The sequence below is a fragment of the Chenopodium album genome, chromosome 24 (assembly GCF_948465745.1).
Source record: "Chenopodium album chromosome 24, dcCheAlbu1.1, whole genome shotgun sequence".
In the NCBI taxonomy this organism is placed as follows: domain Eukaryota; kingdom Viridiplantae; phylum Streptophyta; class Magnoliopsida; order Caryophyllales; family Amaranthaceae; genus Chenopodium; species Chenopodium album.
In genome coordinates, this window is record NC_137857.1 from 37,231,043 (window position 1) to 37,351,869 (window position 120,827).

The window sequence follows — 120,827 nt, forward strand, 5'->3', positions numbered from 1 at the left end:
ACCATATGTGTCTCCTACTTTTTTCTGCCATGATCTCTTATTCAGGGTTTCACCAAACCCTTGAAACTCTTGACTATCATTGATCGCCTTGACTATCATAGAGGGGGAGGGTGGTGGTGATAGAAGTTTTCTTACCCTTTCTCATTTTCATGCACAAACACATGAAAGATTTGTTTCCATTTTCTTTTGCCATTTTCTCTTCGTTGAGGTGATTATGGATCGGACCAAACATTTAGCAACAAAAAAGGAGCCGAACACACACCAAAATTTAATAACCGGCCTAGCTCAAATAGCGCTAGAGTGGGCTTAGGTCTAAATGACATAAATAATATATCCGAGCATGTTTACTATCATGTCATGTTTTCATTGTTAGGTTTGAGATATTATAGATTATATAATTTGGAGTTCAACTTTTGGTATCACAAACCTAACATTAGCAAGTTATTAAAAGCGACTTGAAATTATTGCAGATAACATATACTCTTACTGAGAGCTGTCAAAACTAACCCGACCCGAGAATCCGAATTGAACCGGCAATGATCTGAACCCAACCTGTACCCGGACAATGGGGTGAAACTAGTTACCTGTAACCCCACCTAAACCTGACCTGATGTTAACCGACAACCAATTTAATCCAATACTTTATGACCTGAACCCGAACCTGCACCCAACCTGAGAGTAACCATCAACCGATTTAATCCGACCCAACAACAATCTGAACCCGAACTAGTACCCGACCCAATTATAACATGTACCTGAGTCATGGAAGGTTTAATAAAATTTACATGACATTTGTTCAACTTATATAGTGGTACAAATATGTAAACCCACAATCCGATTCAGCTTATATACCTTTTGTTCTCTATTGCTCATATATAGGTTTAATAAAATCTTGATAATGCGTATCAAATAATGGAAGGCGTAATTATATAGGTTCAACTTGAGCACATCGATATTTATTGGAATTGAACTTGAACCAAAACCCAACTCGGCACTAATTCGACCCGAGAACCCGACTTGAACCGGCAATGAACTGAACCCAACCTGTACCCGGACAATAGGGTGAAACTAGTGACCTATTAACCCCACCTAAACCTGACCTGAAATTAACCGACAACCAATTTGATCCAATACTTTTTGACTTGAACCCGAACCTGCACCCACCCTGAGAGTAGCCATCAACCGATTTAATCCGAACTAACAATAATCTGAACCCGAACTAGTACCCGACCCAATTATAACATGTACCCGAGTCATGGAAGGTTTAATAAAATTTACATGCCATTTGTTCAACTTATATAGTGGTACAAATATGTAAACCCACAATCCGATTCAGCTTATATACCTTTTGTTCTCTATTGCTCATATGTAGGTTTAATAAAATCTTGAAAATGCGTATCAAATAATGGAAGGCGTAATTATATAGGTTCAACTTGAGCACATAGATAGTTATTGGAATTGAACTTGAACCAAAACCCAACTCAGCACTAACTCGAACCCGAATGTACCATCTATTAACCCACATAAACCTGACTCACACACAACCCAAACTCGAAATTGAATCCGATCTGAATTTGGCTCAAATTGAACCCCAGGACCAGATCTTAACTGACAACGATCTGAACCCGACCTTAAACGACCGTAAACTCAGGCCTACCACGGACGTTTATGACAACATAAAAGATTATATATGGTTTCAAACATAAATACATGACCCCGAGATATATCCCCTAGGGTCTCAACCCTTTTCGCCACCGGGACCCGAAACCCTAAAATTTCCTCAAAAAGCGTGGATTATAGCCTTCAATTTTGTAATTTTTGAACCATTTTCGCCGGGAAATAAAAATTTCCGAGATATTTAACATGGTCCCTAATAACCTCCGGGGGTCCAATTGGCTCGGTGGAACCATCCAATATGTCCTGAAACGGTCATTTTACCCGTTCGCAACTTGCACCGATTTCGTAAACTTAAGCCTACCACGGACGTTTATGAAAACATATAATGATTATATATGGTTTCAAACAGCAATATATGACCCCGAGATATATTCCCCAGGGTCACAACACTTTTCGCCACCGGGCCTCGAAACCTCAATATTTCCTCAAAAAGCGTGGATTATAGCCTTCAATTTTGTAATTTTTTGAACTTTTTTTTGTCGGGAAATAAAAACTGCCGAGATGTTTACCATGGTCCCTTATACTCTCCAGGTGTCCAATTGGGTCGGTGGACCATCCAATATGCCTTTAAACAGTCATTTAACTCGTTCGGAACTTGCAGTGATTTCGTAAACTCAAGCCTACCACGTACAAAAATGACAACATATAATGATTATATATGGATTCAAACGACATTTTATGACCTCGAGATATATACCTTATGGTCTCAAGGCTTTTCGCCACCGGGCCCCAAAATCTCAAAATTTCCTTAAAAAGTGTGGATTATAGCCTTCTTTTTGTAATTATTTCACCTTTTTTCGCCCGTAAATAAAAATTGCTGAGATGTTTACCATGGTCCCTGACATCCTCAGGGAGCCCAATTCGGTCGGTGGAAGCATCCAATATGTCCTGAAACAGTCAATTTGCCCGTTCGCAACTTGCACCGATTTCGTAAACTTAAGCCTACCACGGACGTTTATGGCAACATATAATGATTATATATGGTTTCAAACGGCTATATATGATCCTAAGATATATCCCTTAGGGTGTCAACAATTTTCGCCACCGGGTCCCGAAACCTCAACAAGCGTGGATTAAAGCCTTCAATTTTAATTTTTTGAACTTTTTTTCGCCCGAAAAAAAAAACTGCTGATATGTTACCATGGTCCCTAATACTCTCCGGGAGTCCAATTGGGTCGATGGACCATCTAATATGCCCTTAAACGATCATTTTACTCGTTCGGAACTTGCAATGATTTCGTAAACTCAAGTCTACCACATACAAAAATGACAACATATAATGATCATATATGATTCCAAATGACATTATTTGACCTCGAGATGTATTCCTTATGGTTTCAAGGGTTTTTGCCACCGGGCCCCAAAACCTCAAACTTTCCTTAAAAAGCGTGGATTATAGCCTTCAATTTTTTAATTTTTTGACTTTTTTTCGCTCGGAAATAAATATTGCCGAGATGTTTACCATGGTCCCTAATACCCTCCGCGAGTCCAATCCGGTCGGTGGAACCATCTAATATTCCCTTAGACGGTCATTTTACCCGTTCGCAACTTGCACCGATTTCGTAAATTTAAGCCTACCACGAACGTTTTTGACAGCATATAATGATTATATATGGTTTCAAAGGGCAATATATGACCCAGAGAAATATCCCCTAGGGTTTCAACAATTTTCAAACGAAAATAAACATTGCTGAGATGTTTATCATGGTCCCTAATACTCTCCGGGATTCCAATTGGGTCAGTGGGACCATCCAATACGCCCTTAAATGGTCATTTTACCCGTTCACAACTTGCAGTGATTTCTTAAACTCAAGCCCTCCACGTATAAAAATGACAACATAGAATGATCATATATGGTTTCAAACGGTATTATATGACCACGATATGTATCTCTTATGGTCTCAAGGTTTTCGCCACCGGCCCCTAAACCTCTAGTGTTCCTTAAAAAGCATGGATTATAGCCTTCAATTTTGTAATTTTTTTACCTTTTTTTCCCCGGAAATAAAAATTGTGGAGATATTTACCATGGTCCCTAATACTCTAAGGGAGTCCAATGGGTCGGTGGAACTATCCAATATGTTCTGAAACGGTCACTTTACTCTCGCAACTTGCACCGATTTCGTAAACTTAAGCCTACCACGGACGTTTATGACAACATATAATGAATACATATGGTTTCAAACGCCAATATATGACCCCGAAATATATCCCCTAGGGGCTCAACACTTTTCGCAATCGGGCCTGGAAACCTCAAAATTTCCTCAAAAATCGTGGATTACAGCCTTATATTTTGTAATTTTTTACATTTTGTTTCGCCCGGAAATAAAAATTGCCGATATGTTTACCATGGTCCTTAATACTCTCCGTGAGTCCAATTGGGTCGGTTGAACTAGGGGTGCTAATTGAGTTGAGCAGCTAGCTAGCAACTCGTACTCAACTCGGTTAACGCTCGGTAAAAACTCAACTCGAATTCTACTCGACTCGAGATGATAACGAGCATGAGTTGAGCAAGCTCTAACTCGACTCGATAAGCTCGTGAGCAACTCAATAATAAATTATTAATATAGAATTTGCAAACAAAGTTACTACCTTTATACAAATTTGACGCTTAATAAGCTTTAATTAATATCATAAAAAAAGAAAGAGTAAATTTTTAATAATATCTATATATATATAATAAAGAAAATAATAAATTGAAAATAATAAATAAAGGCATAAAATAATAGAAGGACCAAATTTTAACGAGCAGATTGTGAGCTACTCGACTCGACTCGAAACTTTAACGAGCATGAGTCGAGCAGGTTTTATTTGCTCGAAACTTTAGCGAGCACGAGTTGAGCACATGTAAAAATTTTTCGAGTTGAGTCGAGCACCCCTCAGCTCGTGATCGAATCGCTCGATAAGCACCCCTAGGTGGAACCATCCAATACGCCCTTAAGCGGCGATTTTACTCGTTCGGAACTTGCAGTCATTTCGTAAACTCAAGCCTACCACGTACAAAAATGACTACATATAATGATTATATATGGTTTTAAACGACATTATAAGACCCCAAATGTCTCCATTTGGGTTTCAACGCTTTTTTTTCACCAGGCACCGAAACCTCCAAAATTCCTCAAAAAACGTGGATTATAGCCTTCAATTTTTTAATTTTAAACTTTTTTAGCCCAGAAATAAAAATTACCGAGATATTAACCATGGTGCCTAATACCCTCCGGGAGTCCAATAGGGTCGGTGGAGCCATCCAATAGGCCAACAAACGGTCATTTTCCTCGTTCGGAACTTGAAGTGATTTCATAAACTCAAACCTACCACGTACAAAAATGACAACATATAATAATCATATATGGTTTTTAAAAGCAATATATGACCCCGAGATATATCTCCTAGGGTCTCATCACTTTTCTCCACAGGGCCTCAAAACCTCAAAATTTCTTCAAAAAGCGTGGATTATAGCCATTATTTTTGTAATTTTTGAACTTTTTTCGCACGGAATTAAAATTTTCCGATACGTTACCATGGTCCCTAATACTCTCCAGGAATCTAATTGTGTACGTGGAACCATCCAATATGTCCTGAAACGGTCATTTTACCCGATCGCAACATGCACCGATTTTATAAATTTAAGCCTACCACGGACATTTATGAAAACATATAAAGATTATGTAAGGTTTTAAACGGCAATATATGATCGAGATATATATCCCCTAGGTTCTCAAACCTTTTCGCCACCGGGCCCCAAAACCCTAAAATTTCCTCAAAAATCGTGGATTATAACCTTCAATTTTGTAATTTTTAAACCTTTTTATTGCCCTAAAGTAAAAATTGCCGAGATGTTTACCATGGTCCTTAATACCCTCCTGGAGTCCAATTGGGTCAGTGGAATCATCCAATATGTCCTGAAACGATCATTTTACCCGTTCGAAACTTGCACCGATTTCGTAAACTTAACACTACCAAGGACGTTTATGACAACATGTAATGGTTATATATAGTTTTAAACGGCTAAATATGACCCCAAGATCTATCCCCTAAGATCTCAACACTTTTCGCCACCATGCCCCGAAACCTTAAAATTTCCTCAAAAAGCGTAGATTATAGCCTTCAATTTTGTAATTTTTGAAACTTTTTTCGCCCGGAAATAAAAATTGCCGAGATGTTTAACATGGTCCCTAATACCCTCCGGGGGTCCAATTGGGTCGGTGGAACCATCCAATATGTCCTGAAAAGGTCATTTAATCCGTTCGCAACTTGCACCGATTTCGTAAACTTAAGCCTACCACGAACATTTATGACAACATACAATGATTATATATGGTTTCAAACGGGTATACACGATCTCGAGATATATCTCCAAGGGTCTCAAAACTTTTCACCACCGGGCTCCGAAACTTCAAAATTTTCTTAAAAAGCGTGGATTATAGCCGTGAATTTTGTAATTTTTTGAACGTTTTTTCGCCCGAAAAAAAATTGCTGAGATGTTTACCATGGTACCCAATAATCTCCGGGACTCCAATTGGGTTGGTAGACCATCTAATATGCCCTCAAACGATTAGTTTACTCGTTCAGAACTTGCTTTGATTTTATAAACTCAAGCCTACCACGTACAGAAATGACAATATATAGCAATCATGTATGGTTTCAAATGGCATTATATGACCTCGAGATGTATCTCTTATGGTCTCAAGTCTTTTCGCCACCGGGCCCAAAACCTAAAAATTTCTTTAAAAAGCGTGGATTATAGCCTTCAATTTTGTAATTATTTGACCTTTTTTCGCCCGGAAATAAAAATTGCCGATATGTTTACCATGGCTCCTAATTTCCTCCGGGATTCCGATTGGGTCGATGGAACCATCAAATATGTCATGAAACGGTCACTTTAACCGTTCGTAACTTCCACCGATTTCGTAAACTTAAGCCTACCACGAACGTTTATGACAACATATAAGGATTATATATGATTTCAAACGGCTATATATGACCCCGAGGGTCTCAACACTTTTCGTCACCAGGCCCGAAACTTCAAAATTTCCTCAAAAAGCGTGGATTATAGCCTTCAATTTTGTAATACTCTCCGGAAGTCCAATTGGGTCGGTGGACCATCCATTGAAATAGTCATTTAACTCGTTCGGAACTTGCAGTGATTTCGTAAACTCAAGCCTACCACGTACAAAAATGACAACATATAATGATTATATATGGTTTCAAACGACATTATATGACCTCGAGATGTATACCTTATGGTCTCAAGGCTTTTCGTCACCAGGCCCCAAAATCTCAAAATTTCCTTAAAAAGTGTGGATTATAGCCTTCAATTTTGTAATTATTTCACCTTTTTTCGCTCGTAAATAAAAATTGCTGAGATGTTTACCATGATCCCTGACACCCTCATGGAGTCCAATTCAGTCGGTGGAAACATCCAATATGTCCTGAAACGGTCAATTTGCCTGTTCGCAACTTGCACCGATTTCGTAAACTTAAGCCTACCACGGACGTTTATGGCAACATATAATGATTATATATGGTTTCAAACGACTATATATGATCCTAAGATATATCCCTAAGGGTGTGAACAATTTTCGCCACCGGGCCCCAAAACCTCAAATTTTCCTCAAAAAGCGTGGATTAAAGCCTTCAATTTTAATTTTTTGAACTTTTTTTCGCCCGAAAAAAAAAACTGTTGAGATGTTTACCATGGTCCCTAATACTCTCCGGGAGTCCAATTGGGTCGATGGACCATCTAATATGCCCTTAAACGATCATTTTACTCGTTCGGAACTTGCAATGATTTCGTAAACTCAAGTCTACCACATACAAAAATGACAACATATGATGATCATATATGATTCCAAACAACATTATATGACCTCGAGATGTATCCCTTATGGTTTCAAGGGTTTTTGCCACCGGGCCCCAAAACCTCAAACTTTCCTTAAAAAGCGTGGATTATAGCCTTCAATTTTTTAATTTTTTGACTTTTTTTCGCTCAGAAATAAATATTGCCGAGATGTTTACCATGGTCCCTAATATCCTCCGGGAGTCCAATCCGGTTGGTGGAACCATCTAATATTCCCTTAGACGGTCATTTTACCCGTTCGCAACTTGCACCGATTTCGTAAATTTAAGCCTACCACGAACGTTTTTGACAACATAAAATGATTATATATGGTTTCAAACGACAATATATGACCCTAAGAAAATGAGAAATATCCCCTAGGTTTTCAACACTTTTTGTTACCGGGTCCTGAAACCTCAAAATTTCCTCAGAAAGCGTAGATTATAACTTTCAATTTTGTAATTTTTTGAACTTTTTCCGCTCGGAAATAAAAATAACCGAGATGTTTATCATGGTTCCTAATACTCTCCGGGAGTCCAATTGGGTCGGTGGAACCATCCAATATGCCCTTAAACGATCATTTTACTCGTTCGTATTAATAATCTCTCCGTTTTAAATATTTGTTCCACTTCTTTATTTGAAAATCTTTTATAATATTTAAATTATTCTTTCAACTGATGGACCCAACATAAATCATATTTTATTAATTTTATATTCTTTTTCTTCCAATTTTATTAATTTTATATTCTCTCAACTAACCACCTTAAATCGAGTCATAGCATTTGAAAACGAAAGGTTTAAGATGTCCTAAAAGTAAAGAGCACCAAACAAAAGAACATGAAAATTAATGGAAAATACATGAATCTTCTTAAGCAGACTGTTTTAAGTTGCTACAAATCTTAGTGGAAATACCCATAACTTTCTTTCCTATGTTTGTATGTAGCTAGACAAATATGATAATTTAGTGGCAGACAATTCTACTCTGTAAATACTGTTAAGCCCAAATAAGGCCCACCTTAGATTTACAAGTCTCATTAACTTATTCTGTGCTTCTTTCTGACAAGTGTGGATCACTTTGACCCATTTCTTCTATTTGTCTCTTCCATACTACAATCCTTTATATCTTTCAATAGGAGCCCTATCAGTATCAACCTATCCATCCTACTTTTAAATAATTAATATCTTCGTTTTTTTTAATCGCAATGTATGAGATGTACTCTTTTTTAATCGCAATGTATAAAATGTACACGGTATAATTTTTATTGTAAGGAGATATAGAAAGAAATAGAGGGGAAATTTGTGTGATCATAAGAGAAAAGAGAGAAATGTTAATCATATAAAATGATGTTGCAATTGGTTTGGAATTTCTTAAATTGAAATGGTTTGCTACTGAAAAGGAATTGAGAGATAAAATGTATGAGGTAGTATTAACAAACATAGTGTCATAGTCATGATTTCCATAAAGATTTTGGAGAAGCGTTAATTGTAATAGATGTACAATGTCTTAAAAAGTTAAACTTCATTTAATATAACGGTTTTTGGGTGATCAAAATTACTATACAATTGACTAAAGTTTAAATTTTAGCGACTTTTATTTGTAAGTTGCTTTTTCACCCGCCCAAAATCAAAAATCGAACTTATATCCTTTCAAATTAAACTAGGTGAATTAATAATTTGCCTTTAGCATTTAAGCCTCCAAACCTACCTAATCTTATCTAAATTAGAGTAAGATTGTCATAGTGAAGGCACGATTTTGTCGTTATTCAAAATCACTAGTTTGATGAGGTTTTAACACACGAGTTAGGAGTGAACACTCAGGGTTATTTCTAAACAAGTAAAACAAGAGGGTTCCATGGTATAAAACCTAGAGTCCTTCATAATATAAGTGACTAAGAACAATTAATTATACATCAACATCTAATAAAACTCCATTAAAGTAATTGTTAAACCTAGAGTCCTACATAATATAAGTGACTAAGAACAATTAATAATACATTAATACATCAACCTAAAGTATGTACCTTTGTCCAAATATCTGTTTTTAATTTAAATCACGCTATTTATCACTTAGTAATGAGTGATGAACGCCGATGTTGATTAATTAATTCTTTTTTAATCTGTAGTAAAATCAATATGGATCATTGACTTCATAGTATGGTAGAATAAAAACCAATTCAATGAGGCAAATGGCCTTTAAATTTTGCTCCATATAAAAGTCGGAAATAATAACATAATTGATAAATATTACTCCAGCATTTGTAGTCAAGCAAACTAATAAGGTGCACCAAAATATGATATGTGTTGCTTCATTAAGTTCTCTAAAACAAGTCGAAAAATAACATATTTCTTGTAAAAACCACCTAAACTCTTGTAAGCAACCTAGATTATTTGAGCATCACACTTCACACTTCTTCTCCTTTAACATTTTCACTACTTGCAAACGCACGCTTATGCTCAACTATGAACCTTTAAATTTTTATTACTTTAGTTTTTTTTTTTTTTTTTTTAAATATATATATATATATATACTACCTCCGTTTCTTATTACTTGCAACAAATGAATATTTTATATCTCACAAATAATACCCATTTGTTGCGAGTAATAAGAAACGGAGGTAGTATATATATATATATATATATATATATATATATATATATATATATATATATATATATAATCTACAACAATATGAATACACAACTTGCATAGAAGATGTAGAATGCATGCTTTTATCAAATTTAGGAAATATACAAATTAGGAAACATGAGAATATTACACTTTTTTTTTTCATTTTTTTTATTTTACTATAATCGGTACATTCGGTAAGTGCATTGTATGCCATTTTTACTAATCCTAGTTAAAGTTGGATACTTGAGATCTATACTACAAGTAAGTTGTTTCAATGATAAAAATAACTTTTCTTAAGAGGTGAAAGAAAGATTGTAAGTTATAATGCATAATTGCATACCTATCTATTGACTTTTAAAATCACAATAGTAAATTTAAGGGCCCTATTGTACAAATAGGTCGGTAGATGTAGCGGCTTAAGTTAATTTAGCCGCCCTATATAAGCTAAGCTTTTTAATTATGATGAAGTATGTTGTTTGATGATGTTACTTGTTCCGCTCTTAATACGAATCTAATCAATTAAGAGGGAACTTTAATGTAATTTTTTCATCTTTGGTAAAAAATTTATAGCATGAGCCTGTTAAGATTTAGTATTTACGTAGATTTTGGATGATGTAAACGTTGATTTGTTTATATACAATATTAACCGGCTTGTCATACTCGTATGGAACCCATAAAAACACTAGTATCATCCTAAAGCTCTAATAACCCTAACCATTAATGTAAGTATAATAATTTGTTATGGCTGATGAGCACCTCCATCTTTTTCTTTTGTGGAACAAAAAAAGTTGAAATTGTTCATAACTAAAGGCTATAACCTACGTTTACAATTCAAAAAAAAAACTACCAAAAGATCTCTAAAGTAGAATAATTTTGTTAAATTACGTGGTAATTTCGGAATTATATGTTGTATTGGTAGTCCAAAGATGCAAGAGATAGGTTCTTGTAATTTACTTGCCTTCCTAGGGTCCTATCAAGATGTTAAAATCGTCCAGTGGCTTATCAAACCCAAACTTACTCATTCATTACTTTCAAGGCCATACCATTATTGTTGAATGTTGATGCATACATTATATAGGCTGTTTGTATTATACGAAGTACTTCGTATTAGTGTTTGTTACTCATCACACTTGTTGATTTTGATTGTTTACAAATTGTTCATGATGAAATTGTAACAATGGAACCTCATCTCATATCAATATCATGGTTGCAACAATAGTCATTTTTGGTGGAAAATCAACACACTGACTTGCTAGTTAGACTCAATTTAAGTGTACTGTAAAAATATACGTAGTACTTGTATAATAAGTAGTACTCCGTAAATCTCAACTCTTTAAAATTCCCTATTGAGATGGATCACATGAATTTCAAGTAACAAGGCAAAACATGCCCACTAGACCAAACAAGTCTTTCACACAATTATACCCCTTAAAATTCCTAGAGGTGATAAAAAAAAATTATTAAAAAAAAAAAAAAATGGGGCCGGGCCAGGCCTTACCATAATACCTTGTGCCCAAACTCGCAAAAAAGTACCGGGCTTGTCGGGCCAAAGCCGGCTTTTCAGGTTTTTTTGGGTCGGGTTTGAGTTTTAACCCGCCCTATTTCGAACCGGATCGGGTCTGGCTAACAGACCGGGCCGAGATTGAATTGATGATCACCCCAAAAAATTCCTTATTGAGATTGACCATGTGACTTTCAAGTCATCATAAGGCCAAACACGTACCACTAGATCAAACAAGTCCTTTACACAATTATACACCTTAAAATTCCATATTGAGATTGATCACATGACTTTCAAGTCACAAGGCCAAACACGTACCACTAGGGCACTAGACCATACAAGTCTCTTATACAACTATACCCCTTAAAATTCCCTATTTAGATGATGACTTTCAATTCACAAGACCAAACCCATGCCACTAGACCATACAAGTCTTTTATACAATTACATTTTGTATGACCTACATTAATAGGTTTTAATCCTCACCTTGTGAAATTCTCCATATCCCTTTGTATTATTTATTTGGCATGATAAAATGGTTATAATTACATAGTGGTTAGACCATATAAATTTGTGTTGAACAGTCAAACCTTTACAATTAGGGTCATCGCATGCAATTGAATTTTAGGAGATAAAGCAATATAGACGTTATGAACTTAATTCTTGCATTGAAATCATGCTCATCATATTTAAATTAATAAAGGAGTAAATTGTTTTTTTTTAATAAGTACATTGGTCAAGGCATAAGATTCAAGAGTGAAGAAGTTAGACTTGAAGTCACAAATTCCACACCAAACCCTCCGTATGAAAGCGACTTTAGATTGAAGACCAAAACTATTGTTGATGATTAAACTAATACTCGTACAATGTACCTTATAATTATCTAAGGCTAAGATGTGTGGTTGTACATGGTTGTACCATACATCTTTTCAAAGTACATTCATGTATTAGAAAATTGTTAGGGCATCACGGCGTGTTCTTTTTCTCAAGGTTTCATCTTTAAATTAGAGCATATATAATTCGTGTAAGGCATGTGTATAGGATCGTATAGCATCTATTCAATCGTTTTTTGAATCTCAAGATTGGACAATCTATTTCGTAAAGGAAAAAGATAAGAAGAAGATGTTATACTGTCGAATTCTCAACCCTTTAGGAGTAGAGGGCAAGGTTAAAGGAATCCCCACCTTCAAAGTGCCAAAGTTACCAGTTCGTACCACTAGTCGTATTACTATACTCCTTTGTACTATACGGAGTACAATAAGACAGTAAGTTAGTTTGCTGTTCACCCAAAAAAATTAAACCTAATCTCTTTAAAATCTTATACTCCCTATCAATCAAAGTATGTCAAGTAAATAAAGACGGGGGATTACAAATAAAGCATGTTGCGCTAGCTAGTAGGTATACGGAATTGGGGGACGAAGATCAAACATAATGAATGATGACCTGTAGATGCATGCCCAAGTGCGGAAAATGAGTGATAACACACGGTAGGTTGATAAACAAATAATAGTAGAACTAGAAGTATCAATTATGGTATAATGTAAGGTACAATAGTACTCCATCCGTTTTTAAATACTTGCTTTATTTCCTTATTTGGTAAGTTTTTGCAATATTTAATTAATTTCTCTCACCAAGTGGACCTAACAATATTTATCGATCCATTTTCTCTCTCCTTCGATTCTCTCCACTATTTTTGGTTTTCTACAATTTTTTATTCTTCTACCAATCCCATTACCTCCATATTTTATTACTTTCTCCAATTTCTCCTAAACTCCGCGCATGGAGAAATGAAGCAAGTATTTAAAAACGGAGGGAGTATAATTTAGAAGGGCTAATGAATAATGATGGGACAAAGCAATGGAAAATGAGAGAAGTGGACCTCTAGAAGTTGAAGCACATGATCAAACAATCAAATTGGGTATATGAAGAGTGTGTGAAAGGACCACTTTTGTAAGGAAATGTTAGTGCTTCTAGCTTTACAGGTAGGGCATATCATACAATTCCAACATCAACTAAAGTGACCCACAACAAGCCCACAAGCTCACCTTAGCTTAGTTAATCTATTTTGTTAAATCTAGTTTGTTGGATATAGATAATATAGGCAATCGTTAACCACCACTTAGATTTTTCTTGTTGAATGAAATGACATTTCTATTATTGTATGTAAGGCTGGGCATGCTGAGTGAGCCGACATTATAATGGTCAGACTCGTACGCATTAGCATTAACGCATGTCAGTATGGACATCATTTTTAAATTTTGGCATGAGGACTATGAGTCGTCCCTGCTTATTTGTTACAAAATACCAAACATATAAAAAAGGGTTCCAATGGCACGACCCAACACTACATGACACATAGTATGTGGTTTGGATCATGTATGGGCTCTGTTTATAAAAGAACAATAAGACACAACAGTCAACCATAACATGAGTTTTTCTTAATTTATTATTCTAGACGCGGCCCGCTTGAGCATTCGAAAATCTAGCATAACATGTGTGGCTTATCAACCCGGCTCGTGCCCAGCTTTAATTATAAGATTGTGTATATAAAACAACACAAAACATATGAATAAATTAAATTCTCATAAAACATGTTCCAACCATCATTATATATAGACTTAAACAACAAAACATCATAATCCTAGGTGATTAAACATACTTGCATCAATCCACAAATAATAATAATGACTTTTTAAAATAATAAAAATGAATGTAATATCAGAAATAGTGGCTATAAAAACACAAAAATAATGCAAAATTTGGGTCATCTTCTCCTAAATATCCCAACGAAAAACATGCATAATGTCCACAGGAATCTTACATCACATCTAAAGAATTATGACCATTATTCATAATTCATTTCATAGCTGTTTGGCGACCCCATTATTTTTTGCCGTTACATCCCTATCTATATCTAATCTTATTACACTGTCTAGTGCTCCTAATAATTTAACCAAATTATGTCATATAACTTAAGTATAACTAACCCTATATAGCTTAGTTTAACCAAACATTGTGTTCCCCTTCCTCCTAGGAGAATAATTTGTGTACTAATCGGTGGACCTAGTGAAGAAATCATACACTATTACGGAAGTATCGAGAAAGAGCTATAGATGAATGATATAAACATAATTTGATCACGAGTATTGGGTACTTTATTTATTTATTTTACTTTACACCATCTAATTGTAAGTTAAATTGATTTTCGTTAAAAAAAAATAATAATAATCTTAATTCATTAAATTATGACAAATAATCACATTTAACTATTCAAGGATGGAACTTCCATGAATGAGGGTCAGGGCTTAACCGTGTTACCCCCCTATAAAACCTTTTGTTATGACAATCATGAATGCTAATTTAAACAAGAGGTTAAAAGTTTAAATCTTAATCCTGTATTTTCTTTGATATGAGATTAATTAAGTTTACTTGGCGAAGGGGTGATTGGAGAGGGAAACTAGCTCCTATACGATCGATCATGTCGACCAAGACAGTGGACTAAACGAAGAAATCTTCTTTTGTTACAATTATTTTGTTATAACGGAGTAGCATTGTTAAATTTCGAAACAATATGAAATGGGCCTGGACAACCCGAACAAGTAGGAGGAAAGTTTGGCCCACAAACAAGACTTTGGAGTTTCCATACTAAAATCAATTGGCAATAGTAGGAGTTACTCCTCTACTTTATAAAGTGGAACCACCTCTCCTCTTTCTCCAATGTGGGACACTCACAGGTGATACACATTGGGTTCCAACACATATAAACTTCCACACATTTCCAAACATTTGCAATATATGTTATGTTGCTATAATTTTCTATGAAAACAATAGTTTGTTCCTTGTGAGGGCAAAATGAGTTTCTATAAGCATTGCATATTTGCAACCGAGTATGCTACTTTTTACCTCTAATTACTTCGAGAATCGCAAACAATTTTTTTTTTATTGAACCAAATACAAGCTCTTTAAGGAAGAAAATTCATCGCATAAGCTTAACTAAAATTTCATTCTAATTTAAAGTCAATATAATTATTATTTTTTCCTTTTTCTTTTCTTTAATGTAACACAACTCACATCTGAATTTTTCATAATTCATTGTAAAAGAAGGGTGGATAATTCATACATTAATTGGATGCAATTGCCCTCCGATCTATTTTTCTAGCATCATGCCAATAAGGAAGAGACGTGTGACAAGTTGAAATTGTGGCCGAATTATACAATAACTGACTTTGATAAGTCATAAATGAATAATAGGTATTCCGATAATGGATCTTACAAAACCTAGGCGGGCATTATTCTCAAGCATAACATATAATTTCATAACTGACTTTTTTTTTTTAACACGATTTTAATTGTCTTGAATTTAATTTTAACTCAAGCACTACATGTAACTTCATAATTGTTTCCTTGTTTAGCATATTCCTAATTTTATTAAAATTTGACAAAGGGATTCTTTTGAGATTAATTTGATTTATTTCACTTCATCTTACTTACTAGAATGGAGAAAATAGAAGTATGAAGCAATTCAATTGACCACAGTATAATTTAATTTTGAGAATTTGAAAATTTTACTACCTCCGTTTCAAATTAGTTGCAACTTTAAGCTTGACACGGATTCTAAGACAAAAAATCATAATGGTTGATTAATGAAGTAAAGTATAGTAAATTAAGGGTAGGAGAGAGAAAGTGGAGGTAATTAAATAAATGACCACCAACAACAACAGCAGCCATACCACAACCAACGTTCAACAACAGCCACCTTTAGACCACCTATTTCACAGTCTGAAACCACCTGCTCTCATGCCGAACCACCCAGAAACCACCCACACGCATCCCGAACAACGCTAAGCCCACCACCTATTACCCCGAGCAACCCCAAAATAATCACCTCTCAGCCCGAAACCACCCATTTCAGGCCGACCACCCATCTCACAACCTTAAAACCATTCCCGCAGCGCGAACAACCCCAAAATTACCCCCTTTGAACTCTAACTACACCGACACCAACTCCTCACAGCCAAACCTCCCTAAAGCCACCAACACTCGCCATAAATCACCCCAAAACCACCACCCTCAATCAGCCCCAAGATCACCCACACTCACCCTAAACCAACCCAAAACTACCCTTCCTCACCTTGATTCACACTAAACCATCCATAAACAACCCCAAACTAGCCTAATTACTCCTCAAACCATCAGATCTACACTATTTAAAAAAAAAAAAGAGAGAGAGAGAAGGAGTGAGAAAGGAACACTGAAGTAGGCGGCGACTTTGAAAATGGTGACGAGCAGTGACGGCGTTGACGGTAGTGGTGGATGCAGCGGCGACGGTGACAATGGTGGTTAGATGCGGCAGCGACGAGGTTGAGAAGGTCGTGTTCAGGGAGTTGATTGAGTGGAATGATTTTTGGAATTGAATTTTTTGTTAATTTATGTGTTAGATGAGTTAAATTAGGTGAAAATATTATGTTAATAAGTTAAATTAGGAATTTAATGAAATCTGATTTAGATAGTTAATTGTGTTTATAAGTTCTTTAGTAAGGGTATTTTTGTATTTTCATTTAAAAAAACTTACTAAAATAGGAAAAAAATGAAAAGTTGCAACTAATGTGTAGCACCCCTTTTTGGCAAAAGTTGCAACTAATATGTAACGGAGGTAGTACATATCATTGTTGTTCAAACTATTTAACTTAATACGGAGTACACTAAGTAATACAAGTAAGTACTCCATATTATTGAAGGAGAATAAAATTCATCTTAAGTGTGTTTAGCTTAAGTTTCTATAAATAGTCATAAATATTCCAAATTTAGTTAAAACACATCATCATAATTTTGGATGACAAAAGTATGAAAATTTCCTAAGAACAAACAAGCAAGAAAACATTGAAAAACCAATTGAAACATGATTATTCTTAATCATGAAATTAATGCTATACCACTATAGAAAAAACAACCCATTAAAAATGAGGGCATATTTTAATTATTCACTAATCTCTATTACATTACAATAGTCAAATGAAAAAACATTGTCAAATTTATCAAAGATAAACTCCAAAGTCACCATTAAATTTCCCAAAAAAGAAAAAAAAAATTAAAAAAACCCCCAAATCCCATATGAACACACATACTACAGTAATTAAGCTAAAGTAATTAAACTCAGAATATATTTATAGTTATATAATAATATTGTAAGATCATACTATAAAATTATACTATAAAGTTTTAATAATTATTACTTGATAGTGCATGTATGTCCTGTCAAGTGGCTGGTGGATTGATCTCTGTTTCATCCCATGGCATGGTAAGATCAGCTTCAACTGAAACAAATTTATCAAAATCATCCCAACCCCAATTATTTGACATATCAATCACACTCATTGAGCTGCTATTACTTGTATTCATCACTGAATCTTCCAACCCATTTGCAGCATCTTGATGATTTTGTTGTTGTTGATGATGATCCTCTGCATAATTGTAGAAATTTGATGAAGAAATTGAACATGGGTTACTCTCAAAATTTCCAAGATTTGAGTATGGAAATTGAAGATGTTCTTGATCATTGTTGTTCTGAGAAATACCCAGAAAAATCCCATCATTTAAGCTCTTGTTATTGAAGGTAATGGAGGTTTCTGGTAGAGAAGATGGTGGTTGCCTGACAAGTGTTTGATAAAATGCCTCAGAGAAACTGTTTTTCTCATCAAAAGAAGTACTTGTACGAGTACTTATTAGTGATGATGCTTCTCCTAGAGGTAGACTAAACCTTGTTGGCTGTTGTTGTTGATGTTGGCTTTGTAATAAAGCCTTAACGTTGTGGTTTGTGGTGCTGCTATTATTAACTATGTTTGTGGTGGTTGTGATGCTGGTGTTCGTCTTCGAGGCGGTCTTAGTACCGCCATTCGACGTCTTAAGACGCTTATTCTTCCGGCCACCGCCAACGGGGACGTTGCGGAGGGTGCCACCTTTGGTCCAATGCCTCTTACAAGCCTTACAAAAATGCCTAGGTTGTGATTTGTTGTAGTTGTTATAGTAGCAAAACTTTGTGTTGGATGAATCACATCTAGGGCACTTCAAAGGCTCTTGTTGTGGTTGTTGTTGTTGCACTTGTGGTGCTTGTCTCTTTAATAATGGAGGTGGTTTTGTAAGCTCTAAGGTGCTAGCTTGTAACAAAGCTTGGTTCCAACCATGCCTATCACTTGAAACTTGTTTTGAGCTTAACCCCATTTTTTGAACCAACTATATCAAACTTTACTCTATGCAAAAACAAAATTCTATGTTGTATGTTATCTTTAATGATTGATCCTAGGCTTAAAAAAATTTCTAACCTTTGGATCACGGTACGAGTAGAGAGATAAAGTTGATGAACAAGATGGGGTTGTTATGAAGGTTTGTTTGAAGCTTATTAGTGAATAAAGATGAAGAAATAGAAAGGGAGAAGGTTGATTTAAGGTTAAGGAAGTGGCTAGGAAGGTGAGAAGAAGTGAGCATATCTTATACACACTCTTTCTCTCTATCTATCTATGTCTATGTTTTTATCAATCAATAGCCTATCTGTAAATGGAATAGTTATATGAACCAAGAAAAGAAAATGTGTGATTTAGATTTATTTTGTTTTTTTACTTTGAGAGTAGAGAGGTTAATTGATTGATATATAGGTGGGGACGTGGGGTATATGAGCCATTTGTTTCATGTTTTCAAGTCTATATGTTAATAATTGGAGGTATCCCTAGTACGGAGGTTTCTATTTAAATTCTATGTTACTCCAAATTTACTAGTGTAATATTTTAAAATTTTACATTATTTAGTTTGAAATAATTTCTAGTTATTTATTTTATAATTTATAAAAATAAATTATTTATAGTGTGTTTTATACTTTCATAAATTATATAAATATTTCAATTGGACAAGTTATAGATTGGCATAAAATCCAAATATTGCAGGAATAAAAGAGTAGTAAAATCTTTGTTATATTCACGTTCACATTTTGTTTTTTTTTTTTTAGGACATGTTCACATATTGTTAGTTATATGGTCATTTTAAACTTTGGTCAATAAAATTAAAAATATAGAATTAATTAATAAATAAGTTCCCCCCCTCAAAAAAAGTTATTTTATTTTTTCTTAATCCATAGGATACTTATCACAAACAACACTATAGTAATGAAATCATATGATAAATTTCACTATCAACCAAATTTACAAGATTATTTTACTAGGATAAAAATAAAAATTATTAAGCAAGTTGAATACTTAGTGATTAAGGTGAAGGTGGGCTTTAGCCACGTGGAAGAAGAAGAACCCTTGATAGTGCCTTGTTTGTTTGGCCATTAGTTTTGGACAGTTTAAAAGAAGAGAAGAGAAGAGAAGATCTTGATACAATCCCATGAAGTAAACAGATGAATTTGGAAACAGAATATAAAAAAGGTCGGTGCTGACATGGAATGAAAGGATTGCCTAAGAAGCACTAGACTAGCCTAAGACCTTAGTGGGGCCTACTCTGCTTTGTACCCCTTTTCTCTTCTCTTCATTGGTAAAGTGTTTTTTAACAGTTGGCATCATGTGAACCCTCGTGGCCTTGTAATGTACCTTAATGTTGGTTAATTGATTTGATTTAGAACTAGATTAAGGTAGTGGCTTTGGTGGTTATGAATATCTTATCGCTTTTATAGAGTACCGCGCACTGGATCAGTTGATAAGGGAATTATATGGTAAGGATCAAACCCCATCACTCGAGGGGAAGATGGAGGGACTAATCATCCCTCGACTCCTTAATCCTCTTCTAAACTATGAATGATGAGGAGATTGATATAATGAGAGTACCAAGATTCAAACCTAACTTGACTCAAATCTAAATTAATCAAAGCTTTAGACTTTAAATTTTGAGGTTCTTTATCCATTGATAGTGTTTGTTAACTCAAATTCAAATGTTGGATTCCATTACATTCTAAATGCTTCATAAGTTGGTAAGAGATAGAAAAAGGTTCTTCCGCGTTGCTAGTGTTTTTAAGTATTGGTTATATAGAACATACAGTGAATTATGGATTTCTTATTATATCTTATGTGTAATCTATGTTCATTCTCATGGTACTTTGACTAGTTTGTAAATCTTTTGAGGTGGTTGAGAATAATTAATACTTTTAACAGTTTAATGATTTTTTTTACTTAGAATTTTCAATAGATACTTACTAATATTAGAGGCGGCTCATAATATTATAGCATTAATTTCCCATTCAAATTTTCAACTAAATAGTTACAACATACATTTAAGAGTTTTATTCTTATGGAATTGGACATCACATAATTGAAACAAAATATATATCATAAATGTGGAGTACAAATATAAATTCGAATTACAATAATTAATAAGCAATCTTAGAGTAAAAATATTTGTGGAAGCTTAAATTATCTTAGAACATACTGGTGTTTTTTTTTCACATTATTAGGTTAATTCAACCATTCTGTTAAAAATATCACCTTTATTCAAGTAATAGATTTTCAATATTGTCTTTTCACTTATAGATCACAATGTTAATTGAAAATTGAGACATAAGTTTTGTGTGCAAAAATTAGTAAAGAAACCATCATAATGAAAAATGGTGGGTTGTTGGATTATATTTACTAAATAACTAAAAACAAGTGAATTATGGATGCCAAAGAAGAAAAGATGTAAAAGCACATTAAATAATTAATGATACTAATATCTCACTCAAGGGTTTAAATAGTCGGCACTATGGGCCCCCAAGATTCTAATACACAACCTACTACATTCCATTCTTTGGAGTGGTCAGAATTTGTCCTTTAATTTGAAGGATCAAATTTGGTATGGAATGTGAGTTTGAAAATAGGGGATGGACATTAATATAATTAATTAGCTAACTATATTTCAAGCCTTTGAAGGAGTAGGGTTTAATGCGGTGACAAGAAGTCAAGAGTAAAGAGTTGATTACCTAATTATGTCTAGATCCGGGTTTTAATTAGGATTGAAGAGTACTTAGAATTGAATTGAAAAACTGTAGAATCCTATGGATGCAACGTCCTATGTACTAATGTGTTTATTAATTATGTGACGAAATAGTGTTCAATGGAAAAAATTTTACTATTAATGATCGCAATTTAACATATGCTCCTCGTTAAGGAATCTTGTATATATTCATTTCATCTATGAAAGAAATGCACATTAATGCTAGAAATGATTAACAAGCCTAGAGCAAAAGAGTTTCAACTGTCAAAATTGTACATTGTTGACTAGATGTCTAACAATAGACATACAAAATGTTTGAATTAATTAATCCAATTTAAATTCTAGTGTAAAAACACATAGCAAGTTTTTTTTAGGCATTTTCTAAAATTGCCATTTCATCATAATAAAACAATGTATATGTAGATGTAAGCAATTCAATCATCGTCAAAACTATTAAAATGAGACATTTCAAAAATAAACCAGTCCATTTAAATACATAGTCGCAAGACTCTCAACCTCCAATGCTCATTTATTAACATTATGCATTGTAAGGTAAAAAACCTACTAGTTACACTCTTGTATTGGATATTTATGAAAAAAATACATAAGATCTTTTTGCATTACCTATACAAAGTTAGGACATGTTCACATTTACTTAATTTCAGTTTAGTTCAGCTCTAATTAATTCAGTTCAGTTCCAATCAGTTCAGTTCAGTTCAGCTAATTTTCTTCTCTCATAAAATATTCATTTCAGTCAGTTCGGTTCAGTTCAGCTCCAATCAATTCAGTTTAGTTCAGTTCAGCTCAGTTTAGTATATGTGAACAAACCCTTAATTTTAATCTTACAGCCAAATCGATAACTTTTACTCCGTAATAAATTCATTCTTATTACCATTATCCATTCAATTGTAGATTACTACTTATAAACAAATACAATTAGTGTAATAAGAATTATAATGTAAATACTGTAATTAAGATAATTAAAATCGAAAATCTCCTTTTAAATAATAATAAGTCTAGCCCACAAATCGCGATTAAGGAAATCTTGGTCGGTTTGTTTGTTAGGTAAAGCGACTCTTTCTAAAGACCAATCACAGAATATTTGTTGTCGGACAACGAAGACAATGACGACCTTAGCCAATTAATAATATCCAAGTCATATAATACTATTATTATATAGTTTAATTTATTCTTCTAATTATTAATCCAACATTTTTAAGTGGTCTAATCTGTCCACTCACAATTAACATTTGCCAGTCTGCCATCAAATAGGACTAATCAAGATCAATTTGCATTAATCAATTATAATGTTTAATATTTTAATTAAAATAAAATTATTGTACGCGTGCTACCATTATTGGCCCTTCTTAGCAAGCAACCATGTCAATAATCTAAGTGAAGAAAAATTAAGAAAAAACAAAACCTTTGGCAAGTTAATTAATATTTTATATGATTCTATATATAATTTTATTTTATTTTTTGTTGAATTTAACATTTATTAATAGATTTATTTTATTTAAAATCATATTCCTACTAGATTAATCAAACTTAATTTTGTGATGATTAAACTTAATTTATTTTTTTTTCATTTTGGCAAGTTTTATGTGATTAATATTATACAATTTTTTTTAACGAAATATATTTCTAAAATGAGAAGTCTTAATAATCTAGCCTTACGTACAATATAATGAATACGAGTAATATTTAGTATAGTATGAAGCATGTATCAGCTGTAATTCTGTAAACGTTAAATGGATTTTTTTTAAAATTTTTTTACAATCATGCTTCGATATTTCATATATTGAATACTTAATTAAAATCTATTTCTATTTTCCCATAGTTAATCCTTCGGTATAAGTGCATAACTATTTTCAAATAATTATTATTATCCTTAGTGATTATTGTTACAATGAAATTATGTTGTAGGGATTAAGTAATGGATCTTACAACATGCACGTGGTATTTTTAATTAATTAAGTGTGTAGGGTCACTAATGCTTGGACCATCATACCAACTTATTATTGACTCAAGTTGTTGGAACATGGATTATTTAGCAATTGATTAATTAAGGAATATCATGCACATTATTATGGAACATAATGTACATACTTGCTTGCTAGATACATGCTGCTTAAATATACTAATAATTAAGGTTATATTGTGACCAAGTGCTACTTGATGACTATGATGGCATAACACTGCCAATCTATGAAGCTCCAATGATATCTAGGATTTGCAATAATTAACTTGATTCACTTGATGTTGATTTTCATGGATAATTATTAGCCAGCTAATACACGCTCCTAATTCATACTTCCTCCGTTTTCTTTTAGATGTAACACACCCTTTAGCGCGGTAATTAAGAAAGGTGGGGTTTACATGATATAATAAACTTTAAAATAGGATGAGTGGTTGTTAGGAGTGTAATTTAGTGGACCATGTGCTTTAAATAAGGGATATAGTATAGTTTTTCCGTAAAGTAACTTTCCTTTTATAGTGTGTTGCAAGTATTGTGACATTTCCTTTTTAGAGAAGTGTTGCAAGTAAAAGAAAACGGAGGAAGTATATATTATAGTTACATACTAGATCTATATACATACTATTTCTTTTTATATAAGAAAAAGGACCTAATTGTATTAACACATCTCATAGGTCAGCTAGCTTAGCCACACTAGTCATTGTTTTAGAGTAGAGGAGGAGGCCAAGTTATAAAAAAATTAATAAATAAAAACCCTAATTCTAAGTATATATATTTAGTTAGTGGAGCTCAAACTTGTGACCTCAAAGCTATGTATGCGTAACATTTGTTAAATGCGTAGTACAAAGTATATATGTATTACATCGGCATTAATAAAATTTATTGTAAGAGAAAATATAAATTTTAGACAATTTAAGTTGATCAGACATCAAACTATTCAAAATTAGTCATATAGTAAAAATATAAATTGTACAATTTTAATATTTCACTAGATCAGATTACATTGTTTCTACTTCAATTTATAAGTACACGAAAAATATACATATCCGACAACAATTTTTCCTCAATCTACCCCTATGTTTGGCCTCTAGCTTACACCAATATTAATCATACATATCCATCAGAAAAGACTTAATTATATGTGTTTAATGATTCAAGTGTGCATGTTTCATCCTAATCTCTAGTGCAAACAAAGATGTCAATTTAACAAAACTACCTAATGTATGATACATTGTACCCCACAAATTAGTATGACTTTGTAATTAAGCTAAATATAATATATAATTAACCCTTTTTAATTGATGTTGATGAGCTTGACAATAACCTCCATGCATGTAGACATAGCCTAAGTACATATAACTCCACTCAAAATTTAAAACAAACAACTTTGCAATTTTTTCTCAAAGAAAAAAAAAAGGTAATAAAATCACCATCACTATCAATTTGATGTTAACTTTCAATTCAATTCCCACTAGTATCACAAATAGTTTGCACGTAACTTAATTTGACATATTATGATATATAATTATACGGTATTACAAATTGACTCATGTCCTAACCAATATATTTTGTACGGAAAGTGGGTCCAAAAATAATAAATAATAATAGTAATTTTCAATTGCCTATTTATGCAATTAAGGTTTATATTCGTGTGGCATTATATGAGAGTGCCAAAGAAGTAAGGTATTTAACGAAAAGTGTTTTTATAAAAACGACATCATTTTTTTTGGCATAATATAGTGATAGTGCTTCATGAAACAAAGTACATATTTTGCAATTTTATTTTATTTTATTTTTTTTGAAAGAGCATATTCTGCAATTTTTGCTAACACTTGTTATTTGTTTTCTTATGAACATAGGTTAACAAAAATATTAATAATTTAAGGATATTTTTGTTTACACTTGGTCTCCAAGTTAAGTTAGGACAGCTTCCACTTATAAATTTCTTGTATATAATATAAAGTATTCATATCATAAAATGGTCAATTATTTAAGTGTAATATAATTAGTAGTTTAAGCTTAAGTGGTTAAATCCTAATGGTTTAGTGTGATCTAATAGGCCAACAAATCTATAATACTACCTCCGTTACATATTATTTGCAACGATTAGACATTTTTCCTCTCTACTTTATGTCAAAATCGTTGCAAATAATATGTAACGGAGGTAGTACACAGATTACACACAATATAACTAGTCATCTCATGTTGATCATTGATGCGACAAGTAAGGAATTTTGTTCTTCTCTCTCCTTGTGTGATTTGCTATATCTAGCTAGGTGGGATTGTCATATAATTATAAGTTCTATCGTTAATGATAATCTTAAATTCTTAACATTAAATAAATAGAACATTGTTAAGTGTTAATGTTAAAAATTTCAAATATTCATTTATTTTAATTATTACTACCTCCGTCCCCTTTTGATAGTCCCTTATGGACAAATTTTAGTCCCAAAATGTTCACCCTATTTGCTTTTTCCAACAACTATTAATATTAATTTTTTAACAAAATTCCCTCCAATTTGCAACAATATATGTGCAAATTTAACTTTTCCATGTAAATTTTGTTTTCCCATGTACTTTTATTACTTTTTCTCTCTACTTTTTTGCATACTCAATGTCAATTTACTTTTTCAATGTACTTTAGCTATTTATTTTTGTGTTTATTAATTCTCGTGAAAAATGCCCATAAGGGACTATCAATAGGGGACGGAGGGAGTATAATTTTTAATTGAACTCATGATAATGACCGTCAATCAAATGTGATACACTCATATAGTTGTAGAATATGGAAAGAGAGGGAGTACTAATTAAGTTGAGTAGTGCGGTTTAGATCAATCTATTCATTTGAATTATAGTGATTATAATATGTAAACATTATGTGTATATGTAGCATATTACTTCAATTTGATTCCTATTTAGGTTTTTATCAGATGTCTATTCTATTTAGGTTAAGATTATGATTTTTGAATTTTTTCATTTTTATGACCTTTATTATCATTTCCACTTCTATATTATTTGGTTCACATAGGTGCTTACACAATTACATCCACATATATGGTAAAAACTAACTAATACGCTAAATTATTAGAGAAGAATTCACAATTATAACATATACTCTGTGTAATTAAAAAAAAAAAAAAAGTAACTTCACACCAATTATCCAAATTATGACTGTGCTATATTGCATTTTAGAATTTAGATGTCCAAAACACCCGTTCCCAAATCTTCAATTCTACATACGTGCATTATATGTACTCTAAATCGATCATCCTAATGAGCCAACATTATAATTAAAAATTAAACCAACACAATTCGATCAAGTGCACAAAAATAACGACATAATGGATAACGGACTACGTACTACACATAACTTTAATAGTTGTACCATATGCCAAGAACTAAAAGTCTATCCATCCATCAATTTCCACTGTGTTTGGTTTCTTAATAGATAAGTACCTTAGTAGGCAGTAATACCAAAAATGTCATAAAAAATAACAGAAAAACTATGTAATTCCAACTTATCAATAACTTTATATTATATGATCATCACTTTTAGTAAAATGACTTTTAATTTGAATTTGAATTCATGCAGAAAGTAGTGGGAGTGCATGCATGTGAGGAAAGCCCACTAGAATAGACTAGTGTATTTCATGCTGCCTACCTCTACAATAATAATCTACGTCCAATAGCTATATTTGTGGGTCTTATGTTTGTTTATTTGTGCCTATTTTTAGAGGTATAATTTTCTAGAATTATGGCATGTTATTCAACTATGTCATCATTATATGACAATATTATTTATGTTCCGCACATTTTTGAGGATGTTTTTGGACCTTCCCATATGTTTTATGCTCTCTGTTTTTGGTAGGTTGTACAATTTTATCATATTTTATAGACTTTGGTTGTACTAGGGTGTGAACGTCAACTACCTTGTGTGGCTCTTTTACAATCAGAGTAAAAGCAAATCAATTACAGAATAACCGACTTCCCTTTATCCGAAATTGATTGTCACGGTGATAGTATAGTTAAACCTGTATATATGAGGCCGCTTCTAATAGAGCAAGTGTCACCCAAAAACAACTAGCTAATTTGGACTTTTGGAATATGATAGACACGAAATAGTAAGATTAGGCGGATAAGTGATCACGAAAATTTGAATTAAAAATACCAAATTGTGGAAAAGTAAACAACTCATTGACTTTAAGCTCATGACCCATGACTTCATGAGTAGGGTTCAATAATTTCTTGAATAAACTCAATGAGAAATTTAGTGTTGAGTTTTTCAAGTTTCATAAACTTGGCCTCTTTTGATCATTAAAGCCCCATAGAATGTAAGCTTAATGACAACAAACAAAGGGACGGCTGCTATACCCTTAGAGCAGAGTGAAGCAGAAATGCCCTCGCCCGGGAGGGTGCGGTCAAGATAAAGAATAGCACGTTCGTACATTCACAGTTTTTGAAGCTATAAATTCAAGGAATTAAAAGTGGAAATGAGTCCTCTATCCTCTGATTCCTGAACAAAGATTAATCATGTTATACAAATCAATGGGACAAATTTTTGGTGCACCCAGCACTCTGTTGTTTCTAAAATTGTCGCTTTCCGGGCAGTCAAACGCCAAGTTCACCTCGACCATTCAATATTTTCCAGTAACTACAACCTATTTCAATTATGAATGAGCAAACATTTCTTGCTCTTAATTATAATCTTTGTGAATACCAAATTCAGAAAATGAGTGACTGGGTAATCTTTGTGAATACCAAATTCAGAAAATGAGTGACTGGGCATGTTCGGCCATTGCCCTTCCCTATTTGAAGTGTACAGGAACTAGGAAGTAGCAACGTAGCGGGATTCAAATTCCTGTCCCCTTCTCATGTTCAAAGGACATGATCGGTTAGATTTAGAATCAACAGGTTAAGCCATGCCAGTTGCGCTGTGAGTAGAGCTCAGACCACAGCACCATGCTTTGCAGAGCAGAGGACCCAGTCCACCAAAGTAGGAGACTACTACAATCCGCGCTACATCCACATTTCGGGTTAAAGCTGCAAGCGATAAGATTGAATTGATATCTTTCAATCAATGCCTTGACGTAAATTCAGATTTTTTACACCTGAATATTATCACACATCCAATCAACCAAACAAAAAGCTCACACCAGTAAAACAAATACCTATAGAAAGACGAATCCACAAAAATAGAAAAACAGTAAACTAACATAAACTGATATCTTTTATACAAGTAGGTTCATAGGTTTATACATCCAAGTTCAAGACAAAACTTAACAGTGGCTGTGGCAACACAAACAGAGCTAATATTATCTGAACTAAGATATTGCAGACAGAGGCTGGAAACTCCCCGCTTAGTCATTAAACAAAATTTGTGCCACCAAGGATCTAGACCACACGGAACAAATCCCAACTATGCGACAAACTGCTTAACCTGATACAGATAAAATACAAAAAAAAAATCCATTTGAAACATCCTAAAACTTGAAATCCTTCTTCTTTGACTTCCCTTCCTTATCCTGCATCTTTCGCTTCCTCTTTTTCTCGTTCTGTAGCAGAAGATATCACAGAGAAAAAGGATTAGCAATGACAGGAACATGGAGTTCTTGGATAACTGAAATACAAAAATAGCAAGCTACCAACCTCTGCAACCATATCACTGAAATCTTCACGCTGGCTACGTAATCTCTCCTCCTCCCTTGCTTCTTCATACCTGAAAAATATAGCATAGAAAAAAATTTACATAAACAAAAAGACAGAAAATTTTGAGCCAGTAGCAATGAAAGATACATAAACAGGTGGACGATATCTCAAATAACTAGAAACTTACTTCGCAGCCAATACGTTGTCAATGGTCTCCAACTCTTCTGGCTGTAGAGAAACATCCACTTTATCTGCCTTTTGACCCCTAAGAAGATCAACCTGTAAACGAAAACCATAAATAAACATCAATAAGTAAATTAAGAGTTTCAACCTCATGTTCTATTAGCGAATGTTTACCTTCTCTAATTACTTACTAGGTCAAGTAAATAAAAACAGATCTAGTACATAACAAAACTAGATGTCTGTATTATATCTTGTTATAAATAAAGGCATCAAATGCCCAAAAAACACTTACAATGTTCTACTAGGATCAGCTATTAAGTAATTTATACAAAAAACTGTAGAGTAAAGTCATTCTGAAGAATGGAAAATTGGGCTACATAACACATATCCTGAACGGCCAATGGTCTGTACTAGGATCAGCTATTAGTAGTCAGTACATAGATTATAGAGTAAAGTCATTCTGAAGAATGGAAAAATGGGCTACATAACACATATCCTAAAAGGCTTCTGTTTCTTTCAACTTATTTTGTCTTATTTCAGATAAATAATTTCAAACGAGGTGATATAAATTAAGATTAAGTTCAAATAAAATGACACTCACACATAAGTTATGCTATAGACCTATAGTGAAATAAGTGAATAATATCAGCTGAGAGTATGATTTCAGACAAAATCAGTTGAACCAAGCAGAGCCTACTAAGACAACCCTTCTCAATTTATTAATCTATAAAAAGGACTATTTTGCGATGGTAAGAAATATAAGGTTCCGGGGGAGGGGAGGAGGACAAGAAAGAAAGCATAATTTTTTTACCCTCTTAGCTCCTGCTTTGTCTTGATTAGTAGCTCCAACAACATACCTGGTAACAATAAAAGATACTTCAGCAATGTGAAAATAAACAGTAAAATATAAAATCAATATTCCCATAAACAAGACAGACATTAACAAGAACAAGAATACATACGTATGACTTGTTCCCAACAATGTGCCTGGAGCAATTCTCTCTTCTTTTTCTTCAAGTACCTTCAAAAACACACGAAACAAAAATAGATTAGAAAACAGTCAATGGCACATTAAGCACAAAGATTATAACCACTGAAGAGCAGTAGCAGTCCTAAATCCTTGCTTACTTGATAAAGAGGTTTCTCAGGCTCTTTCCTCTGTTGCTTACGAAGGTCAATAACATCAGGCGTTTCAACACCAGTAGGAGTACTGCAAAAAATAAAAAGTCAAAATTCATCAGCAGTGGAAATATAGCATGATTATCAACTCAACAACGGCCTGACATACAAGGATATTTCTTTCCTGAAAATGGAAATGCAGCACTTTAACTAGCTGAATACCTTGATAGACTATCGATAGACTGAATGCCATCCTCAAGCTCCTCCTCCTCAAGTTCTTCTTCCTCTTCCTCCTCTTCTTCCTCTTCTTCCTCTTCCTCTAAATCTCCCCAATGCTTGGACTTGTCCACTGGTTCTTCCTGAATCCATTAAACAAATTAACTAATCTTAAAAAACAGAACAGGAAATGAGACTGGCCACATAAAAAAGATTGAATATATAAAAACAATTCATGAACCAAGTATACCTCATAATTAGGTTCATCTTGCTGCTGAACACCAAACACATCTCCATACAGTGGGCGTCCATACTATCAACACAAAAAAGAAACAAAAAAAATATCAGCAATCAAATATGGGAAACAGGACTAAGTACACACCAACTAAATTAGAGTTAAATAAAACACTTACTTCATCAACAGGAGGTTTGCCCCAGCCACCAGGATGATAACCAAAACTAGCACCAGGTGGAATAGGAGCATTTAATCCAGGGATTTTCAAGTGTGGGTATGATGGTGGGGGGCCATATCTCTGGGACAAGAAAGAGAATTATAAGTAACCAAGAAATAGATGCATACCTAAGGAGATGAATTACAAAACTACCTGCATATTAATAAGCCATGGAGGAGGGGCGCCCTCTGGCATCCCAAGAGCTTCCTTCAGCTCCTTAGACAAGGTGCCGGGCTTCATCTCCCTGAGTTTTACCTGCATTAAAACCAAAAAGAAGTTGTCATTAATCATTTAATGCCATATGTGGAAAAAACATGTTACATCACCTTGATCTTTAATAAAGATTATTACTTCAACATTATAGCCCATTTGGTAGGTGAGAGAATAATGGTGGTAATGATAATGAATAACTGAACTCCATCCCCAAATATTAAGTTTTACTTTATAAATTTACACTATCATTGAACAACTCCTTTAGATGTGGTAATGAAATTTAGGAAGAAATCGAGAATTAGATGAGTGGACAAGCATTACTATAGACCTTGAAGTGAGATTATACTTGCAAAATTAAACTATTAATCCATAAACAATACCATCATTTAACAATGCCTACCATAGTCCACAAGTCAAAACCATTTAAATGTTGAGCAATTACATTGTTGGTGAAGTCATTCCCAAATACACGCACTTTCTACAAGGCCCTAGTTACACAAGCTAGAGCAGATATAAGAAAACTTTACAGATATTCAGCCTAGTAGCCTACTCAGGCTACAGATGGAGGAAATACATCACAAATAACAAGAAAATTCATTATTCTCTCCTTTCCTTGGTTAGAATGAATAATAACATGACAGTCATTATCATTTACTCATGCCATCCAGAAAAGCACCACTTCCAACCAACGACAGAAGCAGCCAAACCTCTGGTCCTCAGGTATGAGATTGTCATGCAATTGAGTACATAAGGCTTAGACATCCAAGCCATAAATAAACTTTTCTTTAATGGTGATTGATCATGTAAGGAAGATGATAATTTTGGCAAAGGACCAGACTGTAGAAGCAAAATCAGAATACAAAAATTCAATCACAGTAGAAATGGAGATTCAAAAAACCATACCTCAAATTCTTTCCCTTCATAATATAAATCACCATATGGCGTCAACTTTGGCTTTGTCTGATATTTGAAAAATGCATCATGCAGAACCTGAAAGAGTGAAAGAAAAGATAATGTCAAACCACCCATCACAAAGTCAATCAAGGACATTTCCATAACCAAGCCATATAATACAAGGCACGGTACAATGCACCAGACACCACAAAAATCAACAAACCTGATAATCAATATCCATTTTGCCCATCTTTGGCTGCATGCGTTCCCTTTGTTTTTGCTTTAACTTCTTACTATCTTCCTTTTCAATATAAGCCTGTAGATAGGAAAAGAAAATTAGTGAAGATTAAATAAACGAACCCATATTCATGACCGAGAATTCTTTGTAACAGCAAATTATCTGATTCAATCATTACAATATTACAATCTAACAAGAACCCCTAAACTACATGTAAATATTAACCCGGTAATGACAAAAAAACAGCAATTGGAGACGTCAACATGCACTAATAAAAGCTCATCAATCCAATCAGATAAAAAATATCCAGGACAACTTTTTGTTAAAGATCAGACTATGTCAACACAAGGACTGCTAATTTAAACCAACCAGAAGCCAATTTCTTCCCTCAATTCCAAAAATGATATTTAATTGAAATTTATATGAAGGAAATGAGAATGACAATGAGCTTAACTTTTTTCTAATGTCACCAAAACATGAAAAAAAAAAAGACTCGTTAACTAAAGTACAGAAGGCTAAGGCCAAAATGCCAAATAAAGATTGCTTCAGCATACATGGGAGAATGCATGCTTCCTTATCTCAAGTTTACACTATATACCATAACTTAAAGCTACACAGGTCAACAATCCCTTACAGTTTGTAAGGTTACCTGTCTAATCTTTTCGATACCAGTTGCAGCAATAAAATCAGGAAGCTGAAACGGCTGCTTTTCGATACCACGCTTCCCCTACAAAACATTGGTCAACAACCGATGAGGGAAAAGTTCATGATCAAATATGGGCATAAAATTTTTACTGATGATAAAATACAATTTAGAATTTTAGATGTTAAACTGTGAGTCCAATCTAGAATTTTAGCCAGATCTCAGATCATCTGGGGAAAACATGTTCAGCCTAAGCAATAATCAAGTGTGCTGAGGAAGCTGAAACCAAGAAGAGACATAACACTGACAAGATCACAAACACACTGAACATCAATGTAGGAAAAGCAAATATACAGCTTAAACATCTTTAAACCAACATTATGAGATATCAATCATGTTCTACAACCCAGCCCACACCGCCTGACATGTTACAAAGAACCCATTCAATGGTCCCTTTGCAGAAACCTACCTGTCTCGTCTCCATGAATGTCACAGCCGCTACCCTGCAAGAACCACATATATGCGTATAAGATAACACCTCATCGACTGTTATCGACCTCACCCTCTCCCCCAAATCACACAAACTAATAGACCCATGCTTATGCATACATATAGTAATATAAGTAGAGGGTACATCAGCAACATGTACTAACCTGCAAATACTTCCTCTTCTGACACCAATGCCTAGGGACAGGAACCGTATTTCTGTATGACTTGAGAAACACCAGCAACTTGGGGTCATGAGCAGTTGCATCCCAGATCTACAAAAATCAAACATAATCAGAAGTAATCAATGGGGCAGAGCAACAAAAATATGGATATAAAATCCCAAACTAGTCAAAATCCAGTTACAAAATCTAGGTGTAGAGTTAATGTATAGGTACATAGCAAATCTTTGTCAATCAACAGCACAAACTATGTAACTCAACTCTTCATTTCACCTCAAGCATCCATGTCCAATAAATGAGGCTCCAACACAGTCATGTATATGGAAACTTTGACATTCAATTAAGGCCAAAACCATGGATCGAAGAAAAGCAAAGTCGAATACTTTAAAGAACACCTATGTCAGACATACCCAAGTTCGAGTAACAAAAGTAACATATTACTCTTGATGTAACTTCAAGTACCCATGTTGCATCCTAAACACTCCGACAGTCCGATATCGGTATGGACACTTTATTTTAGGCCAAAGTCATGGGAATTTTTTAAATATAGTATAGTCGGACAATTGATACATAGCCATGTCGGACACGAGTGCTCAAGTTCGAGTAACAAAAAGGAATTACCATTTCTAATGGACAAAAGAAACAATTTAAGAAACTGCTATTAAGAAGAACTGAAAACAGAACCTGCGAGTAACAAAAAGGAATTACCATTTCTGACGGACAAAAGAAACAATTTAAGAAACTGCTATTAAGAAGAACTGAAAACAGAACCTGCATATTTACATCAGGGCATGTTCTTTACACCAAACTACATTGAGCTGGACTAAAAAAATCAAGCCAAATTAAACTTTGCGCTGCATACAGGTGCATCATTTTTTATTATTAGCATCTAAGTAAATTAAATTGGGCCTGTTTGAGTCGAACTATATCTAACTTGTTTGTGCTAAACTGAACATATGTTTTTCTTTTCTTCTTTAAAAGTTGAAAAGCATACACCCAGGCAATGCTAGAAATGGATTTTTTTTTTTTTATTTATTTATTTTTTTTTTTTTTTGGGTGGGGGGTGTTTGTGTGGTTAACTGGTTATCACCTAAGGGCTTCATTTTAAAAGGCGCAAGGCGCACCAAGGCGCAAATGGTCCTTGCAGCCTAGGCGCAAGGCGCGTGCCTTTTGCATGCAAGGCACATGTATTTATATATTTATTTCAAATTATTTTTTACTTTGATTGTACTTAAAACCAATTAAAAAGGTTCATAATAAATTAAATAATGATATATGTAAAGCTAAGGTAGTCTAAAATTTGAAAAAATGTCCACCATTCTTCAATTTATAACTTAAATCTTAGTTATTTTCCTTGAGGCGCACCTTACCAAAGGCGCTTTGAGATGCACGAGGCGCGCGCCTTCCGTAGGTGACTGAGCCTCACCTAGCTAAAGCCCATTTCCGCCTGAGAGCAAGGCGCGCCGCGCTTTTTAAAACCAAGCCTAAGGGAATGGAATAGTGGTTGTTAAAGAAGGGATGCATGTAACCTACGTGGTGGGGGAACATTTACCTTCTTTCCCATTTTATGAACAGCAAATCCCCAATCCCCACCCCTTTACTAAGCCGCCACCACCTTCATTCACCTTTCTTCTCCTCAACTTGTTTCATACTAACCATTAATACATTAAATGCCAATTCAATCATCCAGTCATTAACTTAGTAGTTCTGAACATCTACAGATCCCAGGGCCAAAACTTCTTATTACCAAATGTGATCATAGCACCCCTCAAACTTTATAATCTGGATTTGCCCCCACACATACCCCAGCTCAAATGAAACAAAAAGGAGAAACATGTTGCATTAATCAGTAAAATCTTTAGAACATCAAAATAAGTACACACCTCTACCACATCAGGCCTTCGGCAAATCTGCTTCAGCTCGGCAATCTTCATCCTCCTTTGCAGCTGAAAAGGAGTAGAGAAGAAAAAGAAAAGAAAAAAAAAGGTATTAAATTGGAGGAAGACATTACTTTCTAGAATACATACTATACACACAGGAGGAAAATAAACATATAATTGTAAAATAAAAGCAATACCTTCTTTTTCTTATTTGAAATCCCTTTCTCCTTCTGTTGATTATCCTGATCTTCCTCATCAGAATCTGAGTCAGCTTTCTTCTTTGCTGCATCTTGATCTATCTCATCCTTTTTTTCATCAGCCTGAGTCAATTAAAGCAAACAGAAAAGCTGATTTTAAGCCAAAAGCATATTTTCAATAATCTTTTTTTTTTTCATACAAACAAAACAAAACACTAGTAATCACAATACCTCATCTCCTTCAGGTTCCTTGAATGAGAACTTCTCAAAAACCCTTTTGAAATCATCAAGCAAGTCATCATCTAAGTCAGCTTTTTCAGGCACATATTTCACCTCAACTTCCTCCAAAACCTGAAAAAATGAAAAGAGAGAACGAGGGTAATATATTGCCCAAAGAAATTCAATGAAGAGCAGGAAAAGTCTTGCAACACGTATATTCCACAGTAGACAACAGAGGAAGACAAATGGAAGCTGTGATTGTCAAACAAAGAATCAATTATAAGTTCACAATTTATTATAAAATCTGCAATCACAATAGAGAAAGAATAAACTTTTACGCTATGTTTGGATAGAGGGAAATGGAGGGAAAGGAAGAGAGGAGAAATGGAGGGATGCATCCTCCCTTGTTTGGATATCTAATACAAGGACGGAAGGGCAGGGAATTGGAAGGATCCATTTTCCTTCCACTTTTAATAAATCAAATCCCTCCATTGTTGGAGAGATTTGGAAGGAAAATGGAAGGTCTCCTTCTCCCTCCCCGTACCTCCCTTTCCCTTCCCTCTTTTTCCTTCCCTTCCCTTTCCCTTCACTATTGTTATCCAAGCATAGTGTTATAGTGTACTTGGATAGTAAAAGGGGAAGGAAAAGAAGAGGAGGGAGGGGAAGGGGAGGGAAGAATGATGAGTTTTCCTTCCAGATGGAGAAATCAATTTCTTGCAATTTAAATCCTCTATTTCCTTCTCTCCAATACCCTTCCTCATTTTCTATCCAAATAAAATTTATCTACCCCTCCATTTCCCTTTCCCTTCCCCTTCCCTTCCTTTCCCTTCATTTCTTTCAATCCAAGCAAAGTGTTAAATCCAATGAAGAGACATCAAAGCATAATGATACGAGAAAATCTATTAATCTACAATAGAAATAAAATACTAAAAAGGCCTTTAGTAGATCGCAAATTTTGACCATATCCTCCACGGCTCACCATCAACTATGTTTTGGAAAAAGAGCCTGCTTGTAATTACAATTAGACCTTTTGATCTCTTCTTCAATTCGGCTATACACGCTCCAAGCCTCCAATACATAATTTAACCACCAAAACAAAAAGAGAATTTTATCCACCCCTTCCAATACCTAAGATGAGCCTCGGTGAACTCAAACTTCCCTATGCTTTACTCCTTTCTTTTACCCCCAATCAATGCTCAATCAACTCACAATAAATGATTTTCAACCCAAACTCTAGAATTCAAAATTACCCTTGAGTACTCACACTAAAATTTTTTAGTACCTGATGTACAATCAAACTTATATTCTATCCATTGAGCTATATAAACCTATCCACATAGTAGCAAAACATTTTAATAAATACACCATTCTTATCCATGATACAACCAAGATACTAGTAACACATATTGGAGGGTACTTCCGTCCAATCTTAGTTCTGCAATATAGTTATTAGCATCCCCCTCAATGTCACTTTCACACTCAACCCTCTTTTATTTCAATATAACTATTGCCACCAAAATTCAAGCTTATCATTATCACCTCCACTAGATAAGTCAAATACAGAATGACACAGGCAAATTGAAAAAACTATGATGATCATTTTGTTTTTGTAGTAACTTGAAAATACCATGTAATTATTAGGCAACACTTGCCATTAACTTCTGTACATCCAAAAGAAAGATATGACTGGTGTAAAGCACCCGCAGATAGGACAAGAAAAAACTCATATTAGTAACCTCTCATCTGAGTTCGCAAACTCCCACTTTGCATGGTAGAAGCAACCTCATGATGATAGCATAAGCATCCAGATCTTAGCAAAAAGCAAGCAAAACAATTAAATCCCGAGCAACTATATACTTGTTCACTATCATATAATACAACAAGGTTTACCAATCAAGTGTGTACAAGTCGAATGACAATACTGATAGCAAAAGGACGGATGGAGCAGACGTTTGAACATAAACATCTACCACTACGTGTAGCCACGCCCTGTTTAACTATGATCGACAACTCTTTGAGGGGAAATCGTATAGCCTATCATCTTAGACTATGTGCAAGCAATTTGTTTCAAATGAGTCCTAACCACAAGTAGCCTTATAAAGAACATCCATCAGAATAAGAATTAATTTCCAATTCATAGAAAGAGGAACAAGATGAATTCAGCATAATAGCATCAAAAAACATAAACTAAAATCACATTAAACACTCATATCATAGCATTCTTATCATAGCATACACAGTAAGAAACCCAAAAACCTAAACCCTAAACATCAACCAAAGTACCAAACCCCAAAATCAAAACCCTAAACTCACCAAAACCAAAACCAAAACCCTAACCCTAATTATATAAAATCAACAACCAAAAAAAAGAGAGAGAAAAACCTGTTGAGGAGCGTCGCCATTAGAGACAGCAGCATCAGCATCACTATCATCCCCATCATCTTTAGCTTGAGAAGAAGCACTCTTCTTCTTCTTCTGCTTACGACGACGGCGGCGACGATCGTTCTCCTTGGATTTTTTAGGGTTTGCATTGATATCTCCATTAGCGACGCCGCCGTTCTGGAAAACCGTCGCAGAAGCGGCGGAATCGACGCCGGTGTTGAGTACCTCCACCGTCATGGCCGCCGCAACAGTCGGCTCTCTCACTATTTCGGAGTGTCTGAGTTTCGATTGAAGGAAGGGGAAAAATTAGAGAGAATGAATAAAAGGGTAAATCCGAATGTTTTGTTTTGTTTTGATTTTTATGTATTCGGAAACATATGTCATGGCACGTGACTGTTGATATTTAGAGTCGGTTTTTTTATTTAATTATGCGAAATTAGGGTCTGTTCTCTTACGTTGAAATTCAGTTCAGTTCAGTTCAGTTCAGCTCAGCTCCGCTCAGCTCAGCTCAGTTCAGTTCAGCTCCTAATTTCCTTCTCTTATAAAATATTCAGTTCAGTTCAGTTCAGCTGAGTTCATTTCAGTTCAGTTCAGCTGAGTTCAGTCAATGAGAACATGCCCTTAATGTGTGTCCTAGACGTTATACTAATGACCGGATTACAACAACAAATGTAGTGGTATACTATTGCATTACTAGAAGAGTTCTTCTACTTCCTTACCCTTCTTTTGCAAAACATGATAAAAAGTACATTATTTGAATATTGGATGATAAATTATTGTATTATACAATTGTATTTTCTTAGAAAAAGCTTTTTCCAATCCTCTATTTTCCTTCATTTTTGTTTTTTTCATATTTTCATTGTTGTTTTCATTAGATGGTGAGAATTATTAATTTTTCTCATTTTAAGATAAGTAATTTTATTAAGAAGGTATGCCACATTTCCCTTTATACTTCACTCATTCCAATGTATAATCAAACACTCAGATGTATAAGTTTTTCTATAATCAAACACTTAAATGTATAAGTTTTTCTATAATCAAACACTCAAATGCATAAGTATTTGCTGTATTTCTATAACCAAACACTAAAATTTCTCTCCTCTCGATCTATCCTTTCCCCTCCTATAATTGCTACTATTTTTTTTTCAAATGTATAAGTTTTTATGTAATCAGATACTCAAAGAAAAACCCTTTTTTATGATTAATTTCCCATAGAAAATGATTTTCCATAAAAGATAATTCATCAAAATTAGGGTTAAGCAAAACAACCCAAAGGTCTGAACATCAGATTCAATAATTTAGAATATTCGAGCCGATATTATTTTTATGATTTTGAATATCATAAAACGGATATCTGATCCAAATATCCAAAACTTCAGGTGTTATTTTTATATATATATTTTTGGATATTGGATATTAGATGTCCAAATCATTTTGGATCAGATTTGGAAAATGAATAACGGATATCCCTAGTTTTGGATGTCAGATATTTGCTCCAAATAAAATCCAATAATATTTTAGAGTATATACTTCCTTCGTTTTTTTAATAGTTGCAACAATTTGACTTTTAAACTATTCATATACTTTGCTTTGACTAGCTTAGACGATTTATACTTAAGTAAAAATATAGTCATGTGTGATCTTGTTAGATTCGTCTCGACTTATACAATTTTAATATTCTACATGTTGAGAATTAAAGATATTAACGATTGAAAACATTAATCAGCAAGCGTGAAAAAAGAAGTGTTGCAACTATAAATAAAACAAAGAAAGTACTATATAGTCAGGGGCCGTTTGGTTGTGGGTATTTATCAAAGGGAATGGGAATCAACTGACCCGATTCCCTTTGTTGTTGTTTGTTAGACACTTTCTTTCTTTCCCTTTACCCCCTCCATTACCCCAAATCCTTCTAACTTCATTCCCCACCCCCCTAGACTTTCCCATTCCCTTTCCTTAGCCACCCATCCACCACCACACCCACACTATCCACCACCCCTTTACCTTACCCTCACCACCCAACTGCCACCAGTCACACCTCCACCGCCATCGCTGCCCTTTCCTCGACCACCGCTGACTGCCGCTCACCGATAAGACCCAGATCTGACACCCTCACAATTTTCACAAACCCAAACCCACTATCGCTGATCGAAGCTTACCATCGTCGACACCCTAGATCGACTCACCATCCCCGAGACCCCCACAAACCCAAACCCACCACTGCCGACACCCTCACCTAGAGCAGCGGCGAGGGCAGAGAGCAGCGGGGAGCAGCGGGGCGAGCAGCGGCTAGGGCAGAGAGCAGCGACGAGGAGCAGGGGAGCGTTTGGTGGGGGGCGAAGGGCGGTGAGTGGTGGTTGGGATGTGCGGCGAGTTGGTGGGGGCTGGTGGTGGCTGGGAAATGTGGGAATTGAAGAAATAAGGTGGTTGTGTGGTGGTTGTAGGGTGGTGGGTTGGTGATAGTGTTTCCCTTTGTTTTTAAACAAACAACATACAAAATTTTGGGTAATTTCATTTCATTGTCTTTCTTTCCCTTTGTTCATTCCATTCCGTTTACCCCGTGTAAACCAAACGGCCCAGAGTATAAATGTATAATACTACGGAGTAGTAATTGATTAAAATTGAATGAAGGGACTATAATCCTAAATTCCTAATCCTTACACCGACACCAATCACACCATCATGGCATCAAGCAAATTCCCAACCAAAGGGCCATACTACTCTACAAAACATCCCACAAACTCTACCATGCACCTCAACACCAACAATTGCCACGTCACTCACACCTATTCATAAGATTACGTGGCAGCACCTGATTCAATGTTATTCCATTACACAAAAAAAGAAATAATAAAGCGCAAATTCTTTCTCCAAGAATACAAGTATTTGCGTGAAATTTGGGTTTTTTGTCTTAACAAACAAAAAATAAAAATCTATTAAAAAAAAAAAAAAAATGAAACTTACACAGCACCCACTTTTTGACTCACCATCACTTTCTTTGTCCAATGCTCTGAATTTTCTTCACTAAGATCTCTCATTTCATAAAATTTGAGGAAACAATTGTATAGATCAAAACAAACCCAAGATTTTTTTTTATTTATTGATTTCATTGTTTTGATTTTTTGAGAGTTAAATGAAAATGGGTATTATTGAAGAAAATGGGATGGAAAAAATGGGATTGAAAAATATAAAGAATAAATATAGAAGAATGGATTCAGATTTGAGTGTAATTTCAGAAAATGAGGCACAAATTTTGAGGAAAAGAAACACCAGCAAATTTGTTATGGCTTCTGCTGTTTTTGCTTCTCTCAATTCTGTTCTTCTTGGTTATGGTAATTTTTATTTTCCCTCTTAATTATTAATTTATTTTCCCTCTTAATTATTTATTCTTTCTTAAGTTTTAATTCTTTGTTCATCCCATTTTGGTTAGCATTAAAATCTTTTTGGGTGTTTATCCCATTTTGGTTAGCATTAAGTTTTGTTTATCCCATTCTTTGTTGATCCCATTTTGGTTAGCATTCAGATAATGGCATTTTTTTTTTTTCACCCATGAATGAGAGTGGTCTTATATATATATTTTTTTGGATGTAAATGCTTTTATTTGTGTTGTTGGTGCAGTGGTGCACATATATTTTATTTGTAAAGTTGGTGCACATGATCATATATACTTATGAATCTGATTTTGTGTGCAATTGATGACTTGAACAATGAAGTGTTCAAAAAGTTAAACTAAATGCAATAGAAAAATATTATTTGTTGGTTCTTACCACTTTGGGTTGTACTTGTACATGTACATGTACATTCATTATATTTTTATGTTCGAATTAAAAATGTTGTATAGTTTGGGGTACTTGTTGAAAATTGCAAATGTTGTTGAGCCACGAACAACACACATGTGAGCATTTTTTTGTCCCACACTAAAAAGACGGTGTCTTTGGATTGAAGGAATTGGAGGGAAAGGAAGGGAAGAGAAATGGAGAGAATGAGACATCTTTCATTTGGATAACAATTGAGGAAGGAAGGGAATTGGAGGGGAGAGAAATGAAGGGATTAAATTGTAGGAAATTGATCCCTCCAACAATTGAGAGATTTGGAAGGAAAACTCACCATTCTTCCCTCCCCTCCTCTTCTCCTCCCTCCCCTTCTTTTCCTTCCCCTTTCTTTATCCAAACAAACTGTAAAGGGGGAGTGTAGTGGTAATGGAATCCCACATTGAAAAAATTCAAGAGTTACCACCACTATATAATGCTAAGGGGCTACTCCCCTCATTGCCATATGGTTTTGAGGTGGAACTTCCTTGGTCTTGTAAAGTTGTGGATTTGCACACCCTCATGACGGGTGTGGCCCAGATCTGTATTTGACAGTTTCAGTTTAAGGAAAGGTAAAAGTATGAGGATTTGTGCATTTGTCATTAATTGTGTCCTGACATAGATACATTGTTTTATACTACTTGTTGTAGATGTTTATTTTATTGTAAATGCTAGTATGCTACTTTCAAGTGAGCATAGTATGGAGTCTATTTTGATGTAGAAATAGTTTAAACAGATATCTAGTTGGAGCTGTTAAAGAAGATTTCAGCAGTACTATTACTTTACTGACAGTAAGAACTGATGCAATCTTTACTGTTGTCATGCTTCGTCTAGAAGTGATCAAGTGAAGTTAATGTTTGCAAATTTCTGTTTCAGATGTTGGGGTGATGAGTGGAGCAGTTATATTCATTCAAGAGGACTTGAAAATATCAGATGTACAAATAGAAGTCCTTGTCGGGATCCTAAGCATAATTTCGCTATTAGGCAGTTTAGCTGGTGGAAAAACGTCTGACACAATAGGTAGGAAATGGACAATGGCATTAGCAGCCATGATTTTTCAAGTAGGGGCTGGTATAATGGCATTAGCACCAAATTTCGGGGTGTTACTAGCAGGAAGGCTTTTTGCTGGAGTAGGAATTGGCTTTGGTGTCATGATAGCTCCTGTCTACATAGCTGAGATAGCACCAGCAGTCGCTAGAGGATCATTAACATCCTTTCCTGAGATCTTTATAAATTTTGGTATTCTTTTGGGTTACATTTCTAATTATGTATTTTCGGGGTTTCCTGCTCATATAAACTGGAGAATAATGCTTGGTGTTGGGATTCTTCCTTCCATTTTCATCGGTGGTGCACTCTTCATCATCCCTGAATCTCCTAGATGGTTGGTAATGCAAAATCGTATTGAGGAAGCAAAGGTTGTTCTTCAGAAAACTATTGATAATGAAAATGAAGTCGAGGAGAAATTAGCAGACATACAGAAAGCTGCAGGAACCACCAATGCTGACAAGTATGAAACAAAAGCAGTTTGGCAGGAACTCTTACATCCAACTCCAGCTGTCAGGAAGATGTTAATTGCTGGGTGTGGAATTCAGATTTTCCAGCAGATAACAGGTATTGATACCGTTGTATATTACAGCCCTACGATATTCAGAGATGCTGGAATAAGTAGCAACACAGAGCTTCTTGCTGCAACAATGGCAGTCGGATTTACAAAAACTTTCTCTATCTTAATCGCTATCTTTCTCATTGATCATCTAGGTAGAAAGCCTTTGCTCTATGTGAGCACAGTTGGAATGACTGTTTGTTTGATAGGGCTCAGCCTAAGCTTAGCCTTACTCGGGCATGAGCCAATTGGTATTAGATTGGCTTTGTTGTTTGTTTGTGGAAATGTGGCCTTCTTTTCTGTAGGAATTGGTCCAATCTGCTGGGTTTTAAGTTCAGAAATTTTTCCTCTTAGGCTTCGAGCTCAGGCATCAGGTCTTGGGGCTGTCGGAAGTAGGGTCAGCAGTGGCCTAATCTCGATGTCCTTCCTTTCAGCTGCCCATGCAATCACTGTGGCTGGAACCTTCTTTGTATTTGCTGTCATCTCAGCCTTGTCTGTTGTATTTGTGTACAAGTGTGTGCCTGAAACCAGAGGGAAATCTCTGGAAGAGATCGAGGTGATGTTTGATGAAGATAAACTACCAGGATCAGGTGAAACGGAGCTTGCAGACACCGCGAGTCTTGTGCCCAAGGAATCAAATGGAGCATAGTTCATTGCTTCGTTCTCATCACCATGTGTCCAATAAGACTTCATAGACGAGCATTTTCTTGCAGGGACCAGGGAGTCACGGACTACAGAGTGTGCATAGCACAGGATATGATAAGCTTTGGGGAATCTTTTTTTTTCGAGTTGGGCATCAACTCATGATACGCCTAAAAGGTTGTTTGGTACGAGTCTAAGCAGGTTATACAATTATTCTTTAAGGAAGGTAAAGGGGGTAGGGGTTGCTTCATCAAGTGTAAATGTAATGTAAGTTGCTTTGATGTGGATTCCCCCAAGAAGATTAGAGGATTGGTTTCATGTATGAGCTATGACACATTCTTTCTATGATATGTTATAAATCCTACATTTATTCCTACAAAATTTGAAGCTCAAATCAAAAATCCGATTTGTCCTAAATTTGACAATAGATGTCGCAAAATATGCAAAATATGATAACACTAAAGATTGTGAAATTTGAACTCAGCTCCTAAAGTCCTACTACATACTACGGAGTACTAAGTACTTGGTATGTACTATAGCACAGATGTAGGAGCTTGTTTTTAATATCAAGAAAACACAACTCAGGAGTTTACATATGTTACACTACGTTTCAACCAATAGTTTCCATGAACCTCAAAAAGAGACCATGCATGTTCCAACCTCTCATACCTACCTATTGTTGTTAATGAAGTACTGTATAATAGAGTGGTAGAAAACTTAAAAACGTCTCTGTGCCACGTAGACCACGTCACATCACCTACTCTAAAGGGGATTCGAACACCCAACCTTTTATAAGAAAGATAGTTACTAACCATCTAAGCCAATCATAAACTATGTTATAAACATGAAAATAAATGTACATAATTGATAATCCAAAAGTCTAATTAAAGTAGCAACCGGTGCAATGCCCGGGCTACACACTAGTATTGAAGTTAAAAGTTGGTGCATGTGCATTGCAAGGAACATTCACTAGTCGGTCTAGTTCTCAATATTATAAGAGTATATAGGAGTCCAATATTGACATGTATTAATGTATATATCTACATTTACTCATTTAGAAGTAGTTTAAGCGTATAATAGAGTTTCAACAAGAAGAAGTCGTGTTCCATGAATCTCAAAAGAAGACATACTCTAACCTCTTACGGTCTTACCCCATGTTAATGAAGTAAGATAGAGAGATCGAAAAATTAATTGTATTTCAAAATTTCTAGTATGTGTGTTGGTGAAAAAAGATGTCATAACAATAAGCTCAAAATAAAAATTTTAAAACGCGATAGCATTGACTCTTTAAAAGCTATAATGAACTCTTTACCTCTTAGGTTCAAATATTTAATAATCATAAGATTCATAACTTTGAAAGTGACCACCTTTGTGTCATCAACTCCATTAACTAACAATACGGAGTATCACTCATTGTTTTAGAGAGGCAAATTGGTTTAAAGAGGCAAATCAAGCAGCATACTTCATTCACATCAAACTCTGGCCACTTCTCACCAACCACGCATTATTTGATTTTGTTTTTTGTTTTTTGTTTTCTTGTATCGTTGTGATGTATTCTCTTAACATTCGAAGTATATATTTGCCTTATCTACATAAAGCAACTAAATATACATTTTAATATCGTCATGGGTGGCGCTAGCCGGCAGTGTTAAAGAGATTATATTCCAAAGTTCTGGATTATATTTCAATAATATATGCCCACGTCTCCATCAAATTACTCCATGAATACATGCCTTTAATTAAAAATTGGTACATTGCAATAAGACGTTACTTTTAATTAAAATTAACTGATACCCTAGCTAGCTAGTACAATTATTTAAAGAGGAAATGAGTTGCCCAAAGGCCAAAATCCCAAAACCATACCATGCAATTGCACGACCTTTTTTCCATACACAACGTTATATTAATAACTACTATTGTACGAAGTATTACTTAGTTGTTTTCTTCTTTGTTAAATCTCAATTTTTTTGTGTTTTACCTAGTGGAACTTATACTTTAAACGGATGCATCATCATATTTATATGACCATATGCTTGCATTTCATCACCAAAATTGTTTTATTGTAAATTTGTAATGTTTTAGTTTATCAGCAAAGATCAACATAAAAAATAAATAGAATAAACAAGGAATATATGGTACCCTGCCTACATATTCAAATTCGTTCTTTCCCTACCTTATAAAAAGTACAAAACTACTCTTATGAATAGTGTTATACCAATTCTACCCTTTAAAATGTGTATTTCCCTACCTTATAAAAAGTACAAAACTACTCTTATGAATAGTGTTATACCAATTCTACCCTTTAAAATGTGTATTTACATTTATACCCTCATTAATTATGTACAAGTTTCTTAAATGAATAGTGATTGGACAATTATACCATCTAAAAAGTTAATTTACTTATTTGCCCTCATTAATGATAATTATCTCTTTATTTTATCTATTAAAAATAATGTGTGGACATTTATACCCTTAAAATATTTCTTTTTATATTTTCTCTCATTATGCTGCTAATAACTAAAATTTTAATATATGTTCAAAGGGAAATAGATTACGGATATGACTAACTATACCGCGCGCATTGCGCGCGTTAGCTGCCCTAGTTTAATTAAAACTTAAAACAAAAAAAGTAGTTTGTGTTTTTGTTGTCACTTTTTTCAAATCAACATGGTTATCAAAAAAATAAAAAAAAGTGTGACCAATTTTAATTTTATCATTCAATTATTATTCACTTTATTTATGGAGTAACTTCTAATACAATACTTACAAAATAAGCTAAATAATAAAAATTTTATGTCATCATAAACCAATATCTCACATTATTCTAAATTCTACTATGCCTTTGTCCTCTTCAAATTGTTTAAGGTGTTCTGATTTGAATTTTTCTAAGTTCTAATATGGCTTGGCTTTGTTTAATTTGATTTGATTTTTAACTTTGACTAGATTAATTATATTATAATATTTTCTTATTTGGTCTGATATGATTTAAAAAAGAATAAGGTGAAGAGAACATAACCTATATCATACTACTTTTGTTTTAATGATAATTTTTCCATAATATACGTTTCCAATCCTGTTTATGCAATTACTTTGATCACAAGAAATATAGGAAATGATCTTTCCTTAGGAGTTAGAGGTAGCTTGAGGGGCTCACCCAAGTTAGTAGGGCAACAAGCTTCTTAATTATTGGCCTGTTATATTTTTATGTTACTCAAAAAATAAAACGAGTGCGACTTAGGTCTTTTCTTTGTCATTGATATTAGTAATACGTACTATGTATATAACTTTCAATCAAGTAAATTTAGTAATTGTAAAGAAAAATACAAAATCAATACCATGCATGATTGCATGAAGATATTTATTATAAATAAAATAAGTTTGATCAATCTTTAGAATTCAATTAGTAAAATAAGTTTTAATTGGGAAAAAGATTGCTGGGAATAGTCTCATATAATACTAACATGGTAAGCATTATTTGATGTATCGTCAAACTCTTAGGATAAGACCAATTAGTTTAAATACAATATATCTACTAAGCATAAAGATGAGATCCTAATTAATCTCCAATTAAACTCCAGCAATAATGCATAATGAAAATGATTTGAAACCTATGTTGCAATTTGCAAGCCACCATATTGACACGCTATGTTGACAACATTGCCATAAAAATACTATATGTGCCAAAATCTTCAACCAACATAGCAAGTATTGAAAAAAAATTAATAAACAGATCACACGAAATGATGCTCAATGTATTAACTTTATTTTCTATATTCTTTTCAAAGTTGAAAAAAAAAAAAAAATCAAAACTATTAAATTACAACTAATGTTTAAGTTACAAAGGATTTTAAATCCAAAAAGTTACAAAATAGCATGACTATGAATTAGACGAATCATGGAAGTTTTCATCATGTGGTATTTTACCATATTACATTTGATAGTAATTGCATGATCAAATAGTTATTGATACAAGCATCCAAGATTACCTCCTTTGTACCATTCTTAGGATATTGTTGTTGACACATTGCAAAAAACACAAGATTTCTTCATCAAATGACTGATTATACTCCCATCTTCAACCTTAATTTCTCTACTTTGCCTATTCCACAAGTGAATCGCATAACTATCTCTTTCAATTTGATCAATCTTATCATCCAACCACTTCTGATGAAGTTCATCCATAGGCTTTTGAAAGAGGTCACCAACCTTACCCCAACCCACGACATAAAACGCAGATGGGGGCAAAATCGTAAATTCACTAGCACCGCCTTTTGTGCTACTATTGGTTACCCTCTCCACAACCCTTGAAACAAGGTAAGGACCATTATGCCCCCACTTATTCCCATTGAAAGTAAGTGCAAATTCCACAATAAACTTGATCAAAAGAGGGTGTTTCTTATCAAATATCATCAAAGCATTGTTCAATCTACTCCAATTTTTCGTCTTTGGATCGACAGTTTGTGCTCCGATTACATTCCTTAGAGTGTCTAATCTCTTTATAACTATAAAATCGGTGTCCATATACACTCCACCATACTTATAAAGCAGAGCAAGTCTAAGCAAATTTGAAAGATTTTGGCCTAATGAAATCTCTCCTGGCTTAACATTCCCTTTTTCTAGTTGTTGATACCAAATGGCAGCCATTGTATTCTTGAATATGAACTTGAAATCGGGCGAAACCGCCATTACCTTGTAATTCAACCTTACAAAGGGTTCTAAAACTTGTGATCCTCTGTTTGAGTCCATAGAATTTGACACTATGATCAAACAAGCATTTGGGTGGAACTTGAAGAGGCTCTCAATGGTGAACTTTTCACGGTCTCCAAACGAGTTTATCGACGATATCCATGTCATAAACACCCGAAACTTGCAAGAATTCTCATCGAAAAACCGCCTCACTCGCTTTGAAAATGATCTCATTTCATGAAGAGGCTCTTGAGAAGGAGGTTTGATCACTTGTCTGACTCTTCGGATTGTTTTAGGACTTAAGTGGGTGAATTTAGGAGAATTATGGGATGATTTGACATGGGTTTTCGTCGAAAACATAGGAAAACTCTCATCATTCATTGCAAAATTAGCTCTTGACGAGGATAATTGAGAAATGGGCATATTTTTCTCTGTTTCTTTAACATTTTCCATGGAAAAAATTGGGATGAAATAGAATATAGTGAAGGAATTATACCCAAGAATTAAAAGAAGAACAATGGCGAAAATCGACGTAGGGAAGCATAGATTAATTGGTTTTTTAGGAAGATTTTTAGAAAAAAGAGATTGAAGTTTAGAGAAATCATCATTCCTAGTACTATGAGTAGGTGGTTTATCCATGGTTTTTGTGTGTTATTTTTTTCAAGTTTTTGGTTTAATAAAAATAAAGGAGTGTTTAAAAGATTTATTAAGAGAATTATAAGGGTGTAAAAATGATGATTTAGTGTATTTCATAAGTAGGCGCGCAAAAGATGTTTATAGTAAGTGTGAAATTAAAGAATTTGGATTAGGATTAAGCTAACGTAGAAACTATGAGAAGCAATGTTCATGCCATATTTTATTTGGAAATATTCTATCATAATCAAAATAATTTCATTAATTATTTTATTATGAGGGATTTGAAAATTTATTACTATCTTATATCAAAGTTGACTTAATACGATTAATTCAATTAATCGTGATATTGACTTGTCTATATTTTAATGACCATATAATATCATTTTTTCAACGATAATAAGGTATCACTATCAATTAATTAAGCATAGGTGGCTTCATAATACAATTTGTTAAGACATTGAAGAATTTTCAATCAGGTGATTTGATCTATTATTTGTACAATAGTAAATTGCAATAATACAGAAGGTATCTTAAAAAATCGTCGTAAGAATGTACTATGTATGTCCTAATTGTCGATCAAATATAGGTATATTCAATTTTTGGCCTTTTTTGACTGAAGAGACTTGGTTGGAAACAAAAAGAATGGAAAAGGATTTAATATGGTCTCATGTTTGGTTTGATATATAACATGAGAAATCACAAGAAAAGGAATGGATCGAAAGGAAAACCTTTTTACAAATTTAACCTAACATTTTATCCGATATTGGAGATTGGAAAGAGAAAAATGTTGTAAATTAAATGTCCCTTATTTTCCCTTTATTAACCAAACAGTGGAAGATAATATGTTTTATACGAAGTATTTCCTTTCTCTTCCTTTCTTTACCTCTCCCTATCTTTCCCTTATTTTCCTTTACTAATATTGAGCCCAACAAAGCCTTGTCAGATTTTATGTCTAATTTGTATTTCATGGCACACATTAAACTACAATTATTTCTTAACAAAAAAAAAAAGGACTACAATCATAAGTTTTTCACTACCAATCATCAAATGTTTAAGGTAGATCTTATGAAAAATGGTATAATATGGAAAGGGCAAATTCTATTGGTAAGTATAATTAATTTTCTACCTCCTATGTAGATTTGTTGTACTTATACATGAAAATATTCTCTTGTTATTTATTGTGACATTCCCATCCAGACAATATATGATTGGCCCATATATGGCTTTCTTAACATGTGCAAATAGACACATATTAGTATTTGTGTTCTTAAAATAAGAAATGAAATTGAAATAGTGAGGACATAATTTATTAACAACATATTGTGAATTTGTGATGATTTAAATATTTTATATTTAATTTCCCTCAAAAAAAAAAAAATTGTTTCCATTTAGGCCTAGTAATAATGAAAATAATAAAATACTTTTTCTTTTTTAAAAAAAATGTATCTATTTTTATGTTTGGGATAATTTTGAGACATAGTCTTTAAAACATGTTTCCCATAAACGTCCACTAATTACATGGTAATTTGCTAGAAATTGTCCAACATTTTCTTCAATTTATAAATTTTTTTTTAAAAAAAAGGTAAAAAAAAACCTGTTATTATTTTTATGCAATCAAAATTAATTATCAATCAATTAAATTGTTGTATAATTCAAACCAATCATAGCTTGACATGAGCTCGACCCTTTGCCTTTTCAGCTTGCTTATTTTAGGCTTGATTTGACTTCTGCTTAGCTTATTCGTGCTCTAAGTTTAGGGAAACATTGGATGACAATGGAGTACTTTGGTTTCAATTTTTTTCTCCAAACATTTAATGGAATCAATTATCGAGATAAGATCTCATGTCTCTCTAATTTTAATGCGACGATCTGATTTGTATGATAAGGTAAAAATGTGAGAGTTTGGGACCTACGGAGTATTATTTAGTGAGACAAGTTAAAATGAATTAGAGAAAATTCTATTTAAACGAACTTATTTTTCAACATTATATGCATTTAATTAGTTTAGCACTATTGTTCAATTCCATGTAGCAATACAAGGATCATGAGTTGTTTAGTATAGTTTATACGGATTTTAGACAAAATGTTATGTACAAGTTTTTGTACTAGGTATTTCATTATATATATTTTATTGTCAAGGCTAATTGAAATATAATTCACATTTTTTTCTAACAATCTCAAAAGTCCATTGTCATTAATTTAGTTGATCAGATTGTGGAAGATAATGTAGAAGGATTAGCTTATTATCCGTTCGATTATCAAGTAATTTCTCACTAGCTTAAGCTTTCAATTTTCCAATGGTGAAGGGTTGTTTCGTGTCCCTGTATCTTGGAGGGAAATATGATATTCAATCCAGGAATTATGAAACAGCTATTTCTGATAGTCTGATACCATCTATGAAATTCTGGATTTAACTTCAGCAGAAGGATTTATCACAGTATGAGGACTTGTCCAATGCAAGTTTCATTCATCTTTTCGCTGCATAAAATTTTGTAGGTAGGATATACAGACTGCAGACAGATCATTCAGTGGACAGGCAGTGAGGCAGATATCTGTTTTCGTAACGTTGAAGAGAGCTCTAACTTCCCAAGGAACAAAGGCTGGAAATCATGTTTAGCACACCCACACATCTGTATGTCTATTCTATAATACTATACTTAAATGGAAGCCAATGAAGCAGGCTTTCCTCCTTATATTCCCTTCATGACGCGCTTCTAGAGTGTATATTTGTATAGTAGGTTAGAATGAGGTCCCCTGAATTAGTTCTTTGCCAGAAGTAATGGGACTTTTTGTGCGCTTGCACCCAGCCGCGCATACAAGGAAACTCAACTCCTAGATTGACCTTTTTTAGTGATGACAGGCATACCTCAATGTAGAGTCATATAAAAAGGCGTTTGTCATCCATAAACTCCAGGGAAACAATTTGTAATTTGTTCTTCCCATTGCTGAAGCTGAAGGGTGATAGATGCATATTGGAAGAGGCGGTTTGGAATTGCTGGGACTATACAGGGCCTTTTGTGTGACAAATGGATGAATTTCTCGCGGGTATATATGCTTATACTTCCTTGATTGAAATCAAGGGAAATGTACCTTTGTGTTTTAGCTATTACTAGGCATTCTTTCCTGCATCTCACAAGCGAAAAATTGTAATGGGAAAATTATGGCTATAGGGAACTGGGAAGCATCTTCTGTAGTACGTCTTCAAGGAACCCATGACCCTGATAGGCTGAAACAGAACAACAATTGATTAAAGCAAAGATAGAAGTAAAAGAAAAAGTATTTTAAACTTCATGCTGAATGGCCATTATATGACTATTCAACTATGAAACAAGCAAGCAAAAAAGCTGACAAAAACCAAACTATGAATAGCGATGAATACCACAAGATGTAATATAACACTATAACCTGAATTGTGTCCATCTCAGTAAATACACGAGTTCACGAGAGACATTATAGGCTTGGAGCACTACAGAAATACGAGTATGAGATTATTAGATCATAATGGAAAATAATAGTGTGTGTGGATTCTAATGTTACAAACTTACAATAGTTGGACAACCCATCAATCAACCCATCTGGGATTCTTTCCTGGGTGTAATCCAAATGTCCAACATAAACAGATAATAAGCAAACACAAATTCATAGCAGTCCTCTTCGCCTTTTGTAATCACTCACTGACAGAGTCAATGCATGTCTACGACCATCATTCTCTGGGACTTGAAGTCCCATCGTTGCTTCAAGCCTTTGCTTCCTAGCCATAAATCCTGATAAAACACCCTGTGCTCCTCCAAATCTCTGTAGTGTGTTCAATGAGATTGGTAGGTCGAAATTGTGCAGCATATTATATTCTGTCCCTTGGTCTACAGGGGCCATTGTATCCACCAACTTTCCAGCATCAGCGGCAGCCTCTAAGGCTGCTACGGTGGCAACAACTCCAGACTTCTCTCCTCCCTTGATCTCAGCAGTTTCTTCAGCTCCACTAGCTGCCTTATTTTTATCACCTGCCGAATAATAATTAATAGACCTAGTCCACCTCCTAGAGAAGGGATCATAACCAGCTTCTCCCGATTTCAGGTTAGCGTTCATTGGCTTTACTTCTGATGCATTCTTGAAGTTTTCAACTCTATTCTTTCTATTCATCTCTGACAATCTGTGTGCTTTGGAATTTTTATTATCCTGTGCTAGCCTAACAGCTGCCAGTTCTTCTAACCTAGCCTTAATTTTCGCCACCTGAGCTTCATCATTCCTGTATTGTGCTGCTTCCATTTCTCTTCTCAGCCTTTCCTTCTCAGCTGCAATGTTCAAGGGTCTTGTTGCAGCTGATTTTTTCTCCTGTAACATATGCTTTACAGTTTCTGCAGAGTAAACAAACGAGTTTGTTTTTTCGATTTCTTCCTTCTTTTCTGAAACTTCTTGCCTAGTGGGCATCCTACCACTGCTGCGCTCCACCTCTTTCTTCCATTGGATATACTCTTCTTCAAGAGGAGGAGAGTCAGATACTCGAGCCATCTGCCACCTAGCAGCAGAGCTTTCACTACCCCACACACAGTTCAAGTACTTGTAAGTCATCTTGTTTTCCAGCTTATATTGCTTATCGGGGTCTGAAGCATCTACATTCCGGACAATGCATAACCTGTAGATGCTCTGCCCAGACTTCATACCAATGCCCACTCTTACGAAACAACCTACAATCAATTCCTCAAAGAAAGGCTCCATGAACCATTTTGCTAACTTTGACCTCCTAATAGTAATTCCTTTGATGTCTTCATATGTGGGGATGTTCGACTTGGGTTTAGACATCTCATCATCACTATCATCCATTCTCCCACCCCTTTTTGATCTCCCATCTTCACTCTGAGAATCACTTTCACTGTCGCTCTGGCTGGAGCTGCTCAGACCAGCAGAGGTAAAAGCTTTTCTTTTGACAGGTGAGTAACCCCGGGACCCTGAACGATCTCTGGCTGCATCATTTCCCTGTTGCCTCATCCTCTTTGCTCGCAACTCATTCAAAGCCTCAGCCTTATCGCCCTTATGAGCTGCTCGGTCAGCAGACCTTGCAGATGTGCGTACCCCACGAGAGGAAGCTAAAGGAGGAGTACTTTCTCTCTTAGGCTGAGGCTTACTGTCATTCTTCCACCTTGATTTAACCCTTTCATGCAATTTCTTATCATCTAGCTTTGTTGCTCGATCAGATAAGATCAATTCCCTCTCAAGCTCAGTCAATTGAGCAAGCTGTTGTCTGTCATCCTCGTCCTTGTATAGATCACTCCCAACATCCGAATCATCCCCACTTCCACCCCCACTCCCACCCCCACGACCAGAACCTTCCCCGCCCTCCTCATCATCCTGACTGCCCTGATCATCATCTCTGTCTTTGCCCCTCTTTTTCAATGGGACTTGGGGTCCATTAGACTTCCTTCCCCCATAACCCTGATTGTCATCCGAATCCTCATCCTTGGAGTCACTCCCATCATCTGAATAGGCATTTTCACGTCGCCTTCTTGATGAAGGAGCCGAGTGCCTGCTTCTACCTGATCCTCCTGTTCTTCCAGCTGCCTCCAGGAGCAAGTTTTCCAAGTCTGCCATAATCTACTGCTCCTCTATCTGCTATGCTACCCCCTGATTACACACAGTAACTAGGAATTAGCTTATTTAACACTGAAGAAACACTACAAGTTCAATAAAATTCATACATATTACTACCATATACTTATATAACACCCAATTTTTCTCCAAATATTTGTTAAAACATTTGTACACTAATCTGAAAACCTGTGTATACATATTTCATACATGACATGAATGGCGAAACAGATTAAGTAAATATACAAAGCTAAGCTCTTATCATTACAATACTAAATTTAGACTACAACTCGAAAATTTAACACTGTAAACAGATTCATACACATCATAACCCAAAAAAAAGATGAAAATTACTCCTACCTCTAATTTAGTAGTGAAACAGCAAGATTTTTGTAACAAACTAGAGTAGCACAACAATGTAATGTTCATAACACACTCACTCCACTACTAGCTCCAGCTACTACAAACTCGAACATTAATTACACTGATCGACTCAAGACTCCATTGTTTTTACCATTTTCGACGAAAAAAAAAAAAACAATCTGAACTCATTAACTGTCAGCTACCAATTGCCATATGTCAAACTTAAAAATTCTTGATTTGGAAAAAAAAACCAAGTAATGCAAAATCAAATTTTCCAATTGGAGAGGATTAGCATCCAATTTGAATTGATTTTCAATCACATCATATCCAAATTCATCAAATTTTCATAAAAAACTATATCGAATCTGCAGACAATCATGATTGTATACCACTAAAATCAGGTAAAAAAAAAATTCAAATTTCAAGAATTATGCATATCAGTAGCTAATCAAACATTAGCAAATTACCAATTCTCAAAATCTTCACCAGATCTTCAATCAAAAATCAAAATCACCCAACGATCCGATCTCGAAATTTGAATTTCAATTCAAAATCACAACTCAAACAATCAAATTCAGCTCAAATTTCAGCCGAATTCTGAAATTCAAAAAAAATCAATCACAAAAAACTTTTACCAGAAAAATAAAAATGAAAAAATTTGAGAAGCAAGATCTTGCACGATCGCATTAGAGTTGATACTTGCTGCTATAGTTCACACTTCACCATTTTTTCTCTCTCTAATTTCTCTCTCTAAAATATCAGCTGCGATTTTTTCTCTCTCCTCAGTTTACTTATCTACTTATTTTTTTTTTCAAGCAATGAGCGAATAATACGGTTGATTGATCTTGTCTTTATTTAAATTTACTTTTTAATTTCGAAGAAAGATTTTGAAATAAAGTCGTCACGCAGTATTTTTTTTATTACTGGGTGCTGTAATAAATTTTGCAGATCTCCGGCGGTAAGTTAACTGCCCGATGGAAGGAAATTTTACGCCTTTGAAATTACCACCTCACCCTTTAAAAAGGAGTGTTAAATACCGTCATCAATAATGATCAAAGCTGTCAATATTTAGCGTGAATGGACAATTATGCCCTTAGTACTTAACCATTGTCTTCCATCTTGCCACCAATAATCGCTAACACCTTGACCACCACCAACCTGACCAGTGACGACTTGTAACACCCCCTACCCCAAACAAATTAGGGAGGTGCCTATTGTCACGAAATGCGCATCAAGGGCCAACGAACAGTCCTAACAAACCAACACAAGTCCTTCCAGCGCATGTCCTCACTCATGCGCACCGCGAGAAAATTTCCCAAGAGGTCACTCATTCCAAGACTACTCCCAGTCAAACACACGTTTAATTGTGGAATATCTTAGCATATAAGCTCTCTATAAGAAAGATCCATCTTGTTGATATGAGTAGTATATTAAATTTTTTTAAAAGCAATCATGAGGGTATTACACAAACACCACCCGAACGGCGGCATCCACCACCACCACCACACTAATCGGCGACAACCACACCACCACCACCACCCTTACCAGCGACCCCACCACTTTCTCTCGCTGGGTAACCGGTAGTCGTGCATGTGCCTGGTAACCGGTTTTGGCCTCCGGTTTTCACGGCTGTCAGAAATTAAACAAAAAAACCCACCATAATCTGTTTTAACCTTGTACTGTACACAAATTTATAATTATGTGTCATACAAAGGTAAGAAATTTCTTAAAAGGTACTCTCGGATATATAATAGAGCTATTTTTTTACTCATGTTGTCTGAATATTTAAATAGCTGTAAGAAGAAAGCAAAAGAGTGCAGCTTTGAGTTACAGTCAAAAGATGGACCAAATTCAGCACAGCTACATTGAAGTAAGAGGATTGAAGCTTCACATTGCAGAAATTGGAACTGGTATCTTCTCTTTCTCATCTGTCTCTTAAATCTATATTATATTAATTGATCAAATTTTATTACTAATTTGATATGATTAGGATCAACGGTGGTGATTATGCTACACGGGTTCCCTGAAATATGGTACACGTGGCGTAATCAGATGGTTGCTTTATCAAATGCTGGGTTTAGAGCCATTGCACCTGATTTCCGAGGCTATGGTCTCTCCGACCAACCCACTAATCCTAAAACGGCGACGTTTATGGATCTTGTCGATGATCTCCTTGGAATTGTCGACCACCTAGCCATCTCTAAGGTCTCTTTCTTACTCCCTATGCATTTTTTTTTCAATTTTTAGTAAAACGTTTAAACTTTTTGAACTATTTACGTAATCCACTTTGACTAATGTTAGTGATTTATACATAATAAAAAAATGTAGTCTTATATAGACTTGTTAGGATCGTTTCAAGTTTCAACGTATAATTTATTATTAATTGTTACTGTATAATTTTTACTTATTGATAATCAAAGATTTATGATAAAAGTCAAAGCATAAATCAAAGTCAAAGCGTTAAATCACGAAGAAATATAAATTAAAAATACAGAGGGAGTACATTGTTTTTAAGAATTACTCCCTCCGTCCCCAAATGATAATCCCTTATGGCCTATTTTTAGTCCCAAATTGATAGTCCCATTTGCTTTTTTCAAGTACCATTAATATCAATTTTTTATCAAAATTCTCTTCAATTGCAACAATATTTGTGCATTTTCAATGTAAATTTTGTTTTTCAATGTACTTTTATTACTTTCTCTCTCTACTATTTTACATACCCAATGCAAATTTATAATTCCAATGTAATTTTACTACTTTTATTTAAGTTTCTTAATTCCCGTGATTTTTGCCCATAAGGGACTATCATTTGGGGACGGAGGTAGTATGATAAAAGTCAAAGCGTGACAATTACGAAGTATTAGTACATAGGGGTGTTAACTCCGATGGTCATTAGGCATTAGTACATAGGGGTGTTAACTGAGCCAAAGTTGTAGCGTTATTCTTCTTCTGTTTATCAAAAGGACTAGCTAATCGCTAGCGTGAGCATAGAATGTTCTATATTCATGGACTTGGGTAACTCTGGTTTCTGACAAATGCTTGCAGGCATTTCTGATAGCCAAGGATTTCGGTGTAAGACCTGCATACCTATTTTCACTTCATCACCCTGACGCGTTGTAGGAGTAATCACATTGGGAGTACCGTATGCTCCTCCAGCTCCATCAACCATCTGTAGACATCTACCCGAAGGTTTCTACATCTCCAGATGGCAGGTACAAAATCCTTATCTTTCACTACTCCATCAGCTATTTTTTAACCCTATGTTTCTAAGCAGTTTTCTTTCTGTTTCAAAAAAATATTTACCTTCCTAATATCAGGAAGTTGGAAGAGCAGAAGCTGATTTTAGTCGCTTTGATGCGAAAACAGTAGTGAGAAAGATCTACACCATGTTCTCCAGGAGCGAAATACCAATAGCTGATGAAAACCAAGAGATAATGGATTTGGTTGGACCGGAAACTCCTCTTCCCCCTTGGTTTTCCGAGGAAGACCTTGCGAATTATGGCTCCTTGTATGAGAAATCTGGATTCCAGACTGCTCTGCAAGTTCCTTACAGGTAGTGATTTCTTAACAGTGATATCAATCATGGTTTGTTTGTTTGTTTTAGGATGAAAGTGCAATCAAATGCCTTGATTGTCACGGCTTAATATGTAGTTTAGTAAATTTACGGATAATGTAATATTGATTCCAGATCACTGAAAGAGGAGTTTGACATACAAGACCCTGTACTAAAGCTTCCTGTGTTAACGATCATGGGTGGGAAAGATTACAGTCTCAAGTTTTCAGTGGTGCAAGACTACATCAAGAGCGGGAAGGTTAAAGAGTTTGCCCCAGCATCCGAGATTGTATTCTTGCCTGAAGGTACTCATTTTGCTCATGAACAGCTTCCTGAAGTGATTAACAAGCTGATCGTCGACTTCTTGTGTAGCCATGCTAAGGAAACATGATACAGAGAAGTAATTAGCTTAATTAGCTTTGTGGGTAAAGACAGATACTCCCATGCTATGTTTGATTTCGCAAGCTTATCTTCATTATTATAAAGATCTTTGCTATGAACATGCCTTTCTGAAGAGACTTTGTAATCTGCATTTTGATTGCTAAATATTTGATATTTCGACAATAAGCCAGCATTATAGCAGTTGTCAAATTATACCCCGTCGATAATTTAGAGGTTCATGTCTAGAGGTTCATGTCTAGAGGTTCATGTCCTCATTTAGTACAACGCACGGAGTGTGCTGGGAAGGAAGTGATCAAGGGAAGTGAGAGAAGGGGGGAGGGAAGCTTTTTTTTTTTTTTTTTATTTTTTTATTATTCCCGATTAAACTATGATCTACTACTAGTTAGATAATGTGACATTAATACAACCCAAAACATAATTGACATATTCCTGGATAAAGGGAGTAAGAGTAAATTGCGTAATACAGTACACAGAAGAGATGAAAGCAATACGAGACTACAAAGACGGAGAGCAATTACACATTACAACTTTTGATTATAGGCATTGCCATCATCTTCGTATACACTATAAGCTATCCTCATCCTCAAAACAAGGTGGGATATAGAGCTAAGACATTCACTATAAAATAAAAGAATTACAAGAGCGCCAAAAATACAGAAACCTGAAGGTTAAAAAACAAGAGTGTGGCTAATGACTAGATCATAAACTACAATTTTCAACCTCGGTTGACCATTAAACATCCATTTTTTCTTCTGTGCTATTTGGGGTTATGCTATTTTGGAGTTGATAAGGGTATCAATTGCATAACGGTATAATTAGTCAACCAAGACTAAGATATTATCGACCAATAAAGCAGGGAAACCTGTACACAACCCTGTTCTTTTGCTTTTTAAGGCAGTCTACATGATTCAATTACTTCACTCACGGTTCTATGGGTCTCTGGTGAGATCATGTTCAATGTCAGATGAAACGTCTGGAAAAAAGATAGAACAAGTCAGATTCAAGTGATGATTTATCACTGTTAGGGTTGTAAAGCTAAACGAATGACAACAGGAAAAAGAGAGGAAGCAAATTCCATGAGTTTGCATATTCAGAAAAATCACGGTACAACATTAAATACAGTTATTGCTTACTGTAAACCATCTGTTACTCTCAGAAAACGTTCTGAACTTATTTAATTCAATTCGCTCCTTCCAACAAAAATAAAATGGAATAACAGTATATTGAGTACATCAACTTACCACAAATCTCTCCAGCACAGGTACAAGAATTTTCAAGCTGTGATCCGGTAGATAATTCGCAATAGCACTGCGTATGCTTTTGCTGGTTACATCAAAGTAATGCCTTCAATACTAGTACTAGGAACAAAAACAAGAAGCATAATCATAGGATAAATACAAGCAAAGGGAAGAAAAAAACCTCTCAGTTGAGAGAAATGCCAGCAGTAGTGCAGCGTATGCTTCTACTATCATCTTCTCAGCCTCTTTCTCCCCTTGCAAAACCACTTCTTCAGCATCCTGTGCATAACGGAGAAATAACCATGTTTAGACATAATTCATGACATCAACATTTTGACCACGAGTAATACGACTTTTGTGAATTTAAATTTCTACATAACCACCATTTTGATATGCTAAATCATTTGCATCAGGCCAGATGCTAGTGTTTGTTGCAAACTTGCACTTGCAAATAAACACACCCTTCCCATCTCCAAGGAAAAAAAAAAAAAAAAAAATCTTCAAAAGCAATGAAAACACTTTGCTATATACTTATATAGGCTAATACAGGCAAAATGAACTGCATAAAATACCCGACTAATTTTAATTTTTCAGTCCCCTTAGCAAATCATATACTGGTTCAGCCTTTGCCAACACCCCAAAAATTAATTTCAGGTTCTGCCCCAGCCAACTCTCCAAAGGACAGCTTCCACAGTCGAATAGTTGAAAGATAAGCAAAAGGGATTAGAACTAAAAATGGAAAAGCTTTATCACTCACCAAAGACTGAAGTTCTTCTTCGGCTGCTTCACCAGCTCCTCTATTAGCCAAAAATATGGAGCATAATAGCGGTATCACCCCAGTATGAACTTCAGACAGCCGACTTGAGCACTGTAATGAAACCTCAGCCGCTGCAAGCCGCGATCTGCAAAAAAAATCACAACTTAGGCTTGAGGACGAAGGAGCTAGATATTGATAAATATTAAGTAAAACTTTCTAATGGCATACATCCACAAATACAGATCTCTGCAGCAAAATGAATTTTGATCACAATTCATCAAAAGTTTTCACAAAGAGAACATAGAAAAGCAGTTCTGCAATCATATAAATTTGGTGATAAATCTTCACTTCTTTTGTGATGCACAAATTATATCATGAAATTAGATCTCCCCACACATATGAACACTCTAAAATTACTACTTCACATCATTGAATTGAAAGCTGACAACCTTCCTTACAGCCAAGCCTTGACCTTAATGGCTACAGTCCTGCAGAAACCTCCAAAACCACAAAGGCATACTTCGAATAACTACATCTTTTTAGAGATGGGTCCAAAGGAAAAGTAAAACTAGTCCAATCAGCGAATTCACATCTATCCATACATATCTTCAGGATATTCCCCATTAACAAGATATCTAGCAATCATACAACTCAGAGGACACCAGGACAGTACCAGATAGATTTAAATAGAGGCAACACATGAAATAAAAATGAAAGGAACTGCAAGCTTTCTCTCCAAATACCCACACTTACAATATATCCTAACATCTCATGGCAGCATATATTACAAAACTAACAATAAATGACATAACAAAGGATCATATACAGCATATAAAAAAATAAAATCATCAGATGACCAACTAAAGACAATCTTACACTTGATAATACACAGCATTAGCATCAACAGAATAAGGTGGGTAAAACAGCAAGTAAAAAACCAAAGGCAGGAGTTTTCATGCTGACTAACCTGTTATCACTGTTGTTCTCCACCATATTAACAAGCAGGCCCAGAATTGTAACAAGAAAGTCTAACTCTTGGTCATTTAGATGTACATCTGTCTGACTTTCAAGTTCCATAGTTGTACCAGCAAACAAGGCCTTCTCTTTTTTCTCATTAGAAGTGAAAACACTGAGTTTAGGAAAGTGTCTTGCTATCAAAGATGAGAGTGTTTCAAGCCCACCACAAGCAGCAATTTGCTCACAGCCAACAGCATTATCATTTGTCAGGTTCATCAGCACCTGTAAAAAAATGTAGGGTCCATCTTGGCTTAAAATCCCATCTTACAAATATATAAATGAAACAGCTGAATCCATAAAGAGAGTATCCAAAGCAAGAGTAAACTGCACAGAATATAACAGATTTTCTGGTCCTTGATTGATTCTACATTATCAGCAGGGCTGCAATCTAAAAAAATGTAACAATTTTTTAAGAAATATTTGCACGAAGAAGAATTTCGAAGAGAGGATCCTGATGAAAAACACGCCACAATACAAAGATAGGGAAAAAATCATTTATCAACAAAAAAAAGACAAAAATACTGAATCAATCTGTTAATACAGGACCTAAAAAAATTTTCCAGGTGAAAGGCATACACAGATAATTGGGGAGATAAAACATAAATCATCAAGAACAGCATTGAAACAATGAATATTTTGTTAGGATTATAGGCATAAACCGAGCAACAAATCTTACCTTGATAGCAGTCAACAGGCAATCAGCAACAAGGCAAGAGCTTTCTTCGTCAATAGCAGTTGTACATGAAGTGTCACTTGAAATACGATTTCCCACGTTTTGTTCGCCATTGCCAAAATCTTCTTGGCTTAACATTGTCTGAGATACAGAGTCTTCCTGACTAAATATTGGCAAGGCGAAACATTCCTCCGCAGCATTTCTTAATGACGGTCTTCTTTTTTGTTTGCGGTGTCCTCTATGCCTCCCACGTAGCGAATCCCACTTTGAGGGCGCAAGGTCCTCTTCATCAAATGCAAAAGGATCTTGACTGTCATCAAGATCTATAAACATGTCATCATCATCATATGGGCTTTTAGCAAGAGCCAGCTTTGTTTTTGAACTATGAGCGGTCACTGGTGCTCCAACACTAGAGCTTATTGATGTATGACTGCATGAACCAGATCCAAAGGAACTAGCTGCTTTCTCTAACAAACAATTTCCCACGCCAAACCCTGTTGTAGCCCCAGAATTTGATGATGACAACCGCTGGCTGCTCTGGGATGTACTCAAACCTGTATCCGAAGAGTACCTTCCTGAGCTACTACACTCTTGAGAAGAACGGAAGGAAAAAACCCCATTGCTGTCCACTGAATATCAAAAATAAAATGAATAGGCCATTAAAAAAACTTATTAAAAGCGAATGTTCTACCTAAAAAAAAGGCAATTTCTATGGAAACCCACATCAAGTCATGTAACACAGCTAAGCTGATAACACAAGCCAAATTTTACAAGTTACCTCTATAGTTATTATGTTCAAAACTAACTGATCCCAAGGAATTAAGCAATTGTTACACTAAAGTCAGATTAAGCCCACAAAATTTAAAGTATATATATAGCAACTACCTTTCTGTTCTGCATTAAAACATAATTCACGATAACGATCCAATCCATTTGAATGACTAGTAGGCATTTCAGGACTAGAGTTTGTGGAGGAAATTCTCAGTAGTGAGAGCTCTGCGCATGAACAAAAAACAAGAAACCATAGGTAAATCATATCGACATAGAAAGGCTGATACTTCATGTGAAAGATTGTGCCAAACTATAAACACAAAAACAAAAAAAATAAATGAAAAAAAAAATAAATATATATATATATATATATATATATATATATATATATATATTAAAAAAATCCAAATCAGCAAGCTGTCATGTATACCTGAGAGAATCTTGATGAAACTGATCATGAGTTTTACAAAGGATAAAGAAGAGCCTTGGCCAGCAGCCATGTTTCCTTTAAGTCCAAGCAAGTGACTCTGGAATTACAAAGTTTAATATTAAGTGCAAGAGACTAGAAACTCAAGGATAGTGAATTTTAGGAGTATTTTTGCTGTCAATATATGAAAGAAGTAGCAGAGAAAATGAAAAGTAAACAACGGTACATCATTTACCTGATTTTCCTTGCTCAAAAATGTTGAATTCTCCATAATCTTTAAGCACTTTAAAAGCAGTGGCAGATTTTGTAGTTTGCCATCTTTCAACTTCCTTGAGGAAGCTGTATCATGCTCAATTGAATCCTGGAGGAGAAATTTAAGTCAAATTAACACAACAAAGTAAAATATACACAAAGTATAAAACATAAATCATGTAACAATCATTCAAACTAACTTAGATAATAACTAGCTCACTCAACCACATCCTACTCCCCGCTCTCCCAACAGGAGGAACTACATTTAAGAACAAGGAATCTATTTAAACACATTACCAAAGCTGTCTCATTATCAGCCAAGACATGTACTGACATACTATACAATTACACTTTTCTTCTGCAGAATAAGAAATCACCCTCTACACGGGCTTTGTTGAATATTGACTCCAAACAAAAAATATAACTAATCACAACTTACTTCCAGCCATTAAAATTTGCTCAGCACGTAAAAAGTTCACCAGACACAAATCCGTTAAATCATAGCACACAAGCACACTTATTATCTTCCAATTTATAATGTTAACAAGCCAAACATAAACAACAGGATTAAAAAAAAAAAAAAAAACATTACAGTAACCCGGATAATGTACAAAAATTCGCAAGCTAAAGCTACATGCAACATGGGTGTGATTATATGAGTTGTGTAGATAAAGGAAACAATAATACACAAATTGTGCACAAAATAAAATTATTTTATAAAACGGGTTAATCGCTGCACTGCAGCTTCACAGATGAACTTAAAGACTCAGTTACAAAGTAAAAGCTTTTAATTGACCACACACACACACACATTCACTTTCTACGCAATAGCATAACAGCAACTCAATGCATAACAAACCAAATGATGCAATAAACATACAAGCTCACACCTCCAAAGTGGAATGAAAATTTATTGCAAGCTCAAAAACTGCATCAAGTCCCCCCAGGTCTCGTAACTTTTCCTTGAAGTTGCCACCCGTTTTCCTTACTGTGCCAGAGGTATCTGAGAAAACACAAAAGAAAAGCTATCAAAGATCTGGAAGAAGTTAAGAAAAGAATCCAATTAAAATAGAAGCTTGAGAAGTCTACATTAATGACAAAATACTACTATGTAGAAATACTAAAATAGTAATGACAAAGAAGTAAATAAGTATTTTGCAGTACTAGGAATGACAATGAAGTAAAAATACAATATCAAATCTTCAAAGCAGTTTTTGCAATACTAGGTAAAATCCGAGATAAAGAATTGATATAAGAACATAGTTTTCTAGCTTTTGTCCTATCAGGTGCAGGCTGACAAATACACAGTTTATGATTTAAAATTGTGGATGGTTATGAATGTTTTTTGGCTTATTAAAAAGTTCCTATTATTCTTGGGGGAGGGGCTCAAAATAACATCATATATCAGTATACAGCTGCACAAATAGCTCTGATTTTTCATTATTAAACAACCCCGAATATTGCAAAATACAGAACAGGTAGAATCTTCTCCTGCCATATAAATTAATGTTGAGTTTGTTAATGTATATTTCCAAAATCCCGTGTAGAAAATATATAGGTTCCATGGTAAGACGAGAGAAGCTAAAATATAGGAATAATGGCCAAAGAGGGGAGTTCCACATAGGAGTCACTCTGAGACATTTACCCTCATACAATTCCCACAAGAAAAAGTGAAAGAACACAAGGACGAACAATTATTCCGTGCCACACAGATAGCTTCTTCAATACCCAAACAGCTAGTCATTGCTGAGATTTGAGAAGACAAACAGAAGATTTCTTCCCCAAGGAGGAGTAATGCATAGTGGAAAGCCTCAGTTTTGTTTTTTTTTTTTTTTTTTGTTTTGTTTTGTTTTTTTTTTTTGTTTTTTGTTTTTTTTTTTTTTTGTTTTTTATTTATTTTTTTTTTTTTGAGAAATGGAAAGACTCAGTTAGATGGGAATGATTAGACCCAAATTTATTAGTAACAATGAGCATTAAAATAAGGTTGGGTAGCTAGGATATGACTACAAAATATGGAATATGTAACATATCCTAACTCTTTGAGTTGAGTGCTTATAGATATTAGAGACGAAAATTGTATATGACAAATTGACAGCATGTATATTAAAAATAAAATATTAAGCCTTACCTTCAATAGAAATTGAAGACAAGCAAGCTTTTTCAAGAGTCAACAAAGATACCCAGTTTGGATTCAACTCTGGCCTAGAAAAGTCATCATTCTCTGCATTGCTAGCCTTCAAGTCCTTGCAGCTAACAAATGTCTCCAAAACCTTTTGGATTATTGTAGAGGAGCTTGAATCAGCTTTTTTAGTCATATCCTGTGACACAAGCAAATCCTTCCGCAGCGCAAGAAGTTTCTGGCTGATGCTTGGTGCTTTTTCAGGAGCAGTTTCAGCAACTATTGGTTTCAACAACTTAAGCAGAAACCGAACGGATGGAAATGAATCCAAAAGGTAACTGTCCTGACCCTGAAATAACAAATATCAAAACCGAAACATTTAAATATCGAAAACTTAAAAATATTTAGAAGAAGAAGAGAGAGAGAGAGAGACAGAAAACAGCTCATCATCAATTTTATAATTCCCCAACAACTATCAATACAAGAAGCAAATTTTATTGAAGTTAGAGAAAAGCATTTTTTTTATACAGAAACTTCACAAAGCAACTGGAAATCCTGTAGGAGACTTCAAGCTAGCAGAAATGAACACGAGATGAAAGCAGGGCCAAGAATATGTCCTCCTTTTCTTAAAAATAGCAACACTTCCCTTTTTGGAATGTTTAAAGGACAGGAGCAACATTATCTTTTTGACTGATTCAGTGAAAAGCCAGCTCAATCTCATACCATTTTAAATCCATCACAAAAAAGACATCTAAATCGATTGTGTTAATGACAAGGGGAAAAGAAAAAAAAAAAAAAAAAGGCTTCGATGGTGTATGATTATGTGAAATAAATTATGAAACTATATCTACGTATACAACCTACTACTGTAATAAACATAAATCAGAATTGATGTGCAATCAAATATACTTAAAGATTGGGACTGCAATATCATCCTATCCAACATGACCCAGTATACTACCTAAACCTTACTCGTGCAGTGGCTCACAGGTTAATTAACAAATCCAGATTACCAACGCCTTACACACAGAAAACATATTTACATACATTAGAAGGGGAACTGAAGAGAAGAGTAACAGCAAGCTAATTGATAACTCAACAACCTAGAAAATCTGTAGTTGGATAATTCTGGACGTGAGCAACCAGGCTATATTACTCAACATGCATACCCATCATGCTGTGAGTGTAATATGGTGCAGTCCAACATATGCAACTTTAACCCTATACATGCATAAATCACACAGGCATACAAGAATGGGCAGAGAAGCCAAGCCCCTAGATAACATAAGATAAATAAGTTCAAAATTATCATTACAAATATAAGTTATAAGAATAACATCGATATAATTAAGTTGAGTAAGCGAATAAAATATAGATTGAGAAGATACATTCAAAAATCAATTCCAGAAATTACTTACATCACTTGTCAGTACATAAAACAGAGTCGCAGCAGCCAGATTGCTTGGTGAATCATCAAGGCTTAAATTCAAGATTGAGTCAATAATTGTCTTTGCCATGCTGAGAAAATATAACCACAAAATAACATATCATAAACCATGAGGAGTCTGTGCTGTTGATAATGAGGTGAAGCAATTGTAATAAATGGTATATAAATTTTTAATGGACGTAATACTGGCATATATACAGAAAAATAAACCCAAAAAAATATCTTATAAGAAAAAAGAACCACAGCCTTTGTCTATGTACTTTACCAGCGTACTTGGTAGATGGTACAAGTTCATTAATTAAGAGGATGGTAACGACTATTCCGTCTTTGACTAACAAAATTGTGGCATTTACTTAAGAAATCCCATGTGCTTCATGAATCATAATGCATCTCCCTACTATGTAGAGGGTTTTTTTTTCATTGGTTATTGTTAGCATACAATGTGCCTAGGGATATGGGTGTGAGATGTAAGGAAATAAAGAAAATCAATGAAAAAAGGGAATACTCTGTACTTTTCTACTTGTTAGCAGATATTAAGTACTGCAAACATCTACAAAAAAACAACATTGTATGAACTACTAAATAAAATACAAAAAACTTATTTGCTTTAGTTGATGAGTTATGACCTAATATCACACAGCTGCAAGTTCAACCCAGCACCATACATACCTCGATATCCCAAATTATATACATTATTATTCTCTTCAAACCGATTTCTGTCACATAGATGGCAATCTTTACCCATCAAACAAGATAACAGTTAGCAAGATGATCCCACAAGTTAACAGCATAACTCACCAAATATAGGCTCACAACATATTCAACATCAAGATAACCTAAATCATATGTTTTTCCTTCCACTAAATCTCGTCTACTTAAGATTTAATTTGAAGCATTTAAACAAACAGCCTACTCAATAGCTTTTCAATCTAATGTGCAAAATAATAAGGTTCCTTAATCCTGAGCCATTTAATTATACTGTATTAATTAATCCTTCTATCCCAAACATAATTAGCATTTACCCAAAAGGTATTCCTAGCTCAAAGTTAACAATCTACTTTTGTGGAGTTCTCTATGGTTTTTAAGTTGGGACTCACATTCACCCACCCACTTTTTTTTTCTCTCCACTTTATCCTTGTCCTCAGTTTCCGTACCCTAGATTAAGTTCACCTTGACTCCTTGAACCGGGAATCTAAGACTAATGGAGAGCAATATCTTAAGCATATTCACCTCTCATTTTAAGACTATTATTCATCTCATGTCTTCTAAGTTCTAACAATTGCTAAGAGCCTAAGAGCACTAAGACAATACACAAAGGCTTAATAAATATATGAATAACTTATCTAGAGTATCATGTATCAATTCATTGCCAAACTCAAAATGTCCAGTGTTGGTCAATCAATAGAGGATACAAAATATAGCTATCATAATTGGTGCAGCACAAGTACAATGACAATTCAGTCCGGATTGATACTATTCATACTAAGCGAATCATCAACATACAAATTAATAGTCTGTAACTTTCACAGGACTAAAACAAACTCCGAAGTAGTTCAATTCCCGTTTATCTACTACAAACTCTACTCAAATATATTCTGTCCTAGTTGATACTTAATAGTAAGTACTAATGCAATCCCCAAATTCATTAATCCATTCATTCATACCCTTGAACTTTAAGAAGACGGCATTCATACTTAATAGTAATGCAATAACTATAGATGTAATACAATACACAAGTACTAATGCAATCCCCAAATTCATAATACCCAATTCGAAACAACGGAAATTAGACAAATTCATTAATCCATTCATTCATACCCTTGAGCTTTAAGAAGACGGCGTTGATGAGGAGACCCACAAACATTCAACAAAGACAACAAACTCGCCCGGCGAACCCTAACCCCTTGCCCCCTCCTCAACCCATCCAATGCAAAATCAACCTCATCCACACACTCCATCATCTCCCCATACTCCTGCGTCTCCATCAAAGACGTCGTTGTCGTTGTCGTTGTAGTCGTTATCATCGTATTCCGCCTCGATACCGCCTTTTCCTTCTCAATCTCCCTCCTCCCATCATTCAACTTCCTCGCTTTCTCTCTCCTCCCTTTCCCAGACGCCAAAAGCTGCAACGAGCTACTGTTCTCACTCTCTGAGTTAACCCAACGAGTCGAATCTTGGGATGAAAATGTAAAATTCCCAATTTCTTGAGGGCTTTCTTGGAATTGCGAGTACGAGGTTGATGTTGTTGTTGTTGTTGTTTCCCTGAAAGTAAAAGGGTCGTCTTCTTCTTCTTCTTCTTCCTCCATTAAAACGTCGTCGTCAAAGGATAAATCTGATAAACTTCTCCCGATCTTCCGCCGCCCGTATGTTCTCACAATCATCTCTTTTTTGGCTGAATTTTTGCTGTGAAAAATTGGGGAAATTAATTTCGAAGAATTTGAATCTTTGTCAATTTTTTGATGAATTTGAAATTCAACGGCTACAAATTTGGGGGTTTTTCAGAGAGAAGAAGAAGATCTTCGAGCTGTTCTTTGAAGGTGAGAGGAGAGAGAAAATGAGGATTTGATTTCTGGGGATTTTTTTTTTCCTACTTTTGGAGTTTTAGGTGAATTTGAAAATGGCGTCTTCTAATACCGATTTTGCCCCTGAAAGTTTGATGAATGAAATTGAAATTTAAACCGTACGATTTAGGGCGAGATTTAATTTTTATTTTTCAACTTTTTTTTTGTTTTTGTGAAAGAACAAACACCAACTTTATTGCATTACGATTAACCCCTCGCCACAGGAGCTGCGAATGATGATGGTACGCCAAGCATCAGCTTGTCCAACTGTCCAAGATTACCCTTTACAATACTTTCTGATAACGGAGTACGTTAATATGGACTTAATCTTATTTAGGATGATGCTAGTATACGAACAATTTTTTGACTGACAGTGAGGGCCTGAGGGGTAGCTCAAGTGGTTAGAATTTCTCTTCCGGATTCTAGAGATCCTGAGGCCGATTCTCACCCTGCCTTTGTAGCCCGGCAACTTATAATATACGCCCTCTATGATTTCATTTCCATTTTGAATGGAATTGAAAAGAGAGAAAATAAGTGAGACCTAAAAAAATTTTGTGATGAGAGTAAAAATTATGAGCACATAATTAGATTATTACATTGTCAATCAAACAACATTTAAGCATATAAACGATGAGTACTTGATGGTTAATTTATTATAGAAAAATAATAGTCAAATAGCTACTTTAGGAGGTACTTGGGTAACTTAAAAGCAAGAATTAAGGAAATTGTCTAATTTATTTGAAGAGCAAACATAACAATGTCAAAATTTTCACAATATTCATATACTGTATAGTACTCCATAAAAACAACTATAATGGTCCAACTAGTTTATAGTTTTGTGCTCTCGTCATGCCTCACAAAATTTCTAACTACAAACTTACTATTACATCTATCTTTATCATCTAATCACTTAAATACATCCCAAAAACATGTTTTAACTATCAACAATAATAAATTAAAAACTTCCATAACCAAACCAAGTCAACTTTTTTTACTTAAAAAGTCAACTATGATTATCATCATAGACATCCCCAAGAACCTCTCCTTAATACTATAGCAACATCATGCCCATCCTTGGCCTTCTCCTTCACAATATCATCCAAAATCGATCTAAATTAAAGCTCATTCGAATCTTCATTCACCTTCCGTTCATTGATCACCTTCTTCCTCCTTTTGTTACCCTTCGTTTTCTTGGCATTTCGAGCATTTTTGCTCACCGTCTCCTCTGCCTCCTCAGCCTCTTGGGCATCCATTTCTTCTTGATCTTTACCTAGGTCTTCCACAACATTCTCTTGAGTTATCTTACCCTTTACTTCCTGGCTTTCTAAGTTCCCAAAAGCTGCATTTTTCATTAACATAGCCTTGTTAACTGCAGATTTTGCTTTATCCCTTATACGTCGAATTGTCTCCTCCATCTTATCCCCCCATAGTTTGGCATGTTTAGATGTCTCAACAGCGGCGAATTGTGTCACAGGAGGAGCCCTCTCAACCGGAACATCCTTAGTTTCACATGATTTCACCGAATGTTGGCAATTGCGCTTTGCTCTAATGGAAGCTTCCTCGGCAGTTTCATATGCCCTTGATGTTGCCTCTCTAGGAATATTGGACCGTAGCTCTCCATTATCTGCATGCCCAAGAGATCAACATACAATTATTGGATTTTTTATTTTTGGGTTGAAAACACATTCAATAAACCATTCCCGTTACCAAATGTATGGTTAGTTGGGAGGCATGGTTACCAACTATCATTACCTAAGGGTAATGATTTCCACCTATTTGTCACCTCTCTAAAACATAAGGTAACAACTACATACCCTTAGGGCTTGTTCTCATTTATTGAATTGAGCTGAGCTGGGCTAAGCTAAGCTGAACTGAATTGTTTATTAGAGAAGGAAATTAGGAACTGAATTGGTCCTTATTCTCCTCAATAAAAAATAAAAGGAGATAGGTTCAAGTGATTTCATTTCATGATTAAATCAAATACTACGTAGATAAAAAGGTACGAGTAAGTGTTAAACGATTCATTTCCTCCCTTTTATTTGTTTCTTTTCCACTCCATTTCCATTGTTAATCTAACCAGGCCATACTCCCTAAAGTAGCCTACAAATAAAAGTACCAATTGGATGACAAGGTGACACAATATCATCAAGACTTCTCTAACAAAATCTCACATTCAATTATTGATCAATTTTTATGTATATATGTATTTTAAGAAAAGTAATTAGTTACCAAAGATGATTAAAGAAAATAAATTAAACTGTGTACAAAGTCAACATTCCGTATAATATAGTAACCAAAAAAAAGCACGAGTAGTAACGTTATAGAAATTTCTAATAGTGGTAGCTATTACCAAAATATTTGTAATTTCGTTTGTCAGTTTGTCGCCATCCGTCCATTATAATGTTAGATTTGTCTCATTATTATTTTTTTTTAAGGAAGATTTGCCGTTAAGGGCCTGTTCATATTTACTTAATTTCAGTTCAGTTCAGCTCCAATCAGTTCAGTTCAGTTCAGCTCCAATCAGTTCAATTCAGTTCAGCTCTTAATTTCCTTCTCTCATAAAATATTCATTTCAGCTCAATTCATTTCAGTTCAGTTCAGCTCCAATCAGTTTAGTTCAGTTCAGCTCCGCTTCAATCAATTCAGCTCAGTTCAGTAAATGTGAACAGGCCTTAAATTACTACATTCGTTTCATATTTTTTGAAGCTTTGAAATATTTTATAAAGAGGTAGTACTAATTTGATCCAGTGTTAAATTTATCTCATTAATTAATGATCGCAAGTGTAAGACAAAAGTAAAGAACATAAGAAAACGAAGGTAATACACGATAGAGTAATTAATTAGCAATAATACCTTGTGTGGCTTGAGGAGCATCGCCACCAACCCTACAACCCGAGCGGTTCAAACGGAGGACCTGCACCATCATATCCTTCCCCCAATCGGTGGCCTCCTTGGCAGCTCGACCCCAACTCTTCGACGCTGATCCTGGATCATCAACCATCTCTTGCACCGCCGCAGTCGCTATCGTACCATTACCATTCGCCCTCGCCACTGCCACCGCCACCACCACCACTAGTAAGAGCACCTTTACCTCTAGTGTAGGCCACCGAGATGCCGCCATACTTTTCCCGGAAAAATAAAGAGTTGAGAATATATATACAACTCTATATTCTTTCTTTGTTGTAACTTGTAAGTGTGACAAAGTTTATGTTACTTTTTTTTTTGTTAGAAACTACAGATATTATCATATTAACGAAATGCAGCTGCTGGATTGAAATAACAGATGTAATAATGGTATGGTGTGACGAGTTGAAGGGTTTGAGCACGTGTCATCTTCTAGACGTCGTCGTAGTTTGAGACTTTGAATGCTATATACTTCGTATGTGGTAACGCACGTTGGCGGATCTAGGCCAAAAATACTAGAGGGGCCGAAATTTGAATTTCTTTTACCTCTTGCTTAAAACTGATCACTATGTCACAATATTTTAAAAGTGAAACTAATTCTTGAAGCTCATAAACTAATTAATCTATTGAGGTCAGATCTCAAATGGCTCCGGTGAAAGATCCCCTCTAATAACGCACTTATATACGGGATATACATAATATGATATTTTGAATGATGGGGTGAGAAGTTAATTAAATAAATAAATAAATAAAACTCTAAAAATCAATTTTGGATAATTTATATAATCTTTGTAAGGCCTTGGAGCTAGTAAAGCTCATATAATTAGTTTATCGAACTTAATCTGTACTTTGTAATACTTTAATTTGTACTTTGTAATACTTTAATTTCATCTATCCAATAGTACGTCATCACATCGATAGTATTTCAATCTGGTTATACAAAACTTAGGAAATTTAATCATCTAGTTTTGAGATATATTGAGAAAGTGCACCAAAAATAGCATTTTTCATCAGCTTCTAATATCATAATTAATTAATGACTCTAATAATAATAGTTGGTTTAAAATTATACTTGCATTATTTTGATAATCTTGTTTTGATACCAATAAAGAATTTTTGTTAACAGAGTGCACTTAATTTGCATTTATTTATAACTACAAAAAATGTTCAAATCAACAGAGGCAGAGTATTTCAATCACCAGCCACCAAAAATACAATAATTTACAAGTGTTTTCAACAATATTACGAGGCCAAACGTTTATATAAGTAGATATATCTTTTGAGTATGAAAATTTTGTCGAGACTTTTTAGATGCCTGCCAAAAAAGCAAATTAAATACTATCCTAGCTTTGGGGACGGAGGAAGTACAACGAAACAATATTTTCTCACCAAGAACTATCACCTTGCATATATCGTTAATATTGCTTTAGAAAAATCCTAACCCATCTTTAATTAGGAACTCAAGAACACATCAATGCAAGCAACATCCAACATATATACATGCACCATCATAGCTCCGCATCGTGATGCCGCCAAGACATCATCCTCCGAACCTTCTCCATTGCCGTACACAAACCCTCAGTCGCCTTCTTCTTGGCAACATCACACCTTTCTTTGAAGCTTCCATATTCTTTCTCCGTTGTTGCTTCTTGAGGCTTCTTAACAAAGGCATCCTTAACATGTAAGGCCTCGTTGACTACCTCATCAGCTACTTCATTTGTCTTCTCTTTCACCTTGTTAGAAACTTTACTAGCCGTTTCGCCAGCCTCTGATTTTGCTTTCTTAGCTGTTTTGGCTGTATAATCTACTGCATCTGCCACCACAATAGGTTGAACAATTCATACAAAGTGAATGATAGGCTTCATATTGCACATATACATATAATTGACTAAGCTAGACTACGAGCTATATTAAACTTGCTTGAGTAACCTCTCAAAGGTCTCATACTATGTCTTTTCTTTTTAGCGGCTTTCTACTAACTTATTAATCAGAACTTATTAAACCTTACTTTTCAGATATATGTATTGAAATAGCATAACCCTTAAACCATGTAAACTTACATGACCTTATCTAATTTACGATTAACATGTTTTCCTAAAATAATTGCAAATAAGGTGAACAGAAAATGGCCTAATTGTCAAATTGGATATTCTACTAGGCTTGTAACATAACACCATGAAAATAAGCCTCGTGGCTAATTACTCCGGACTTATTACTTACGTAAGATAAAAATTAAGGTTAATCAAGTCTAATAAGCCAGTAAGATTTATTCAAGGGAAAGAATAATGTATCAATTGAACACAAAATATGTACAAAACCACATAACACCCACTATTTTTTTTTCACTGCTCATGCGAAGATTAAAGGCTACCCTTTTTTACATATAGGATTATAAAACTTGCCCCATATACTTTTTAAAAGCCTTTAACAATAAGTATGTGTTAATCACAGTTCATTCTAGGGAGATTTCTCCCTATGTACTATTGACGCTTTGTCCTTTATATATTGATTAGTTTGCCGTTTTTGTCATAAAAATTATAGGGTAATGATATATTAAATATATTTTCTAAAATGGAATTAAGTTGGGAATTCATGACAGAAACACATGCAAATAAGTATAATTAGTGTTAGTTTATCTTCAATATTTCCTTTTTTAGCTTCTTATCATCATTTTCCAAAATTATACAATACGAATTATAAATTATAATAAAGCATTATTTATTACCACCAGCACAACGAAATGCTTTTGTCAAGCCCAAGCCACTTTGAATGGTCTCCTTGGCCCATTCCTCGTTGACCACCTCGCCAACCTGAGCCCAACTCTTCTTGGTTGCTTCACCGTGATCTGATTTCTTAATATTGCCCGTCGCCGCCCTCACTAACGTGGAGTTGCACCTCACCGCCACCACGCCCACCGCCGCTAGTATTAACAGCACTTGCACCACCTTAGTCGACCCCGCCATTTTTTTTCCCGGACAAATTTAGAACAAACGTCTTCTAGCTACTAACGTGTATTATTAACATTAATTTTGCATTTGTGAGTGGTGCTGGAATGTATGTGTTGATGCACTCATGCATATACTCTAAAGTCCGAGATAATGCTGTTGTGCAATATGTAGACGTGTTATATAGGATTGGACACTTGTCGAATTTTCAGCTCCTTAGGTGTACACTAAACATGGGCACGGGCCGTGCCCGTGCCGCCGCGGGCCGTGCCTGGCCGTGCCGGGGTGGTGGCCGTGCCGTGCCGGCTCCGAAGCGTGCCGTGCCGTGCCGTGCCTGAAATTGGCACACCCCAGCCCACGGCACGGCACGGCCCACGTGCCTAGCGGGCCGTGCCGTGCCGGGCCGCGGGCCAAACCGTGCCACTCTTATTATTATTTTTTTTTAAAAAAAAAATAAATGATAAAAAAAACGAATTAAAAACAACAATGCATATAATAAAAAAAAATACGAGTGCGATAATCCGAAAACACAAAAAATTGAAGAATAACTTATTTTATTATATGACGGTAGCCGGTACGAATGTACGATAATTCAATAATACAAAATTACAAAATAAGTGATGATAATTAAAAATCGTACAATAGTGTATGAATATTGAATAACTTCATTTATTATACGGAATACGAAGTTCGATAATACAAAAAGAATACAATAGTGTATAATGTAAATATGTAATCATGTAATTATTATTGGTCGTCTTCGTCTTCGCCTTCGTCTTCATCTTCGTCTTCGTCTCCTAGAGGTTCAAGTTCATCCGCCAATTGAGTGGATTGAGAAGTATGAGAACTAAAAGAAGTCGACGTTCCTTCATCGTCGTCGTTTTGTGCATAAGTACGATCTTGAGAACGAGTTTCGGCATCCAACCAATCCTTGAAGCAAACACACATTTCAAGTGTTTCGGGTTTTAGTCTTGTTCTTCTATCGTCTAGAACTCTTCCCGACGCACTAAAAGCTCTTTCGGAAGCAACGGAGGAGACTTGGATAGCAAAAATATCACGAGCCATTGCCGACAAAATTGGATGTTTCACGGCTTGTGATTTCCACCAATCGAGGATGTCGAGGCCAAACTTCTCTTCATCGTCCATGCCTTTCATGAAGTCGTAACTTAAGTACATTTGCAACTCCGAAACATCGCTTTGTGTTCTCCTAGATGATGATGATTCTGTACCTGAATACTTAGACATCAAGTTAGCAGCTTGTGCAAATAAACCTTTGGCCCGTTTACTTACATTTTTGGATGTTTGAGAAGGGGCAAATCGAGACACGGTTCCATATTTACTTTCATAAACTCTATATAAATTAAAAAACTCATCCGTCACCTTATTCTTAAAAGTTTCAACATCATCTTCAAAATTCATGTTACTATAATAAATATCAATTAATAAAAAGGTGCCATCATATTTTTGTCTAGGATCTAAAATAGAAGCAAAAATATAAATCATAGGAATATCGGTGTAATATTTACGCCATTTATCCTCCATGGATGGAAGATATCCACGATAAACATGTTGTGATCGGCCATAAACGGCTAGTTTTCCAACGGTAAGGCACGGGCCGTGCCGTGCCGTGCCGGGCCGTGCCGTTCCATGCCGGGCCGTGCCACGTGCCGTGCCGGCGGGTCGTGCCAGCGTGCCGGCCCACGTGCCGGCCACCGTGCCACCCGCCGTGCCACGTGTCGTGCCCGTGCCGGAATCCGGATTTTTGTTCACGGCACGGCCCACGGCCCACAGGTGGGCCGCCGTGCCGGGCCGTGCCGGAGTCGTGCCGGGCCCGTGCCGCCCGCGTGCCGGCACGGCCCGTGCCCACCTTTAGGTGTACTCGTTGTATAGGGCTTCTTGCTTCATTTTTTTTGGAAATTTTGACAATTACCACCTTCTGTTATGTCCATTTTAGCAATTACCACCTTCTATTTTTTATTTTGAAAATTACCACCTTCTATTTTCAAAAACATCAAAAGTTACCACCTTCTTGACTCCCAACTACCACATGACGTCATTTTGGGCTCATTCTTTCCCTTTCCTCCCTATTTCCTTCACATTTCTCATTCTTAACTCGATTCTCATTCCCCCTCTCACTTTTTTTCCCCCAAACAATCAAAAACACTTCAATTCACTCCTCCAAATCAAAATTGACGAACAATTATTGGTGGTTTGGGGTAAAAAAAAGTGAAAGGGGAGATGAGAATCCAAATAGGAATGAGAAATGTGAGGGAAATAGGTAGAAAAAGGAAAGAATGGGCCCAAAATGACGTCACGTGGTAGTTGGGGGGCAAGAAGGTGGTAATTTTTTATGTTTTTGAAAATAGAAGGTGGTAATTTTCAAATTAAAAAATAGAAGGTGGTAATTGCTAAAATGGACATAACAGAAGGTGGTAATTGTCAAAATTTCCTTTTTTTTTGTTTGAATTGTTTTATTTTGACTTCAAATTATAGACGTAAGACATTTAAAAAAAAAAAAATTAAGATGCATCAAGGACATTAGATACGTCTTCTTATAAAACCGTAACCTAATCTATTAAGGGGTAAAAAAAAAAAGAAAATTTACTATCTAGAAACGGATCTATATCTTGATGAGTCGGAGTAGAATAGCCAAGAGACGCAACATAAATTGTTGCCCGCTTTCCTTCCCGATAGATATGTCTTGTCTGAAAAGCTTGTGAAAGAATCCAAGTTAATTAAAATAGCCCTGATATCTACCATAAGAAGATGAAGTTTCCATGGACAGCTAAACTGACCCTGCAAACTATTAATAGTTGTTAGATTATCGCTTTCAATATAAATATCGGAAATATTATATTCTCTAGCGAGGAGTCCATTGCGAAGGGCAATAGTTCTATAAGGAAGGTCGGACAAGGGCCTAAATTATAAGTATGACTAGCCACATGATTAGCGAAGTTGTCTCAAATGACCACACCCGCACTAGCAGAATTCTGATTAGCTGAGCCATCAAAATTAAGTTTAATTTACAAAATCCAAATGGAGGAGGAGCCTTAGAGATGATGAGAGGGGGGTAGGAGGAGGTGGCGGAAATGATGCAGTAGTAGGACTATGGTGGCCATTCCTTAAAAAAAGAGAAAGCTCGTATAAAAACACCATGGATATTAGCGGAAGAATTCTTAAAAATGACTGTATTAATATGTTTCCAAATACTCCAGAACAAGATAAATAGCTATCTTAGGAAGGAATCTAGATGAAGTAAGACATACCTCAATTATTTGATCATATTTTCGTTATATCATATGAGAATTTAACAGAGGTGGAGTGGAGGCCCTAGAGGGAACCGTCCCTCCATCTTCCCCGGGAGTGATCTAAATTCGATCCTTACTCCATCCCTCATGTGATAAGAGAGGCACCCCTCGTATCTTATCTTGTGAAAAAAAAGAAGAGGAATTGAACATACTTTATTGGGTAATACTTGATTTAGTGTCAAGATATAAAGTTTACGAGATTGATTTTTACTAGTCTGGATGGGGATTTTCTTACCCGATCCACTCCTTTTCCATTTCAAATAAACTTAACTTGCTTACTAATATATGTCAAGTTGACCTATATATGTGATCGACTATGTGGGATTTTAACCAAATTTAATGTATTTCGAAAGATCGGATTGGATTAGATTTTAAACTAAATTCGCTTTGATCAAATTAAAATTATATATAACTGACATAAATAAAAAAAAATTAAAAAAATACTATTTTGTAAGTTCTTACAATTTTAGCCTGCCGTATACAAGATACATAGATATCTTAGGTTGAAGTGATGGAGTAGTGGCATTGCTCCCACCTCTTATCCATGAGGTCTAGGGATCAATCGTTGTAGGACTTATTTGAGGGATTTTCCTTAACTCCTCCCTCAAATGAGCCCCTTTTTCTTACCAAAAAAATACATAGATATGCCACTATGATTTCATCGAAACTTATCTGAACTACGTATATCGGTTTATCGATCCTAAATTCCAAAGAGATAAGGATGAAGCTCATCACTTTGTAAATTGGTTCTTATTTTATTTTATTTATTATTATTATTTTTTTTTACAAAAGTTCTTATTTTATTTAAGGAGGATTGCAGAATGAAGTAATGAATGCTAAACCTTTACATACACGTTATTTCATCCCTTATGACACCTTGACTAATCTATCTATTCTGCCCTTTGCAGCTTCCTTTCAAAAAAAAAAAACAATCCCTTATGACACCCTGAGTCCCTGACTGCTGGTATAGTGCTATGTTATACGTAATACGTGTTTCATTGGCCACACTTCCTTCTTGCACTTTACCCAATCCAGAATATTATTGGACGAGCTTCATTGTTTTTAATTTGTCAACCAATCTTTCAATATACCTTTTTTTTTTTGAGGACATCTTTCAATATACCTTGCTACTTCTGTTGATAAGCTTTGATTTGGTAAAATCATATACTAGTACTGTAATTCACCGACCTAATTTTCACTCATCTAATTTTATCCGAAAATAATTTGCATGAACCGTTCATATTAGAACATAGTAACGTACTTCTTATCAACGCAACCTTTGTCAAAACTTATCTTAGTTGTACAGTAACTTATATTAAATTATTTTCCCTAAAATAAGTGAACATTAATCATAACACTAAGAGCTAGCGAGCCACAACATTACACACTACAATATATATATATATATATATATATATATATATATATATATATATATATATATAAACTATACTAGACAATATTTATTTAAAATATATATATATATATATATATATTTTTTGAAACCTAGTATATAGTTTATATGTATAATTTTTATTTTACATTTGATTATCATTAAGTACAAATTATTAAAAAAAAAAAATAACAATATTGTGAATACATAAATTGAAGCAAATCTAAATCTAACATCAAATGTCAATTAGGAAGGAAAAAAAAAAAAAAAAAGCGGCAAAAAGATGTCACATATACACAGTGCCACGCAGACACCACAACTTGGCTTGATAAGAGGACATGTGTCCACCCATGAACACGTAATCACCTTCTAAAATACGTACATATCATTATTTGTACCCATCAACTGCCTCAACATTTTAATTATCTACTTCAACAACAATTTCTTACAGTTAATTTACTTACATAGTTTAAACACTTTACAAAAACAAAACATACATACTCCATTACTCTAACCACATATATTCTTTCCGGGAGAAAAATGGCGGATTTTAAGTGGTCAAAAGTGGTGGTAAAAGTAGTACTACTAGTGGTGGTGGCGGCGGCGACGGTGGTGATAGTCGAAAGCAACTCCAGCGTAGCATACGGAGGAAAAACCGCGGCGGTGGATAAGATGGAAGGGAATCCAAAAGCAGCAAAAGATGGTATGGATCAAGCCGAGGATGAGGTCTCTGAAGAGGCTGCACCTTGGACCGAATGGGCTAAGGAGAAAATTCAAAAGGGCCTTGGTTTAAAGAGTGATGATCATGTTGATGCTGCCAAAACCGATGAAGATAATATCGATCAAGTTGTAACGGGTACAATACTTGAATTTTCGATTTGATTTATATTGTTTTGTCTTGTGAAAATATAATACTACCTTTGTTTTATATAATTTGCAACGATTAATACTTTTTTTCTCTACTTTATGTCAAATCGTTGCAAATTATGGAGGTACTACACAGTGGTAGAAATTAAAAAGAAATATTAACTTGTATGAGATTGCTTTGTAATTTATAATAAACTGCGTGTAGTATAAGTTACCAATACCATGAGTCCATGACATCAAGTCTGCTTTTATTACAGTAATTTATTTTGTGGGAAATCTTACTTTCTTTAGAGTATCATATACAAGTCGTAGTATATATTATGTCTCAATTAGTTATTGTAAGGCCGCCTTACCTAAGACTTAACCGGCATTAATGCCGATCCAGTTATTTAACATGTCCAAATTTGACAATCTGTTTTTGTTGTTTTTGAACTTTATATATCGTATTAACTATAGATTATAATATTTGATCATGCTAGAATTTGTAAGTTTGTATTTTGGACAGGAAATTGACGAAGGCTAGGTTTAATCTTGATGTGAATAATTTATTAATGTTTCCATGGATAGTAGTGATTTTTATTTGCTGGAAATGTTATTTGTAACGATTTTTGTACAGTATGTGATCTACAATAATAATTAGCATGATGCAAAAACCATGTAGCATATATATTGATGTATGTCTTTTGGGCGCGCAGATACTGGAGAACATATGTCCGACGCTGCCGGAGATTTAAAATCGAAGGCATGTGAAACTGCCAAGGAAGCCTCCGGCGAAACAAAGGAGAAGTGCAAACAAGCAAAGGAGAAGACATATGAAGCTGCAAATGAAGCAGCCAATAAGGCCTCAAATGTCAAAGATGCTACTCTTGAGAAGTCTAAAGAAGCGAGGGATAAAGGATATGAACGCGCTAATGAGGCCGCTAACAAGGCTTCATCGGTCAAGGACTCCGCCACTGATAAAGCCAAGGAAGTGGGAAACAAGGTCCGAGACAATGCTGAAGAGGCGGCAAAGAAGACTAGTGAAAAAACTCGACAAGCAAAGGACAAGGCATATGAGACTGCTAATGAGGCAGGGAAGAAGGCTTCGAATGTGAAAGATGCTACACTTGAGAAGTCTAAAGAAGCGGGGGATAAGGGATATGAACAAGCTAATGAGGCCGCGAACAAGGCCTCATCAGTCAAGGACTCCGCCACTGATAAGGCTAAAGAAGTGGGAAATAAAGTTGGAGACAATGTTAATGAGGCCGCGAACAAGGCCTCATCGTACAAGGACTCCGCCACTGATAAGGCCAAAGAGGCCTCGAATAAGGCGAGTGAAGCAACTAGACAAGCAAAGGACAAAGCATATGAAACTGCTAGTGATGCTGCTAAGAAGGCCTCAAATGTCAAAGATGCTACACTTGAGAAATCTAAAGAAGCTGCTAACAAGGCATCATCGTACAAGGACTCTGCCACAGAGAAGGCCCGAAAAGCAGGGGAAAGTGTTAGAGACAACGCCGAAGAGGTGTCAAAGAAGGCAAGTGAAACAACTCGGCAAGCCAAGGAGAAAGCCTATGAAACAGTTAGTGAGGCGGCTAATAAGGCCGCTTCAATGAAAGATGCAACCATTGAGAAGGCTCAAGATGTGAAGGAAAAAATCCAAGAAAATGTAGAATATGCTTCAAAGAAAGTTAAAAGCAAGGCTCAACGAGAAGCAGAAGTAGCCGCGCAAAAGGCTAAGGAGGCCAAGGATAATGTAGCCCAAAAGGTTGATCAAGCAAAGGAAAAATTGTCCCAAACAGACCAAGAGGCCGAGGAGACGGCACATAAATGGGGGACTAAGATACCCGAGGAGGCGAAGTTCAAGGAGGCCGAGGCGGAAGGAAATCTAAAATGGGCTAAGGAGAAGGCCAAGGAAGGGTATGGTAGTGCCAAAAAGAAAGCTTCAGGCCGTGGTGAGGAGCTTTGATTGATTAGCGTTTAATTTGATGCTTGTGTTATAGTAGTCTTTCTATTTAGTAATAGTGATGGTTTTTTTTGGAGATCTTTGATCCTCTTTAACAAAATATAAATGGTATTTTATATTGAAATTGTTATGAAATATATAGAAATTAGAGGATTATGAGAAGGAGGTAATAAGAGAAGTATTACTTCTTTTATGTATTACTCTTGGTAATATTTTGTGTGTCATACAAGTGAAATTACATGGCTATTTATAGTAGTAAAAACCACTATTACATTGTGGGCTATAACCTTAGAGGGTGGCAATTAGGGTTGGCTACTACATTAAATGTAATGAAGAAATTGGAGTGTGGACATTCACACCTTGACTAAATTAATTAACTCTTAACACTCCCCCTTGAATGTCCATACAGAATAGGGTATATGTTGCCTCGTTAAAACCTTGCTAGGTAAAACCCTTTAGGATAAAAGCCATAGCTAAGGGAAAAGAGTACAACAATATATTACTATATGCTTTAGTGTACTGCCTCATTAAAAACCTTGTCAGGAAAAACCCATTGGGATAAAAACCTGATCGAAGGGAAAAAGAGTGCAGTGCATATAATGCTCCCCCTGATTTTAACATAGTTTATGAAGACGACGCATCCCAATCTTGTGGACCAACCGCTCAACACTCTTCGAAGGTAGGGACTTTGTAAACAAGTCTGCAAGATTATCAGATGATTGGATCTGTTGGACATTTATCTTCCCTTCCTTCTGCAAATCGTGTGTAAAGAACAGTTTTGGGGATATATGTTTAGTCCTATCACCTTTAATATATCCTTCAGTTACTTGTGCGATACATGCAGTATTATCTTCATAAATGATGGTTGGACTTTCAGTTACTTCTTTCATCCCACATTCTTCTTGGATATTGCCGATCATTGACCTTAGCCATACACACTCACGTCCTGCTTCATAAAGGGCAATCAACTCAGCATGATTTGATGATGTCGCAGTTAAGGTTTGCTTTGTTGATTTCCAAGAAATTGCAGTTCCACCATAGGTGAACAGATATCCAGTTTGTGACTTGGCGTTTTGTGGGTCTGATAGATATCCAGCATCTGCATATCCGATGAGGGTGGCATCTTGCCTTGATTGATAAAACAAACCAAGATCTTTTGTTCCTCGTAGATATCGTAGTAAGTGTCTTACTCCTTTCCAGTGTCTCTTCGTTGGTGCGTTGCTAAACCTGGCTAACAAATTCACAGAAAAAGCTATGTCTGGTCTAGTATTGTTAGCTAGATACATTAGAGCCCCAATTGCACTTAGATATGGTACTTCAGGACCAAGGACATCCTCGTTTTCCTCTCGAGGTCTAAATGGATCATATTTCATAGTCAAAGACCGAACAATCATTGGGGTGTTTGTTGGGGTCGCTTTGTCCATGAAAAAAACGTTTTAACACTCTTTCGGTGTAGTTAGACTGATGGACGAAAATACCATTATTTAAGTGCTCAATTTGCAATCCAAGGCAAAATTTAGTTTGTCCAAGGTCTTTCATCTCAAATTCTTTCATCAAGTATTTTGCAGTTCTTTCAAGTTCATTTGGGGTTCCAATGATATTCAAGTCATCAACATAAACTGCAACAATTGCAAACCCTGATTGTGATCTCTTAATGAAAACACAAGGACTGATTTGATTATTCTTGAACCCTTCTTTCATAAGGTATTCACTAAGACGATTATACCACATCCTCCCAGACTGTTTCAATCCATAAAGTGACCTTTTTAATTTTATGGAAAGTAAATGTCTAGGCTTGTGGTTTTCTGGTAATTTTAGTCCATCTGGGACTTTCATATAAATATCTGTATCGAGTGACCCATATAAATATGCGGTTACTACATCCATTAATCGCATCTTTAGTCCTTCTGAGACTGTCAAGCTTACCAGAAATCTTAACGTAGTTGCATCAACTACGGGAGAATATGTCTCCTCATAATCAATCCCTGGAATTTGAGAAAAACCTTGGGCTACAAGTCTTGCCTTGTATCTTACAATTTCATTTTTCTCATTTCGTTTTCTCACAAATACCCACTTGTATCCAACTGGCTTTACACCTTCTGGTGTTAGGGTTATTTTTCCAAACACTTCTCGTTTTTCGAGTGACTTTAACTCTGTCTGCATTGCCTCTTTCCATTTTGGCCAATCATGCCTGCAACGACATTCTTCCACTGTTCTTGGTTCACTATCATTTTCGTCAGATGCCATTTCAATTGCAATGGAATATGCAAATATTTCATTTACGATAACATCATTTCTATTCCAATAATTCCTGGTAGAAACAAAATTTATTGAAGTTTCATTGTTATCGATGTTATGGTCATCTTGTTCATCCCCTTTCGGATTATCATCTTTTTCTCTATTCTTATCTGTACTTTGTCTTTCTTGACCTTCTGTAAGGGGAATATTGTCGATCTCATCAGGTCTTTTTAATTTTCTTGGTTTAGAGTCTTTTGAACCAAGTAGTCTTCCACGCTTTCGGCGTGCTAGAGATTCATTTTCAATGATCTTATCACCAGAAGGAATTTCAATTCGTGCAGGGGCATTTTCAGCTGGTATATGTGATTTTGTCACTTTCTTTGCATCTATAAATGCATCAGGCAGCTGATTTGCAATGCTTTGTAAATGAACAATTTTCTGAACTTCTTGTTCACACATATTTGTTCGTGGATCAAACATTGACAATTGTGTTGCATTCCAAATGATTTCTATTTCTTTCTTTCGTGGGTCCACTTTCTCTCCCCCTAAGGCTGGGAATACTGTCTCATTGAAATGACAGTCGGCAAATCTGGCCGTAAATAAATCACCGGTCATTGGTTCAAGATATTTAATTATGGAGGGTGATTCAAACCCAACATAAATTCCCAGCCTTCTTTGTGGACCCATCTTTGTTCGTTGGGGTGGAGCAATAGGAACATACACCGCACAACCAAAAATTTTTAGATGTGAGACATTAGGTTCTCGACCAAAAACTAATTGTAGTGGTGAGAACTTATGATAAGCAGTTGGTCTCAACCTAATTAGAGTTGCCGCATATATTATGGCATGACCCCAAGCAGATGAAGGCAATTTTGATCTCATCAATAATGGCCTTGCAATCAATTGTAGTCTCTTAATTAATGACTCAGCAAGTCCATTTTGTGTATGAACATGAGCTACTGGATGTTCTACAACAATTCCAATCGACATACAATAATCATTAAATGTTTGGGATGTAAATTCCCCAGCATTGTCAAGCCTTATTCTTTTTATTGTATGGTCTGGAAATTGTGCTCTTAGTTTAATAATTTGAGCAAGGAGTTTTGCAAAAGCAACATTTCTACTGGATAAGAGACTTACATGTGACCATCGAGTTGAGGCATCAATTAATACCATAAAATATCGGAATGGTCCACATGCAGGATTAATTGGTCCACAAATGTCTCCTTGAATCCTCTCTAAAAATGTTGGAGATTCAGTAGCAATTTTGTTCATAGATGGTCTTATTATTAATTTGCCAAGTGAACATGCAGAGCATGTTAATTCATCTGATCGAGGGATTTTAACATTCCTAATTGAATGTCCTACTGAATTTGCTATAATCTTGTGCATCATTCCTGTACCAGGATGACCCAAACGATCATGCCATAAATTTAGCAGATTCTTATTATCTAACTTCTGGTTAGATATCGAATTTATTTCAACTGGTCGTATATCTATATGATATAACCCTGAAGAATATGCTGGCAATTTCTCATACACATGTTTCTTGCCATGTTTTTCTGCCGTGAGGCATAAATATTCCTTTTGATCCACTATCATTGTTTCTAAATGAAAACCATTTTGACGCACATCTTTAAAACTTATAAGATTTCTTCGAGATTTACTCGAATATAAAGCGTCAATAATGATTAATTTTGTTCCATTTGGGAGTATTATGCAAGCTTTTCCAGAACCTTCTATTAGCTTGGCTGACCCAGAAATGGTATTAACATTTGCTTGAAATAATTTTAACTTTAAAAAATATTTTCTATCCTTCAGAATAGTGTGTGTTGTTCCACTGTCCAAAAGGCATTGAAATTTGGAACCAACTTCGGGCAGATCCATATCTTCATAAAATAATAAGTATAAGATTAGTTTAAGATAATTTAACTGGACTTACTTTATTAATGATGAAAAATTAAGAGTACATAACTTGAACATGAAAAAAAAAAACATACAAGAAAAGTACATAATGAAAACATAATACATATCATAGTAATTGATGAATTATCTAAACATGATTATTCTCTCCAAAGATATATTCACCACCAGCTTCACCATTGTCTATGTGGAAATCAGACACATCAAGGCTAATTCCAGGGACATTTTCTTCATTAACATAATTTGTTTCGGCATGTTTTTCTTTCCCTTTAATGGAAGCCTGGTATAGTTCTACCAGATGTTTGGCCGTACGACAAGTACGTCCCCAATGTCCAGTCATGCCACATCTATAACATGTGTCTTTTCCTTTTGTGGTGGCTTGATTTTTGTTTCCTTGTTGATGCCCCCTTTGAGTGTTGTTTCTAGGGGGAAATTGGCCTCTACCACGGCCATAACCACGTCCACGGCCACGTCCGCGGAAATTTCCACGACCTCTGCCACGATTATTATATTTTCCACGTCCACCTCTATGAGCAACATTTGTCTCGGGTGGATTTGAGCTTTCTACAGCATTTGTTTCATTGAATGCTTGAGACCCAGTTGGTCTTAGGTTGTGATTCTTCAACAGAAGATCATTATTCTTTTCAGCAACCAATAATGTAGAAATAAGCTCAGAATATTTTGCAAAGCCTCTTTCACGGTATTGCTGTTGCAATACAATGTTGTTAGCATGGAATGTAGAGAGTGTTTTCTCTATCATTTGCACTTCAGTGACTGGTTGATCACAATATCTCAATATTGATACGATTTTATATAGTGATGAATTATAATCACTGACAGATTTAAAGTCCTGAAATCTCAGGTTTGTCCACTCAAATTGTGCTGAAGGAAGGAGTACCCTTTTATGGTGGTCATATCTTCCTTTCAGGCTATCCCATAGTTCTCTGGGATTTTCCACCATTAAATACTCAGTTTTCAAACTGTTATGTAAATGATGCCTTAAGAGAACTATAGCTTTTGCTTTCTCTTGATCAGTTGGAACTTTAACTTGAGCAGGGGCATCTTTTTCGTTTCCTGGGATGGTAATTTCTTTGATTGTATGTTCCAATCCCTGAGCCTTCAAATTCATTTGGGCATCAACTGTCCATTCAAGATAATTATGTCCAGACAAGTCTAATACGTCAAATTGTCTTTTCATCAAGTCTCCCATTTTAACTACAATCAAATAGGTAATTATTATTAAGCCAATTAAGCAAGTGATAATTAAAGTAATCAATTTGTAATCATAATAATAATCCATTTAAAACATATTTGCTTCTCCCCCTTGGGTTATTATTATGATGTACATAAAGTTAAGCTAAAATTAAACATGATAATTACGTTAGTAACGACAACAACAATAATAACAATAACAATGATAATAATAACAATAACAATAAATACTACTACTATTACTACATCACCGACAACGACAACAACAACAATAATAATAATAATAATAATAATAATAATAATAATAATATTAATGACATACATTAATGATAAGACAAAAGAAACATTTATTATAACAAAATGCACTTATAATCTACCTAGAAGACAAAAAAACTTGAAGTACTACGGAGATTACATGCATGAATTCCCTTTGTCGAAAAACCGAGCGCTACTTATGTAAAATGATGAAAATCATCATTGCCATTAATAAAACTACTAGGGCCATAATTAAAACTAAATATAGTTTTAATTTCCTTAAATCTTCTTCAAAGGTAAAGGGGTGTGGTGGTTGTCGGTTGTCGACGGGGAACATGGTGTGTGACCGGTGTAGATGGAGGAAGAAAAAGAGGAGATAATTTGGGTAAAGTTTAAGGGGGGGATAAGGTTTGTATGGTGAAATAAGGGGGTGTAATCCGCCTTTTATAGGGGGGTAAATTATCCGTTTCAGCTTTACACTACTGTAAAAATATCATACAATGTTCTAGTAGACTGGTAAAATAATCGTAATCAAACTATTAATATTTACAAACGTAAATAAGTATCACACTGGGATGCAAGCCGTAGTGGTCCGAGAACCCTAATCTATTCGTGAGGTCAAGGGTTCGAAAACTGAAAGAAACATAAAAGTGTGTAATCTAAAAATTAAATAAATATAAAGGCTGCATCATTTTTTTTCATTTTAGTAATTATGCACAAGTAAGTAAGTATAAACATGATTTGTGTGACCATGAAATTTACTCTATTAACATGCATACAACAAATATTTCCACATGCAAAAGTAATTATATATTACTTTCTATAACCATGCATGAGAGTTACCAAACTAAGTATCATAAATAAGGTATGTATTGATATCCTCATTTTTAATCAACATGGCTAATTATGTGGAGTAATTTTGTGGAGAAATATATTGTGAGTTTCTGGTATAGAGGATCCCATATGGGCAACTATAGAGCATACTCCTCAAAATATATTTTGTGAAAGAAATTGAATCTTTGTAAAAATTGGATAATCGGTATAAGTATACCTGATTGAAGATGGTGCTGATAACGTGTTATGAAATATATAGAAATTAGAGGATTATGAGAAGGAGGTAATAAGAGAAGTATTACTTCTTTTATGTATTACTCTTGGTAATATTTTGTGTGTCATACAAGTGAAATTACATGGCTATTTATAGTAGTAAAAACCACTATTACATTGTGGGCTATAACCTTAGAGGGTGGCAATTAGGGTTGGCTACTACATTAAATGTAATGAAGAAATTGGAGTGTGGACATTCACACCTTGACTAAATTAATTAACTCTTAACAGAAATTGTTTTTCCCTTAATTGTTATGATATGTAAAGGTTTATGCAGCAATTTGGTAAATTAATTTGATAAAAGTTGATATAGATTTCATCATTGTCATGGACTCATGGTAGTCGTTAACTAAATGCAATATAAAGTGTTAATGATTTGGTGTACGCTGTACGGTGGTTCTAGTGAAGTATTCAACTATATATCATATATGGTATTTTTTTCTTGTGCTATTTAAAAATTTATCATGTACTCTATATTTTGTTTTGGAGACTAGTACTATACATAATATTACATGTTTGATGAAATTGTTGTACTACGTAGATTTTTTTCAGGTTTACACAGATTCAATATATACATGGGGTCACATATTGCAATATTAAAATGTCGAATATACAGATATGATAACTAGTAATTACTACTCGGTACGTGTATTTTAAGGTATATAGAGAATAAGGACAATGATTTCGATCTCGGACATTATATTTGACCAGAAAAAAAAAAAATTTATCCAAAATAATATTTGTAACAAAATAACACCATTATTTATTTGGATAAATTATTGTTGAATTAACACCATTATTTATAATTTATTTGGAGGTAAACTTTAATTATGATCATGCATGGCACATACTTTAACCTAGTAACAAATAAATTGAAAAATAGGGAGAATCTAACATATTTAAAATTATAAAATATACATATACAGGTGTAAAAAGATATCCTTCCTTAACCATCATGTCGCATCTCTCTAAAATTGTAATCATGGTAAATCATGCATTGGATTAAGAGGTCCTTTCACAAGGTAATTTCTGTGCTAATCAGGGTAACTAAGTTCTAGTCTGGTTCTCTTTAAAGACATTTCTGAATCTAATTTTCAACTTCCTCTTACGGACGGAGCTGCATAAGAAGTAGATGGGATCAGGGAGGGATGATTATTTACAAAATGAATCTCTATAAAATATTCACTTTTCATGTTTTTTAACAATGCATTGTTATTGATTGCTATGGTAGTCGGTGGATGGTGGTGACCCACTATCCAGAAAAATATGGATCTGTCACTGCTCACACTTGTCAAATAAATAACAGTTACCTCATTTTATTGCCATCAACTTACTTTTGATAAGGAGAATCAGGAAATAATTTATAAGAGAAACATGAAGAATCATTATAAATATAAGTTTTTAGCTTAGCAATTTTATCGGTTTCACATTTGTACCAGATAGCACGTAACAACTTCATTTTACAACTATCAAATTATTTATTACAAAAATATTCGAGGCAGAAAAAAAGAAAATGGAATAGAAGGGGAGATCATTGCAAGTAAATAATTTCTTAAGTTTTAAAAATTTAAGGAAAAAACATAATCTAATTATCGGTCTTAATTTTGGAAATAGTGACAAAGCCCTAACTATTTGCAATCTCTATTTGTTTTTTTTTTAATGCAAATTTGCGATCTTTATATGTAGAAAATTGTTAACCAAACACGGATTGTTATTAGGAGGCTATATATCTTATCTTAGCTTGCTCAAGCAAACTATGTACATCTTTCACCCAAAAAAAAAAAAAAAAAAAAAGAAAGGGCAAACTATGTACACTCAACTTCTAAACCCCATTAGGAATCATTTAGGCCTTGTTCGTCATCATCTTTAGTTTTATTATAGCTATAATCAAATTTCATTTTAGGTTTTCAAAATTGTTGTATTTTTTGTCTCTATTTAGCTATTGAGAAAATATCAAGCTTGTCACTCACACTACCTAGTTTTACTTTAACCATAAATATATTATACGAACACTTCCACCGACTCTTCTTCTTCATGCTTAATTTTCCCATAGATCTTATTGTAAGTTTGTAACCATATATAAAATTATACGAATACCTCCATAAAGATCATTTGTAACTCATGTGAAAAAAAAAAGATTCTAAATCCACTACAGGGCTACCTAAACTAAAAACTATTAATAATATGAACAACAATCTATGAGACTATATATGGCTAAATCCTATAGAAAGATGCAACCAATAATCTAAAACGAAAGAAAAGGTTTCGCATCGAAAATAACCAGAGGAGGTCAACATTTTTATGGGAGTTGAGTTGGTTGATTGGGCTGGTAGGCTGAGAGAAAGACAATGAAATAGAGACAATTTTAATTTTTGTTAATTTTTTCGCTTTGATTTAGTTAAACAATGAGCAACTTGTTTTCAAAAATGATTTTAATTAGTTACTTATGTGAAAGAGTGAGCTTTTATCCTTTAAATCAAAAGATTTTAATAATACAGGGAAGCGAACGAATCATCTTCATATATATTGTCTTACGAATCACAGAGTTTGATAATAAGATCTAACCTAATTTTGCTAGATACAACTATAACAACTCAGTAACTTAAAAGTGATATTAATATCACACCCAGTTAAGCATGAATGTAAAGTGCACGCGTGATCATAATCTAGCGCAAAATCTATAACACGATATTTACGCTTTTGGTGCAGCGAACTAACCTAAAACGTAACGCTCATGGAGTCATGGCACCAAAAACTAGTGGTAGAAAGAAATCACCCCTTAGCCTAGCAAAAGCACATATGAACACACAAAGTACAATTATCACTATATATTTATACGACTCAATTACCCTAAAATTCATTACATCTAAAAAAATTGAAAATTGTAATACCCCTCAACCACAGGTTTTTGGAGTTCCAAAATTGACCTCCATTCGATTAAACTAGGGTTTTTCTCTCTCCACTTTCTCTCTCATACAAATTTTTGTTCTCCTCTTTTTCTCGCCGAAGATTCCATCATACTATCATCATCAACAAAAATTACAATAGAAAGAGAAAAATTATCAAAAACCCTAATATTAATCTTCATATGACGGACTAAATCTATCGAATTTGATCCATCTGAGTTGGTTGACGCTAGCGTTTTTGATCATTGTTCTTTCTTACAGATCAGATCTGCTTAAAATTTGGCCAGATTATTCACTTACAAACCCTAATTTCAATTTTTTTTTTTAACGATTTTTCAATTTTAATTTTTTTTTTTCTGGAATTTGATAGATCTGTTTGTTTACATGTTGAATTTTGAATCTGTCGGAAGAAGACGGCGAAGAAGACGAAGAAATTTGAAAAATCAGAAACCCTAATTCATTCCAGATCGAATTCGAACCCAGAAAAATTTGAAGTCAGAGAATAATTCCCCTTAATTTTTTCTTTTACAATTTGATTTTTCTTTTAATTTTCTTAAAAAAATAACCAAAAAAAAAAAAAAATTGAATCAAAAACAATGATCAAAACGGTAGTATACCAAGGTGATAATCTACTGGGTGAAGTAGAGATTTATTTTGAAAACAACAATAATATAGAATTATTGATGAAGGGGTTGAGGATTAGTGATTATTCACAAGCAAGTGAGAGATGTCCACCACTTGCTGTTCTTCATACTATTACAAAATCATCAGGTGGTGTTTCTTTCAAAATGATGGAGAAGTTGCACTATTTTCAACAACATCAACAACAGGATTCCCAGATTTTTGCATTGCATTCTACCTGTCTCAGAGGTAACAAGGTAAAACCCCTAATCCATCCAACAACAACAAAACCAAACTACTACTACAAGAACTTATGATTCGAATCGATTGATTACCGCGAAATTGAACCGAACACGATTGAATTCGGATTATTAATGATAATAATAAATGGACTTGTGGGATATATAAATTGGAATTTGGAATGTAGGAATTTTATTTTTGGTTGGGTTGGCTGTCCATTTTGATTAAAATTAGATTGCCATTTTATCTGAACAACTGTACTAATTTGGATTATGATGGATATTTTGATTTGACTCTGGATTCAATACATTTGGACTTGCGTTTAGTTTTTTGGTTCATGTTAAAGAAAAGAATTAAAATAATTTGTAATTGGGTTAAAAAAGATTGAACCTTTGAAATAACTGGAGAAATGGAAGGGCAGCTCGTGTTCTTTGATAATGTTTATGAGGATAATGATAAGGAGAAAAACAAAAACCTAATTTGTGGGTTCAATTCTTTTAAAGTCAAGTGAAGTGGACTGGAATGGTGTAGAGATTTGTGGTTTGCGTTAGATGAACTGTAATATTATGGATTAGGCACCGTATACATGTGTATATTGATTACTTGTAGTATTAATTGTTGTGAATTTTTGTTGCAGACTGCTGTTGTGCCCTTTGGTGATCAGGAGATCCATTTGGTGGCAATGCGTACTAGAAGAGCGGATGGTGTATCAGCTGCTTGTTTCTGGGGTTTCTGTGTCATGCCAGGGTTATATGAATCTTGTCTTGGGATGTTAAATCTTAGATGTCTTGGTATTGTATTTGATCTTGATGAGACACTGATCGTTGCAAATACACTGCGGTCTTTCGAAGATAGAATTGAGGCCTTGCAAAGGAAAATGAGTGTAGAAGTTGACCCGCAACGGTTGGCAGGCATGATGGCAGAAGTGAAGCGCTACCAAGAAGACAAGGCAATACTTAAGCAATATGCTGAAACTGATCAGGTGGTGGACAATGGGAAAGTCTACAAAATTCAAGCAGAAGTTATTCCAGCTCTTTCTGACAACCATCAAACTGTTGTTCGCCCACTTATTCGGTTACAGGATAAAAACATCGTCCTTACTCGAATAAATCCTCAGGTATGTTGCCAGTTTGATAACATGATTTATGCTGAACGGGCCAATATTACTGCTTTGAATTTTTTTCCCTTTTAATTTAATGTCATATTAAATTATCTCTGTCTGATCAAGTGTTGACAAGTCAATGTGTTTGCTTTACTTGTGAGTGTGTTGACATTGACATGTGAATAGGTGATGCTAATTTTTAGGTCAATAATTTTTTTGGTGTGTAGATAATTGAGTTTCTATGCTTAAGTTGTTTTGTTTCTGTTTCGGCAAATGCTTATTTGATGCATGTGTCCAGATTCGTGATACAAGTGTTCTTGTAAGATTAAGACCTGCATGGGAGGATCTACGCAGCTATCTAACTGCCAGAGGTCGAAAACGTTTTGAGGTTTATGTTTGTACAATGGCTGAAAGAGATTATGCTTTAGAAATGTGGAGGCTTCTCGATCCTGAATCAAATTTGATAGGCGGGAGGGAACTTTTGGATCGCATTGTTTGCGTCAAGTCTGGTAAGAGCTAAAAAAACATGGTTTGTTAAATTTGCCAATTTTCTTCCTCATTAAGAAGAGGGTGCACACTTTTTTTCCCTTTTTTTTTTGTTGAATTTTAATGTTCATTTTCTATGTTTCATTTATTTAATAGGATTAAAGAAGTCGCTGTTTAATGTTTTCCATGGTGGAATTTGTCATCCCAAAATGGCTTTGGTGATTGATGATCGTCTAAAGGTGTGGGACGAGAAAGATCAGCCTCGAGTGCATGTTGTTCCTGCATTTGCTCCTTATTATGCACCCCAAGCTGAGGTATGTATATCAAAGTTGTGGTAGAGCCATTAATTGGTTATTAACCTACTTTGTTCACATTCTAGCATTTTAACAATATGTGTCTTATTATGTTAGGCAAGTGATGCCATCCCAGTTCTCTGTGTGGCTAGAAATGTAGCTTGCAATGTTCGAGGTGGTTTTTTCAAGTAAGTCATTCCATCTGTATACCAATAGTATTAATTATAACAAGGATGTGTTCTTGTGAGGACATTACATGATTTTGATATTTATCTATCTTGTTACTTATTAAGTAAAAGAAATCCTTTGATCATTGTTTAGAGCCCTGGACTGAGTAGGGCTTTTGATTTTTGCATTGTTTTATGTTATATCTTCTTCTAAAAACTTATGCTTACATGTGAGTCTCACTACAGAGAATTTGACGAGGGTCTCTTACAAAGGTTATCTGAGGTTTCTTTTGAAGATGATCCCAAAGATTTACCTTCCCCACCTGACGTGAGCAATTATATGGTATCAGAGGTATTTTTGCTACCTTTTCCATTAATTTTATATATTTTGGCTCCTGGAAGATGTCTCCTGTTGATATTGGTTATTTGTTGCTTTGCTTCTGTATATGGGCAACAGTAGTTGCAGTTATATGTCAGCTGCTTGTTTTCCTGCTTGGCATGTTGTTAACATCGTGACCTGCAGGATGATGGCTCTGGTTCCAATGGAAATAAAGAACCAATTTGTTTTGACGGGATGGCAGATGCAGAGGTTGAAAGAAGGCTTAAGGTAATTTATCTCTCCTTGAGGGACAACTATGGGGATGTGGCAGCTTCTTTTCTTCTTTTTTTTCTGGGTTCAGTTAGGAATTCGAGACTTTGTCCATTATAATTTTAATCTTCTATGTTATTCTTCTTATCGAGATGAAAATATATTTGGCTTTTCTCATCCTTCAGGAAGCAGTTTTATCTTCAGCCCTGTCACTTCCAAGTGCAACTTCTTCGGTGAATCTTAATCTTGATCATAGGCTCGCATCTTCTATCCCGTTCACTGTTGCTCCTGCTTCCATGACAATTCCACAATCTGCACCCCAAGCATCCATTGCACCTTATGGTAACCTATATTCACAAGCAGGTCCATTAGCTAGACCTTTAGGTAATATTGGTCCTAAGGACCTGGGGCTGCATAATTCTCCTGCTCGAGAAGAAGGTGAAGTACCTGAATCTGAGCTAGATCCTGATACAAGGAGACGACTGCTCATATTGCAGCATGGCCAAGATATGAGACCAAACGAGTCTCCATTCCCAGTAAGAACTCCTGCTCAAGCTCCTGTTGCAGCTCCAGGTTCTGTTCCCGCGACTGTTCCAGTCCCTGGTTCAGTGCCTGTTGCAGGTCCCAGCCCAGCTCCAGTCTCAGTCTCAGTTCCAGGTCCAGGTCCAGGTCCTGTTCCTATGTCTGGCCCTGTTCCAGGTCCTGTTCAACGGGCACAATCACGTGGGAACTGGTTTCAAGTCGAGGATCACATGAACATGAGTCCTTTGGGCCGACCACCAGCTAAAGAGTTTTCTATACCTCCTGATGCTGTACATGTTGAGAAGCAGCGGCCACCTCCCCCTTCTTTTCCAAGAAAAGGGGGGAGTCCAGGTTGGCCTGATCGTTCTTTTCCTGATAGACAAAGACTGCCGAGAGAGGTAAGTTTTAGCTTTTTGACTTGGACCTAAAATCTAGGTGTGTGTACTAAGGTGTATAAAACTTGCTTTTAAGCATTCTACCGTTCCTTTTTTTGTTTCCTTCTGAGTTTCTCTTCTGCAGGCTCCTCGCAGAGATGACAGGTTGAGGCCAAACTTTTCAGTGCCTAGCAATCAGTCATTTCGAGGTAATTATTGACTTGAATTACATATCTTCATTTAATTGTGGGGTAGTTGCATATTGGTTTGTGACCGGTGCTTGCTCTGTTCCTACTTGTGTGAATTGCCTGTTTCTTCATTTGCATATATTTCGTGGAAGTATATTTGTGAGCAACTAAATCTATCCAATCTTCTTTTCGAAGCGTTGTCATGTGCATGCTTTGGATGGCTGTTTTAATTTGTAATAGCACTCATTAGAGTTGGTGGTTGCTTTGGGAAGATAGTATATTATTGCTCATATCTAAAGGCTAAACTGATTATTTATTGAATAGAGTTATATTTCTTGGTTGTTGATAAGATATGCTACGGATGAGTTTATAATCGAATAATTTCTTGGATTCCTCAGAAAAAATAAGTCAACATAATCATAGTAATATAGAAATGAGTTTACTTTCTGGTTGTCACTTTACTTGCCTGTGTAGTATGGAGTAGTCCATTTCTGTCCTGCTTTGTTAAGAGTAGAAATGTATTTCTCTAATGTACTATTGTGGGAAGCTTTATAATTTACAATTCAGGATTCCTCCATGGCCTGGATAACTTGTCTCTTTCTAATTTCCAAAACTAGTGGCTGATCATGTTGATTAAAGTGAAAGTGTTTAACTTATTGGCTTGGCGCACCTTTTTCTTTACTTAAGAAAATCCTTACAGTCTGTTCTAATGGTGTTTGTGAGGGAGAGAAAAACATTCTGCCTTTTTTTTTTCCTTCCCGATTTGTTTAACTCCTCTACAGCTTCTTTATGCTCCCTTCTTATTATTAAGCTAGTGTTCTGAGTCTTTTGGCTTGATAGCATTGCATATCATAAAAACAGGACTTGTTTGAACTTTTGGTCATAACGTCATATAGGCTGGTTTTGGGTCGAAGTTGCATATTGGACAAGAGTGCTAAATCAGCAATAAGTCTTGCTGGCATTATTTTGTTAATGACACGATCAAGTTACATTCTACTTGCATGTATGGACTTCTGTTTATTGGAGCCATTTGGAATTTTGGATTCTGGATCTATGTCATTCTTTTTTTTATTTATGGCAAATGTTAATGAGCGCCTCCGGGGCGCTTGTTAAGGAGAATAAAAAATAAATTTTATTAGCAATAAATGAGAATTTTTACTATTAATTATATATGTCTACTTTTATTTTCCCTTAAAATTAATTGCAGCCTACATTAAATGCTTCCTACCCATATTACACGATTTCGCTTCCCCCAAAAACTTCACCCCTTTACTGTAAAATTTTTGAGTAAAAAATCTACCCTCCTTCACCCTCTCCATTGATTCTTCTCCAACCTTTTTCCTTGTGAATTGATTCTTCATAAACCATACCCAAATCTTCTTCATACCCAAAATTTATTGTCTCTCACCCATCAATCAACAAGCCACTGCAGAAATTGTTGTCAAATTTTGTCCTGTGGAAATAGCATCCAAAAACATCATGTTGTCATCACAGCTTTCCCGAAAGGGTTGATTCTTCCCCTTTTTTACTTTCGTTTTCTATAGGGTTTTCATTTTATAATCGACGGCGAAGCCATTGATGATTTACCGCTGTCCCAATAATGATTCTTCCATGTAAAAGGGCTAGGAAATGCTGAGTGGTTGTAATAGTGCGAATTCAAAGGAGGGGCTTTTTTCTTGTCTATGACATGGTTGTGTGGTGGTGGTTGGGCCTATGGAGGGGGTGACTGTTGACTGGTGGTAGCTTTTGGGTGATTGTTGACTGGTGGTAGCTTCTGCCTTCTGGGCAGAGGCGGCTACACTGTTTGGGGGTGGGTAACTTGGGTACTACTACTATTATATTGGTATATAGAGAGGGAAAGAAATATGAAGTAAATACTAGCATGGTTTTTTTTTTAAAAAGCAAGCGAATTAAATATTCTGCTACTTTGGAAATTATAAAGAATCTTTTCTTTTAATTAAGTTAGATATCTAATATTAAGGATATGGGAAATCCATACTAAATATAAATCAAATCCAGCGCCCCGGGTAAGTTCATTAGCGGGGTCATTTTTTTTTTTTTTGTATACATGCCATTGATATTCCTCCCTCCGTTTCGAAAGAACGACTGTTTTAGCCTAAATCTAGTCCCAAAATGATCATCCCATTTGAAAATAATCTCCAGTTTGCAACAATACTTGTGCAAAGTTAGTTTCCCCATGTAAATTTTGTTTTTCCATATACTTTTATTACTTTCTCTCTACTTTTTTGCAAACCCCATGTGAATTTCACTTGCCAATGTACTTTTACTACTATCTTTTTTTATTTTCTTAATATCCGCAAAATCAACCCAAAAGGGTCGTTCTTTCGGGGACGGAGGGAGTATTATCTAGTAAATGATGATTTTTCTTCTTATTCATTATTGTTGCTGTTCCCTTTTGAAGGTGATGAAATCTCTTTGAGCCGATCAGCTTCAAGCAACAAAGATTTTGAAGTCGAATCTGAAAAAAGCAATACATTGTCAGAGAGCCCTTCAGCTGCTTTACATGACATTGCAATGAGGTTGGGAACCAAGGTAATCACACTCGTGTTAATAAAAGAGGTTGAGGAGGACTCAAATAATTTATTAATCTCACTTGTTTCTGCCTTAATGTTGACTTACATGAATATTGCAGGTTGAGTTTAAACCAGGGTTGGTTGCTACCTCAGAGTTGAAGTTCTCTATGGAGGTTGTCTACCTGTCTTGAATCTTACTATGCTAGAATTGATAATTTTTTGTAACTTTCTGTTGCACCTGTTTTTTCTCAACCAACTTAAAAATATGTGTCATTCTGATGCTCTTTGGTTTATAATTAAGAGTACACTGTTGCCTGACCTGCCAGACCATGCTAATATGGTCATGTATTGGAATGTTAGAATTGCTACTATTACTTGGCACTGGTAGCTTTGGGAGGTAATTTTTAGTGGTGTATATTGGTTTGTGAATTCTGTATGTAATCTTTGTAATTCAATTTCATTTAACATAAAGCTTCTCATTTATGTTCTTGTTTATTATTTGGCTGTATCTGATATTCAGAGAAAACTACCTAATTAAACTAGGCTCTCTTATTACAGTTACTTATAACTGTCTGCGTTTTCGACATCATTGCTTATATGGTATATTAAATTTTTCTGATGGTGTTGATTTGTCTGAATTCCGGTGTTCTCTCAATTTAATGGATTGTCTGTTCATGTTTTTAACCTGATGAATCTTGCTATAACTAACTTGTTACTTTGTAGGCTTATTTTGTTGGAGAGAAAATTGGTGAAGGAACTGGTATAACCAGAAGGCAAGCCCAACAACGTTGTTCAGAAGCTGCTTTGATGAATTTGGCTGGTAAGGTTACCTGAAAAAGATTTCCATCTTTTTTTGTATTATATGACATTTTCTTCTCTGCCTCTGTATAAATTCCTTAATATGTGAGGCTTACATATCAACGAATTTGGCTTTACTGCTACAATAACATATCCGGTATGCAGATGCTGTCCCAAAATACTATTAGGGGATCCTCAAATACTTTCCCTTTTTTTTTCCCAGTGCTAAAGCCTATCTACTCGCCACGCTATCAAGGAAGCTCCTAATTTTATTATACTCGTATAAAATTCCTATTTGTATACTAAATTACAATCCGTCTTTTACCCCTTTAAGCATGCCTCAGTTTTTTTCCATTTCATTGTTAGAATTGTGAGATTAGATGTTTTCCTTGTTGCCTTTGATTAACCTTGTGTTGTGGGCTATAGCTTTAGAAGCCATTTCTGATTTCACATTGAATATTGTCCAGTAGATTAGTATGCCCTTCTGCATCACTTATATCTTTGGATGACTCGTATCTTCTGGCCGATATTGTACTTGGTTATTTTGTGATTACAAAAATGTTGTCTTTTCTACTGACCCTCTTTATCTCATTGTGGAATAAAGTAAAGGGGGTTTCGGTATATCAAAAGCCAAAGAATGAGGAATCCTTCTGCTTTTATTATAAAATACTCAATTCTAAATTACACTACCTTTTTTTTTATAATTTTTTTTTTATTTATTTACTTTTTTTTTTGGTCCTGCCTTCAAACGATTGTTCTGCTAAATTGCAGATACTTGTACATATTTGATTTATATGTAATCTGATTTATTGGTGATTCTGAGCATTTGATACTTGGTGATTGCAGATAGGTATTTGACCCATATAAAGTCTGATGCTAGCACACCACAAAGTGATACAAGTAGGGGTCAGAGTCCAAGTGAGACGGGGTTTGTTAGTGATGCAAATTCAAGAAAAGAAGAGACAGTACCTTCATCGGAGCTCACCAGACTGGATGACTCTATTGTAGATGGCTCCAAGGACCTCGTGGACTCAGTTCCTGCTCTTAAAGAACTGGTAAGTGGTAATATTTGTCTATTGTCAAAATTTGCCTTCTCTTTTAATTTAATCTATATGATTGAATTATTGGTTGTCATTTCCAGTGCATGAGAGAGGGTCTTGATGTGGATTTTAAAGGTCAGTCTCCGACTTCAACTAATCAAGTCAACAGAGATGAAATACACATGGAGGTACTAAATCTAGCATGAGGTTACTTGTGATCCTGTTTTGTTTTATTCCATCTGTCCAGACTAAATTTCTCATAATTATTTGAGTACTTACAAAGTTTGTCACCTTGACTAAACATGTGTGTGAAAGGGGGCCTGTGAATAGTCTGACTATGCAGTCATGGGGGGTTGGGACACTGAAGATCATTAATAGAGTATGGACATGAAATTACTTGTATCTGGGCCCAATAAAATGGAGATCTCTTTGATGTGACAGTGTAACAAGGTTCTAATGATTTAATCTTGGTTTCACTTATTGATTGTGTCACTCTGGACCTCTGGTCTAAATTGTTATGTAGGTGGAAGTAAATGGACAAGTTCTGGGCAAGGGCACAGGATCGACATTGGATGAGGCGAAGATCCAGGTATTAGCTCTTTCTGTTTAGTCTTTTGCAATCCTCCAATATCTTAAGAGACACTAACTCATGCATTTCCCACAAAGAGATAGATTGAATGAACTAGAATTGTGTGGCCCTCTATATCAAGGAGATTATGTAATCTTTTTCTGCCTTTTATCAGGCTGCTGAGATGGCTCTTGCAACTCTTAAATCCATGCTGGGTCAAAATACTAAGCGTCCAAGTTCTCCGCGGTTAGTACTCTTAGACATTTCTGTATAATTAGTGTAGCCTTGTTTGCCGAAATCTTATCAGTAGAAAAATTATGGATATTGTAGATGGCCAAGGAAAGGCAGGCAGGGTGATTAGATTTGAAATCAAAATTGAATTAACATAATCTCAAGATGGAGTATAGAGCAGGGTAGTAAAACTTGAGTTTATGAGCTCTTGATGTATGAGTTTTAAACACAATATTCCATGCCTCGGCATTGAGAAAGGGAAGGTTGTCTTAGCTGCTTAGATTTTAGTTGGCTCTGATTGTACCTCATAAGTTGTGAGCCTGTGATTTTTGCTTGAATTGACTTGCTAGAAGAGTTTTTCACACTGTTTGATCATATGAATTACAGGTTGTTGCAATCGATGTCCAGTAAACGCCTAAAACCAGAGTTCTCTCTAGTTTTAGAACATATGCCATCTTCAAGATATCCAAGGAATGCATCACCTGTGCCTTGAAACCAAGAACATACAATGCTCTATTTTGTGATTACATAGTGTGGCCATGTACAGTAATGCCACACCTGGCACCAGCATTGGGTGCTGGACCTTGGACCCTCTTCATTTCCCCCAAGAACCCAAATTTTCCAATCGGCCTTCTTTGGATACATAAATTTTCTTGACATACAGTACTCTAGTAATTGTGTTGAGTTTGATGTCGAGTGTATGCTTAGAATCCAAATTAAACCATGATTCCTACTTATCCCATTTTGATCAAAATTAAACCATGATTCCTACTTATCCAATTTTGATCAAAATTAAACCATGATTCCTACTTATCCAATTTTGAGATTATTCAATGGTCGTATGGAAAAAAATGCTGAAGTCTCTTCATCAGTCTATTCAGTGTATAATCTCTTGGAGAGTTGGATATGATCTTTTGAGATGTCTCTTCACCCCAGGGTTTTGGAGGGGTATATACTTGACTAGTAGAACGCATGATGTACAGTTGAGAGACTTGTTGCTGTCGAAGATTGGTTAACAAGCATTCCTCTTGACGATTTTGGTCAAGGTGGCTCTTTGCTTGCAGGACGGGGAAGATACATATTTTTGGCTTACATATACATCTGACAATGGCAAACTTGGCCTGGCTGAATTTTGTTAGAAGCCAATACATTGACCAATTTCATTCTGATGTATCATAATATGCCTTGTATGATATTCATAGCATTATTATAGCTTAGTTGCACAATAGGATCATCATATTCTGCAAACAAAACCTAGGAAAAATAGTCATTAGATGCTGCATTTTTTGTGCAAGATTTGGAAGGTCGAGCCGACTTATAAAGTCATTACATATGCCCATTTCTTTCGGGCAAGTAATGAAATTATTTGCCTTTTGGATTTATATACATGCTTGATTCTGGAAAGTCTAATAGAAAATGCTCAACAAATATGTTCGAGTAACGCAAGTTGAGCATCATTATGATTTTATGAACTACAATTGTATCATTTTTATTAGTTTGATCACTTTATTGTTTGGCAGGTCTACTAAAATGGAACAAATAACAAGGTTATTGCAACATATGAGTAGTCAATTTGAAGGATGAACTACAGTGTACTGTATACATATCTGATCATGAGGCAATAAATAATTGACCGAAACCTAGTAGAATTGATCAAGTATAACACAAATTTAGTAAAATTAAATACGAAAGTAATTCTTTTATGATCCAAAAATTCTTAAATTTCACAGTTCTACCCCTTAAATTTTGCACGATTTACAATGTGCATCTTCATCGGTTAATTCATTAAAATATATCAAATAAAATCATAAAAAAAGTTCAAACTTTTGAAAATATATATTGTAAATTTGTAATGACATTATTTAGAAACTTATTGCAAATCAAGTTTTGTTAGAGTAAAAATGTTTTGGGGAAAGAGTTCTCATACTCACTAACTCTAAATAACCATGGGGTATCCTACCAAGTAACTAGGTGAGCTACTGAATTTTCAGCCCTCTTGAAATGAGAAACAATAAAACATTTAATAACAAAACAAGCAACTCCTTAAATAAGAGCAACTTACCATAAAAGAACCATAAACTCCCCTTCATTATTTGAGTTTTGTTCGCTTCGTTTAAGAATTGGAAGTTTGGAATATATAAAGGTTTATTTCCACCATCCTAATAGCAGTATTATCATTCAATCTCCATACATTTGTAAGGGTACGCACTTCATTGCTTCAACATTGAACGGTTTAACGATGAAAAGTTTCCCTACCAGCGCCAATATCAATTGATTCATCGAACTAGTCTCGACCTCCTCATTTGTCTCTAATCCCTCCACACAACAATATCTCATCTTATATTAATTGGAGGTTCTCCCGTTGCTTGATTAACTTCTCAATCATAACAGAAGAAAAATCGAATGAGAAGCAGTCCGATTGAAACTGAGGTGAAATAAGCACATAACGACGAACCCTATACCAAGGACAACAAACCCTAGGCTTAGGACAAAACTGGCTAGACCTTGTCAATTTAACCTAAAAAAGATAACACTTTTTAATAACCCATAAAATACAATTTAAATTTATGTTACATTTTCAACATCAAATTATGCCAATATGTATTTATTAGATATACAATTATTTGTAAATTTCGTATGACTTTTTATTTATAAATCAATCTTTATTACCAAAAAAAAAAAAATGTCTTAATAGATTTTTGTTTTAAAATAAAAAAAAATAAAAATGAAAAAAAACTTTTTTTTTTTTTGTAAATTGAATAAAACAAAAGTCTACCGATAATTACTACTTTGTGAGTCATATAAAAGCTCACAAACTTTGGAAGCACCAGTAAAATTTCTCAGATCACCGAGATCCGCCATTTTTGCACTCCGAGCTCTCAACCTACTCTTGAAGAGACCCAAATCTAGAGAGAGAAACTACGCATCAAATCTAGAGAGAGAAACTAACCTACCATGTCTTCCTTCGACACCTTCAGCAACGATGGCGATGAGCTCAGAACCACCGATCATCCCTTCGACGATGGTTATGGCGGCTTCGATTCTTCGCAACGTTTCGATTCCTCCGGTTTTGGCCCCGCCATTGATGAGGTCACCGTTGAGACTGAGGAAATCGAAGATGATTCTCCGATGCCGTTTGGTGGAAACCCTAATTATGCTGATTCTCCGTTCAATGATCCGATCCCTGTTTCTAATGGTAATGGAAAACCCTACGATTTGGGAGCTGATGAAGATGGTATTTTCTCCTCTGATGGTCCTGTTCTTCCTCCTCCTGATCAGATGAATGAGGAAGGCTCTGCTCTTCGTGAGTGGCGTCGGTGAGCTTCCATTTCTTAGATTTGATCTTAATTGTTTTTGTTTTGATAGATCTGGTTATTGAATTTTGTTTAGATTTTTGTTCATGTTGATGAATGATGATTGTGTTTTGTTTTTGAATTTTGAATTGATGTTGATGTAGAGTGTTAATTTCAATCTTTAGATGCATATGCTATATGATTATAATTGAGTTGGACGTTAATTCTTCTCATTATGAATTGGATCCAGGCTTGGGAATGAATTTATGATTGTATTATTAATCTATTTGGGAAGTAATTTAATAGAATGTGTATAATCTTGACTGGTTAGGGATAAGATTATGTGTGTCTCGAGAGTTCTTAGATGTTTCCAACGATGAGAGTTGTCTGGCGGTGGCGGCAGTTGTTTTAATTGAATTATGCTAATCAGGCAGTGAATCTTGTTGTTAGATCCATCTAGAATTTAATTCTAGGATTCGTTGGGAAATTTTTGAGATGCTTCCTTAATATGGTTCTGTTAAATGAGGTACTATGCAAACATCAGACTATGAGATCCGGAATATGTGAATTATTGATTTATTAAAGTAGTACCCTTGAGGTGTTATAAATGAAGATTCAATTAAGGCCGCATTTGGTTAAGGAGAAATGATTTGGAATTGAAAACTACTTTTTCATTGCTTGGTTTTTTGCTAAGAATGTTAGAGAGGAATAATAGACTGTGGAGATGGAAGGGGAGTAATTTTCAGGGGAAAGAGGGAGGAGTGGAGGAAGATGAGTGTCATGAGACATGTGATGAATAACTTGGCATTGTCTTCAGTCTTCAGATAAGTAAAATCTTATCCATCCTCGGGAAGATATAACCCAGCAGGCCAGCATAATCACTTTTTCAAAAATTTGAAAACTACCTTTCCGGGAAAGATATTCTTCCTCAACCTTAATTCAGAAAATTCAGCATAAGTGTGAGCTGTTCTTGTATTAGTAACATAGATAAGGAAATTATAGAAGGAATTAGGGACTGTACGTGTTTTCTGTGTGGAGCTTCTGAGCATACTCGATCTCTTGCAGTATCATTTGTCAAAAGAAGCCCCTACTACCCCTCTCGATCTCTTATAGTAATGATTACCAAAGGCTAACACACTCGATCACTTGCAGTAATGGAATAATGAAGTCGTGTATAATTTGTCAAAAGAAGCCCCTATACCCCTTTCCCAATCAGTCTCTAAATGACCACCCCCCATACTTTTTACAATCTCTACAGTCTCCACATACTGTGCACTGCTTTCATGACACCACTAAAAGCTCATTCCGCTTTGCTAAATTTTGCAGTACGATTTTCGACAGCATAATTGGCTGTTTCTGACATCATTTAATTACAGTAATGTTTATTAGTTAGTGTTAAACCTGATGTAGATTGGAGAGATCAGAGGATGGAAAATATGGAGGGTAGAACAGATTGCACCATTCGCACACTGATGTTGGTATCTGAGCATGTTAGTTTAAGTGGACATAGGAGCAGCCGGGAGGAGGGTGCATAAGGAAGAATTCAATTTGTTTAGGTAGGTCAAACAGCGTGTGCAAGTAATTGAAGAATTTTGTTTTGTAGCTTGATGATATTGCCTAAGTTCATCTAAAGATTCTAAACACTCCAAAAATAGAATGTGATATAAGAAGTTCTACTAATCCTTAATTCCTTATATTCACTTATAACATGAGTTTATATTACGTAGAACTGAAATATTTTGCAATCTTTCCAACACATACCTAATTAAAAATTTAAGCTTCGTGCTGAAGGTTAATTGGGGTAAGATATTATTGTCGCAATCACATTTTATTGTCTCTATCACTTTGTGTAACTAGGATAACTTTCTAAAGTTGTCTCTTTTTCAGTGTCTTTTTACGTTTGTTTTAGATTAAGTGAGGTTCTTGTGAGCGTGCAATTTTTATTGTATTTTAAGGATAGTAGATTTTGCTTAGAATCGCCTTGTATCTTGGGAAGAAAGAATCTTTAAACCATTCTCTGATGGACTTTTGCTTATAAATTCAATAGCTAAATCTTTTCACAAATTTTAATTAGTTGATACATGCACCTCGTTAAGAAAGGTGTTTGTTGTTGAATAATGAAAGATATAGAACTAGCAAGAAAAGGAGTCCAGGTTTTGTTTAAGGCTATCTCTAACTTTCCAGAGTGCTGTTAGGTAATGTTTGTATAATTAACAGTCATTAATTGGCTATTGTTGCTTGGTGCTTTAAGCCTTCAATGCTGAACGGACTTATACTTTAGGTTTTTCTCCCAAGCACCTATCTAATCTCCCAATAATAATAAAGTTAGTTATGATGCCACTAGGGAATTTTCTGTTTAACTGTATTTGACTTATCTATATTTGTTGCAGTTGTAAATTGAACCCATTAAAACTTACTTGAACTTGTGGAACTTATTGGACTTGTTGAAACTTATTTGATGTATTGTTTCTGGAATAAGTTACAATAACTTGAAAGGTACATCTCCACACCCAATAATCCCCAAGACCTTATTGCTTATTGAGCTAGTCTATGACCTGTTGACTGATGGCTATAACGTCCCTATTAATTAGGGGTGAGTAAAGCACATAGTCAACCATTTTTGATTGGACGGTTTATGTTTTATGGAATGGGTTTGCCTACGATCATAATACATTTGTTTGTTCTTCCTTTGAACCCTGTCTTTGTTACTTTGCACAGAATGCTCTTTTGTGGTACTCACTTTTGAATTTTTAGATTTTACCAGGAAAATATTTTAAGTGTTTAAATTTAATTTGGATGGTGGTGGTGGTACAGTCAAAATGCCATTAGGCTGGAGGAAAAGGAGAAAAAAGAGAAGGAAATGAGAATGCAAATCATTGAAGAAGCTGAGGAGTACAAACGTGCATTTTTCGAGAAGAGAAAACTTAACACTGAAACCAACATAAAGAACAATAGGGACAAAGAAAAGGTATATTTTATATAAGCTGCCGCGGTCTGCTTTATTGCCAATTTCACCCTTCTCTAAATATATTTTCTATGGGCTTTGTATTGAGCAGATATACTTGGCTAACCAAGAGAAGTTCCATAAAGAAGCAGACAAACAGTACTGGAAAGCAATAGCTGAACTCATTCCTCATGAGGTTCCTACCATTGACAAGAGGAGAGGAAAGAAAGAAGAAGAGAAGAAGACATCAATTACTGTCATCCAAGGTCCAAAGCCTGGGAAACCAACCGATATGGGCAGGATGCGACAGATACTAGTGAAACTGAAGCATACACCTCCACCCCATATGATTCCACCAAAACCTGAGCCTGCCAAGGATGGCAAAGATGGAAAGGCCGGGAAAGATGCCAAAACTGGTAAAGATGCAACAAAAAAGACCTCTGGTTCTGAAAAAGGTGCTACTGCCAATGGTACTCAAAAGTCCGAAGCTGAGCAACCAACCCCAACCCCAGAAGTTGAGCAACCAGCACCAGAAGCCGAGCAGCCAACTCCAGAAGCTGAGCCAGTAGCAGCTGCTTGATTGATTATACATGAATATGTTTGTCCAAATCTCTTTTTTGCTGTTTTATTTTCATACGGGATCCTAATTACACACTCTTCTGATCCTCCCAATGGCATGTATTATGGAGAAAGAAAATGATGTATTTTTTGTTCCGTGTTCAGTCCATGAAACTTCTGTCTTTTTTCAGGCGTAGAATTTATATTCTTTAGTTCTCTCATTTGGGGAGTTGGTATCAAGGTTTTGGATTTGTTTTTTGTGGTGTGTTAACAAAAACTCGAAACTTGTTGCTCCTAGAGAACTTTTCTGTAACAATGTCAATTTGTTAATTTTTTTCGTAGCCAATCAATTTGTTCAATTTCAGTTTACTTGCACCTGTAGGTTGTAGTTTATGATATGACATGTGCATTTAAATTTTGTATTAAAGTGGCAAAATTTGTAATCTGAACTATTGATATGGAATTAATACTTTAATCTGCCTTGAAAGCTAGACTTTTCTCGCCTTAGAAAAACAGTTTTAAGGTACCCTTGTGAGATGCGTTTGTACTAGAGAATATAAAATAAATAAATGAATAAATATATATATAAATAGTTAAATACTACTTCCGTTTCACATTATGTGCTACAATTGAATTTTTTATATCTTACAAAAAATATCCGATTGTTGCACATAATGTGAAACGGAGGTAGTAAATAAAAGCACTCAATATAGAATCCCAAAAAATTGGCTCTTTTAGAAAAATAATCGCATCACGGTGTACTGTCAAGCCGTCCTTTTAACACTGATATAGTTATGCATCTTGGAGCTACCTCTGAAACAAAATAATTGTGCATCATTCTCATGCTGATGGCTGCTAAAAAAAATTAAATATCAAATCTCTTTCTATTAAATCATCAAATAGGATCTATGCGCCAATGTCTGCCATGAAAGGGCGCACCATAAAGAATAAGAAACAATACTTTGAAGAATCAATTAAAGAATTATGTGTAACTTCATTCTTCATCTGGGGATCACTTCAGAGATGGTGATGGGGGCAGAGCTAATGTGAATAGAACTAGAGCCAGCAGATGTCTTACCCTTTTGGGTATCTGGAAAGAACCCTGGGGCAGCCAACTCCTTCTCATTAAGACGTGTTTTTGGAGACAGCATTTCAAGAACCTGACTCATCAGTGGCCTTCTATTAGCGCCAGCTTGGGTGCAGAAGAAAGCCACTATCATGTACCTCAAAACCATGTCCTCTGGGTATTCCCCCATTTCTGAATCCACTAGCTCCAGTAATCTCCCTTCCTCGTACAATTGCCAAGCCTATTGAATAAAACCATACCATCTCTATGAGCTAGGTAAACCATATTGTCAACCAGAAAGCATAGCAACTCTAAACAAATAGCATTAAAGTACAGGAGGAAAAGCATGAATTCAGAATAACTGCACCGGATGTTTGCTAGTAGTCTGAGCATTATGTGACTAGCAAGCCACATGTTATGTTGTCTAAGCATTAATAAATAGCCAGCCGAAAAGAGATGGAAAGACAGTGAAGGAAAAGGCTAAGGTGCAATAGTAAATGTACATACCCACTCCAGAAGAAGTTTATTTGATCCACCCCAATTTGACTTGGAACTGCTTTGACCACTAACTATTTCAAGTATAAGCACACCAAAGCTGTAAACATCTGCCTTCATTGTCAGATGACCACCCATAGCATATTCCGGTGCCAAGTACCCACTGTATCATAATCCAAAAAATGAAGTCAATTTTGGACTCCTACACAAGTTTTCACCCTTTTTCAATCCCATTTGTTTTGGAATCGAGTGCACAATGCAGAACCAGTGTTAAGGTGAGAATAATGAACTAACAATGTATAGAGCCTAGATAAGATTGATCCTGAATCATCAATGGTCACGAATCATCAAGTTGAACTCAAAAGTGGGAAGGTGACACCCCACCTAAAAAGATATTTATGGTATTAAGCATTTAGCACAAGAGGGCTAGGTGCAAAACCTCAAATATGGAGTAATTGACCATGACTTGGTTAAGTTACTAATGTTTTATACAATGCATTTTACAAGTCCAGGCTTAATAAGTGAACCTAATAAATGGAGTGATTGATCATGACTTGGTTAAGTCACTAATGTTTTATACATTGCATATTACGAGTCCGATCTTAATAAGTGTGAACCTTATAAATGGAGTAATTGACCATGACTTGGAGAAGTTAATATTGTTTTATACAATGCATAGACAAGCCCAATCTTATCAAGCAAGCACTTCCTGTCATATGAACAGAGGAATGGAAGCATAACAATTAGAGACAAGTTTTAATGAAGTAAAGAATACGTACGTTGTTCCAGCTATTCTGGTGCTGATATGAGTAATATCATCAGGGAAAAGTTTAGCCAACCCAAAATCGCCAATCTTTGGTAGAAAGTCTTTATCAAGGAGTACATTACTTGCTTTGATATCCCTATGCACAATATGTGGCACAAGTTCTTCATGAAGAAAAGCAAGAGCCTTGGCAGTGCCCAAACATATAGCAGACCTCTTATCCCAATTCAGTTTACTACGATCACTGGTATAACCTAATAGATAACAGTTAGAACACCACTTTTTGCAAAGACCCATAAAGTAAGAATCACTAAGAGGCTGCTCAATAAAAAATTTGACCTTACCTATCAATGCACGGTCGAGACTGTTATTTACAACAAACTCATACACTAAGATGCGGTTAGCTCCTTCCACACAGCATCCAATTAACTCAACTAGGTTTGGGTGCCTGACATTCGAAATAGTATTTATTTCAGTCAAAAATTCACGCAATCCTTGTTTTGATTCAGCAGAGAGTGCTTTCACAGCAACTTGCAGTCCACTTTTGAAGGTTCCCTAGCCAAAATAAACAACTAGATCTGATAAGTAACATGTGACACTAAGTCTTCATAGAGAGAACCAATTGTATACAGTAAATGAACTAATCACTTGCATACATGGGACACCAATTACACAATTCATATTATATCTCACAAAGTGTATGGCTACATATTTACAGAAAGGAGTATAAATACAGCATTAAGAATGAACATGAAAAAAATAGGAAGTGTGAGGGCATGGAGATGAATTAAATAACAACTGGGAAAAAGTGACAGAGTAAAATATTCAGCAGTCAATCCAAACACTAAGCAGTTAAGCACCATAAAACCACAACACAACCACAAGGATATACACAGATTACCTTATATACTGTTCCAAAGCCTCCACGCCCTATTTTATTGCTCAAATTAAAATTATTTGTTGCTACTCTTAACTCACTGTATGAAAAGTGTCTGATGTTCTTAAGCAACTGCCCTGTTTACAAAATTAAAAGAAATTATATTAGCTTTAAAAGGGAAAAGGTATTGAATAAAAAAGGGATAAATGGCTTCTTAAAATGTCACAATTATACTTACAGGTAAAAACCAGATCAATAAGAAAGAAGTAACTTAACCTAAACTCAGAGTGATAAATTCTGTGTTACATGGCTAAACCACTCATTCAAAAAGAACTCTCACAATACAATCAAAGAATTACTAAACAATGACATGAATGATATATGTAGAAAAAAGTGGAACTACTAGCAGGAAATTGCGACTGAACCAGTCACTCAAAAGTCATAACACCAACAAAGCAGATATCACTTCTTCAGTTGTGACTCGTGTAATACGAAAATATAACCGTTCCAGAATTGCTCCTTCCTCCTCAAACTGACCACATTGACTTTTATGATCAAACCTTGTAGTGTAGTACCTAACCAATATTATTGATAACTACCTAGAAGTAGAACACATACAAGATATAATCCTGCAGACATATACACTGACAGCCTGACAGGTATATAACAAGAGTGTTTGAGTCATAAATTAAAACATTGTTTGAGAATCTAAAAGGTCTTATTAAATCTTTGACAGCAAAAGTCAATTTTTTTTTTCCTGGTCTGAGTATCTATATAGCGCGAAAATGACTTGGGTTTTGGCTAAGGAAGCGTTTTTTAAACAGGAATTCCTTAAATTGCAGCCATACCAGGCTTCATTAACAAGGAAACGGTGGGGTTTCAGAAACTAGGAAACATCAGGTGTTGGCGTGGTTCCAGCAGTTTTATACTTATCATGTCACTTCAACCAATACTTTACAATAACTTGCGTTCATGCTTACTTGCGAGAGCTGTGTACCTCTGACTGCAACGTTTTGGGGCAGAAAAGTGACCCTACTTTCCCATGTTATAGAGATAGCCTCGACTAATCATATTAAGTCAATACAACAAGTTATTACATTCGACTACTCAATACCAAGAAACCCCTGCACTACAAGGGGAGGAATAATTTTTAATTATTCCTAGACATAATTAGAATTTAAAATAACTTCTACTGACCATTTCACAAGGCGAGTCAATGAGCAAAATTATCACATTTACCATTTACCATGAACTACTGTAGTAATTACACAATATTGAACATGGATAGTAGTAGATAGTTAAGATAATATTATGTTTCTTACCGTCTACTTCTCTCAAATGTGCAGCAGGATTCTTTTTCCTCTGTGAAGAAAGGTTTCCAAAGCAGCCACAGCTCATATCTGCTTGTTTGCAAGATGTATTACAAAGCTCATATGAGACAAATCATTATAAAGACAATAAACCCCAGAAACTGTCTGTACCCAGAAATTAATACAGGAATTTAAGTCATATAAGTATATTTTCTAACAATCCTCTAGATTATAAAAATCCAATTTTTCTCCAAGTAACATTAAATTATTGAAGCAGCTTTTGCAGAAACCCATCCATCCACATGATCAGCAACATAAAACTATAGTATAAAATTTTATCTCAACCACCAAAATATAAATCATATCATGATTATAAAATTTAATCACCCCCAACAAACTGAAAAATGAAGAAAAAAAAAAACATAATTAGCAATACCCATCATTTCTTTCTTAATCAAATTGAAGTGATGAACTACAACTTAGTTTACCTAAATTATTTGAACTCAAAATTGAGCTCAACCTCATTTCAAAAGTAAAAAATCTAAGAAACCCAAAAAAATTAAACCATAAACATACAGTAATCAGCTACAAAATTACCCTTAAAGATCTAAGAGAAAAAAACACCATGATCAGAGCATAATTCAACAAAAAATCAAAATAAACAGTAGATAATTAATTACCTTGTGCTTACAGAAGATGATGGTGGCAGTTATCATCAAAAGAGCTTAAAAAATCAGAGCTTTAATTCAATTAATTAAACCCCTTCAACCCCTTTGATATTTTTTTTTTTTGGATTTTATAGGTAACAAACCAAAAAGTTCCTAAAAGTTGTTTTTTTTTTACAAAAAATTAAAAAAGTGGGTTTTTATGGCAAGAAAATGGTCCAAAAAAATTGATATTTAAAGAAAAAAAAAATATTTTTTTTTTATTATTCAATAATGTCTTTATCTTGCTACCCTCTTACATAAGCTGGAAATGAAAAAGGTGGGAGAGAGAATGGAAACCTGAAACTAAGTGGTTGGATATGCTGTATGAGAAAAAAAATTTCACTCGTATAAAATTATAAATTTCTAAATGTTGATACATTTTCTTGTTTTTGGTCCACAATTTGGCCATTGTGGTTGTGTGTGTACACAATCCAATTTTCATGTAATTTGTGTTTTTGACTTTTCGTTTGGTTTGATGTTTGAAGCTTTCATTCATATGTTTCGTAGTCATGACTTTAAGATGACTGCAACTTGTTCGTAGAATACTAATTAGTGATTACCAGTACATACCAACTTCGCTAACTTGTCTACTCGTATACATATGGCGACTATGACATCACGGTCTTCTTCCGGGCTGGGTTGACTTGTGATAAGTTCTAACCCGATATAATATTTCTGTACCTGTATGAAAACAAAGTTTTGTTTTTTGGGTTTTTCTCCATGATATGTGGTATTCTTGAATTTTTGGGTTTTCTACCTTGTACCTTCCTAAATTTAAATTTCTATAAACTGAACTTAAGTTATTAATTTATTTTACATTATACCCTTGAGTTTTTGGATTTTTCTATATGGTACCCTTGAGTAGTAAAATAAATGACTCTAAATTAATTTGACTCAAGCCAACACCATCTAAACGACTTATTTAGTACCCTCAAAGACATAACTAACATGTTTATTGCCAAAAAAAAAAAAAAAGGACTAGCAACTTGAGTCCCCTCTAAAACAAGTTTTTTTTAGTTAAAGTAGAAGCAAAAAAAAAAAATTATCTTCCATCTCAAACAATCATACAAAAGTTCCACTAAATAGCGAATAATGAAGATTAGTGATTGAAATTGTATTTAAAATTTCAAAATTTGGGTTTATAGTTAGTTTAATTGTTTGCTAAAAAAAAAAAGTAATTTAATTGTCACTTGTCAGTAAAATCAATTAGGAATGCTTTTCCATCTTCTTGATGGTGCTTGCATCTAATCAAAATTCTTTTTCACCATGACTAGAAGTTTTTCTTCTCTCCTATTATAATAATTTTGGTTGAAATTTGTGTTCATTTTTAATCTACTTTGTTTTGCTTCGTTAATTTCTTTGTTATTAATCTCATATTCTTTATTAGAAATTATGACTTTCTTTTGTAACCTATAAAATTTTCCCTAAATTTTCGTCCAATTTGAATATTAAAATTGTAATTGATTTCTGTAAATTTAACATTATGTTTCCAGATTTCTTTGATTCACACATAGCCTTTACTATTTAGCACATTTATATGTCAATTGAGATTCAAGTTGAGGTATTTTCACTATATCATAAATGTGTGTAGTATAGGATTAGAAAGATAATGTAATTGTGAATTGAAGTCTGATGTCGGCTAGAAATCTGTTGGAACTCAATGTGTATCACTTGTGAGTGTCCCACATTGGAGAAAGAGGAGAGGTGGTTCCACGTTATAAGGTAGAGAAGTAACTCCTACTATTGCCAATTGGTTTTAGTATGGAAGCTCCAAAGCCTTGTTTGTGGACCAAACTCTTCCCCTCCTTGTTCGGGTTGCTCAGGTCCATTTCATATTGTTTCGAAATTAACAAGTTCTGATGAAAATGAGTCAGATCAAAGGTTCATATATCCTCTCCTGATGGTCTCTATAAGAGGTGTGGCTGCTAGATTTGGTATTGAAAGTTAATGATATGGAAGCTATTATATTTATTTATATAAAAGTTAATGATATGGAAGCTAATGATATATCAATGTATGTGTGTGTTTTTGCTCGCAAATGTGCTCAGCTTAACAATCTGAGAGGAAGATGCATGGCTTCAATGGATTTTTGGTCTTCTAAAAGGTAGTCTTACATTCTCACTTTTGCACATGTTGATTGTCTAGAAATCTTACATTCTTGATGTTGCTTGTAACTTTCTCTCTTGTATTTTCTCTTTCTTTTACAGATTTTGCCTATAAATTTGCAATGTTTTCCTCCCTATATAGATGTCTTCAATGTGAACAGAGGTGATTTTATATTTTTGTGAAGGGTTGCTTACTTAGAAATAAATGTTGGTCATATAGTTATGCCGGTAAATGGGAGAACTACGCTTATCAAGTTACCTATAAGGTAATTGTGCTTAAAAAAAGGTTATTGTGTTCCTCATAATTTATTTAGTTATTTGGTCAATTTTGGGTGAATTGCCCCTATACAATGCTGCATATTGCATCAAGTATTGAACTTGGAAGGATAAAGATTATGGTTAACTTAGTTTCTTATGAGAATTTTGTAGTCCATAATATACTTTGTTTAGGTCACCTTAATATGAGTTTCTGGTCATAAATGGGAGAAGTATGTTCATTATAAGTTAAAAGGTAAGCCTACTTCAACAAAAATGGTACTTGTGCTCCTCAAAATTTGCTTTGTCATTTGGGGAAAGGGAATTGATGAATTACCCAATATAGATCCATTTAGAGTGTTCCTTGAAGTCTTGACTTGGAAGGGTAAAGGCAAATGTTGTTTTACTTGATTTGTCATGAGCATTTCATTGCATCATAGTGTACCGTACGCATTATCCTGATGTGAATTTCTGAACAATAACAGTAGAAGTAATCTTATTGTAAGCTAAAAGGTAAATGTGCTTAAACAAAAACGAAATGGGTTATTGTGCTTCTCAAGATTGTCTTTGTTATTTGGTCAATTTAGGATAGGGGTATAAGTGAATTGCCCCTTGCTGTATAGAACCTTGATGGGTAAAGGCAATTAGGCAAGTGTTTAGCTACTTGATTTGCAGTCCATATTATACTGTGATTGCATCACCTTTATGTAAGTTTTGAGCAGCATCTATTTAGAAAATTGTTCTATTCCTTTTTATGTGGCATATGACATTCACCAAATTTATCAATCTGCCTCTATATGTTTTTGTATGCTGATTTTAGGGGTTGCCATGCATCAAAGGTTACTGAAGAAGAGGAAGATGGGGAGTATCTTAAAGAGGAAGAAACTGGGCCTTCTAATACAAGGCTGGTCATTTAGCCTTTTTGTGTGTTCAGCTCTCCATTTTAATTATGTGTTTTGTGACAAGGTTCATGTGATAAACCTATGGAGTTGGTTTTATATAGTGAATGCTAATTTAATTTTCTCTTGAAGCATGTGATGATTTAATTTTTCCATTAGAGCATGATTTGGTTAGAAAACTATTGATTATGTCTACCATATACTTGTCCTTTGCAATTCTCAAGATTGAATTTTCTACATGAAATACTTTGAAACATATGAATTATCATATCACTAAAACTTTGGGACCAACATCTCATAGCAGAGATGCTTGAATTTGCAATGGCTATCTCCAATTCCATCTTATTTAGCTCTTTTTTTGTAGTGCTTTATTGTCATCGTATATTAGATATGAAGGTGGAACAAATTTCTAATAGCACACATTACCTAAGCTAGGATTTGAATGACTTTTAGTACATGAGGTTTAGGTTAGTCCTTTGATGACCAGTACAGTGTATATGGACAATGTTATACATATGGAGGAGAGGGAGGGAGAGAAAGGGAGATATCATGATATACCCTAAGAGTAGCATAACTTTTTTAGAAAAATGCCTTATTATGAAGAGTTTAATAACAAGCTAATATAACTTTCCTCTAAAGGCTAGCCATTCCACGCGCATCGCGCGCGTTGGCTCCCCTAGTATATAAAGAAGTGGTACATAGATCATTTAGATGGTGTCGGTTTGAGTCAAATTAAGTTAGAGTCATTTACTTTACAACTCAAGGGCACCTTATAGAACTTTGGATTTAGAACGGTACAATGAAGAAACCCAATAACTTAGGGGTATCATGTAGGAAAAACCATGTGTTTTTTAGTTAAAAAAAAAAATAAAAGCTTTGCGTTTGTCAATCCCTTGAAGATTGTCCTGATTTGAATTTTTAGTTGTTGATTGCCTTATTTATATTGTTTAATTTGTTGTTGTGCTATCTTCTTCTTTCTCTTTACATTTTTATTTTAATTATATATCTCCACCATTAAAATCGAAGGTTGGAGGAGAAGAGAGGAAGTAAAATGAAAATCAGCTCCAACATTAAAATTGAAGCTTGAAAGAGGAGAGAGAAAGTATATGTTAATGACAAACTAACGTCAGCAGTTAACCCAAGTTACATGTCAATTACATAAATACCCTGTTTAGAAACTTGGATTTTCTCTAGAGGGAGGATATCGGGGGTAGTGAAAAATTATGATATACTCCACATACTACAATAAGCATACATAAACTTTAATTTTAACAAAAACCAAGTGATAATGTAGGTATATCAGTTGTAAAGTTATAAACCCTAAAATGATAAAAAGTCAACTACTCACCCCGATGGCTCGATATAGAAGATTAAAGTTACTCTAAATTATTCAACAAGCCGAAAACTGAACCCACCACCACCTCTACCTTAATCTGAACCCACCAAACCCACCGCAAATCACCAACCACCAAGTCGTCGCCGTTCAAGCCTACGCAAATTGAAACCCTTGTCTTTCGTTTTTAGGGATTTATTTGTTTTAATTTGTGATTTGTTTTGATTTTGAGGATTTCGATTTTTCTTAGTATTATTTGGGGATTCGGGGATGTAAATCTGGATTGCAGTTCAACGTGTTTAATTTTGCAGGTGGTGGAAGGATGGAGTGCCGCTATCGCTATCGCTCCCGCTACCTTCTCACCGCATGAACTAAATATTTAGTGTAAACAATACGGAGTATCAT

General features: G+C 35.0%; 10 protein-coding genes and 1 pseudogene across 11 annotated transcripts; 5 read left to right on the forward strand and 6 right to left on the reverse strand.

The window, feature by feature from the left end:
* Positions 1-17,537: 17,537 nt before the first annotated feature.
* Positions 17,538-19,253, reverse strand: LOC145611878 (uncharacterized). The gene has a single exon (XM_081667258.1). It carries the CDS (start codon positions 18,859-18,861, stop codon positions 17,899-17,901), a length of 963 nt encoding a protein of 320 aa, XP_081523384.1. The 5' UTR covers positions 18,862-19,253; the 3' UTR covers positions 17,538-17,898.
* Positions 19,254-28,768: 9,515 nt separating this feature from the next.
* Positions 28,769-38,859, reverse strand: LOC145610262 (uncharacterized). Its single transcript, XM_081665572.1, has 18 exons — positions 38,526-38,859; positions 36,156-36,275; positions 35,925-36,047; positions 35,731-35,793; positions 33,833-33,940; positions 33,186-33,263; positions 32,522-32,614; positions 32,308-32,394; positions 31,345-31,446; positions 31,153-31,272; positions 30,990-31,052; positions 30,746-30,882; positions 30,533-30,614; positions 30,367-30,425; positions 30,216-30,261; positions 29,409-29,500; positions 29,222-29,291; positions 28,769-29,127 (listed from the first exon to the last, which is right to left on the reverse strand). The coding sequence occupies exons 1-18, from the start codon at positions 38,760-38,762 to the stop codon at positions 29,056-29,058; spliced, it is 1,752 nt and encodes a 583-aa protein (XP_081521698.1). The 5' UTR covers positions 38,763-38,859; the 3' UTR covers positions 28,769-29,055.
* Positions 38,860-40,302: 1,443 nt separating this feature from the next.
* Positions 40,303-44,955, forward strand: LOC145612086 (putative polyol transporter 4). 2 transcript variants are annotated; one of them, XM_081667453.1, is made up of 2 exons: positions 40,303-41,854; positions 43,208-44,955. In XM_081667453.1, exons 1-2 carry the CDS (start codon positions 41,656-41,658, stop codon positions 44,581-44,583), a joined length of 1,575 nt encoding a protein of 524 aa, XP_081523579.1. In that variant the 5' UTR covers positions 40,303-41,655; the 3' UTR covers positions 44,584-44,955. The 2 variants fall into 2 exon arrangements, with proteins under 2 accessions (XP_081523579.1, XP_081523580.1); XM_081667454.1 differs by lacking the exon at positions 40,303-41,854 and adding an exon at positions 41,906-43,122.
* A 3,623-nt stretch (positions 44,956-48,578) lies between these two features.
* Positions 48,579-49,901, reverse strand: LOC145611028 (uncharacterized). Its single transcript, XM_081666266.1, has one exon. The coding sequence runs from the start codon at positions 49,899-49,901 to the stop codon at positions 48,579-48,581; it is 1,323 nt and encodes a 440-aa protein (XP_081522392.1).
* A 3,352-nt stretch (positions 49,902-53,253) lies between these two features.
* Positions 53,254-56,647, reverse strand: LOC145612192 (protein RTF1 homolog). Its single transcript, XM_081667570.1, has 2 exons — positions 56,312-56,647; positions 53,254-55,517 (listed from the first exon to the last, which is right to left on the reverse strand). The coding sequence occupies exon 2, from the start codon at positions 55,482-55,484 to the stop codon at positions 53,538-53,540; it is 1,947 nt and encodes a 648-aa protein (XP_081523696.1). The 5' UTR covers positions 55,485-55,517; positions 56,312-56,647; the 3' UTR covers positions 53,254-53,537.
* A 1,037-nt stretch (positions 56,648-57,684) lies between these two features.
* Positions 57,685-59,802, forward strand: LOC145611132 (epoxide hydrolase 3-like; annotated as a pseudogene).
* Positions 59,803-60,313: 511 nt separating this feature from the next.
* On the reverse strand, positions 60,314-71,097 carry LOC145611131 (wings apart-like protein 2). Its single transcript, XM_081666375.1, has 13 exons — positions 70,319-71,097; positions 68,472-68,571; positions 67,063-67,402; positions 65,825-65,937; positions 64,918-65,043; positions 64,686-64,782; positions 64,370-64,480; positions 63,488-64,113; positions 62,762-63,033; positions 61,795-61,939; positions 61,219-61,316; positions 61,041-61,122; positions 60,314-60,772 (listed from the first exon to the last, which is right to left on the reverse strand). Exons 1-13 carry the CDS (start codon positions 70,879-70,881, stop codon positions 60,689-60,691), a joined length of 2,757 nt encoding a protein of 918 aa, XP_081522501.1. The 5' UTR covers positions 70,882-71,097; the 3' UTR covers positions 60,314-60,688.
* An 11,054-nt stretch (positions 71,098-82,151) lies between these two features.
* LOC145611029 (uncharacterized) lies at positions 82,152-84,426 on the forward strand. The gene is made up of 4 exons (XM_081666267.1): positions 82,152-82,467; positions 83,174-83,460; positions 83,527-83,712; positions 83,884-84,426. The coding sequence occupies exons 1-4, from the start codon at positions 82,152-82,154 to the stop codon at positions 84,424-84,426; spliced, it is 1,332 nt and encodes a 443-aa protein (XP_081522393.1).
* Positions 84,427-94,040: 9,614 nt separating this feature from the next.
* On the forward strand, positions 94,041-105,199 carry LOC145610323 (RNA polymerase II C-terminal domain phosphatase-like 1). The gene is made up of 17 exons (XM_081665651.1): positions 94,041-94,942; positions 95,563-96,042; positions 96,326-96,536; positions 96,670-96,827; positions 96,924-96,994; positions 97,220-97,325; positions 97,497-97,580; positions 97,748-98,482; positions 98,604-98,667; positions 101,069-101,199; positions 101,300-101,353; positions 101,904-102,000; positions 102,825-103,033; positions 103,120-103,206; positions 103,542-103,607; positions 103,762-103,832; positions 104,205-105,199. Exons 1-17 carry the CDS (start codon positions 94,661-94,663, stop codon positions 104,308-104,310), a joined length of 3,012 nt encoding a protein of 1,003 aa, XP_081521777.1. The 5' UTR covers positions 94,041-94,660; the 3' UTR covers positions 104,311-105,199.
* A 1,448-nt stretch (positions 105,200-106,647) lies between these two features.
* Positions 106,648-111,103, forward strand: LOC145612585 (clathrin light chain 2-like). The gene is made up of 3 exons (XM_081667928.1): positions 106,648-107,134; positions 109,925-110,078; positions 110,167-111,103. Exons 1-3 carry the CDS (start codon positions 106,773-106,775, stop codon positions 110,632-110,634), a joined length of 984 nt encoding a protein of 327 aa, XP_081524054.1. The 5' UTR covers positions 106,648-106,772; the 3' UTR covers positions 110,635-111,103.
* A 219-nt stretch (positions 111,104-111,322) lies between these two features.
* On the reverse strand, positions 111,323-116,141 carry LOC145612584 (putative serine/threonine-protein kinase). Its single transcript, XM_081667927.1, has 7 exons — positions 115,804-116,141; positions 115,136-115,213; positions 113,838-113,950; positions 113,281-113,491; positions 112,953-113,190; positions 112,186-112,336; positions 111,323-111,919 (listed from the first exon to the last, which is right to left on the reverse strand). Exons 2-7 carry the CDS (start codon positions 115,209-115,211, stop codon positions 111,614-111,616), a joined length of 1,095 nt encoding a protein of 364 aa, XP_081524053.1. The 5' UTR covers positions 115,212-115,213; positions 115,804-116,141; the 3' UTR covers positions 111,323-111,613.
* Positions 116,142-120,827: the final 4,686 nt, after the last annotated feature.

Excerpts from the sequence above, each read along its gene's own strand:
- LOC145611878 (XM_081667258.1), bottom strand. The coding sequence starts at position 18,861 with ATGGGGTTAAGCTCAAAACAAGTTTCAAGTGATAGGCATGGTTGGAAC.
- LOC145610262 (XM_081665572.1), bottom strand. The coding sequence starts at position 38,762 with ATGACGGTGGAGGTACTCAACACCGGCGTCGATTCCGCCGCTTCTGCG. Across the intron at positions 30,883-30,989 it reads AAGATGAACCTAATTATGAG|GAAGAACCAGTGGACAAGTC; the intron begins GTATACTTGGTT and ends TAATGGATTCAG. Across the intron at positions 29,128-29,221 it reads TCAGTGATATGGTTGCAGAG|AACGAGAAAAAGAGGAAGCG; the intron begins GTTGGTAGCTTG and ends CTTCTGCTACAG.
- LOC145612086 (XM_081667453.1), top strand. The coding sequence starts at position 41,656 with ATGAAAATGGGTATTATTGAAGAAAATGGGATGGAAAAAATGGGATTG. Across the intron at positions 41,855-43,207 it reads TTCTGTTCTTCTTGGTTATG|ATGTTGGGGTGATGAGTGGA; the intron begins GTAATTTTTATT and ends TTTCTGTTTCAG.
- LOC145611028 (XM_081666266.1), bottom strand. The coding sequence starts at position 49,901 with ATGGATAAACCACCTACTCATAGTACTAGGAATGATGATTTCTCTAAA.
- LOC145612192 (XM_081667570.1), bottom strand. The coding sequence starts at position 55,484 with ATGGCAGACTTGGAAAACTTGCTCCTGGAGGCAGCTGGAAGAACAGGA.
- LOC145611131 (XM_081666375.1), bottom strand. The coding sequence starts at position 70,881 with ATGATTGTGAGAACATACGGGCGGCGGAAGATCGGGAGAAGTTTATCA. Across the intron at positions 65,044-65,824 it reads ATTTTCATTCCACTTTGGAG|GATTCAATTGAGCATGATAC; the intron begins GTGTGAGCTTGT and ends TTTCTCCTCCAG. Across the intron at positions 64,481-64,685 it reads TTTCATCAAGATTCTCTCAG|AGCTCTCACTACTGAGAATT; the intron begins GTATACATGACA and ends GTTCATGCGCAG.
- LOC145611029 (XM_081666267.1), top strand. The coding sequence starts at position 82,152 with ATGGCGGATTTTAAGTGGTCAAAAGTGGTGGTAAAAGTAGTACTACTA. Across the intron at positions 82,468-83,173 it reads TATCGATCAAGTTGTAACGG|ATACTGGAGAACATATGTCC; the intron begins GTACAATACTTG and ends TTGGGCGCGCAG. Across the intron at positions 83,713-83,883 it reads GAAATAAAGTTGGAGACAAT|AAATCTAAAGAAGCTGCTAA; the intron begins GTTAATGAGGCC and ends GCTACACTTGAG.
- LOC145610323 (XM_081665651.1), top strand. The coding sequence starts at position 94,661 with ATGATCAAAACGGTAGTATACCAAGGTGATAATCTACTGGGTGAAGTA. Across the intron at positions 96,043-96,325 it reads TTACTCGAATAAATCCTCAG|ATTCGTGATACAAGTGTTCT; the intron begins GTATGTTGCCAG and ends GCATGTGTCCAG. Across the intron at positions 103,833-104,204 it reads AAGCGTCCAAGTTCTCCGCG|GTTGTTGCAATCGATGTCCA; the intron begins GTTAGTACTCTT and ends TATGAATTACAG.
- LOC145612585 (XM_081667928.1), top strand. The coding sequence starts at position 106,773 with ATGTCTTCCTTCGACACCTTCAGCAACGATGGCGATGAGCTCAGAACC. Across the intron at positions 107,135-109,924 it reads GCTCTTCGTGAGTGGCGTCG|TCAAAATGCCATTAGGCTGG; the intron begins GTGAGCTTCCAT and ends GTGGTGGTACAG. Across the intron at positions 110,079-110,166 it reads ACAATAGGGACAAAGAAAAG|ATATACTTGGCTAACCAAGA; the intron begins GTATATTTTATA and ends TGTATTGAGCAG.
- LOC145612584 (XM_081667927.1), bottom strand. The coding sequence starts at position 115,211 with ATGAGCTGTGGCTGCTTTGGAAACCTTTCTTCACAGAGGAAAAAGAAT. Across the intron at positions 113,951-115,135 it reads ACATTTGAGAGAAGTAGACG|GGCAGTTGCTTAAGAACATC; the intron begins GTAAGAAACATA and ends TTTTGTAAACAG. Across the intron at positions 111,920-112,185 it reads ATAAACTTCTTCTGGAGTGG|GCTTGGCAATTGTACGAGGA; the intron begins GTATGTACATTT and ends TTTATTCAATAG.